General features: G+C 42.2%; 1 protein-coding gene across 2 annotated transcripts; it reads right to left on the bottom strand.

Annotated features, from left to right (window-relative positions):
* Positions 1 to 12,668: 12,668 nt before the first annotated feature.
* On the bottom strand, positions 12,669 to 97,499 carry fut8b (fucosyltransferase 8b (alpha (1,6) fucosyltransferase)). Of its 2 annotated transcripts, XM_089021435.1 has the most exons (11): positions 97,061 to 97,499; positions 96,934 to 96,996; positions 53,806 to 54,446; positions 44,351 to 44,469; positions 41,803 to 41,965; positions 35,723 to 35,837; positions 28,045 to 28,282; positions 22,825 to 23,071; positions 16,169 to 16,345; positions 15,939 to 16,089; positions 12,669 to 13,808 (listed from the first exon to the last, which is right to left on the bottom strand). In XM_089021435.1, exons 3-11 carry the CDS (start codon positions 54,006 to 54,008, stop codon positions 13,470 to 13,472), a joined length of 1,752 nt encoding a protein of 583 aa, XP_088877561.1. In that variant the 5' UTR covers positions 54,009 to 54,446; positions 96,934 to 96,996; positions 97,061 to 97,499; the 3' UTR covers positions 12,669 to 13,469. The 2 variants fall into 2 exon arrangements, with proteins under 2 accessions (XP_088877561.1, XP_088877560.1); XM_089021434.1 differs by having other exon boundaries at positions 96,934 to 97,499.
* Between the last annotated feature and the right edge of the window lie 36,770 nt (positions 97,500 to 134,269).

The raw sequence follows: 134,269 nt of genomic DNA, 5'->3' as shown, positions 1-134,269 counted from the left end.
TTATATCGCGCTTCAACAACAGCTGAAGCTGGAACAAAGCGCTAACATGGACAAAAACATTGGCAGAGGTCGGACCAGCGCTTGATCAGCACCCCTCACAAGAAAAAAGAAAACCCGAACAAATTCGGGAATGGCACTTCACATCATGCTTTTCAAACCCTTAATAAAATCGGGAATGGCAGTGAATTAGTTATGTCATCTGGGAATGATCTAATTTGTGTGCGTGGGTGTGTGTGAAGGGTGTGGGAGGCACATAAAATATATCTTCTAAAGACTTACTTTTATCAACGTTGACAACCCACTCTGGAAATTTAAGTGCTTTCATTTATTTATTTATTATTTTATTTATTAATTGTAATGAGGTAGTCAGAAGACGTGATGGCTGGTAAAAACGAAACCAAGAGCAAATCATCGTCAGATTTATGGTCCATTAAATCCGCCAACATTCATGTGTCAAAACGAGACACAACGTCAAACGCCGACGACAGCGCCCCCAAAGAGAAAAATAAAGAATGTGTCAGTTTTTCATGACATCATGTGTTTGAGGGATTATCTCCAGGTAGAAAACTTCCATCTCCTCCTAGTTTTGAGTGACAGCAAGAAGAGCAACAGATGACACGTGAACCCAAGGAAACACAATGGAAAAACAAAGCTGATCCCGCTCAACGCCACCTCACTGTGTGAAAAAGCCTAAAATGTGTGTTGTCGCTGACCTTGAAGTGTTTTGTTCAATCTCATTTTGTCAAGTGAAATCAAGTAGGGTGTTTATCGTGGAGCAGCGTTGACTACAAACACCGGATTTTGACTGCCGGTCGACAGAATGGGAGAAAATCGGCAAATACAATTAGGTGGCTATATAATAGTTTGGTGAGCTAAGCGGTATCTATCTGACAATCGCACTCCACGGACAAGTAGATACGATCTGTTTTAGCGTCCTGTTGCACGATTTCCTCTCTCCTAAAATTGTTTTTTCCAATCACGACCAGAATGATGTCCCTGCTGCCACTGCCAGATTTTGTTGTCCTTTTCTGCTTCTTGTTATGAAGGAGAAGAAAAAAACAAAACAAAGTACCAGACGAGCACAAAGATAAACACAGTGTGACATCCAATAATAAAAAATATTACCTCTGCCAATGAGATTTTGTGCTCGTTGCCATTTCTCAATCCCCAGTAAGAAAGCACCTTGGCCAATTTGAGTCGAACTTGATGGGAAAAGAGGAAGCAGGCCCACCAAATTACATCTGAGAAATGTTTATTTTTTGAACACAGATTTTTTTTATTATGAAACTTTTTATTGATTTTATTAATGATAAACTGTTAGAAAAGGGGAAACATGGTCACATGCCTAAGTACAGTGACACCTCGGCGAACGAACCTTTCGCTTTATTAAGATTAAATTTGCGAGAATATAATCTTGGCATACGAACTAGTTTTCGGGAAACACACGGAGCGCCACAATGGCTGGCGGACTAGTTTTCGGCGGAAGAACACCAAACCACACGGCGGAACAGCACCACCGTGGCTGCCGGACTACCTTTCCACACCCACTTTCTTTGAGTGCACTCAGTGCAGACATGGTTTATTATGGAGTGGATACTTTTGCTTTTTGGGGACCGAAAAGACCTCACAAACAGGCTAGTGTATAGCCAGAGAGGGCACAAAAGAAAATTACAGTCGAGCAGAAGAAGGAGATCATCGAAAAACACGAACTTGTTTGACTTAGCATCCCAGTACTAGTATGCTAAGTCGACCATTGCTACGTGTGGCTCAGGGTGTTGTCTAAGCAACTGTCTCAGGCAATAGAAGGTTGAAAAACTTTATATTTTTGTATAAAGATTTGTATAAATGAAAAGCAGCTCAACGGGGACAGTGTGGTGAGGGTATTATCGCCGAGAAAGCACGGCAACTTCACTCAGATATCATCAAGAGGCAACTTTATCAACGACCATCACAAAGGTAAATAAAACGACTTTATTATACAGTACAGTTTATTTCTTTAATTACAATACAATATCACATAAAATGAGGTATATTTTGTGTAGTTTTAAGGCTTATTTAGTAGAAAATTATGTTTTATGGGGACCTGGTATCGGATTATTCTTATATTTAATGGTTTCCTATGGAAAAATAATGTTTGGAAAACACGTTTCGCCTTACACACACTTTCTGGGAACCAATTAAGATCGTAACCAAAGGTATCACTGTACATTGAACATAATATGTTCGGACATCAAAACAGAACATACATCACATCACAATTCTTACATTTTCGCATAAGCATCGTCCTGTTCACTGTTTAACACAGAATTTTGATTTGTCAATGAAAAAGGTGCAAACTGAAAAGCTGGCAAAGGCAATGTTTTACCCTCCCGCAAGGGGGCAACATTTGTCTTTTTGTTCAGCCGCCCACATTTGAAGCTCAGATAACTCCAGACCCATATAATTTAGGAATTACCTCATTTTTTTTGACGAAAGAAGAGAGTCTCAGGTTTACGCTGCATTGAATGTTTATGTAGTCCTACAACGCAATACTTTGTGGGTCCTTCAATTTCAGTGAAAATGACAAAAACCCTGGCACTGGAGTGGACAAATTTTTGCATATCATCTGGCAGTGAATGACTTAAATACACTGCCATATCCCTTCCTGCCCCCATCATCCAAACAAAGATTTTAAAATTCAAAATGAATAGCTCCCACTTTGTTTTATCTCTCTTTGATACATACCCATGCAAAGTTAAATACTGAAATGACATGAATAAATGGGAGCATTCAAATTATGATTCCCCCCCTCATACAAACCAGGTTGATTAAATGAACCGCAGCAGAGTGCATTCAATGCCTTTCATGTAGGTCTCCGGAGGTGTATCATTAATCAAAAAAGTATTTTACAAGCGCGTGTACAGGACTCAATGATGACGCGCATACGGGTACACAGCTTGTATACTAACCTTCAAGATGATCTATGAGTCACCCGCCGCCACGGTGAACAGAAGCAGCTAGAAATCTCATTTACATCCCCGCGTTAGTCGAAGTCGGACAAACTTGTCATCTGTGACCTTTCCGTGAAAACGGTCCCGTTTTGAAAAGTGTTATGTTGCAAAATGGTCTGCATAGTGAACTTATGAACCGTGAATAAAAAAAAAAAGACGTTCGTTATTATGAGGTGCTGCTTGTGTTTTATTCATTTTATATTTTATTGAAGAAGTCCAAGATGGCACTCGAGTAGGCAAACGTCAGCAATGCTCTCACGGGCCTTGCCTTTTTTGTTGTTTTCTTTTGTCACTTTGTGTTGTTGTACATCATGTGGAACGAATAAGGATTGTTTTTCAGCATTTTTGGCCACAACATTCATCAGGGAGGAGACTATGCTGAGTAGATGCACCTTTTATGACGAATATGCCAGTATTGTTTTTGATTAGGAGGAATGTCGTTGCCATTTGACTGTCATTACTGTACAGCTATGAGGCGATTGTGCTTTTTTTTGCTCCTGTAATTGTCTGCATTTTCACTGTCGCGGCTTGGAATTGAAGCGGATTTACGCGGCTGATGTGAGACAATCACGACTCTTTTCATCAATGGATGCTACAACTTCATGTTTGTTTTCGTCATTTAGCTTGTTGCAGACGAGCACATTTCACCATGACGGTCCTGATCCACTGGCGAAAAGGACGCTTTGATCATCTCCTCTTTCATCTAGAACTGCTTCATACAACAAAGAGGGTGCAGAAAAGTGCTTAAGATTGAATGACTGTCTGGGTCTTTGTGTTTTCATATTTATTTTGTTTTTTTGTTATTTTGACGTCAAGATGGCGCTGTGAGAGTGGCTGCCTTTGCTGTATTTTGTCTGTCTACTTCTCACTTTCCTTTTCTTTCCATAACTTTGCTGCTGTCAAATGTAAATTTCTCCACTGCCAGACAAATAAAGCCTAATCCAATCCTATTTGCACTTAATAATGCATAGCTCTACTCGAAATAACAAAATCAATTTTTGGAATTAAAAAAAAAAAAAAAAAAATCTGTTTACAAGTGGGTTAAAAATTAAAATGGGTTATTATGAATGCATATAAAAAATGCATCACAATTTGAGCAGCAGGGCCGGGAAAAAAAAATCAAGTTGCCGCAGCATGAACATGTAAATTATGCACACGCATGATCACGTTTGTGAGACATATTTGTAAGCCTCACGTATTCAAATGAAACAAAATGAACTTAAAAGTGAAATAAACATGGCGACGAACATCATTTGAATTGTAAAAGAGCATTATGACACCAACATTGAGGAATCGGAAGACTTACTTGTTGGTTATTGCCGATTCAATCTTGTTGCTTTTGTTTCCCAGGTTCTGCAGAAAGATGACAAGAGTCGTTTTTATATATATATTTTTTGTTTTGATGTTATTTTTGGCTCTTGTAAATTATTAACCGTGCATTCTCTATCATTTGTCTCTAGTAAAGCCTGTGATGAACTCTCTCCGTCGTTCTAGCAACTGGTTTGACAAACACCTACGGAGTCTGGATAAGATCCGTCTTTACCTTATCTCAAATGGCGTTTCGGCGAGCACACCTGGGAGTATGGATCATAACCCCCCCTACCCCACCCTCTCATTTATTGGCGGAAACTCTTTTGGAACAGCTTGATGAGGATTTTATTTGAGCCGCCGTGTGCTCTGAACATGAGTTTCAGGCAACAAGGCACAGCTGCAGAAGCTTTTACATGCAGGTAATGACGTACCTTAGGGCTCTCGTGGGGGGCTCCGATCAGTCGAGGGGACTTTGAACGGTGCATTATTCATCTCGGATGAGGACTTCTCGCCGTCTTGTCCTTGCCCAAGGCAAGACAAAGCAGCTTGGACTATTCAGGGTGGAAAAATGTTTGCCTTTTCACAATCTTTCTTCGATTTCGAGTACATTCACGAGCGCGCGCTTGTTCGACTTTGTGGTTGGATTCATGTATATGGTGTCATAATATGGAGTTGAATATGCTAGCTCAGCAGGTTCATTAAGGACTACTCTTTGTGCAGGGAGAGTGAACGCATTAACTTGCTTATTAGCCTTTTGAAGCTCACACTGCGCGGAATGCACAGCGGTCAAAAGTGAACTAAAAGCATTACAATGACATTTAGTTTCATGGGATATTTTCCTACTTGTCAGAAATTCTACGAGTGGTAAAACCCCCCCTGGACTCCATCCAGATTGATTGGCGAGGTCAAAGTTCATACAGAGTAGGAGAATGCATTTCGATCGAGCGTGGCCGCACGCACTTAAGGCTCGCGTCAAAATCTGCAATCAGGAACTTTTTACACGGTGACGCAAAGAAGAGCAAATTGCTTCTGAGCAGTAATACAAGGAAAGGACACAAATCTTGTTGTTCTTGCTATAGAAGAAAGTGCCATTACATTGGGACGCCGTAATTACAGAGCACAGGAAGCCTGACGGAAATTTTACACTGTTCACATTTGACTTTATTATAACTCCTTTTCTGACTTTATATGCTTCTATCTTTACATCGAGAGAAGTCAACTTGAATGACATTTCTGTCATTGGACTGGAAAACCTGTCCCCCCAACCGCATTTTGTTTAGATTAGACTAGATGATCATTTATTTCTCTCAAATTTACATTTCACAGTAGCAAAAACAAAATACGGGAGCTGCTGTAGAGGCAGCCACTCCCACGGTGCCATCTTGAAGTCAAAACAACTACAACAAAAACTACATAATAAATAATGTGACACAACACAAAAGACAGACAGTCTTCAACATTAAGCACTTTCTGCACCCTCTTTGTTGCATGAAGCAGTTCTACATGAAAGATGAGAGGGTTAAAGCGTCCTTTTCACCAGTGGATTAGGGACATCATTTTGAAATGTGCACGTCTTCTACAAGCTAATTGTTAAAAACATATACGAAGCTGTAGCATTCATTGACGAAAACAGATTGTCTCACATCTCCCGTCCCACGTAAATCCGCTTCAATTCCAAGCCGCAACAGTTCCACATTCACAGCCGCAGATTCTCCAACACCACCGACCTTTCCGCTGAACAAAGTGAGGCTGTGAAAATGCTGCCCATTGCAGGTGCAAAAAAAGCAAAATCTCCCCAGAGCTGTCCAGCGATGACAGTCAAATGGGAATGACATTCGTCATAAATCAAAAACAGTGCTGGCATATTTGTGCTGCTGAAAAGGCGCAACCGCTTAGCACAGCGCAGTTTGATAAATGATAAAGTCTGCAGCGATTAAAAGCCACCGGATGGACTCGCCTGTTTCCACGATTCAGCCCACCGCGTTCTTTTGAGCAAAAACCATTGATTTGCCACTAGCCCCGGGGACGGAGTCAGAAGACTCCGCCGTCAGCTTTGTGAGTGCGGCCTTTTGTCATTGAACCCCCTATTGTGTGGGCCCCGGGCTGTCATTGGGCGCGGGGAAAGCATTCCAAACGGTGACGACGGTTTCAGCGACGCCTTCCCTGGAAGCGGTTTTTTGTTTGTTTTTTTATCGGCGAGCGGCAAGACAGATGGCTTTGAATAGGTGAGCGTAATGTAAAAGTGAGTGGAGGATAGCAAACAGTGCGATAAGCGGCAGTCGGCTATTTCTCTCTGGCTGTGTCAAGGTACGGACCCTTAAATCAGCTGTTATCTCCCGCAGCCGCAGCCAGACACTAATGGTCATCAAGGCAGGCAGCAAGCCCGCTGGCAGGCAGCACGGAGGCGACAGGGAGGGGAGGAGCGGCTGGGAATTCTCCGTTACCCGCTGCCGGCGTCGCATCACAATGGCCGTTTATTTGACGCTGACATAGAGGAGGTATAAAAAGTCTACGCACCCCTGTTCAATTGCTCTTTGGTGCAAAATAAAAACAGGGAAATATAAATCCTTTCAAATCGTTGTTTTGACCATCAGTATGATGTATAATAAAAGTTACAACACATGAACTGAGATCATAGAGGGGTTGTAAAAGTGTGCACACCCTCTTGACTGAAGGTGTGTGTGGGTTCAGATTGAAATCTAATGACAACCATTGCACAATTGCATGAAAAATGTCATACATCTGCTTAGGAAGTGCCCCACGCTTCCCCACATTTACAACTTTGTCAAAGATGCAAAAAATAATGCAGGATACAAAGATCTGATTCAAAGGAGACTTCCTGTATTAACTCATTCACTGTCATTGCTGAATGTATTCGGAAATTGAAAATATGACGAGGAGCGCCATTCCTGAATTTGTTCAGGTTTTTGACTTTCTTGCGAGGGGAGGGTTCCAATAAAGCGCTGGTCAGACTTCTGGCAATGTTCTTCCCTCCCACGAGGGGGCAGCATTTGTCATTTCAAGCTCAGACAACTCCAGACCCATATAATTTGGGAATTAACTCTTTTTTTCAGATGAAAGAAGGGAGTGTAAAGGTTTTTTAAGCTGAATTGAATGTTGATGTAGTCCTAAAACTCAATATTCTCTGGGTCCTGGAATGAGTGAAAATGATAAAAACCCTGGCACTGAAGTACCACACAATTCTGAACATATTTGGCAGTGAATGGGTTAAAATGACATTCCTCTTACTTCATTCACTCATATTACCATGTACTGTATTTTAATATATATCAATATATATCGATACAATATCTCTATATATCAATCTCTGTCTCTCCGTGTCAGCATCATCGTCCTGCGGAGGTGGGGGTAAAGGGCACTGGTGAGCTGCACGTGGGAAGTTAATGGCATAAAATTGCATTGACACATCGACACTCAACGCCGAGTTTGAGACTTTCACACGAAAGGACAGGAAAGAAGAAGCACAGAAGATTGAGTGGGCAAACGTTCAACAAGAAGCATCAGCAAACAAGACCTTATTTAATACACATGCTCACATTCGTCTGCCAAATTGGAGTCCAAGGAAGGAAACAAATAGAAATGAACATATGACTGAAGGTTTGCCAAATTGCTTGTTTGCTGTTGAGTCTTCACTTCTATTCATATATATATTTATTTTTTTCCACCAAAGTAGGAGTTGATTTAAAAATAACAATGCTATCGCAGTTTGATGTACAGTGATACCTCACCTTACAAATGCTTTATTTTACAAACTTTTTGCCTTACGAATATTAAATTTGTGAGAATATAATTTTGGCATATGAACCAGTTTTCGGCAAACGAACCAAACCACACGGAGCGCCACGGTGGCTGACGGACTAGTTCTCGACACTAGAACACCAAATCATACGGTTGAACAGCGCCACGGTGGCTGGCGGACTAGTTTTCAGCACTCCTTTCCTTGAGTGCATAGATGGTTTGTTATCAAGGATACGTTTGCTATTATGGGACTGAAAAAGACCCCACCACAACACATGAACTGTGTTCAGCCAAAGAGGACACAAAACAAATATACGGTCGAGCAGAAGAAGGATATTATCGAGAAACACGAACGAGGTGTGTGTTTGTGTGACTTAGCGTCCCACTACCAGAATGCTAAGTTAACCATTGCTACATGTGGCTAAGGGTGTTTCTGTGTTGTCTAAGCAACGGTCTCAGGCAATAGAAGAAGTTGAAAAACTGCTGTTGATTTGGATTAACGAAAAGCAGGTCAACGGGGACATTTTTATTATCGCCGAGAAACTACGGCAACTTCACTTGGAGATCATCAAGAGGCAACCTGGAAGTTCGTCATCCATTGACAACAACCATCACAAAGGTAAATAAACGACTTTATTATATAGTACAGTTTATTTGTTTAATTACAATACAATTGTAGTTTTAAGGCTTATTTAGTAGAAAATATGTTTTATGGGGATCTGGGAACGGATTATTCTCATTTTTAATGGTTTCTTATGGGAAATAAATGTTTGGCAGACGAACTTTTGCCTTACACACATTTTCTGGGAACCAATTAAGTTCGTAAAATGAGGTATCATTGTACTTTGCAGTAGGACATCGCCCCAGCTCATTGCTAGTGCAAAACGATCGCAATTTGGAGCAGCATCTTCAACCGGAACACATTTCTGGTGTGCTGTTATTTGTTTTTAAAGTCCACCAGTGTGTTTTTAAAACGCTGGCCAGCAAGCACCATTTTATAGAGCCTATCAAACGTAAACTCAAGTCTTCGTGTGCCTCATTGTCCCTTGCAGTGGGAATCCCACCAAAATCCTCAACATGTGCCAAACAAAAGCCTTCTTAGTCACTCCCCGGCTATCGTGCGCCTCCGTCTCGCTAGGAATTCCCTTTACTGCGCGCGGTTTTACTAGGAGGCGTTTTCCAACGCTCATGTGATAAATGTCAAGCGGCCAAGACCAACTGCTGGGTTAATTTAAGGCCGATGGCAGAATGATGAAGTCCTTACGATCTACCTTTGCACAAAGGTGACACTGGAATGGCACTTGAGCGCCACGTGGGGGTGGGGTGTAGGGTGGAGATGCCCCGACGGCACTCATTTGTATTTTACTTCCCCCATTTTACATGAGTCATTCTGAATGAAATCGCTTGTCTCTCGCAAGATTGATGATCCGCAGTGTGATGGCGCAGATGCTTGACTTGACAGGCAGGGTCCCATTTTTTTAACAGACGTTATTTTTAGCTTGCAGGGTGTTTGACTCCCCCTTAATGTACATGTTACCTTTTCGTTTGAAAAGAATAATCCATGTTTTTTCATATAGTTGATTTACTTGATAATGCAACAGTGCAACGTCACCCTCTTTTTGGGGAGAGTGACCTACCGAGTCCCTCACTGCAGGAATGTTTTCTCCTGAAAGAGGAGTGTGTAAAAGTGATTCACAACTTTGACAGATGAGTGCAGGTTTGCTTGCAACGAAATGGGGGATATTTGGAAGACATCTTATGATAGCCATAATTTGACTAAAAATTGACGGAAAGAGCTGACATTCTGGTGAATGGTCTTCCATAAACTGAATAATGTGTTGTTGTAATTTGAAATAAATAGCTTTTTAATCAAAGCCACAATTGAAATTTTCATGGGCATGCATCGTTTTGGGTCACTTTGTAGTTAGCATGCATAGAAGTGAGCGGTTTCATTCACACTGGGACAATTTAAGGTCCCAAACTACGGTGTGTCAAAATCCTTTTAGTCACGTGCCCTCGGGCCTTGAGTTTGACACCAGTGTCGTCAACTCAACATGTCCATAAATCTATAATTAAGCATTTTTCTAATCATACCACCCATAAACATTATCATGTGAAAAATGACTGTGTGGCGCACGTTAGCCCCCGCTGTATTCCCCGGCAAACAAAAAGTCAAACTTAGAAGGCGTCGTAAGAAGAAAGTGCCTTCTAAAAATCCGCAGGCTTCATCAGGTTGGGTGGCCAATTAGGAGAATAATGAAGTGAGCTAACGTCTCTCTTAAACGACTGCGTGACAGCAATGAGCACATTTTAATTAAAGTGGCCTCCGGTTAGCACGTGCAGCTTGTAGAACCCGAGCGGGGGGGGGGGGGGGGGGGGGGGGATGGCTCCCTTTCAAATGAGATGTTTGATGCAGTGCCGCCCGTTACCGCTTCTCGGTCAACACACTCTAAATTGGCTGTGGACTGTTGTCAAGCAGGGGGGATTTGGGGGTGGGGGCACAAAAGCCATACAATTATCATTACTTGTTCGTGCAGAAAAGCGTCGGCAGCTAGCTATTCTTTTTATTCAAGTAGTATTCAACGAAGCGTGCGGATAGCAAAATTAAAACACCATCTCTGATGAAACTCCCCGAGCCCCCCGAGTGAGTAAGCAACAAGACATCACATAAATAAGACAAAGAGATAAGAAAGGAGTCAGGCGTGCAGAAAGTAGGCTGGGAATGTTCGGAGCGGTGGGAAGAGAAGTGGTGAGGGCGGAGGGTGGATTCTGGTCATGGGCCGATTTTAGATGCCCGTCGAAAGTCAAGTTAGACTTTTTTAAGTGTGCCCCATAGAAAACATTTAAAATAACCTTTTTAGATTCCGAGATGCATGTTCTTCGCTGACCAACGTATGATGGCCAATCCAAACTCGAACGTGGTCTGTTGCGTTGACGGTGGTTGGATCCTGAGAATAGACAGAATAGAAGTTATCATGTTTAAAAGTTTCATCTTGTTGTATGCTTAGTTGGCCAAACACGTGTGACTACAAGGCCAGTATACACAATGAAGCACAGATAATCTGGGGTCAATTTGAGGTGAACAGACACAGTCTGTTAAACCGTCATCGTTGAGTCAGAGATCTATCCAACCCAGGGCGGAACGGACTATTTGGTACACTCCTGCACAAGAAGATATCATTAGCCAGGTTAAAAATGTATTAGTTCACGGAAAGGCCACTCATTGAAATGTCTACCATCTGTTGGTTTATGGATATTGGTGCTTGTACCAGGGGACGGCTTGGAGGGGCGTCAGCGGAGAGTCCCGATGCGTATGTGGAACTGTCGCGGCTTGGAATTGAAGCGGATTTACTTGGGGAAGGAGGTGTGAGGCAATGTGTTTTTGTCAATGGATGCTACAGCTTTGTGTTTGCTTTTAACATTTAGCTTGTAGCAGACGTGAACATTTCACCATGATGTCCCTGATCCACTGGTGAAAAGGACGCTTTGATCCTCTCCTCTTTCATCTAGAACTATTTCATACAACAAAGAGGGTGCAGAAAGTGCTTAAGACTGTCTGTGTTGTCATATTATTTGTTATTTTGTTTTTTTTTTACTTCACGATGGCGCCACAACAGTGGCTGCATTTCTAGCAGCTCCTGTATTTTGTCGTACTACTTCTTTCCCTCCTTTACTCTTCCTTTCATAACCTTTCTGCTGTGAAATGTACATTTCACCACTAATAAAGGTTAATCCAATCCAATCAAAACTGCCATCATGCTAAAAACCATTGATGGCAACGATTGTAAAAGAGAAAATGCTGACCGCTGTGATAATGAATCGAAAAACAAGTAAAAGCTTCTCACCCTGTGATGACGGAAAAAGTGCCCGTGATGAGAAGGAACAGCGCAGGGATGGTCTGACTGAGCGCCATCTGAAATGCATTTTCGCAATAAGACAGCACTGTTTGACAGCTTTTCCGAAAAAAATAACACAACAACAGGATGCTCTTGAAAATATATAGTAGACAATGAAAGCTAGTTGGCAAATTCCGGCTCACTGTTGCTTTAAATTGCTCACTGACCTCAAGTCTAATGTACAGCTGATGTCACACGTGATGTTTGGAGCTCCAAATTGCACCACTGAAAAAAAAAGGAACTGGAAAAAAAAACTAGATTGCATGGAGATAAAAAAACATTCGCCATTTCAAGACATCACATTTTCTAATCATTGAATGTGTCCTTTATTCCATCTCAGTGAACTTCAACAGTAAACCAGCGTTGGTTTCTCAAGTTTATTCAATGTGTGGTCATCAAAGACAATGCCAAGGAACATAAATTGTGAAACAATGGCTTTCGAGAACAATATTGTTTTAAAAACATTTGCCCTCTGCCATTTTAAAATAGTTTAAAAAATGGATGGCCACAACAACTGAAAAGAGTCACGGAGTGCTTCATTTGGCATGTTGATGTGCATTATCATCATCATCCTAATAATCTGACCATTGTTCACGAGGCGGGAGAAGGGGGGGAGTGACCCACCTTTTCCGTTGTCCGAAGTCCCTCTACAATATACACAGGCATACTAATGCACAACCCCCCCCTCCAACACCCCCCCCCCCCCCCCCCCCCCCCGCCCTCTCAAACCGCCTTCGCAATGCTGCCAGGCACGCAAACACAATTGAGCCTGGAGGCCGCGAAAAAGAAACAGGCACCAGGCAGGTAGCTAACATGGCCTCTTGAAAGCAGCACACACACATAAAATGCACACAGGCAGCACGCTGAAAATAAAAACAATTAAGACCGTTAAAAACAAAACAAAACAAAGGAATTAAAAGCACGACGTGGAATATGAAAATTAATTGCACGTGGGACAAGATGGAGGAATTACAAGGAGTGCAGTGTGGCAAAAAAAAGAGGCTACAGTACATTCGGTTCCAAAACAAAACAAAAAAAAGGCAAGTATAGAATTAAAAACCACAAGGAATTAAATAAAACACTTTGTTTCTCCAGTTTTGCAAACCGGGAGATGTGGGTCATGGGGTCAGGTGATTTTTTTCCAGTCTTTTACAGTAAAGATCCAGTCTGTCCAAGGACAGTTTTTAATTTTTACTGATATTTATATATTTTCTAATGTTTTTTTTTCAGTTCATTTACAGACTCGACAGACCCTGCTTGAATGGGGGGGGGTGCAAGTCCTCTGTGACCTGACAACACAAGTGCACACATTGCACACATCTCCATATACACTCACACACCACACACACACTGAGTGCAGTCCTGTCATTCATGGGGACAGGTCCTTTCGTCTCATCGAGCGTGCTATGCAGGCTTCTTCCTTCTGTACAAAAAAAACTCCTTCCCTGGAAACCGGAGACTACAGATTTCGCTTCCTCATCTTCGGATGCTTATTTTTAATTGTATTTTGATTTCATTTCTTGTGGGGTTCGAGCAGTTTGTCAGCCTCGGGGTACGTCGGGTACTTGACCGTCTCTATCTTCTCTTTGACCTTATAGGAAGGATAAAGTCCTGTGCGACCCATTTTGCGGTTGATTCCCTTGGAGTATCCATCCCAGTGGTTGCCGGCCACTCCGACCACGTCGCCGGGTTCCAACGGGATGTCTTCTGCGTTACGCGGCTGGTGCGGGTACACGGCGATCTGGTTGTGGGCGTTCTGGCCTCCGAAGTAGTAGATGTCGTCCAGCGAGTAGAAGAAAGACGACGCATCCGGGTGGAGGGTCTGCATGATCTCGTACGCCACGCGGCACACCTGATGAAGAGGTATGAAGCACAGCCCTACTTGGTTTATACTGAACTATTTGGAGGTGGAGAAAAAAAAATACTCGAATCGCCATTTTTACCTCCTTATTGTGATATGTGCAATTTAAAATGCATCTACCGTATTTTCCGGTGTATAAGGCAAACCGGCGTATAAGGCGCAAGCCCAATGAATGGTGTATTTTCAAACCTTTTTCATATATAAGGCGCATCGGACTATCAGGCACATCTTCAATGCGTGAAAAAAGTGTTTCTAATATAATATATAAATACTGTATATACAAGTTTTCCAAATATAAGGCACACCACCTTATAAGGCGCTACAGTAGAGACTGGGGTTATGCACTACTTCTACGACGGGAAATGGAGTCTGTGGCTACTGACAGTAGTTGCGAGACCTGTTGTGGCTCAATATGACTTCATATATAAGGCGCACCGGCGTATAAGGCGCGGCCATCTTTTGAAGAAAATCAAGGCTTTTTAGTGCACCTTATACACAGGAAAATATGATATATTATTATTATTTAATGTCCTCTTGTTGTCGAATTTAGCTTACAATTAAGATTGAGATAAACATATGCATGACATTCTGCAATGTAACAATAATAATAATATAATAATACTTGGATATTTTGTTTTAACGGGCATTGGAGAGGATGGAGACGGACTGTAATCCTAATTCCGATTAAACACCAGTTTGGTTTTATTTGCTTTGGTTGTACAACTTTTCCCCTGGTGGATAAATTAGGATGACTTCCTTCTCCCAGACGTGTACGTCTTTTGAGTTGGAAGTTATCTTTGTTCATTGAGTCAAACACACGCCAACTGCAGCCATCACGCACCATCTAAACGACAAGACTGTGAAAGAGCAGCCGGCGAGGAATATTCCGGTAAATGAAGTGTCGCTACGGCAACTGGTCTAAAATGCTGCTGTTCCTTGATGTGTTACAACAAATAAAATAAATAAATAAAGGACCAGTTTGCTTCATGTGTTTAAACACTAGTTAAATATCCAGTCACTTCTTTGTTGATAAAATCAGAGAAAAATAATAATATGTTATGTCAGCATAACTGTATTTTTCAAGGCAAGTGAAGAACAGTTGTTGTCCTCCTTTGCAATTGATAAATTGAACCGCCTGCAATCGCAGTAATTGGAAATGAAACTTCAATGTGTGACTTAAAAGGCAAAAGAAGTTGCCTGCCAGCACGAGTTCGGAATATTTCATCGGAAACTGTGTTTTATTTGACTTAAGAGTCTGGATCCAGAATCTGGGCTGCGATCCTTTTGATAATGAGTACAACAATCCATTTTCAATGTTGTTTTAACCCTGTGGATAATTTCAATTAAGTTAAGAGTTCTGTTACACCTTCAGCAGTTGGCAAAAAACTATTCACTTTAGTGCAGCGCCATCTAGTGGTGCACTTAACATGCGGCAATTATGGCAACTTAACTCATTCACTGCCATTACCCGAATTTACTTGACATGGAGCGTCATTCTCGAATTTGTTCGGGTTTTAGTTTTTCTTGCCGGGGATTGCCGATAAAGCGCTGGTAATGATAAACCTCTGGCAATGTTTGTCCCTTCTACGAGTAGGCAGCATTTGCCTTTTTTCCATGTTAGCGTTTTGTTACAGCTTCAGCTATTGTTAAAGCGCTATATAAATCAATATGTACGTATTGTATTTTGTGCATCTGCCCCCATTTCAAGCTAAAATAACCCCAGATCCATATAATTTAGGAATTAACTCTTTTTTTCTGATGAAAGAAGAGAGTCCAACGTTTCTTACGCTGCACTGAATGTTTATGTCGTCCTAAAACTCAATATTCTGTTTGTCCTGCAATTTGAGTGATAATGACAAAAACCCTTGCACTAGACAGGACACATTTTTGGACGTCGTCTGGCAGTGAATGAAATATTTGGTCACAATTATTTGTCATGATTTGGTGATCTGGTGCCATCTACGTGTAAAAATTAAATAGATTTGGAGCTGTATTTGGAAAAAAGTAGTTCCAGTAACTTTATAGGGTCGCAGTTAATCACTCGCAAATGCTGGAGCATAACGGAGCCAAGAATGCGGCTCACGGCGTGTCCCTTTGCAACCTCAAAACAGATGCACTAACCTGGGACGAGAATGTGCACACCAAGAAGTCCGTCTGGGAAAGGAAGTGGATGTCCAGAATGACCCCCCTCAGAGAGTTCTCGGTGTAGCGGTTGTGAAGGCCCGCAGACCACGAGATGGAGTTGTCACTGATGAACTCATAGTCAGGATACCTGAAGAGGAACAAGCAAGTCATTGGGTGGATGGAGGGCAAACAAATTTGCGAAAGAACAAATCATCATGGAGACTGACTTAGTTTTAGCTTCCTGCAGCAAGGAGGGGTCGTCCGTGGCGAGGTAGACTCGTTTCTTGTCCACGTGGGCATGGCGACCTAGATGTTGAAACTGCTCCTCAACGTGCAGCATGTACTCCTCGATGGGGTGGAAGGCTGCCTCCGTGCCGACTTTGTCCGTCCTCCTCACATGGACGCTGCACACATGAGGGACAGAAAAACGGGTTTGAATTTTAACCGCTGTTTTTCCACTAATAGCGCCACCCTTTGACCGACTTTCTTCCATATAGACTGCCAAATGAATTACGGCGATAAAAGCTATTTGCAGACATGCAAGGCCACATTGAATTGGCCAGGCCAGCAAAAGAAATAAGCAACAATTTCGTTTTTTATTTTGATTTTTTCCTGCGTCATTCCTTCTAGCAATCCGGGACAAAGCGGGAGTAGGCAGCATCTCTAAAGGTGAAAAAAAATGAGGAGGGATAGGATGAGAACGCACATACGTCATCTCCTGATGCCACTGCATGCCTCAAACTGACAGATGCTGCAACCCAATTTTATTCAATTTCAAACTGCTACATTACCAGCCACATCTGTATTGTGTGACTTGTGGCCTCGAGGAAGAAATGAAAATTGCAAAATCTATTGGGGGCAGGGAGAGAGGTTGAGTAGAGGTTGCTCATTTGTCATGATATATTTACAATCATGATGGCGAACGGTGCTTCCCCAAGTGGCTAATTGGCTTACTTTACTTTAATTGTGTATATTTTCTACAGCACGATTCATGTATTTGTTTGCAATGCACAGTTTTAGTGGTGATTTAGAGCCACCTTACACTGCATATTCTTCTAATTACAAAAAAGCAATTAGTTTAACTCATTCACTGCCAGACAATGTACAAAAATGTGTCTACTCCACTGCCAGGGTTTTTGTCATTTTGTGGAATTGTCGCTGCTTGGAATTGAAGCGGATTTACGTGGGACAGGAAATGTAAGACAATCTCTTTGCGTCAATGGATGCTACAGCTTCATGTTTGCTTTCGACATTTATCTTATAGCAGATGTGCACATTCACAATAATAATAATAATAATAATAATAATAATAATAATACATTTCACCTGTAAGCGCCTTTCAAAACTCTCAAGGTCACTTTACAGTCACTGGATCGGTTTTTCTGTGGGTGAGCAGTGGCAGCCACATGCGCCAGCGTTCACTCAACCCAAATTTCCACATTGTGGGACAAATAAAGGTTTTCTGATTCTGACTCTGAACCCGGAATAACTCAAATAAATAAAAAACTAGCTAGCTAATAGATAGCTAATAGATAGCCAGCTAACCAGCCAGCCAGCTGAGAGCTTGATAGCTGGATAGATAGCCAGTCTAGTATAATCTAATCTAATCTAATCTAATCTAATCTAATCTAATCTAATCTAATCTAATCTGATCTATACTCTAATCTAATGTAATCTAATCATATGTTCACTCACATTGCAGGACCCACAGAATATTAAGTTTTAGGACTCCATAAACATTCAATGGAGCGTAAGAAAACTCTTCTTTCATCAGGAAAAAAGTTAACTCCTAAATTATATTGGGCTGGAGTTATCTGATCGTGAAATTGGAGCAGCTGTACAAAATGCAAATGATTCGCCCTTGTGGGAGCTAAAAACATTTCTAGAGGTCTGACCACAGCTGGATTCACACCCATTCCCAGGAATTGCAGTGAATGGGTTAAAATACGCAACATGTTCCAATCAATGCATGCGATGAATAAAAATCATTTGGAGTCTTTCTGCCCAATTTGACCATCTGTGTCGGGCTACGGACAGCTGTGAGTTAATTAAATGGATGCCACCAGCTTCTCTTGCCTGGAGGGGAAGGGGGGGTGTTGGGTTGGAGATTCCTGAGACAGAATCCTAAACAGACTGGGCCTGAGCTCAGACGGCATCGGAGGACTGACCCTTTTATTTCAATGACAAAAAAGGACACACATGGGAGGGGGTGTTTGTCAACTCTGGCTTTTTATCTCTTTCGCTCCATCGCCGTCTCTTTACCTCTTTACTTCTCTTCCTCGATGCCATACCGGATCTCACTCGCACCAGCCCGCCCAACCTGATTTCAAAGCACGCCGCGCATACTGGCACCCGACACCCACACTGGAGATATGGCCCCCCTCCCCTGAAATAAAATCCCCCAAAACTCCATCTCCACCAAATAAATCTTTAATTTGCATGTGACGTCAGCACCTTGGAAGACGATGAAAAGGATTTAAACATCACTGGGCCCCGCTCGATTTAGCAGCTTTACGAGTGTGAGACAGATTCGCTATTGTCTTATTCAGGAGTTGTTGCATGATGCACTGGTTAGACGGTGCAGATTAGGCGGTGGCGACGATTGGGGGGCCACTCAGGGGGGGTACAAGCACTATGTGGTTACGTCGCAACGATACTTTAAACGATGGTTGTTGTGTCCTTGTGTAACCGCAATTATTCTTGCTGCTTGACTGTTTATAATCCGCAAAATAACATGGGGGGGGGGTTGTTAGCAGTTTAGCATCGAGCCAACGACTGCCATTGAATCTTCCATGCCAAGACGGCGCACAAACTCAAAGAAAGCGTCCTCCAGACCAATTTAAAAGCCCAGTTTCCTAAGGCACTCAGATATCTTGAAAGGTATGCAAAAAGCGCATGAAGAGACCATTAATGGTCTCTTGACATACTTTGAGAAGTAAGTCGCCTACCTTCCTCCCCCACCCCTTAAGGATACATTAGCGATAATGAGCGCCGATGAGATGAGGAAAATGAAAAGCATGGGAGGGCATGGGGGAGGGGGGGAAGACGAACAAACCCCATTTACGGTATTTTGGATTCCAATGAGAATCAAAAACAAACATGATCAATAAGCGGATGGGAAAATTGCAAGCTCTGGGCAAAAGGAAGATTGAATGGACGCTCAATTGTCAAGGGTCGAAAAGGGTCTCTGATTTTATAAAGGAAAACACCATCACCTTCTCAAACTTCAAAAACTTGCCCACACCGGTTTCCTTATTCGCACACATTATCGCCAACCGCCCCAAATGCTGACAGAAGCTTCCGGGCACTTTGTTGCAACTTTATCTCGTTGAGTAGCTGAGTGAGGGTGCAAGGATCCAACATTTTTACAGTGTTGGAATGCCTGCGACTGGATGGATGCATGGCTTGAGGAGCCCGCGATGAGAAGAAAGGAGCATTGGTACGTATGTGGAATTGTCACGGTTTGGAATGGAAGCGGATTTACCTGGGACAGGAGATGCGAGAGAGTCTCTTTTTGTCAATGGATGCTACAGCTTTATGCTTGCTTTCAACATTTAGTTTGTAGCAGACGTGTACATTTCACATGACGTCCCTGATCCACTGGTGAAAAGGAGACTTCGGTTCTCTCCTCTTTCATGAAGAACTGCTTCATACAACAAAGAGGGTGAAGAAAGCCCTTAAGATTGAATGACTGTGTCTTTTGTGTTAGGTCACATTGTTTATTTAGTTTTTGTTGTTGTTTTGAATTCAAAATGGCACCTCGAGAATGGCTGCCTTTACAGCAGCTCCTGTATTTTTTCTACTTGTTCCTTTCCTTTCCTCTTTCATCACTTTGCTGCTGTGAAATATAAATTTATCCACTGAGAGACTGATAAATAATAATAATAATAATAATAATAATAATAATAATACATTTTATTTTAAGCGCCTTTCAAAGCTCTCAAGGACACTTTACTGTCACAGACAAGCATAAATACTATAATAAATAAAATAAAATTACAAATAGAATACAATAAATAAAATACAATTATAAATAGAAACAAGAGATAGAGCTACACAGAAAATGCCATTTTAAATAGGTGGGTTTTGAGATGGGATTTGAAGGTGGGAAGAGAATCAATAAAGGCTAATCCAATCCAATCCAATCAATTTTCGATTGGGAGGCAACGTGCATGCTTGTGCGTTGAATCGGGGACACACAAAAGAAGCGTAGCAAGAGATGTGTGGAGAGCGAGAGGCTGGTGAATACAGATGGGTGCCAAGGGGGAACGCAAGGGAAAGGTGAGAGCGGCGTCTCAAGCCTTAGCAGCAAGAACAAACAAAACGCGAGTCGCGATCAGAACTGAATCCAAAAGTAGAACAGGACGTGGAGATAAAAGGGGAGGCAGGGAGGGGGGGCGCTCTAACGGACGGCGACTGCCGTGCTTATGAAAGGAAGCAGAGGCAGTCGGAACAAAGAGACAGTACGATATGAGCGTAGCGGGCGGCGCAATGAGCGAGGATCGCTTGCAGAAACAGTTTCCATAGAGGAACTTGAATCCTTTGACGGGAATCTGCAAACGGGAGTTTCAGGGAGACCGACTTCGCAGTCTCGGGATGTTTACTTTCAACTTTTTTCCTTTCCCAGGACAGTTGGAGAATTCTGGAGGCTCCCGGGACATTGTGATACATTTGGTCCAACTCAGCAAAATGATTTAAAAGTCAATTTTTCTCACACGGAGCTTTTCTTGTGACTGCCTCCTGTGCCCTCATCATTATGCGCATGGGTGTCCAATGGTAAAACTCCCATCTGGGCTAAGTCAGGGTGCTACAATAACAAGCCGATATAGGAAGTGCAGCATGAAGAGAATGAATGGGCTTGCGGGCAAAATGCAAATGTTTCCTGCAAGGAGGACCAAAAATATAATAATAATGAGGGGAAAAAAATGCAAAAAAAAAAACAAAAAAAACGCCCATCTGTCCATTTATCATCTCCAAACGGCCGAGTCCAGGTGGCAGCGGTCTAAATTGAGATGGCTGCTCATACTTCACTTCGGGACTAAACTTGCTGGATTGAGTCCGTCTCCAGTCGAGAGTGCACAAATGTAAAAAAAAAAAAAAAAAAGAAAACTGAAAGCTGTCATCACAGAAAAAGCAAGACTTCGAAATGGTTTTAATATTCAACATCAGGTTGTACAACCCGCTCTGAACACTTGTCATGAGGATACTTTGAAGTCATTTAAAAGAGTTTGATGAAAGAACACGTCTTTTCGAGCTAAACCGAGAAAAAAAATTAAAAAGAATAATAATAGAGTCAGAGCTATATTAGCGTTATCTTTTATGAGCAGAATATTTAAGAAGAGGGTGGTTTGTTTGAGATTAACTGGAAACAGACAACGGCGTATACGTAACTCAATTAGCCTTTAGCGGGCCGCGAGTCACGGTGACCCCCCCTTGTGAGGAAAAGCGGATTCGAAAATGGATGGATGGACGAGTCACGGTGGTGGGTGTTGTATTTTTACAATATTTAGATGGCGGACATCTTCATTGCCCACTTGGGTCTGTTTTGCAGCAGGTTGCGCGACTATTCAATCTCAAATTTTATTCTGTAGAAGATAAAGCATTAAACGCACAATAGACCAGTTTCGGTTGCATCCCCAACTGTTGTATTAACCTGATATTAACCTCGGCGAATGGCTGCAAGCCATGTCTTTATTTGCTTATTGGTGGGTCTTCTGTTTGCTTTGAAACGCTGACAGACACCCTGGAAAGACTTTAGGGAAATGCAAAATAACCAAATAAAAAAAATACATATAAAATAAAAACAAACCAATATATAAATACATAAACAAACATATAAATAAAGAAGCATTAATAAACAAACCAAATGAACAACCAAACAAATGCATGAATATATAGATAAATAAACAAACCAATATAAAAAACTTAAAACAAACATAAATAAAAAAACCATACAAACAAATGCATAAATAAATAAAAACACACACAAAACAAATAACTGCATAAATAAATAAATAAACATACAAATAAACTCACATATAAATAAATAAACCAATATATAAATAAATACAGAAATTAACATAAAATAAACACACATAATTAAACAAACCAAATAAACAAGCAAACAAATAAAAAAATAAATGCATGAATAAATAGATAAATAAAAAGAAATCACAAATCCAAGATAAATCAATATATAAATAAATACATAAACAAACATATACATAAAGAAGCATTAATAAACAAACCAAATGAACAAGCAAACAAACACATGCATGAATACATAGATAAATAAAAAAACAATATAAAAAATATAAACAAACATAAATAAACATACCAACAAATGCATAAATAAATAAATACACACACAAATACATGCATGAATAAAAAAACAAAACAAATTAATAAATAAAGAAACATACAAATAAACTCACATATAAATAAATAAACCAATATATAAATAAATACAGAAATTAACATAAAAATAAACACACATAATTAAACAAACCAAATAAACAAGCAAACAAGTAAAACAATAAATGCATGAATAAATAGATAGATAAATAAATTAAGAAATCAAAAATCCAAAATATATCAATATATAAATGAATACATAAACAAATATAAATAAACAAACCAAACAAACATGCAAACAAATAAATAAACAAACAAAGAAACATAGAAATAAATGCACGACTAATAAACAAAAAGGGTGTACAAAAAGATAAATACATCAAAAAAAAATCAACATATATATATATATATAAATACATAAACAAACATATAAAAAATATATAAATAAAATAACCAAATAAACAAACAAACAAATAAATAAATAAATACATAAATACAAACTAAATAAATAAAAAAAACATGTTCTTACCCAATGATGGGGTGTTTGAATCCCAGTTTGGCAGTGGTCTGCTGGATCTCTTCCTCCAGCCAGGCCTGTGGTCGAACCAGATATTTGACGAACTGCGACACCCACCAGACGGAGGGGTCACCGTGTAGGCGGTTCAGACGCGGTGCCAAGTCCTCTGGAATGGCCAAAGGCAGGTAGGGGGGCCGAGGGTGAAGACTGTCCACTATCGGCAACTCCACAACTTGGACGTCTTTATCGTGGGCCTCCCCTGCGTTGTGAAGAATGACTTCGTCAAAATTTCGACTCACACATTCGGGAATATGCTTAAATTTGCTACAGGGCAAAGGGAAGCTCCTTCCAATCAAAGATAGGCAGGATAGGTGATAGGGTTATGGAGGCGGGGCTGTCGCTTGGCTATCAGCGCCACCAGGCGGAATCGAGATTGTCAGTAGCCGCGGGCAAAGGGTTGAAGCGCACTGATTGTAAAGGTCACCTCCCAGGGTAGCAAAAAAACCTTGCGGCATCGCCAGAGCCCTCGACATACACGCTGAGGCCGACCGTTTGACCGTGCACACTCGCGAACACTGTAGCGTACGTGCACATATGCACTCAGCGAAAACCGCAAGGGGACGCCTGCGAAAGCTGCAAACACACATGCAAGCAGCCCTGATAATCCCAATTCACCAATGGGGATATACCTGCAAGAAAACCTTGACTTTCTGCTATAAAACCTTCGGAAAGTGTGTGTGCGTGTCTGTCCCACCTTTGCAGATAATCAGTTTTGAGGGTGCCAAAGCACAAGAGACAAGTCCTAATATAGCTATAAAGAACATCGGCGCAATTCCTAAATAAACTACAACGCGCGTGTAAACTCTGCTTCGCAACACGATGGGTCCATAAAAACACGTTAAGGACAAGGGCAGAAATAAAAGCAATCCTCGGTTCGAGTGTCGCAATGCTGACTCATACGGCGGCTCCATACTCAATAAGCATTACAAAGTGCCCGCACGTCACTTCACATTTGCGGCCAAGTTTCCTTCGGATGGAACCGAGTCAGAGGGAGCAGCTCCAAGAACCAGTATGTATTGGCAAGGAATAAACAGTGTTTTGCAAAAAAAAAAAGCTAAAATGTCAAGGAAAGCCAACTAGAACTCCATTTGGTGTGAATCAGAGACACTTTGAATAGTGGCAGGTGAATAGCCACGAAAGACGCTCCTCTAAATACAGACATTCGAGTTATAAACAACGGTACATAGGAACATTTTTGTAATTACATATGTAGTATTCTTTCCAGTTGTACATGTACATATCTTGATAGAGCATATATTTTCTTTTTTTTTTTTTTTTTCAGTACAAACCAGCACAGGTTACTTATACAAGCCTGAAACGACAACTGACATCACTTTTTTGTTTTTTTAACTGACATCAGAAAAACGTTTTATAGCATCTAAAATACCCAAAACACAGTCAAATGCAAAACACCAATAAAAATGACTTGAAGTCGGTAGTCCTTTAAAACAGGTTGATACATCAAATGGTGGTGAATCCCGTTGACGATGATCCTGCAAAACTTGTCAGGCCAAGATTCGAACTCCAGACCTCAGGACAGTGAGGCTAACATGCTAACCGCTACAATTCCCTGTGGTCCTAAAACTTTTTTTTTTTAATTCACACTTTGCTCTTCTATATCCTAATTAGCGAGCCTATAAAAACAACAAGCACATTTCCAAGGCCCTACTCTTCCCGTAGACATTGGAATTCCGCAGGCGGGCGCATGGCGTGTTATTTCCACTTTAATCCCATCTTTTTAGGTTTTGTTTTGCGCGATTTCCCATGTGCACCAAGAAACAAGCAGATCTCATAATGACTTTTTCCACTATCTTTGATTCCGGCCCCCCTACTCGAAGCTATATCTATATTTCCCCTCACAAAAATACCCAGTCATAGATGCATATACAATTCCTATCAATGCCTCGCACCCTAAGGGAAGCACTTAAAAGAAGTGTGTTAACAATATAAAGCTATTTCGAGAAGGTGGGTTGTGAATAAAATTCGACCAGTTTTTTTTCTCTATAAATCGGCTCCCAACCGCTCTGTTAAAAAGATATGCTAAGTATAAAATGCAGTGAAATAAGAACACGCATTTGAAAGGGGAACAATCACAACAGGTTTTGCATATTTAAGCCTTTGGGCCTTGTTCTGCGGCCCTGCGCTGCAAAGATGGCACTTGCCTAGTGTTAATGAAATAGACATGACAATTGGGACAAATCAGGTAGCAACAGGCCTACATTAGCAAAGCCAATGTGTCAATCGTTCCCTGCGGTGGCGCAGACAACCTACTTAAAAAAAAGCATAAGAATGCAGGATGTATTGCGCCAAATAAGGCGTCAGCTCAGGGGCAGCCAGATGGCGTCGATGGATCCATAGGAGGCCGTGGAGACAGATAGCGTGGAAACAGAGAGAGGAGATAGTCGAAAAAGGACGCATGAAAGGCGGCAGAATAAGAGAGGCAAGGCACCCCGAGAGCAGCAGATAAGAAGGAAGAGCCCAGGAGAGCATGAGTAAAATGAGGTACTGGGAGAAAGAAGAAAAAAATGAAGAGCTGAAAGGATGCAACCGCAAGAACAAGGAAGGCAAGCGGGGAGAAATTGATAGTGAATAAGAGCGCCAGGCAGCCAAAGCCTGATTGTCAAACCCTCCAATCCACTTATCGTCTTTTGCAAATGCTTCGGATTTGTCAGTTTTGCAGAGAGAGGCAAACTTGTTTTATTTTTTTTAAACTGTAAACCAACCTAGTAATCATATCATTTTCGATTCAAAATTCAATACTCATAAATGAGTCTGGTGCAATGCGCTCGTGTAACCTATTTTATCAACAGATTGATCTTTTGTCTCCGCAATTCCATTTCGGTGTACGAATGACTGAACACGGGGTGTCAATGACAGTAATTGTAAAAAAAAAAGAATAAAAATCTTCCTGAAACGCCCATTTCCCATTGGTCGAGCATTAATACTACCTTAAAAGACAACCGACGTCTCCGGACAAGTTGTGTCCATAATTTGTAAAATGGCTTCAAATGACTTCTACTGAGCGTATTTTTCAGCGATTCCACCGCATATAACTATATTTTACGTTTTAAGACTCGCGCTGCATATTCAGGAAGTCTTGTTTTTGAGTTGGTGACGAGTCCGTACGTGACGTCACTAAAGGAACGCCCCTGACCGAAAAAAAAAAAAAGACACATTGTAGCAGTCCTTCCATCACGTCAATATATTTTGCTGTACTTGTTTGGTCTGAAAACCTCTGTTGCACCCAGAAGAGGGCGATCAAGCTCCATATAAGGAATTTATCAGCCTGTGGAAACGCAATACACTGTCTTGTCTACAAGAGGTCGCCATTTTCTGCCTCCTGTTTGGTGATCCATTTAGTCTCAATGTTGCCTCAAATTGGCACGGAATAAATTCTTTCATCGAATGCAAACATGTATGCTATTCCTATTCAGAACTATTTGAATCATATTCATAACTGGCTGTGTAACAAGAAAGCATATTCTCCGAATCTGAAGCCATTATTTTGATTCTCCAGCAATGCAAGACGTCTTGGCGTAACGTCATGAACTAGGGGCGGGACTTTCTGAAAATGCCCAATTCGCAGCTCAATTTTCTGCAGATTTTGGACACTTTAAGTCATTTTTATTGGTGTTTTGCATTTGAATGCAAATGTCTCCGCAATTCCATTTCGGTGTACGAATGACTGAACACGGGGTGTCAATGACAGTAATTGTAAAAAAAAAAAATATCATACTACGTATGATATTTTTGGGTATTTTAGATGCTATAAAACGTTTTTCTGATGTCAGTTAGGAAACAAAAAAGTGACGTTGGTTATCCTTTAAATTCCAGTGAGGCATTCAACACCAATTTAAGGAGTAGGATTTTTTTTTGCCTCAAGGCAGACAATTCTGTTGATCTGTGCAACCTCATTGTTTATTTTCTAGGGAGGAGGTGGGGAGGGACGGGGAGGGCAGCGGAGGGGGTAAACACAAGCTGTGTGTAGACAGCGGCACGTGTCAGTCCTCCCGTAATAAAAAAAATGCAGCCTTCTACTTGGAGTTTACCCGTCGCTGCATGTTTTTCTTCTGGGTCCCCACAGGGAAGTTCAAACAAGAATCACAACATTCACTTTAGTACTCATTTAGGTCAATTCTAAAAAAAAATGGATTTAGGCGGTGGATACAGTGAACGTAGTCCTGGTACCGCACCAGGATTTCGGAATGCCCGGAAAAGGGACTCATTCACTGCCATCCCCGAATTTATTCGGGAATTGAAAATATATCGTGGAGCGCCATTCCTGAATTTGTTCTGGTTTTGGTTTTTCTTGCGAGGGGTGCCGGTAATGTGAAAAAATATAGTTTTCCAAATATAATATATAAATACAGTAAAGTCTCGTTATATCGATATCGGTTATATCGATAGTACTGCTTATTACGATACTATTTCTATGAACGCAAGGAGAAAATTCACATGCCGCAGGATCGGCTATATCGATAGTCCGGTTATATCGATTTTCCGGCTCCCGAGAATATCGATATAACGACACTTTACTGTATGTCAAAGTTTTCCAAATATAAGGCACACCACATTATAAGGTGCTACAGTAGTGGCAGGGGTTACGCATTACTTCTTCTACACAGGGAAAAGGAGTTGGTGGCTGTTGACAGGATTTGCTCGACCTGCTGTGGCTCAATATTAATTCATGTATAGGGTGCACCTGCGTATAAGGTGCATGGTCATCTTTTGAAGAAAATCAAGGCTTTTAGGTGCGCCACCGGAAAATACGGTAGTCTTGGTTTACAGTTGATTGATTGATTGGATTGCCTGTATTAGTCTCGCAGTGGAGAAATTTACATTTCACAGCAGCAAAGTTATGAGTTATGAAGATATGACAGAAAATGTTCAAAACATAAAGTTGGTGCTGTCTATTTAGTGGATTCTCAATTCACAGAATCCGTTGGCAAGAGGAAGCATTGAGCGACAGCCTCCTGCTATTACATTAGAAGCCAAAGTGCTTTTACGTGAATTGCATCGTTTGCTTTTAGCCAGGGCCTTCATACAGCGCTTCCGTTTAGCTGTTGCAGCAAAAAAATAATACATAAAATGTATCGCAGCTGCTGTGAAGGCATACGTAGCTATTTTGCAGGCTAGTGACCGACATGCTATTTCCAAGCCGTTTGCACCTACCTGACCAGTGTCCGGTGGTGGCGCCCGAGCGGTCGGTGCAACTGTTACTGACAGGGAGGAAGACACTCTCCCAGCCTTTGGGGGCGTAGCGCCAGTTGTGGGACTCCAGAATGAGCGTCCGCTGGGTGCCGTACGCGATCATGAAGCAGTAGACGACGTGATGGAGCTGGCAGCCGTATCCGCAGCCCTTATTAATGTTGCACACCAGTTTCCTGGCCTTACTGCAGTCCGGCGGGTCCTAGGGGAAAGCACAATATTTCTTTAATACTATTTATTGCTTGACCTTCATCTCGGCTCGCCCCAAGAGTTGGTCCTTGAATTTTAATAACGCACAACGACGGTGTTTGTTTGTTCGGTTGGTTACCTTTTGTTTCATATTACACGACTCTATTTCCCAAGCTTGGTTTGCTTCTTCTGCTCTTACCTCTCTCTGATAATCCTACCCAACAGTTTATATTGCCTGATGAGTAAATGAAATTACTCTGATGTATTATTTTGACCGGAGGAAAAGAAAATTACACATTTTCTTCTTATGTCATTGATCTCTGTTGCTGCTGAAACGATAAAAAGAAAGAAAAAAAAAAACCCAAAGAAACATCATTAGCAGCACCAACGGGCCTCGTTGGTCTACTTGGTGACATGTTGCGTGATTACAATGGGCAAGGGCATTTTGTGTGTTTTTTTTCCCTCTCGCAATTAACACACCCAGGTCTGTTTCTATAAATACTCATGAGCTCATATTCCTCTGTGGCTGAAAGTAGACCCCCCTCCCCGGCAATGCCATTCAACCGTGTGCTCAAAACTAGCAGGCAAACGAAAATATAGTTCCTGGATATCGTGAAAATAAATTCCTCCCTCCTTCTATTTTGAACTTCTGCTGGAACATCCAGAGGTGCACAACACCTTCTGCAATGTTGAAATTAACTCATGTACTGACAGACTATGTGCAAAAATGTGTCCTGTGCCAAAGTTTTTGTCATTGTCACTCAAATTCCAGGACCCACAGAATATTGAGTTTTAGGACGACATAATCATTCAATGCAGCGTATGAAAGTTCAGACTATCTTCTTTTATCAGAAAAAAAGAGTTAATTCCTAAATTATATGGGTCTGGAGTTATTTGAGCTTAAAATGAGGGCAGCTGTCCAAAATACAATGCAATACATACATATTGGTTTATATAGCACAGCTGAAGCTGGAACAAAGTGCGAACATGGGAAAAAAAGGAAATGCTGCTCCTTGTGGACGGGTGAAACATTGCCAGAGGTCTGACCAGCATGTTATCGGCACCCCCGCAAGAAAAACCAAAACCTGAAACAAATTCGGGAATGGAGCTCTGTGTCATATTTTCAATTCTCGAATACATTTGTGAATGGCAGTGAATGAGTTAAGACCGAGGCTTCAAGAGGGTATATTTTTACGGATCCAACCTGCAGTCATATGTCGGCACGAGACAATGTAGCATCCATTTTTGACAGTTGACATTTGAGCATGACATGGCATTCAGTGCCTTTCACTATTTTTTTCCACCCTCCCCCCGTCGTATTTCACCTTTTCCCACCACTCCATTAATCCCTTTGACGTGTTTTCCCTTTGCCTAACTCCATTTTACAACTCGATGAAAAGCGTTACGTGGAGCAACCTGAATGACACCAAGGGGGAACGAAACAACCATATACAGCGATGGGATCAAGAGTAACACGACAGAGTGACACAATCTGTTCTGAAGCAGAGTTCGAAAGTCGACACAGAGGCTCTGACCAAGAAAAGCGATGGGATCAAAAGTAACACGACAGAGTGACACAGTCTGTTCTGAAGCAGAGTTCAAAAGTCGACACAGAGGCTCTGACCAAGAAAAGGGAAGGCACTACTGAGTGAAAATCACTTTTTATGTGAGCTGCATTGACTTTTAATCATGTGGCGATGCATTAATCCCATATGTCAGCGACTTGCATACCAATTAATGATAATCTACAGTGTTTATATTGGTACAGTCGTGAGGCTTTTGTCTCTGTTAGGATTTGCAGGAGGGAGGAGCAGAGAGTATTTGAGAAACTGTATTAAATAAAGTCAGAAGGAGCAAAATGTCAAACAATAAAGTCATCAGAACAATAAGGTCCAAAGTAGCAAACAAAACCAGAAATAAAACATGACAAGATGAAGCAAATGTGACAGGTTGAAACAAACAATGAGCAGACACTGAATGGTCGTGCCAGAAGTCCTTTTAACTTATTAAAATGAACCACACCTGACCTCGGATAATGTTTTTTCCATTCCACAAGGGGGCAACATTTCACTTTTGTCCATGTTAGCACTTTGTTCCATCTTCAGGTGTTGTTAAAGTGCTGTATAAATCAATATGTATGTTTTATGTTGTATTTTGTGCAGCCGCCCACATTTCAAGCTCAGATAACTCCAGAAGAGAGTCTAAGGTTTCTTACGCTGCATTAAATGTTTATGTAGTCCTAAAACTCAATATTCTGTGGGTCCTGCAATTTGAGTGAAAATGACAAAAACCCTGGCACAGGAGTGGACACATTTTCCACATCGTCTCGCAGTGAATGAGTTAATTTGTCATTTACAGTCTGTCATGGTTGTCGATATCTGGCTCAAATAAGGCCCACTGCTCATATCAGTGGCGGGATTTATTTTGACAGCAGCTAACTTTGTGAGTTGTGGCTTTCTATAAAAAAAGAAAAAAAGTTGCCATCTCAAATTAAAGCCCTCGCACTTGTAAAAACAGACTTCAAACAACTTCAACCTTCACTCGCCACAGTGTCTTTAACTGGACGTTTGGCTATAAACTAAAAGGCAGCTCCAAATCCAGTTCTAGGTTGCAGCCGCTCCGCTTTGTCTTGACAATAAAAAAAAACAGACTTTCAAGATATTGGAGTCCAACCAAAGCTCCCCGCTGGGCTTGATTTGGCAGTCTGTTTATTTTTGTTTGCGAATGGGCTGGTAATGCACATGTAATGTGCATCAAAAGAGACGTGCATACGGCTCACGTGGCAACGGTCCAAATGGATTCTTCACCCATTTGAACAGATGGACGGGATGAATGCTTCATAACAAACAAATACATTTCACCCGACGATCGGTATCGCACTCGGTGCCCATACCACTTAGGACAAAACTCATTTCAAGTCGGCATTGCCGTTTTAACCGTAACCTTACACAGAATGGAAAGTTACTGATAAAACCAAACACTGCTTCCTAAAAAAATGCACACTGTTGGTATCTGTCCTGTACTATCGGACCATTTTGGATTTTTTTTATGGGGAAAGAGTTAACGATAAAGCATCCAACGTAAAATACTACTATATCGTGACGTGGATGTGGTGAATGAATGAAACACTTTGAAAACAGCATGCATCTCTTCAATAAATGAGAAGGTTTCTTCAGCCGTCATCTGTACAAATTTGAAGGTTTCGGACGTTTCGCCTCCTATCCAAGAGGCTTCGTCAGCGAACTAAAGTCTGACTAGTCGTATCGGCCCTGTTTATATATCCCTAATGTCCAGACATGGCGGCGCCGGACACAGCTATGATAGGTCCCTACTCTCAGGTTGGGGGGAGCAGAGGACCACTCCCTGTGGCCCCACATCTCTTCAATAACGTAATAGCGATGGAGAACAGATTAGCCTGTTCACAACGAGTTTATATTAGATTAGATTAGATGAGCCTTTATTTGTCTCACAGTGGATAAATCTATACTTCACAGCAGCAAGAACAAAATACAGGAGCTGCTGTAAAGGCAGCCGCACCATCGTGAAGTCAAAAACCAACAAAAAACAACTAAATAAATAGTGTAACTCAACACAACAGACACACAATCCTCAATCTAAAGTACTTTCCACATCCTCTTTTTTGCACAAAGCAGTTCTCGATGAAAGAAGAGAGGACCAAAGCATCCTTTTCACCAGTGGATCAAGGACATCATGATGGAACGTGCATGTCTGCGAGAAGCTAAGTTTTAAAAGCAAACACAAAGCTGTAGCACCTCCTCTTCTTTTCCTTTCGGCTTTTCCCTTCAAGGGGTCGCCACAGCAAATCAGTGGCCTCCATCTTTAGAGGTTTGATCTGCATGTTTGTTTTGGCCAAGCTTTTCCGTCGGATGCCCTTCCTGAAACAAACCCTGTATTTATCTGGGCTTGGGACCGGCACAATAAGACATATGTCCCTTTGTGGCTACAGAACAAGCAACTCGATCAGTAAAAGGCTCCCAAACACAAAATGGAAATCGGCACAGCAACATAAAAAAAAGCAAAAACACAAAGCTGTAGCACCACTTGACGAAAAGAGATTGTCTCACATCTCCTGCCCCACATAAATCCATTTCATTTCCAAGCCGAGACAGTTCCATATCTGCATTGGCTCTCATACTTTTGTCAAGATTCGGGCAGATAAGGAAAGATTGACTTGGTTGTTTAATTTCACACTTGATGGGTGGGCAGGCACCCTTGAGACAAAACTTTTTTTTTTTAAATACAATCATAAAGTAACGTTTACATAAAGTGTTCCTTTAAAAAAATCAGTTGTGATTATCTTTGAATCCATAATACTGAGAGGAAATAATTACACACCTCAACTCCAAGCTTCTATTTAAAGCTCTACCGGAAAGTGCTGACAAGAAACAATGCTGTCCTTTACACTGCACAGTACATATCTCACATACCCAGTCCCATGTAAATCCACTTCAATTCCAAGCTGCAACAGTTCCACATACACATTGGCTCTCATTGGTTTGTCATGATTTGGGCAGATAAGGAAAGATTGAATTGGTTGTTTAATTTCACACTTGATGGGTGGGCAGGCACCCCGGAGACAATTTTTTTTTTAATACAAACATAAAGTAACGTTTACATAAAGTGTTCCTTTAAAAAATCAGTTGTAATTATCTTTGAATCCATAAGACTAAGAAGAAATAATTACACACCTCAACTCCAAGCTTCTATTTAAAGCTCTACCGGAAAGTTCTGACAAGAAACGATGCTGTCCTTTCACCTGTACAGTACATCAACATGCAAAAGCGCGGGGAAAAAATCTCATTTGACAGAAGACTCTTCAAACGAGCTGTCATGTTCACTGCATGAGTGGCCAGGTGGCGCAGGCAGAAACGGAATTAGTTAAAGCAAGAACGAGGGGAAAGAATACCTCGGGTGGCACAGGCTGCGGGGGGTTGTTGGGAGTCTGCGCGTGCGGACCCGTGTCGGTTGTGGTGCAAATGCAGAAAAAAGGCTCACACAGGTGTGTGTCGCTCTGTGTGTGTGTGTGTGTGTGTGTGTGTGTGTGTGTGTGTGTGTGTGTGTGTGTGTGTGTGTGTGTGTGTGCGTGCGTGTGTGTGTGAGTGTGTGTGTGTGTGTGCGTGTGCCCATCTGTGCATCGCCATGTCTGTGTTTGTGTGTGATAAATTAGTAATGGCAGCTGGTGGAGCGGTGCGATCCCTCAGCAGCGGTGACAGCAGCTGTTAGTGGGCCTGTCTCCGCCCAGCCGGGCCGACTCGGTCCTCTTCATCAAACATGTCGGCTCATTAATGCTGCAGGGCGCAGCGTGGCACCCAAAACACAGCGGCGGCGCGGTAGAGGAACGGGAGCGTGCCGACGGGGGGTGTGGGGGTACATGCCACTCGGCATGCGTGCGGCGGATTGAAAACGCCATCGACCGTGTACATCGGGCAGGTGGACGAATTATTTGTAAAAACTACTCTCAAGGCAGCCAACTGCTATTTTATTATTTATTCATGGTTTTATTGTTCTGGGTAGTTTTTAATTGTGTGTCCGGGGTGTTCTGAAAGGAGCTTGTAAATAAACTGTATTATTATTATTATTATTATTATTATTATTATTATTATTATTATTATTATTATTATTATTATTATTACAGTAAGTATTCTTTCCTAAGGAATTCTGTCAAAGGAAAATTCCTTAACCTGGGAAAGAAATTACATGTATTATTTTTTTACTGCTAAATAATAGCAAAGATTGATTCCCTACAATGGAAATTCTGATATCCGGAACACGGAATTACAATCCATGCAAAATAGTGTAATTTCATGCTTGATATACAGGAAAAAAAAGGAGTCTGTTCCGCCATTTTTCTGGCCGGTGACGTAGTTGCGGCTACCTCCGGAGAGAATGATGCGCGTTGTTTAATGTAGTGTAGCAAACTAGCAGTGGTATTAGTTAAAGTGACACACGGGCGAGTTGATTGTGACACGTAAATTACTGGTACAGTGATACCTCGGCTTAAGAACGCTTTAGCTAATGAACTTTTCGCCTTCCGAACATTAAATTCGTGAGAATATCATCGTGGCATACAAACTACTTTTCGGGAAACATGGAGCGCCGCACAGGCTGGCAGACCAGTTTTCGGCGGAAGAACACCAAGCCACATGGCTGAACAGCGCTTCCATGACTGCCGGACTAGTTTTCCACACCCACTTTCTTTGAGTGCACTCACTGCAGACGTGGTTTGTTATGGAGTGGATAGTTTTGCTTTTTTGGGACCGAAAAAGACCCCACCACAGGCTAGTGTTCAGCCGAAGACGACACAAAAGAAAATTACGGTCGAGCAGAATAAGGTGTTCGTTTGTGTGACTTAGCGTCCCAGTACCAGTATGCTAAGTCAATATATATATATATATATATATATATATATATATATATATATATATATATATATATATATATATATATATATATATATACAGTAAAGTCTCGTTATATCGATGTCGGATATATCGATAGTCCCGGTTATATCGATACTATTTCTATGCACGCACGGAGAAAATTACATGCAAACAGGGTCGGATATATCGATAGTCCCGGTTATATCGATATTTTTTCGGACTCCCTTGAATATCGATATAACGAGACTTTACTATATATATATATATATATATATATATATATATATATATATATATATATATATATATATATATATAACATCCTACCTGTTATATATATCGTTGGATGGTTTTGCATTGACGACATGGAAAAGGGGGTTCCGGTTACATTGCAACCACAATAACACACATATTGTTCATTGATTACAGCTCTGTATCAATCCCTGTGGAGCATTTCAATCTTCGAGCCATCCGTTTTCTTCATTGTACCGCTTTGCTTCGTTCTCATCGGCTGTAAACTACAATGCGCAATCACGGCGGTTCTATCGACAAAACGGCCATTCACACCAAAGGGGGCAATTTACTGTCTTCAATTCAACCGAAAGTGCATTTCCATGTAAAGTGGGAAGAAAACCTAAGCATGGGTAGAACATGCCATCCCACACGAGCAGACAGTCACTATTTTAGTTTTTATTTTATTTTATAAAAAGCGCTTACGAGCAACAAGCAGTAAGGAACTTGAATGGTGAGACAGTGCACCATCACGCCTCTCACCTGCTCCGGGTAGGAAAGTGACGGCGACAGTTATGGATTGGTGCAAATGAGACAAGCAGGTGTGAAAGATGGTGACAAGAAACGCAGAAGGGTTTTGGCAAGTGTATGCGAAAGAGGAAAAAAAAACAACAACATTTGCCCGACAGGTAGGATGTTTTTCGTTGTGGGTGAGTTTGACACGCTGCGAATAGGTCCGTAAGTGTGACGGGCGGGAACAAGAGGAAGGAAATGAAAGAAACCGAGAGAGGAAAGAAGCGCCATGTGTAGTTTCCAAGTACCTGCAAGTAGGTGATTCTGTTTTGGACCAGATCCGATAGATCTTTGGCCTCCTTTATCCGCCATTCGCCAACTCCATCGGCTTGGCTGAGGTAGTACAGGTCGGCCATGATGGACCTGCCAACACAAAATGAATGAAACTCATTTGAGATTCAAGTGATGTGAGTTACAAGATTGGTCGCAGAACCAATTACATTCAATTTCCGCCATGGTAGTAGCGACTGCTTGCACATAGAGATGCGATATGTTGTCTATTTTGTGATCCTGGCAAAGCGTAGCGAATATTTACACAAGATGCAAACAGAGATGTCTTTGATCTTATTCCTGGCTCTTTTTTTCTCATCTCTCCTGATTTCAAACCGGGGCAAGTTGCCACACAGCGCACAGATTAAATCAACATAAAATAAGGTTGCGGATTTATTCTTCTCTTCTTTGAACTACAGCAGGTAGATGGAGATGGTAAGGCTTTATTGCTATCCTCCGCAGGGCACAGAACATACCGAAAAGTACATTATGATTATGGAAGGCTGCGAAAACAATATTACACCAACTCAAAATGTTTAATCTACATCTTGTTGAGTGACAACACAATGATACGGTTGTATAGCTCTTTCTGGGATAAATCTGCCGATCTGCAAAGACTCTGACAGAAAATGTGTGTAGATGTCACGCGCTGCCAAATATCGTGGCCATCCACTTCGCAAACTTGCCCGAAAGCGCCAGCTCTGATGTATTCCGCTACGGGCACATGCAAACACATCACAAACGCTTTCTCAAGCACACACTTATGCAAGCTTAATTTATTACTCACTTCTTTGACCCAAATCAGTCAAATCCTATGTCTCTGAGAGGTCTTATTCGGATATTTACTAGCTCGTCCAAAGACGCGGACGCCCACATAGCAGCGAAATGTCCTATTTTAACACCGGAGCGTAGTGGGTATTGCTTTTCTCTACAAAGCATAACTCTCGAGCATTACTCATCATCCCAATTAGAATTTGGAAGCATGGACCGTCAATTTTACTTCCTGGAGTGTGCACTAGGGAGCCAACAGGGATTCACAGCGGGAAGCGAGAGCTGGCTGCGAAAGGGCACTATTGCGACCCCACGGAATGACATCGACAACAGCGCAGGGGCCAATGAGCCTTCGATGACATGAGGAAATTGAGTAAACATGCACCTGACTGCTAAAGTCGGATTGTGTTGAGTTGAAGTGGTGAGGACTGTCCCGTTAATTCCAGATGTGCACATTTCACCATGATTTCCCTGATCCATTGGTGAAAAGGACACTTTGATCCTCTCTTTTTTCATCTAAAACTGCTTCATACAAAAAAGAGGATGCAGAAAGTGCTTAGGATAAAATGACTGTCTGTCATTTGTGTTGTCACATTATTTGTTATTGTTTTTTGTTGTTGTTTTGACATCAAAATGGCGCTGCGAGAGTGGCTGTCTTTACAGCAGATCCTGTATTTTATTTTTCTACTTCTTCCTTTCCTTCACTCTTACTTTCACCACTTTGCAGCTGTGAAATGTGCATTTCCCCACAATAATAATAATAATAATAATAATAATAATAATAATAATAATAATAATAATAATAATAATAATAATAATATTTCATTTATAAGGACCTTTCAAAACTAATAAAGGCTAATCTAATCGAATCTCAGTGACACTGTTTTTTTAATGCTATTAAATTGTTTTGGAATCATAATGTTGAGATCACCATCACACTGATCTGTTTTGGAATCATAATGTTGAGATCACCATCACACTGATCTGGTTTTTCACGATGTGCCAGTAAATTTGACAAGCACAAAACACACACACACACACACACACACACACACACACACACACACACACACACACACACACACACACACACACACACACACACACAAAAAAAACAAGGAACAAGACAAGCACACAAAGAACAACCGCAGAGATCAATGAGGTCTTTCTTTCTGCCACATGGTTGTTAATACAAGAAAAGCTCTGTTTAGAAAAATGCAGGTTTTGTGTTCTGCACATACCATTCTAGGTGTCACATCAACGCCACTATTTTCTGTTGACCAATTATTGGACGGCAGTGTTAGGCTGTGAATGACAGCAGCGATTACACAAACAAAAGCCTCCAAATATTGACGTAAAAAAAAGACTTGAATTAAGGGTGGCCCATCTGATTATTTCTTCTGGTGTCGAACAGTCACTTGAGATTTTTCACTTTGTGCTGCAAGCATAAATTAGAGTTGCAAGCAGCTTTAGAGGGTCCACTGCCGAATGAAGTGGAGGGGGGGGTGACAATAGCCGATGTACTTTGAGCGGTATACTGAACAAGATAATCACATGCACAAATAAAAATGAAAACACACAAGGAGCACAGAGAAGAAGCTGTCATTAACTCATTCACTGCCAGATGATGTGCTAAAATGTGTACACTCCAATTGCAGGGCTTTTGTCATTTTCACTCAAATTGCAGGACTACTGAGTTTTAGGACACCTTAGACTCTCTTCTTTCATCAGAAAAATGAGTTATTTCCTAAGTTATATAGATTTGGAGTTAGCTGAGCTTGAAATGGGATCAGCTGTCCAAAATTCAATACAATACATACATATTTATTTACGCTTTCACAACAACTGAAGCTGTAACAAAGCGCTAACATGGACAAAAGGCAAATGCTGCTCCCTCTTGGAAGGGGAAAAAAAAACATTGCCAAGGTCTGACCAGCGCTTTATCGGCACCACCCTGCAATAAAAAAAGAAATCAAAACAAATTTGCGAATGGTGCTCCTCGTCATGCTTTTCTATTCCCGAATATATTTGGTAATGGCAGAGAATGAGTTAAAAGGACACCAACACACCAATGTTTCGTTACACCCCAGGTGTCCACTTTAAGTCCACTTTTTTGCCATCTATAGCAGAACTATTGGAGAGATTTTCTGAAGAAATCGAATTATTTTCTATTATATTGCAGACAACCATAAAATCAATTAGCCACATGTATTGAAGACGCTAATGTAGTGGAAGTATGTTGATGTCATGCTTGCCCTGGAGATGAGCGAGTTAAATTGAGCTTAGGTTGTCATGGTGCTACTTTATGTACTTTAAAGACACTTGCAATTGAAGTTAAGCATTTGGAGGGTTCCTTCCATGAGCTTTGTAGCCTCTGCCTGGAACATTTAGACTTAAAAAAATGAAACCTGCATGAAGGTCCACGTCAGTTGTGTGTGCATGCATGTGGGTGTGTGTTGGGGGGGTGTGGGGGTGAGGAATCAGTCTTTGAAAAGCTGCTTAGCCTGCAATGACTAAGACAATGGCCTATGTAAGCCACTTGAGCAGGATTACAATGAATCACTTGGATAAGTTGCACACACTGAGTGGAAATCTGCCATCGAGACGGAGCGACACTGTGACCTTTGAACTAAGCAACCACTTTCTGAGCAACCACTCAAATATCCACTTGTGCCTGTCCTACTTCCAAACTTTGCGCGGGGATTCGGAACAGTGTGCGGCGCCGTCACTAAATCATGCACATACATACGTTTGGTGAATATGAGCAGAACCTCTTGTAGCTCAAATTGCAATTTGCCACCCGCGGGAGTGCAAGATGGCAAATTGCACTTCTCCACTTCATTAATTTGGCCGAGAGATGTGAGACTTTCAAGCACGTACGCTTGAAAACAGGAGACACGGATTCTTCACCGCAGGGCTGGTTCTGATAATGAATATATACCAAATGTAGTCAGAGCCTTTGTCAGGTTGACTTTGTCAATGGCTGGTTAATTTGATTGTTTGTTAGCATAGTTAGCAATATAAAATCCAAAGAATAGAAATAGTCGGGGCCTCTGCCACTTATGTGATAGGACAAATAATTTTGCAGGGGTGGAAAAGAAGCTTCCTGTGTGCAGCTATGTGATTATTTTACTGCCACCAGGTGGACTGGGGTGGAGTATTGCTATACACATTGTGCATTTTGGACCGCACAGAATCGACTTACGTCTACGAAGGGCACTTTACTTGCCGCTATTGTAGTTAATATTACATGTTAGGCCTTATAAACGCTTGACCTATTTACAGTCACTTGTAGTCAGAGGTAAATTGATTCCATTCAATGAGACGTGCAAATAAAGGGCTGTGTTTATTTTGCGCGTTAGCGTTAAGGGAGCGCTGACCTCTTATCGGCGCTGAATGCATGAATAGAAAGTGAGTACAGATTAAATACCACTTTTGACATGTACGTTAGTCTTCGCTGTGCCCTGGAATGAGGATGGCCACTGAAACTGTGCAATGAAACGCTCTTGATCCGTAGGTGGGCAAAATCGTATTATTAGGCCGAATGTGGCACGCGTCCAGTTAAATCGTTAATGTATAAAATAAATGCATGAATAAATAAAATATATATTATATGTATAATATATACAATATAAATAAAACATGTCTGTTTTGTTGTGTTGTGGCGGGCACTCGGACCATGGATCTCACCCAGCAGGTGTACAGCAGGGGGCGTGTATAAATTAAGAATGTTTTACTGCATTTTCTATGTTTGAAGTAGATGCACTTGTTAGCAGTTGGAATAAACACATGTCTAAATTCAGTCGTGTGTGCTCCTTCCTCAACTGCTATAGTGTCACATTATTTGTTTTTTGTTTGTTTTTGACTTCAAGATGGCGGTGCGACAGTGGCTGTCTTTACAGCAGCTCCTGTATTTTGTTTTTGCTGCTGTGAAATGTCAATTTCTCCACTGTGAGACAAATAAAGGCTCATGTAATCTAATCTAATTTTATGTTTTCTGGTTGTGTATTTTGGCACCTGAACGGACATCTTATTTAACTTGCACTATTTGTTCTTTTTTTAACTCATTCGCTGCAAAAATCTTTCTACTCCAGTGCCAGGGTTTTTGTCAATTTCATTTGAATTCCAGGACCCACAGAATATTGAGTTTTAGGACCACATAAACATTCAATGCAGCGTAAAAAACTTTAGATTATGTTCTTTCACCAGCAAGGAGTTAATTCCTAAATTATATGGATTTGGAGTTAAAATACAATGCAATACATACAAATTAGTTTATATACTGCTTTAACAACAGTTGAAGCTGGAACAAAGCGCTAACATGGAAAAAAAGGGAAGGAAAAAACATTGCCAGAGGTCTAGTGAGCGCTGTATCGGCACCTAAGTAAGAAAAAAAATACTCCCGAACAAATTCGGGAATGGTGCTCTACGTCACATTTTCAATTCCCGAATAAATTTGTGAATCATCACTTTGCTGCTGTGAAATGTAAATTTCTCCACTGTGAGACTAATAAAGGCATATCCAATCCAATCCAATCCAATGGTAGTGAATGAGTTAACTAGCACTATTTTCTTAGTAAAGGACTTTTTTAAAGATGGCTTAGCATTCAGTTTGCCCTATTTTATTGAACACTGAACACAGAACTGTCTTTTGATTGTCCTTATCTTTCACTCTATTTTTTGGGAGGGAATGGGAGGAGCAATTTTATTTAACGGCAAACCTTTGGGATAAAAATGTCTTGTTCTTTCATCGTCATTCCTGGTCGTGTAGTGATTCGCTTGGCTGATTTCTGAGCAATCCAGGGAGCGGCCAGCCTTTTCGCCCAGTCTGCTGGGGATATGCTCCTCCACCTCACGTCCCGGAACAGGATAAAGCAGTACAGCGATCATAGATAAGAGTCTTTGTTTGCCAAGCGTAGTCATTTCTCGTCATTAAAATGAATGGAAATAGAATTCCAGCCCCGAGAAAGCGAGTTAGGTCGACTCTGCCGTGTTTTAACGCTTGGAAGAAAAGGAAATAAATAAATCAATGAACCTTTGGTTCTTAAGAAGAGTACAGTGCGGATGTTGAGCTTCCCACCGAGCTGAAGGACCCCCGCTGGCCCTCTCCCCCCGCACCCGACAGATGGTAGACGAGCCAAATTGTGTAGCGAGATCAGAAACACAAGCAGCATTCTCTCGTTTAGCTGTTTGAATTTTTCCGTCTCTGTATCAACGGTAATCATATGCAGATATTGAACGTGTTTGAAAACATGACACATCTTGTGCTGGCAAACCGAATGCTCACCTTTGCTGGTTCCCCAAATCGGTCAAGAGAGTTTCGGCGTATTTTTGCCTGTCGCTGACTTCAATGTTGGCCAGTTTCTTCACTTCGCTTCGAACAAAGTACCAAAATTCCTTGACGCCGTTGTCCACTCGACGGCGTAGCTCCTCTTGAGTGGGCCCCGGGCCTGCATTGGGATGGAGAAATAAAAAAAAGAAATAAAAGAAGCTCAAAACCAACCATAATAACATGACACTTAAAAAGGAATCGAGTTCACTGGAAGGTGATGTTAGTTTATTTTAGTTTTTTTAAGAATGATGGTGCAATCAGGGACATGAGCAATACCAGAGTAATGAAATAAAGGATATCTCAGCAAGAACTATTTAAGTTTTTTGTCCTTGAATGTTGCTTTGCTCATTAACTCATTCACTGCCATGCACAAATTTATTCGGGAATTGAAAATGTGACATAGAGTGCCATTTGCAAATGTGTTCGGGTTTAGTATTTTTAATAAGAATAATACATTTCATTTACAAGTGCCTTTCAAAACACCCAAGGACACTTTTTCATGCTTGGGTGCCGATAAAGCGCTGACCATCGCCTCTGGCAATTATTTTTTTCTTTTCCAAACGGGGGCGCAGCATTTCCTTTTTTTCCATGTTGGCGCTTTTTTCCCAGCTTCAGCTAAATCGCAATATAAACCAATACATGTCTTGCATTGTATTATGGAACGCCGCCTTCATTTCAATCTCATACAACTCCAGACCCATATAATTTAGGAATTAACTTTTTTTGATGAATAAAGAGTGGCTAAGAAGACTCATGATGTATTGAATGTTTATGAATGAAACTCAGTATTCTACGGGTCCTGGAATTTAAGTGACAATGACAAAAACCCTGGCACTGGAGTGGACACATTTTTGCACGTCTGGCAGTGAATGAGTTAAAAAGCCCTCACAGTTTTTTTTCTGCCTCGCAAGTCCATTTCGCTCGAATTGTCTGTGTTTTTCCCTCACGCACAAGTCTAACAACAGGAAGGAACTCAAAACCGCACCCCAGCCAAACAATGTGGAGTAACCCTCATGGATAACACAGCTGCCTGCTCTGGTTTCTGCGTCGAAAAAAAATACAATAATGGAGGCAGAATGAGATGGAAAATGTTTTTTATATATATTTATGTTTTTTAACTTGCTATCTGGCATTCTCTTTTCTTTCTCGCCCTCCCTTGGTGGTGGGTGAAAAAGCCAGAGGGTATTTTTAGAGTCGTCTTCCCCTGCGGCAAGATGGAAAGGCTGACCCTGTGTTGCCCTTCACGCTCGCATGTCCCTCTTTATTTTCTCCGTGTCTGTCTCCGCTCTTCCCTTTTCACTCGCATTGTGCCACTGGGGGGCTTTGACGGCGCTTCCATTGTATTCACACCTTCCCCGCTCACCTGACAGCTTTCCTGCACTTTCTGTCCACCGCTTAGAGAGGTAAATATACATCGAATCCACCGCGTTCGGCGCCGGTTTAATATTTGCTTTGCCTTGTGCTGTGTGTGTATGTTGATATATATTTTATCTTATTTTAACTTCATAGCAGTGATATGATGCATATGATTTGTGATCTAAAAAAATCTTGTCACGATAGACAGTTTATTTTACACATGGATGAAAGTTTTTTTTCAGTCATATGTACTTCTTTGAAGGTCAGATGTTTCTCTCCTCATCCAAAGAGCTTAGTCAGTGAACTAAAGTTGTGCTGGTATCTCTGGCCCCATACATATATCTCTAATGGACAGTTGTGGTGGTGCCAGACCTCTGCTCAGGTCCCTGCTCTGAGGTTGGGAGCAGTATACTACTCCCTGAAGCAAATCTGATTACTTCTTTTGGTCTGTGATTACTTCTAATGGTCTATGCCTTGCTCCAATTGCACTGGTATCACCTCATTAGCATGACTAAGCCTACGTGGTAACCTTAAGGTTTAATTTAGACCGTGCTTCCAACAGAAATCTTAGGTCGTTACCACATAGCTATATATATAATATATAATCATATAATCATATCATATAATCATATCATATAATATATGTATAATCATGCTAATGAGGTGATACCAGGGTTAATGGGGCAATCAGGGCCAGTCACAGGACATAATCAAACAGGACAAAATAAGTAATCAGATTAGCTTCAGGGAGTACTCCACTGCTTCCCCCAACCTTAGAGCAGGAATCTATCAGAGCACAGGTCTGGCACTGCCACCTCTGTCTATTAAGGATATATATGGGGCCAGAGTTACCAGCACAACTTTAGATCGCTGATGAAGCTCTTCGGATGAGGAGCGAAATGTCCGACACCTTCAAAGAAGTACAGATGATGGCTGAAGAAACATTTTCATCGATGGACGACTCCTGTACGACTGAGAGCCTACACAGACAAACCGCACATGTACATACACACATACACAAAACCACACAACATTCTGCAGCTATGAGAGGAATAATAAACAAACAAACAAACAAACAGCACTCCCAAGACTAAGCCCTTTTATTTTCAGGTTCGACTGCCTGCCAACTCATCAGAGGAAGCCTTACCATCGCCTGTCAGTTTCTGAAAGGTGTGGATCTTCTGTTTGGCTTGGGTGAGCTGGTCCTCCAGCGAGCGCAGCCTCCCCGCTGCCAGGGAGCCCACGTCACCCTGACCCTCTGGTATCCTGGTCCCCCCGCCAAAAAAAAGGGGGTGTAAGAGCGTGTTGGCAAAGACAACATTTCTTCAACGAGAACTATGAAACGGCGTGCATTTTACACCCGGAATGACAAACAATAAAGATAAAAGACAGACACGTTATAATTCAAATTAACCGCACAGAGAGCAGCTCTAAATGCAATGATTGCTTTCATTCTCACAAAGCTGGAGTGTGTTTTTTTTCCTGCCCCTCTTTCTGTTTAATTTGTTCAGTCGTCAGCGCGGGCCCAAATTGTAAAGGTTAATGAGTCCCATAATATTTTTTTATTTATTTTTCTTTTACTTTACGCCATTGAACTAAAGCAATCCAATAATGGAACGACCGCAGAGTTTTTTTTGTTTTGTTTTCATTCCACTTCACGCTCTCAGCCAAGGAGGTTTTCTATCGCCGCGGTTGGTTTGTTAGCGAGCGGGATTACGCAATAAATTCCGGGAAAGCAAACTGAGTACAACACAATCATATTTCCACTCACAACAAAGTTGGACACGGGCACTGAAAGGCTAGGAGGTCAAAGTCGTTCTACCGCATTTTAGGGTCACGTTTCAGTGGATAGCGCATAGAAAAATGACCTGAATTACAAATGTTTGAATGAACCACATGCGTAAACCACTTGGCAGCTGCCTGTCATCGTTTTTCACAAAATACAGACATTGCGCAAGACCGGCAACAAAGCATTAATTAAAATCATAAAAGGTGGCCAGGGGATTTTGTTACTTGATAGTCCATCAAATAAGCGACTGAACTTGTTTTGTTGCCGTGTTTCAAAGGAGGAAATCAATCCGACAACAAAATGGGAAAGGCTTTCTTTTACTTGGGTGGCTGATCTATTCAGAGGATGACTTGAAACAAAATAATGACCAAAACAGTAAGTCAACAAAGGCGGGCCCACAAAATGTTTTTTTTAAAGCTCCATGGGGGGTTGAATCTATGAGAGAAAGAAAAAAATGTTTTGCCTGAAAATGACACTGCTAACTCATTTGGGATAAGTGTGCAAACAAAGCAGTTTAGTGCTAACAAGTAAAATGAGAAAAGAAAGAGAAGAAACCTGGATGAATCAATAGCATTGCATTTAACTCATTCACTGCCATTTTTTTCGGGAATTGAAAATATGACGAGCTGTGCCATTCCCGAGTTTTTTTTGCAGGGGTGCCAATAAAGCACTGGTCAGACCGTTTGGCAATGTTTTTTCCTTTCCACGAGAGGGCAGGATTTGCCTTTTCTGCATGTTAGTGTTTTGTTCCAGTTTCAGCTGTTGTTAAAGCGCTATGAACACCAATATGTATGTATTGTATTTTGTACAGCTGCCCCCATTTCAAGCTCAGATAACTCAAAACCCATATAATTTAGGAATTAACTCTTTTTTTTCTGATGAAAAAGGACAGTCTGAGGTTTCTTACGCTGCATTGAATATCTATGTAGTCCGAAAACTCAATATTCTGTAGGTCCTGGAATTTGAGTGAAAATGACAAAAACCCTGGCACTGGAGTGAACACATTTTTGCACTTTCCTGGCAGTGAATGAGTTCAAATGTGATGCCCATTTTTTAGTTAATCCTGACGGAATTAACTCAACAAAGCAGCCCACAGCAGTTTACAACATACAGCGAAGAGAGGGTGTTGCTGGACCTGAGGGCTTTGGTCACAAATTGTACTTTGAACCTCACAATACATCAAACACGCTTTGCCGCTTTGTATTGGATTTAAAATGCATTGCGCACACAAGAGAAGAGTGGAAACAAAGACTGCAGAGACTGACGCAAGAGCCCAAATACAGTTCGAATTCCCCACTGACTTCTTTTCAATACTTGGATGTGGATGACGACAAAGAAATGGTTCTCCACTTCAATACAATCGTATGAAAGGGGAGCTCCCCATTCATAAACACGCCTGAGAAGAAAGTGCCGTAAACTGAGGAGGACTTGGAAGAAGCAACAGATGATTGAGAAATACTGATCTGGCACACAGAATATGACACGCTAGATAAATTGGCTCATTATTTTTTAATGTGGCGATTGGCTACTGTTCTGGAAATGTCAAAATTTGGATCAGTGACCATTCTGTCCTTGAAAAGTCATGCTAACTAGGGATGAAGATGTGAAGACATTACCGTATTTTCTGGTGGATGAAGTGGACTGGAGTATAAGGCGCACCCCAACGAATGGTGTATTTTCAAACTTTTTCCACGTATAAGGTGCACTGGAGTATAAGGCGCACCTTCAAAGAATGAAGAAAGTTTTCCAAATATAATATACAGACGCTTCCCTACTTACGAACATTCGAGTTACGAACATTTTTGTAGTAACATATGTAGTATTCTCTCCAGTTGTACATGTATCTCTCTCTCTCTCTCTCTCTCTCTCTCTCTCTCTCTCTCTCTCTCTCTATATATATATATATATATATATATATATATATATATATATATATATATATATATATATATATATATATATATATATTATTAGATGTTTATTTTAAACCAATAAACCAATACGGGTTACTTGTATAAGCCTTAAACACACATTCCAGACAAAATATAACTCTGAAGCAACTTATGAACAATTCACCTTATGAACGACCGCTCAGAAATTATCTCGTTCGTAAGTTAGGGAGTGTCTGAAAAAAAAAAAAAAAGTTTTCCAAATATAAGGCAGCACATTATAAGGCGCTACAGTAGAGGCTGGGGTAACGCACTAATTACTTCTAGTGGGGAAAATGGAGTCGGTGTCTACTGACAGTACTTGTGAGACCTCTTGTGGCTCAATATGACTTCACATATAAGGTGCACCTGCGTATAAGGCGCAGGGTCATCTTTTGAAAAAAATCAAGACTTTGGGGTGCGCCTTATATACCGGAAAATACAGTACTTTGACTAGCACAGCATCATCTATTGGCGAATTTGTGTTGGCAGTCAGCTTTGTGGCATCATTTCTGACTTGGTTGTTCCAAGCTATTCCAAACAGACCCCTGGTGAATTGTAACCATTTGCTTAAAAAGTATATATCCTGTCATTCAATGTTATACCCAGGAAAAGAAAGTATAGGGCATACATTGGTTGAAATATGAGCAAGATGCATTTCCTGTCTGAGTCCTCACACGAAATACAAACAAGACCCCACCCATCACGTGACACGGCTCGACATTATGTCGGCCTACATTCAGTGTGACATAACCCCCCCATGGGTTCCAAGTCCGTCTAAAACAGTCATCATCATGACAGGCTCCCAACCAAGGTCGTCGAAGTAGGCCATCGCCACGCACGGCAATGACTACAGACAAGGTGCAGAGATCCACAGACTCCAAATAGACTGCGAGCATTAAAACACAGCAGCGGTGTGGCGCATAGACGTGGGGCTGAGGAAACACCCTCCCCAAATTAGCCAGATGGCATCTCTGGAGGACCTGCAAACATCTGCTACGGCACACTGGTCCCTTTTTAAATTGGAGCTCGGTGCTAGACAGTGTCACGGTGGCTGGTGATGTCAGGGTATTTAGACACTTGTCATGGTTCACTGTTCATCCACTTAGATCATGACTAAATAGAGTTTATCGGCCCAAAAATAAACCGCTCCTGCTTAGAAAAACCATCAGGGGCGGCGGGGTTCAGAGGCCCCTTGCACCTTCCTGCTACATAAAAGTAGTTGAGGAAAGTGTTCTGATCTTTTGGCCTGATCGTCCATCACTTGTCCTCACAGCATCCATCTGTTCACACCCTTTGCATCACCTCTGCCCGACCTCCATCCCTCTGCCAGAATGCCCGGGGATCAATCAGGAGCTCATTGCTCAGTCCAGCTGTCACCGTCAGGCCTTTGCGCTCGCCCATGTCTCACCAGCAGGACCGGCGAGCGCCACTGTGTCCACTTGAGCTTGGGGTCAGTGTTTGAGGCAATGGTGGGCCATTAGGGCCTACAGGGCTTTCTCTGCTGGCCTAAAAATATCAGATCACAAACTAATGCTAATTATATTTTGTCCATGATTTTTTTATGAAATAATTTCAAATAGTCTTTCAGCGCTTTTCCCATCTTGTGCTGCTTCCAGTTGTGTGTTCGTAATTAAGCATTTAACCAATCACATTTCAGCCATCATTTGTTAACTAGGTCAGAAATTTATCTGTATCCCGCCACAATCAGTCCTGCAGGCCCTGGAGCATAACAATCAATGTTGATGAAACTGTTGCTTTAACCAATCAGAGCTCGAGTTGGCAACTCAAGGCCTGCTGGAAGGCGCTGGAAATAACAGTTTTCACAAACTATGATTGGCTAGTCACTAGCCGTGAGTGATAAGCCCATACTGGCCAGAGCTAGCACACTGTATCGGTAGTGAGCTGCATAAGGACATATATTGTTGTGTCAATTTAATAGCAGTTTTGTCAATCAACCCACAATGGCTGAGGGAGGAGAAGAAATGGATTTGGTTGGAGATATACTGTTAAAACTATTGTCAAGACGGACTTTTCAAGAATAGATGGACATCATTAAGACAGATTGGACAGCTCTGAAGATAGCAAAAATAAAAAATAATATTGCAATTTTACAGTTTAATGACAGTATTTCTTACGTTTCTTCAAGTCACAAGAAATGTCCTTGCTAACGGCGTCCTCTAGTGGACGTGTAATAAATCACACCACAATCGCAGCTGTGGATTGATTCAGACGTCACACTACTAAAGCCCTAGGGTTGATATGCACGGCCTGCAACTGGTCTGAGGTGAGTGGCAAATGTAGAGGGGACATAGCCCGATGGATTGAGACGCTTGACCCCCAGCTCGTATCTCATTAAGGCTAGTGTCGCATTTGGGGGGTAAGCTGCTGTGCGTGGATTTGCTAATAGTAAAGGCCAGGCGGGTGATACTAATTTGAATCACTGATCGATTATTTCATTTGATCCATCCTTTTTTTTGGGGGGGGATGATGGAGAGCCTTATGCAATGCAAAATGACGCATTAGAGGCACAGAAATCCACTGACCGGCATAAATAAAAGAAGAGTCTTAATGCTTTACAGCTACATGGCACAAATTAATAACATGTGATGTGCAAATCAATAATCCACACAAATAACTAGGCTCAAGTAAACACGACCCCTTCAAGTGTTTTGTGTAACAGCTTTGCATAACGCTGTTCTTTTATGCATGGCAGGAAATCAGTTGAAACCCAAGTTGAACCATAACTCATTCTCAGCGGGTTGTTGGTTTCAATAACTCCACACAAAGAGTCGTAGCCCACTCCATTAATGTAAGTTTGATGGATCAGAATTTCAATGAGAAACCCCAGCCTGGCATGAAACAGTCCAGAAAGGTTTTTAATATCTTAAACTCAACGGGGATGCTTTTCAAAAAAAAAAAAAAAAAGTGTCTGGGTTTGTTGACACAGACACATTCAAGTTGCCGGTCCAAACCCAGAGGACATTGCAGGCAGTGAATTGGGTCAGACGTGGGCTGAGCGAGTCAATCAGAAAGCGAGTGAGTTTTTACCAAGTCAGTGGGTCCATGACAAAGGTCTGCGGGCGGCAGCCTGGCGGCGCGCCATGCCGCCATCAGCAGTTTGGTGGCGAGGGGATGCAAATGAGGAGCAGGGAAGGGTGATGCGAGACGGCGAGCCTCGACGGGTGTGGGTGGGATGTGAAAAAGGATGACGGGCAGTACAATAATACTCGCTCTGTGTCTATTAGGATAGTAATTTAAGGATAATAGGCACTCCTAGATGGGGTGCCGGAGGAATTGTCGACAGGCTTTTTATTACTTGTCGTCCACGCGCATAAAAGAAGCCTGGCCAAATTTGAGCATTTTCCCACCTGTGCGATCAAAATCAGCAAAAGCCTGATTCTCATACCTCTGGATGTTTTTTAATGCTTACAGTAATCCCTCACTTATCGCGGTTAATGCGAACTGGGATCACCCGCGATAGACAAAAATGTGCAATGTTGCGAACCCGACATGTATTGGTGAATTTACATGTGTACGAGTACAAAAAATATTTAAAACGTCTAATTTAGCAAAACACAGTACAGGACAGGCATAAAGAAGCACAGTAAATGTTTTTTTAGTACAGTACATAACTCTAATGCAATCAACAGTCCACGATCAACATACAGTATATACAGTATAAAACTACAGGTACACTACTGTATACATTAAGTTTCAAAAGGTGTCGAGGGTCCTGCAGAACGCTCAGATGACGATTTACGACAGGTGAGGAACATTGTAATTAATAGGTAATTGTTGCTGAACACCATTTGCCCTGACGGATGGCTGGGATTTTCCGGAAGCTGCTACTTGCTGAGAAGCAACATCGACCAGCTCGAATATTGGGGCGACGCCAGAACCAAATGCTCCGATGAGGGGGCTCACCTGCTCGTCATCAACAGGGTTCCGTCCCACATTCGAAAAACATGCACGGGAAGAGATGCATATTTCACGGTAAGATCAGACCATTGTCATCAAATGGTGAGTATAGTTTTTGCTTTTTTGAATGTTGCTGTGCCGATGACCTTTTTGTGTTTGGGAGCCTTTTACTGAGCGAGTTGCTTGTTCTGTAGCCACAAAGGGACATAAGTCTTCTTGTGCTGGTCCCAAGCCGTATAAATACAGAGGGTTGTGTCAGGAAGGGCATCCGACGTAAAAGCTTGGCCAAAACAAACACGCGGATCAAACCTCTAAAGATGGAGGACACTGACTTGCTGTGCCGACCCCTTGAAGGGAAAAGCCCAAAGGAAAAGAAGAAGTTGCTGTTTTAAGCAAAGACATGTCTGCATGGTTGCATGATTCCCTCAACACAATGACTGAAATCAACAGCTCATTGTCAGGTGTGGCCAAATGAAACTGATGTTTTTGGTTACTTAACTTGTTCTGGTTGTTGTTTTTGTCATCATATATTTGCTTATGATACATTGATAATGCTTGCAATGAAGAATGCTTATTCTTAAAAATAAGAATGCTCATACATATAATCATACATGTGATCACACATTCACCTTTCTTCTTCGTATTTCACATTCTCACTTAGTCATTCAACTAACTATACATTCAATGTTGGTGTGTAGTTATTAATGTGTGCTGTGAAGATGTTGCTACTCAGGAAGGACTAAAGGAGAGAAGTGAAGATGAACATTTCTCTTAGAACCCAGCTAATATTCATTTGGATGCCAGAGTAACCGAGCTAAAACTTTGTTTAACGAACAGAATTTCCTGCTCACGCGAAACTGTCTACCAAGGCCAGTCACTGTAATAAAAGGGAAGGGGGTAGAACGATTGTTTAGAATAGGTGACTAGAAATGCTGTACCCTGTACTCTGTCTTGTTTCTTCTTGCAAGTAAAAAAGAGACATCTTCCCTACTTTTTGTGCGAGTTTCAATTATTTCTTAATTTCAACTCTAACATAAATAATGTTCGATTTCGGGCATTTACAGCACAGTAATGCCTCAAAATGGATGAATAAATTAAAAAATAACAACAGTAAATATTCTGAATGCTGCTCTCTGTGATCCGTCGTTGTTTTACAGTACTGTGCTGTAGTGACTTTGGCTGCCTTTTGCGGCTTTTTTTCTTCTAGGTGACACAAAATGAAAAAAATACAGTAAAACTAGTTACTGATTGACAAAGCGGTCTATCTGAAGAGAAACCACTCCATGTTTTGATCGTAATAAGGAAAATCGCAAGAGAAAAATTAACAATAATATGCAGTTTTTCTCTCTGTGCTCTCAGCTCCGAAGCTAGCAAAAATAGCAAATAATATTGATATTTTATGAGGTTATCACAAATCCACATGTTCATAGTAAAAATTCAAACACTTTAATGACAGTATTTCTTAGGTTTCTTCAAGTCACAAGTTATTTCCTGGCTAATGGTACCCTTTAGTGGACGTGTAGTAATACTTAATAATTCTAAAAATAATCATTCGAACCACACTCGCAGCTGTGGAGTGATTCAGACGCAGAACTATTGAAGGCCTAGCAGTGACATGCACGGCTCGCGACTGCTGCATACTGAATGTTGGGTGTCTCTCCGCGTTTCAACAGGTATGTACAGTAGCACGAGTTTCTCCTCTGATACGTTCAGCGTGGCATATTTGGAAGAGAGAGACTGCTCTAAATCTGCACCAAAAAGCAGGGGAAAGCTGAGCCAAGCTCAGTAGATATCGCGCCGAGGAAAAACAGCATTTGAGACTAAGAATATAATGCAAACGGGCTCAGCGAGCTTAAGGTGGCGTTTGGCGGTTTTGGATGGCTTTGCTGCTGACTGCATTAGAAGCATCGAGGAGTTGTGGAGCTCCGGTTTAAAATTGTGAGTACAATCTTAGCAATAAGCAACAACCATACAGTGTGTCGGGATCCATCTGGACCTGTGGTAGGCTTCAAGCCGCTCCTTTTTTTATTTTTGAAGAAATTAACTTTTGTTGCTTTCAATCAGGGTATGGCTCTTTGCGGCAAAAGCGAGCGTGTGTGGATTTTAGCGTTTGGGAACACTGATGAGGGCCCAGCATCAAAGTGAATCTGAATATCACAGAGACGCGGCACTGGCAACATCTGAAGTGTGTGCTCCGTGTGAACGCGGTGCACATCAGGATACACCAACAGGCTCCCTGCACATGTATGCGCACCCCACGGAAGCTGCTCCCCGCTCTTTCAAAAACATGGACCTATTGTTATTGTGTTAAAAAGAAACACTGTCAGCATACAGTTGGTAGGAGGAGAACCATCTGTCTCTCCATTACGCAGTTCCTGAATGTGAAAAAGATGCCGCGTGGTTAATGGGCTTAAACAACAACGCTGTCGTGGGCCAAAGCATTCTGAAGCAACGCTAAAATCTGATGAGGAGTATGACCATCCATCTTTGTTTGTCACGGGGTATTTGCGCCAACGCTGATTTGCTTTTGATGAAACTTTCGCGGCAACATCTGTTTGTTAGGCCGCCCGCCGGGGCAAATAAAGCGACACCGTCAGAAGTGGATCAAATTGAAAGAAATAAAGAAAAATCGTCATCATCATCATCATCGGATGGTAAGGTGGTGTGCGAAATGACTGATTGGACCATGAGGGGCCTTTTTAACTGAATCGCTGCACCGAGGAAAATGAATGAAAGTGTTCTCGTCATGAATAAACAGTTGGGCAGGCAAGGAAATACTTTTTAGATTGCCATTTTGTTTTTCTTTTGTGCTCATCAGCTGAACCGATGAAGCGCAGATGAGCGCTGTAACTTTTTCCACAATCTGCGGCTAATTGGATATTGACTGAGTGCTCCTTGGCTCACATTTTGTCAGTTCAAGTCGACAAATAATTGACGGCGCAGCAATCATCAAGGTTGGCTTACCTGAGCAATTCAGCCAGACGCCGCAGGTCTTCATTCTGCTGCTTAAGTCGCTCCAACTTAGCCAGGATCTTAGAAAGCTCACGACTGGAACGCTCCGGGTGCTCGCTGTCCCTCACCAAATGTCCGCCGATGTAGAATAGTAGCGTCCCCCAGGCCAATAGCACCAGGGTGATCCAACGCCACGAACCAGCCCAGGGACGCATGGTGTGACGGTTGAAATTGCCTCCTTGATGTGTTCGTACCCCCAAACGACCCGCTGGGCTACGTGACGGTCCCACGAGTGTGGTGTCACCACATGTAACAAAGTGCCGATTTTAGCACTGGCATTTTTGGAGAGATAGTCGACAAGAGGAACGACTTCTGGAACGGTTAAAAAAGGTTCAGGGTGCTCTTCAGGGTGCTCTTCAGGGTGCCCTTCAGGGTGCTCTTCTGGGTGCTCTTCTGGGTGCTCTTCTGGGTGCTCTCCAGGCTGCGAGCCAGCGTTCTTTCCTTACGCTACAGCATGGTGAGCTTGTTGAGATGTCTGACTGACGCTGGCCTGACTGCCGCCCTCTCCGCCCGGCTTGGTGTAGGCCAACCTTTCCCCGACTTTCTCGCCAACTTCTTCAAATCCCTTCGGGATCTTTTATTAAAGTTGTACCCTGTAGAAAGAACACAAGAATGGTAAGAGTGAGGAATCAGTTCGTTGAGGTTGGTTCAAGGGGTGCAAGCTAAGTCAAATCCCACAGAATCCGAACACCCAATGTCATCTCCGAGGCCATGACGGAGCGCAATACTGTCAAGGTGATACGAGGATCTCAATGGGAACGACAGAAAAATCCCCCGATCGTCATTTTCCCTCATCCCCGAGCAGCAGGGGGTGAGAAACGGAGATGGACGCATGCGGTGTTTAGGAAGCAACCTTCCCTGTCATCTTTAAATGACAAAGCCTTGCCAAGGCGACCGGCTGCCGTCATGTGACGAGAAAGACTGGCAGATATGAGCGCGAAGTGTGCCAGTGTGCATACGATCATCCCACAGCGCGTACCACAGCAATCTGGAATAATACCGAGCATCTTTGACTTTCACTGCGAGGCGACAGTCAGCGGCGGCGCTGATTGACAACGCGGCGGTGTCGCTTGTGTGCGGCGAGAGTTCAGCGCGTTGCAAAGTGCTGTTCCAAACGGTTTTGTGGTTGAATTTTACCAAACCGCATGAGCCTCTGTTTGCTTGGCAATGTAGGGCACGCTATTTGAGGAATACTTGAATCAAGACTCAAAGGATTTTGTTTTTGGAACACTTCTCGTCAAGTTCAAAACTGATTATCGGGTGTTTGTGAGCTCTCTGTCAATACGGACTCTTCCATTCCTCTTTTGCTGATGTGCAGTCAAAGAAATCGAAAGAGTTGTCGATGAATGTCACTGCTGTTGGACTGGATTACCATTTATTCTCACAGTGGAGATATTTAAATTTCACAGCAGCAAAGTGATGAAAGTAAGAGGAAAGGAAAGAAAGAAGAGAAAAAATACACGACCTGCTGTGAATGCAGCCACCTTGAAGGCATAACAACAACAAAAAACAAATAATGTGACCACACACTATGACAGATATTCAATTTTAAGCACTTTCTGCACACTATTTCTGTTATAAAGCAGTTATCAATGAAAGAGGAGAGGATCAAAGCGTCTTTTTCACCAGTGGATAAGGGACGGCATGGTGAAATGTGCGCGTCTGCTACAAGCTAATGTTGAAATCAAACATGAAGCTGTGGCATCCATTGACGAAAACAGATTGTCTCATATCTACTGTCCCACGTAAATTCGCTTCAATTCCAAGTCGCGACAGTTCCACATACGCATCGGCCAAAAATGCCAAAAACCAATCTGTATCAGTTCCACACGACGCACAACAACTCAAAGTGGCAAAAGAAAACACAAAAGAAAACAAAAACTACAACAAAAGATGGCGCCATCTTGGACTTCTCTGTTATCAATGACCTCGGCCACTGCTCTTATAGCAATGCAGGCCTCGGATATGCTAAGGGGGTGTATGATGAAAAAGAAAAGCGGCGAGAAGGCCCTTCGCCAGAAGCTAATACACGACTGGGACTTAAGAAAAAGGCAGTCTTTTTCACCACGTTTGAAAGCCGTAATGAGGTTTATGTTCAGAACACTAGAATGGCTAAATATAAAAGCGCTGGATGGGGCGCCTACCGCTGCCAGGCGGCATCGGAGAGAATATTATGATAAAACAGACGGCTAGAACGAATGGACTTTTATTTGAAAGTTAACACGATGGTGTGGTATTTGGATTGTCCCACGAACGCCAAGCCAACATGCAAGCAGGACTGAGTGGGGGGTTTCATCAGGGATGACCCGTGTCCAGTCCTGCAAGTGAATCTTTGTCAGCTGGCATGAGAGGTCATCAATCACCAAGGCTTGGCTGGCTCAGTCAGCAATAAGCAACGAGATGAGGTCCGCCACTGAATTATGCATGGAGCTCAGCTGAGGATAGCTTCCATTACACTAACATGACCGCTCTGGCTCAGCCATGGGGGCTTTATCTCCAACGTGAATATCTTTTTTAAATTTTTTTCACCCCACACACCTCACATATGCCAATGCAAAGCAATATTTAGAAAAAACCAATACGTTTTAGGATTGTATTGAAAATGTGTTTTTTTTAATCTCACAACACAATGGAAACAAGTCAAAGACCTGTCTGATATCATATTTCATTCACCCTTGTATGTCAAAGCTGATAGGTTCTTTCGAAATGATGTCATTCCCGCGGTACATATGTTCTGGAGAGGGCTGCTTTCCCTCTCTCTGGCACTCATCTTCAACAAAAGCGCATGCCTCTCTCTGCTGACCAAGATTAAAATAATCTTTGTACACCAACTTGGATTCCTGCTGATTTTACTACCATCTTCTAACACCGTGAAGAACCTGAACCAGAGAGATTCATCATTTTATCGGATCATTATGATTCCGCAGAAAATATGAATGAATGAATGAATGAATGAATGAATGAATGAATGAATGAATTTGCACAAGCATCAAGGAAAAGGTCAACAAATAAAGCGGGAAAAAAAGAGAACAACCAGTGCATGAACAGGGAACCATTCTTCCCTCTTCTTTTTATAAACATCACGGTTTAAAATACTGCTTTGTACAAAGGGTAGAACAGTTTTATGACGGCGAGCGCAGAAAGTGATGAACAACCTGTATTAACAAAAGAACTGCGTTGGAGGTCTTCAAGGTCAGCCCGGGACAGCAAATTATCAAAACGGTGCCGTATGCACATGACAGTACTTTATGGCTGTGATACAAAAATAGCCAAAATGTTAACGATTGGGCGAAATCTCATTAAATCTCATCTCAATCAAATTTTGGCTGTCAAGCTACATCAGCGCTTTTAGTAACAATGGCTGATTCTTGACAATAACGGCAAAGGTGGAAATACCCTCAAATAGTTTTCTGGGCAATATGGTGCCTAAAAACATTCATCAATTTAGCAGCAGCTGTTGCCACCGCTTTTTGCACATAAACTCTAAGCAGCTTTACTGGCTATTTTCTTGGCCCGGGGAGCGTTTCACAACATATTTTTAGCCTTTTCCTCGGGGACAAATGTGGAAGACTAAGATTTAACATAAAAAAAATACAATAAACTGGAAAAACAAATAGACTGTGAATTGGTTCCCAGGCAGTGAACGGTGAATCAAAATCTGATTGAAATGTGACGAAGTGCAATTGCCAAAACGCTGAAATTGCAGTTTTACGATGAAGGTCAAAATGTCATAAATAAAACTCTGGGGCACGACGGATTTGCCACTGCCTGCAAATCAGCGGCCAGATGCTGCGTGTTTTCTCCGCATCTTGGCAAAAATGAAAATTATTTTAAAGCGCCTGTTTCAATAATAACAAAATAAATACATGAATAAATAATTTGTGCGATATCTATGTACAAGATATGGTGCATTCTGTAACTGGAGATTGCTAATTGCCAACAATTTCTTTTGATACAGATCAAGTGTCACCGGATTTAGTGGGTGTGGCTTGAAAGGAATGTCAATTTCTCTTTTCAAGATATGACACATTTCAGGTGGCGTACGTGCGGCATTTAAATTCAGAACATTTTTTTCATTTCAATAGCACATTAATATAACATTTCAAAGTTCAAGAAGGCGGAGAGTGAGGAGGGGGGGGATAAAGTACGAGAAGGTGAGTATAAATTGCAAACCGAGAACCATATGCAATGATAACCAGCATCAGGCTATTCCCGATAACTTGATAACTGCAAAATAGAATTGCACAAGGTTGCAGGCCGAGTGTCTTGAAATGCAGAGTAAGAGACCAGAAATGGAAACCGCTTGGATGCACAGCCACGCTGTCAAATTGCATTGCGCAATATCCTTCTTGACCCGTCAATCACAGGGTCTGTATAGATAGACCATTAGCGCCATCAGTGAGAGGGGAACTGAATCACACTGCCCGCCTTAAAGCCACATGAGTCAACCATTTTACCCGTCAGCGGAAAAATATAACCTGCAAGAAACATACCGGAAACTAGGGCAGACGAGTGTCGGAAAAGAAATATAGAACAAACTCCGGATGGAGACGCCCAAGGGTAAACATATGATGAGAGATAAGTGTCTTCCGAGTGACACCCTGGTGTCCTGACGTCTGCAAGGCGGGTAATTGCGGCTGTTGTTTAATCGCCCGAGTTACAATGCAGCCACGGGGCATTGTTAGCGCCACAATGTCGGTTTTGTCTCCTATTATCTTAATTGCTAGCGGGAGAATTTGCCGTGCATGCGTGGCAAGTGAAACTTGAACAAACAAACGGCAGGAGTGAGCGGAAGCGGATTCGACACCAGGCTAGTGCACCTGCCGCGAAATCCAAGCGAGTAGTCGGCGACGTAACGACAACATGAGGAAAAAATATATAACTGCAACTGTCAAGGAAAATATTTCTTCAGCCGTCATCTGTACTTCTTTGAAGGTGGCGGACGTTTCACTCCTCATCCGAAGAGCTTTGTCAGCAAACTAAAGTTGTAGGTCCCTGTTATAAGTTTAGGGGAGCAGTGGACCACTCCCAGAAGCCAATCGGATTACATCTAATGTTATATCCCCGGCTCTTATTTCACCTGTTATTCCTCTCTATATATATCTTAGTGACCTAAGAAGTCTGTTGTAAGCACAGTCTAAATTAACAACCGACGTCTCCGGACAAGTTGTGTCCATAATTTATAAAATGGCTTCAAATGACTTCTACTGAGCGGATTTTACAAAAATTCCACCGCATATAGTTATATTTTACGTTTTAAGACTCGCACTGAATATTCCGGAAGTCTTGTTTTTGAGTTGATGACGAGTCCTCACCCTACGTCACTGAAGGAACGCCCCTGACCGAAAAGGAAAATGCAAAAGATGGCGCCAAAGCTCCGTTGGAAATGAGCTGATTTGTCTGATGGGAATTTGTGTCAGCGAATATCAAATAGTAGTCTTGGTGCAACACACAACGATTCACCATCGTATTATGTATGTGTTTTCCTTCTAATTTCGCCATCGACACGGATCATCACGAAGTTTTCAGACCAAACAAAGTACCGGAAAATGCATATGTGTCGCTTACTCGGTCAGGGGGCGTTTCAAATGTGACGTCACGTAGGGGATCGTCATCAACTCGGAAAAAAAAACTTCCTGAATATTCAGCGTCAGTCTTAAAAACGTAAAATATATGCTATATGCGGTGGAATCTTTGGAAAATATGCTCAGTAGAAGTCATCTGAAGTGATTTTACAAATTATGAACACAACTTGTCCGGAGGCGTCGGTTGTCCTTTAAATTTACCATGTAGGCTTAGTCATGCTAATGAGGTGATACAACAGCTAATGGGGCAATCAGAGCCAGGCAGAGACCATTCGAGGTAATCAGACAGAAAAAACAAATAATCAGATTAGCTTCAGGGAGTAGTCTACTGCTCTCCGAACCTTTGAGCAGGGACCTATGAAAGCAGAGTTCTGGCACTGCCACCTCTATCCATTAGGGATATATATCGGGCCAGAGTGACCGGCACAACTTTAGTTCGCTGACAAATCTCTTCAGATGAGGAACTCATCAGATGACGGCTGAAGAAATATTTTCCTTAGTGGACCACTCCTGTATAACTGACGTATAACCGCAACTGCAATATAGTTTGGCATTGAAACACTTGGCCTTGCCTCCAAGGTTCTCAATGCAGATGTTGCGGAAAGACACACACGCACGTCAAATTAGTGAGGGCAAAGCTGATGGTAATGGTTTATGCAAACAAGTTTCTAATTAGAACTGGGAGACACATGATTAGCAGTAACATTAAAAAAAGCATCAATCATCCTCGTCTTTTATGACTTTTTACATTTAACTAAAAAAAAAAATGTGGGCCGAGCAATGGCCTCACTCGCCAGCCTGAGACGCCTCATGATGAGTGAAGGTGGATCCATGCGGCGAGACGTGTCAAGGTCGGCTTTTTAAATTTGCTGTGTCAGTGAGGGTGATGAACTGGCTCCGCATTGGGGGTGAGTGTGTGTTTGTGACACACGGAGGACGGAGGGGGGTGGAGTCTATTGCTTTCAGGCAGAATTTATATGCCAGGAGCGTCATTTTTTATACTAAATAAATAAAAAAGATAATGTATTTCAGACGCAGCCGGGTTGAGGAACGCCGTTTTTGAGGCCAATGACGCAAAGAACCTTGGCCACCATTAATGCCGTGGTTATCCATCTACGTTTGTCTGCGCTGCACACAAACCACATCTGTCAGTTATGGTCTCTGCCCCTTTGGAATGAATTCCAATGAAGGCTGACCTTTACCAGCCTGGGGTGCATGGGAAGTGTTTGTGAGGTTTGGGGAGGGGGAGCGGAGTGGTTTTTGTTTTTTGCCATGGAGGGCCAGTCATAACCCTACAGAGCGAGCGCCAACCTTCCCTGGGCGGTCTGGACAATGCTTAACAAGTGACAGAATGCACCTAAGGACAAGGCGAACAACAGCCGTGAATTATTTAATCAGAGGGGGTAAAAAGAAAAAATAATTACACAACTGCGCTGATTCGTAACCCCTGTATGCCTTCTCGAATAATTCCATCTTGAACAAAATGGGGGAATACAGAAGCACAAATTAGCTGTTGTTTACTGCTGGTTGACAATGTTTTGCTGCTTCATCCTGAACCCTGAACATTTTATTGATAGGTGGCTGATCTCTATTCTTAACTGATAGTCCCAATTTTGAAAGATTCATAAATTGGACACATTCATCCAGAACACCCCATAAGTACCGTATTTTCCGTTGTATAAGGCGCACCAGAGTATAAGGCGCAATGCCAATGGATGGTGTGTTTTCAAACTTTTTCTCGTTATATCGATATCGGATATATCGATAGTCCCGGTTATATCGATACTATTTCTATGCACGCAAGGAGAAAATTACATGCGCGCAGGGTCGGATATATCGATAGTCCCGGTTATATCGATATTTTTCGGACTCCCGAGAATATCGATATAACGAGACTTTACTGTAGTTTTCGTCACCACCTTTCTTTGAGTGATTCGTTATCGATTGGAGTACTTTTGCTATTATGGGACCAAAAAAGACCCCACCACTAGCTAGTGTTAATCCGAAGAGGACACAAGAGAAAATTACGCTCGAGCAGAAGGAGATCATTGAAAAACATGAACAAGGTGTGCGTTTGTGTGACTTAGCGTCCCAGTATCAGTATGCTAAGTCGACCACTGCTACGTGTGGCTAAGGGTGTTTCTGTGTTGTCTAAGCAACGGTCTCAGGCAAGAGAAGATGTTGAAAAACTTCTGTTTAATAAAAAGCAGCTAGCAGGGGACAGTGTGAGTGAGGGTATTATCGCCGAGGAAGCACAGCAACTTCACTCGGATATAATCAAGAGGCAACTACATCAACGACCATAATGACTTTATTATATAGTACAGTTTCCCCTTGGGCCTCGGTTTACGAACACCTTGCATTACAAACTTTTCGGTTTACGAACGTTACATTTATGAAAATTACAGCTACAGTTGTTGTTAAAGCGCTATATAAATCAATATGTATTGTATTGTTTGTATTGTATAAATGAAAACAACCCCCTGCTGACCGGACCCATGTAATACAAGCTATATCGCTTTAGTCGCTTCAAGACCTGATCAATAAATTCTTAAACCGGGCCCGAGTACGTCTCACCTCGCAGCGGTGACAATTAACACATCAAAAAGGCGTTTGCCTACAACCTCGATGATCAAATCCCAAAAGTTCGGAGTGACCGTGCGCTCTACCGCCTCTCGAGCAATAAGCTCCTAATAAAACTCCCAGCTCAGCCTAGGACATTAAACGCTCTCTTTTTTCACCTCACTCATCTTCTATCCCAGAATTTACGATCTGCGGTTGACTCCCATTATACCCTGGCTGAATGGAAAAGAAAAAAAAACATCCCCTTCAAATACGAATCAAGGTGGTCTCTCTCTCAGAGGAGATGAAGGGTGGAGGTGGTCGACTCAGAATATAGAGGGAACACAACCGTACTAGGATTTTTTTTCAAGAATGTCAAAATAACGAGGGTGTAGGTAAAGTGGGAGCGAGGGAGGTATAATTGGAAGAAATATGGTGGCTGCAGAACCGGTGAGGAGCGTTCCCTACGGAATGCGAGTCCTGACTAATACAGTGAAAGACGTTTCTATAGAGCAGTAACGCACAGCTCCCACAGATTCATCACTTTCTGCTACATTACCTCAACTCTTTGTCTTTGAACCTCGCCACCTTTGTTTCGTGACCTCAACAATCCCCGCAGCACAAAGTGACAGATGCATTTATTTGGCGCTCGCTCTTAAAATATTTTTTTCCAAAGCGAGACGGGTGGGGGTGGCAGCAGGTAATATCGAGATGTAAACAACATGGCCGCCCCCTTCCATCCATCTTTTGAATTAGAAGGACTGCAACGTGTTATTTGAAATCCTTATATAAGCCCCACACCACCACGCACCAAGCAAGGCTGCTTCCAAAGCACAAACCGACCCCAGCTCAAGTATTCCTCCACACGCTCCAATTTCTTCACACATGTGCACGAAATTGAGAATCAAAAATGCCCAGAGGTGCATCTTCCCGTATTCATCCTGGAGTGAACTGGCGGCAGCTATAAATATAAATGGAGACTCTAAAATAAATAATTGACACGGCAAGATGGGTGCCTTTGTATCCGTGCACCTGGCCGACAGCACCTTTGCTGCCGCGCTTCGATCTGGCTTCATTCCGTTCCCTGGTCACCCTCACGCCTCCGTTTTCTTCTTGCTCGATAATCTTTGCGGATTCTATTCGAGTTTCTTTTTGTTATTTTTTTAACCCCGACCCACAGGGGAAATGCTGAGTAGAGATTTCGTATTTTGCTTCACTTCGGGTCAGGAAGGCTAAGAAATGTTCATAGAATAGTTCTTAATGAGACCATAGTAATTAGTGGGATTTAGTAGGTGTGTGGTGATGTTTGTTTTTTTTAACTCTTACTGCCAGACATGCAAAAATGTGTCTACTCCAGTACCAGGGTTTTTGTCATTTTACTGTGTCTAGTTTTCCCAATGGAGAACAAAAAAATTGTTTGGATGGCACTAGCGACACGCTTCATAACAAACTCAGTATTGACAGAATCACTTGCCGCCATCACAAAATCGTTCCTGTGCACTGTCGCGCTTGTTCACTTGACATATCCATTTTTCCCCAGTCTGCAACACGCAGCCCGTCGCCTTTCACTCCAACTTCGCCCCCACTCGACTGTGACCTCTTTTGTCGCTTGTTCTGTAGATATCGTAGGGTTTGTATAAGGCTTGATGTATGAGGCCTTGTACAGAAAGTGCTATTAGTCTGCAAGATGCTGCGGTGGGCTGCCATAATCTCTTTTGACCGCTTCAATAAAAGTTTAATCTGTTGTGGCAAAAGAGTCCCGTCAGCACACTGAAGGGGTTTGGCTCTGCTGGCGGAGGAGAACACGCTCTTCACTCATGACGACCCACTCTTGGCTCGCTTGGACATGCAGAATGTTCTAAGTGGAAGGGAAACTGACTCAATCTTCTGAGCAGACATTATATTTCCCTTTCTCAGCCTTGGATGGTATGCAGATACTCGCCAATTTACGAACGAGATACGTTCTGAATGGTTGTTCGTAAGTTGAATTTGGTCATAAGTTGCTACAGTGCTATATTTTGTATGCAGTGTATGTATAAGTCAAACACCGAATGGGGAAATATAAAACACAGACAATCTAACAGTCATAAAATAAAATCACACCTACTGTAGTACGATGACATATATCCCTGGGTCTTCATTAATGAAGCAGCTGGCACGTCATTGCTGAATGATGTGCCAGCAGCCATTACTTTTTGTTATGCATTGCGTCCTAATGTAGTGTCAACTGGGAAGAGGGATTTCCTCCCCATCCACATACTCTACGCAGCCAATCGTAAGCAAGCTCGGCGGATTGGTCAGCCTTGTAGTCCGTCGCGTAAACATCCAGCCCTAGAAACCTCTAATGTGCCTGTGTGCGTGCTTGAAGCACAGTACGCAGCCAATCGCAAGCGAGCTCGGCCGGAAAAAGGTGCGCAAAAATCTAACTTACAGCATCTCTGTCCAAACATTTTTCGACATACAGTACCTGCAAAAATGTTCGGATGTACCGTTTTTCGTAACTCGAATGTTCGTCAGCTGGGGAGTGTCTGTATCATACTGAAAAAAAAATCCTAAATCGCACTGAGGAGAAAATCTAGCACAGCCTTAAAAAAAAAAAAAGCTTGAGCACAAAAACAAGCGCTACATTTCTCTTCGTCACCACTAAAGGTGAACAGTCTGCGTGCCTCACATCAGTAAACCGCACGTGAACTCGATACAGCTCGCCAACTGATGCAATCACACCTAAGAACACAATTCCTCCATTTACGACTTCTAACTCTAGATGTGGAAAAACAGAGACAGAGTCCCGCTGACCTTTTTTTGACATTTTCTATTTGACGCGGGCACGAACAATGCCCGAGTACAGAAACAGCCCATCAAAAATTCAGATCGAACGGCATCGCTGGACAGAATCTGATTTATTTTTTATTATGAGCAGATGAAGAATTAAGATGGAAAGGGAGAAAGGGGGTCTTGCCCAACCCTTGATCAATTCATCAATGGAAAAATACATGCCAAGACTCGAATAGAGTGTGTGTGTCATTGGTTGCCTTTATGCAGCAGGTGCTGACAGTAGTCTAGACAGCGAAGTCCATCAATCTTTCTCCGGGCTGCTGCTTGTTCAGCACCCTTTTGCATCGACTGAGCTTTCCTCCTCCGGACTGGCGAGCCAATCCGATTCATCTGAGCATGCAACCCAGCGAGACAGGAACGGTCAGGGGCTGCCTCGGATAAATGAGGTGACCGGTGTCTGTCATTTCAGACAGCGCTGATGAGGATTGAAATGGTGATCATAGCCATGACAAACATGCTGATAACTAATTAACTCATTCACTGCCAGACATGCGCAAAAATGTGTCCATTCCAGTGGCAGGGTTTTTGTCATTGTCACTTGAATTCCGGGACCCACAAAATATTGAATTTTAGGACTACATAAGCATTCAGCACAGCATTAGAAACCTTAGACTGTCTTTTCTTTCCAAAAAAAGAGTTAATTCCTAAATTATATGGGTTTGGGGTTATCTGAGGTTGAAATGGGGGCAGCTGTCCCAAATACAATGCAATACATACATAATGATTTATATAGCACTTTAACAAGAGCTGAGGCTGGAACAAAGCACTAACATGCACAAAAGGGAAATGATGCCCCTTGTGGAAAAGAAAAAAAAACATTGCCAGAGGCCATGAACAGTGCTTTATCGGCATCCAAGCATGAAAAAAAACAAAACCCAAACAAATTCGGAAATGGTGCTCTACGTCATATTTTCAATTCCTGAATAAATTCGTGAATGTCAGTGAATGAGTTAAGTCATCCATCGGCATGGCAGCCATTTATTTTGACTCTATTCGCATTGGGAGGTGGCTTTGAATTACAGCCCTTGACTTGATAGCAAGTGCGTCCATATTTGGGAGTGACTATATCGAAGGGGAGGAGCCGTATTGTGAAAACTGAAAGAGTTCCTGGTGCCAGTGTTGGCATGAAGTGTTCCTTTGAGCCGATTGCATTTGGTGCGTGGTCACTGGAGATAACGAATGAGCAGAACACTCCTGTACGCAGGAATGTTATCAGCCAAAAGGATCGACGAGCTGCGGTTTATCATCATTTGCAGAAGCTTCTGCAGGGGGCATCATAAACAGCATGCTCGCCCCCACCGGGAACAAATACAGAGGGAAAAAAGGGCTGAAAATGAACCAAAATTACAACTCGTGCCTGGTTCTGATGCGCATCAACGCTACAGCCAGCCCCGTTCCAGTCAAGTGATTCTGCATCAGCCCGCTGTGTATCAATAGCCCAGATGAAAGATGGCTCTTCCAAAGCAGCGCGACGAGGTGGGGGCGTCTTGAGCAGACGCAAGGTACACTGTAAAACCCAACAAGTTGAAAGTACTCAAATTTTTTATGGCAACTGATTACGTCAAAATTTTTGAGTACAGTTTACTCAAAAGTTTTGAGTAACCTGTACAGGTTTGAGTACTTTCAACTTGTTGGGTTTTACAGTGTAATGTGGGCGGGTTTGGCAGGCGACCGAGCCCCATGGTTGGGACTGCCCGCTCGCCACGACCACAGATGTTGTTTGCAAGTCTTCACACAACATTACGCTCGGAGTTATGCATCTCACAAAGAGGGAGGGGACAGTGAAATAATAATCGGGCCCTTGACAGCTGTGATTCACGCGGCACGTGATGCATTTCAATGCCAACCACGAAAAAAAAATCAAAAAAAAAAGAGTCCTTCTGCTCTGGCTTAAATGTGCTCCAGAAATGCAGCCCATCAATACTCGTCAAGCTGAGGAATGAAACTCTTCCTAAAAAGCAAATCTATCCCTCAGGCAGCATGAATGGTTTCAATTGATCAAGCTGAAGCATGGTTAAAATAATAAGTCACAAAATAATAAGTCCCAAAAAAGTCCGCTCGAAAGCTTCAGACAGGACTAAGATTCGTTCAGTGACGCATATGGTTGCATCGGGGCCATTGGAATGCATTCAAATATATATTATTAGCTTCTTTCAACAACAGGCAACGATATGACACATATACATTCCTGGGAAACAACGCTAAAGGTAGTGGTGAGAAAACAGGCCAGTCTATGTCATTGCTTTCGATTGCCATCTGATCCAAAGGGCCGGTCTGTCATCTGCTGAATTATCGATCCGCTCATAGCACACATAGCGTTCCGTCACCGCATGCAGGATACAAGTTGGAGAATCATGAATAAGTACGGCCCATTTGGGAACCATAAAATGCAGTAGTACATAAAAAAATAACAAAAATAAATACATAAATGCAACAGGAAACTCATGTATTAATACTGCGCAGATTTGTTCCTGGAAGAAAATATCTCACTGGCCAGGTATGTTTCCCGGGAAACTCATTCACCGCCAGATGATGTGCAAAAATGTATCCACTCCAGGGTGCCAGGGTTTTTGACATTTTCACTCAAATTGCAGGACCCACAGAATATTGAGTTTTAGGACTACATGAACCTTGAACTCAACGTAAGAAAGCTTGGACTCTCTTCTTTCATCAGAAATAAAGTACATTCCTAATTTGTATGGGTCTGGAGTTATCTGAACTTGAAAAGGGGTGGCTGTGAAAAATATAAGTTAATTCTTTAGTTATATGGGTCTGGAGTTATCTGAGCTTGAAATGGGGGTGGCTTTTCAAAATACAATACAATACTTACGTTTTGGATTGGATTGGATTTGCCATTATTAGTCTCGCAGTGGAGAAATTTACATTTTGATTTATATAGCGCTTTAACAACAGCTGAAACTGTAATAAAGCGCGAACATAGACACATGGCAAATGCTTCCCCCTCTTGGAAGTGAAAAAACATTGCCAGAGGTCTGACTAGCGCTTTATGCGGCACCCCCGCAAGAAAAAACGACCCGGACAAAATTGGGAATGGCGCTCCATATCATGCTTTTCAATTCCCGAATAAATCTCGGAATGGAAGTGAATGAGTTAATGTATTTTCTATTAAAGCACAACATTTCAACATTTTATGTACTGGGCAAAATGACCAACCATGGCCCACCCCAAAAATTTGTTATTGTGAGATTGTCATGACAATGACGTTTGAAACTAGTGCAGATTGCTTTCCAGGATAATTTTCTCATCATTGTCTTCAACACATTCAAGGTCCAAACTGTAATTTTCTTAATTGCATCCAAAGCATTGCATCTTAACGACATATTTGTGACCGACGCAACGCAAGTGAGACGGAAACGTAACTATTGCATCACTGAAAACATGATCGCAAAACCTCGCACAAACCGACAAGGGAGTTTTACTCTTTCTAATGATCTCAAACGCGCCGCTTGCTTGGCTCAATTAATCATGATGAAACGCTAGATCAACAAAAGTTCAAGGTGCCAACTTGAGCCCGACTCTCTCTGCTGAGTCTGGATGTCTCCGGTGTGCAGCAATCAATCTCATCCTTCCCGATCCGCCTACTAGCCTCCTTTGCCTTTCAGATCTCATCGTCTGCGATAACCGGTTGTATTCCCTCTTTCAGTCTCAGACCGGCAGAGAAAGACGGGCCTTCCAGCGGCTTGGCTCGGTCGCCTGGTTCTCTGCAGCCCGGTCATTACAGCTAGCTAACAAGCAGAGAGCAAGGATGTCTTGCGGCTGCTCTGTCCCTTAACTAACAAAGAAAAGACCTCACGGGGAATGATGGCAGCGGTAACGGCGAGTCGGTGGCGTGGACTCCTGCTGGACCCCGTAATGGTGCTTTCTTATTATAATCTTACTCCTGGGGGAGCGGCGGGCGAAGATGCAGGGTTTCACGTCCTTTCAACTGAGCTTTGAGGGACGACAAGGCGAGATGGGAAATGCTTTGAATTAACGTCCCACGGTGATGGTCATGCAGGTTGGTTTTCCCGCCACTGCGCAGCTGGATACCAGGATGCCTTTATTTCCATGTGTCACATCGGTGTCAGCGGAATGCTGACAGGAAAAGGGGTGCATGAAACAAGCCTGGCGTGATTTGTCACGCGTCTCACGGCTCTTCACAAAAATGAGATGCATGTGGACAGGGAAAGACTCAAAAGGATACTGCGGTATCCACGTGTCCGTACAATCTAGCTTGTCCCCCATATATGGAGAGCTATTATTGTTGCCATCCTTCATTTTGTGAATAAAACTCCAAAAGTCGACAGAAGAGGACACTCCCTGCATTCTCATCCAATGTTTTCTTCGGCTGATGATGCACTGTCAGATTTTGGATGATGTAATGAAGTGGGACCAGGTCCAATAAAACCGGCCGGTGAAGGCTGCTTGAGTGACGCACATGTATTCACACCCACGGGCAACTGAGAGTTTTCAATTAAACTCACGTAAATGTTTTGGGAGATTGGGAAGGGGAAGCTCGACGGTGCAGAGAAAATTCAAATGTATCGTGCGGTGCTTGTACTGCTGACGTACAATCAATCCAAATGAGGGTAGAGGGGAAAAGATGCTCAAAAATTCTCATAGGCATGGGGGTCTGACCAAGTTGATCTCTGGCAGATTACACACAGCACAGGGAATTCACCCAGAGACAAAACTTCGGACCCCTGGGGGTTCTCTTCGGGGGGTCTATTCTGCTGTGCACATTTGCAAAGTTGCTGGTTTCCCCACTGGGACTATTTCAGCACCGACACGCTTTCCAGTGAAGCACATGGGGTGCTATGTTGAGATTTAATAAACCCATCAACAAATATTGCTCATTACAGCTACGACATTGTTGAGCATATGCGGCTAATCTCGTAACCTCGACGGCGGCAGTTGTCCGGCTGTTACGATGTCACGTGTTTTAAAGGGCACAGGTTGATCAATTTGTGGCGCATGAATATGGATATGCACCATGACTAAAGGTCTTGAAAAGATTTTGATGAGGCCAACAGGGAGAAACGCTTGGGGGAGTGTCCTGGAAATCAAACCAGACCACTTACAATGGTTTGCACCTCATTATGAGTGCAGATTCTGGCGAAGACCAGCAGAGGCGATGTTTGTTCTATCTGCTTTTTGTACAGCGACCTAACGTCTATGTCCTTTGGCGCTGCTAAAAAAGGATTTGTGAGTCGTGACAACGGAAACTGATGATTGGCTATGTGACGGAATGGCCGGTCAAGTGAGACGTGCAAAGGCCATCACCAATCCACATTTATTGATGATGCCAGGGAGAAAAATCCTAAATAATGATTTGATGCAGGTATGTAGACAACACTGCATACAGGCGTGAGTAGATGTATGATTGTGTGCATGTCTAAGCGGAGCTGAGGTTGGTGAAGCTTAGCCGACTGTGGAATGTAAACTAGCCAATGCAGCACTCCTGCCCGGTCACAGTCAATACGTCGTTCATCCAGCGGATCTGCCCTCATTTCAAGCTCATATAACTCCAGAACCATATAATTTAGGAATTAACTCTTATCTGATGAAATAAGAGACTAAGGTTTCTTACGCTGCATTGAATGTTGATGTAGTCCTTAATATTCTGTGGGGGTTGGAATTTCAATGACAATAACAAAAACGCTGGCACTGGAGTGGACACATTTTTTGCACATCGTCTGGCAGTGAATGAGTTAACTCCCCCCCCCCACACACACAAAGGCCCCGCCCACCTCCAGCCCACCCACAGTCAAGCGCCCTCCGCCTCCGACATTATGGGTGCACTTTTTATTTTCAAGCAGGAGAGCATTGATTGGAACATCAAGCTGCAGTCGTTTATCGCGCATAATCGCTTCACGGCTTTTTGACAGCTGCTCGCCTGATGCAGTCGCGTCTATCACGACCAGACAGTGGCCCAAAGCAAGGTTAAACACTTTAATCTAATCTGATGACAAGTGATTTGATTAGGTTAGCCAGTAATTAACCCCTTTGTCTATATTTTGGGTACCTGCAACCGGCACACAAATGTCAACATTGGCTGCATGCACCAGCGTCTTAATTTATTGTCACGAGCGTGGGCGCGTATCTTGCAGTCCACTGAGGGACATATGATGATGATGGCTGACTCAGCCATTATCCCAAATTAGAGCCATCCTTCCACCATTCAAGTCAGAGCCGCTGGCAATGCCACGTCGTCAAAGCCATTATGGAAAACATGCACTAAACTGATTTAACTTTGCAAATACCATTAACTGGTGCCCGCAAGATTATAAATATCCCACGCTCCAATCTTAGGAGGCAAATGGGGAACCGTGTTAAGAAAATCTTGCATCAATGTCAAGACGCCGCGCCGGTTGCCAACGGCGGAGGACGGGTTCATGTGAAACAGAGCCAAATAAAATAAAGGAAGAAAAATGACCCCACATGAGGATCCCAAGAGCTAGGAGAAAGATCGCCTCCCCCATCTCTGCGCTGAAGCAACGTGAGAAAAGCTCCCTGAACTGATTTTATCAAGAAACTCGTTTAAGTCACTCTTAATGTCGGCTTGAAAAATAAATGGTGCTTTCGCTCCATTGGACGCAATTAAAAAAAATAAGAAGTCTAGCTTTAGCGAGCACTCGTTTTGTGTGGGGGCAATTTGTCATAACACTTTGGGACCTTCCTTTTTTTGTCCATTAATTTTGTCTGTTTTGCACCACCAAAGCAGCTCTTTCCCCATCTGGATTCCTGTCGAATTGTAACAACAGTTGCCTAGCAACAAAATTTCCACCCGGCTGAAATTTACTGGATTTTTTTTCTCCCTCTCTCTATCATGGTTAACATTTCTGAGCGAAAAGAGATACTTTGTGATTGCAAGTTCATAAATCCCCGTGGTAAAGACATACTTCTATCCGGCTTTCAAATGTCTCGAGAGTGCAACTGGTTGACAGCAGCAGTCAAAATGACTGTTTTGAGGCAAAGTCGGAAATACTAAACTAATTAGATGCACCCTGAGCATTTTTTTCTCGAAAAGTACTTCCCAATACCAAAAAGTCGACTGTACTTGCCATTAACTCATTCCCTGCCATCCCCGAATGTATTCAGGATTTGAAAATGTGACAGAGTGCCATTCCCGAATTTGTTCGGGTCTTGTTTTTCCTTGCTTGTGTGTTTATAAAGCGCTGGCCAGACCTCTGGCATAGTGTTTCCCTTCCACGAGAGGGCAGCATTTCCCTTTTTTCCATGTTAGCCCTTTGTTCCAGCTTCAGTTGTTGTTAAAGCTCTATATAAACCAATATGTATGTATTGCATTGTATTTTGGACAGCCGCCCTCATTTCAAGCTGATGTAACTCCATACCCATATAATTTAGGAATTAACTCTTTTTTTCTGATAAAAGAAGATGGTCTCAGGTTTCTTACACTGCATTGAATGTTTATGTAGTCCTAAAACTCAATATTTAATGGGTCCTGGAATTTGTGTAACCCGGTTTTGTGCACCCTCATCTCTCACACCAGTTACCTTCATTTTCCTCTTTGACAACATCCCTAAACGTCCTCTTTGGTCTTTCTCTCGGTCTCCTTCCAGGCAGTTCAAGGCTCAGCCTCCTTCTCCCAATATATTCAGTCCCTCTCCTCTGGACATGTACAAACCATCTCAGTCTGTCCTCTCTGACTTTCTCTCCAAAGCCTCTAATATGAGTTGTCCCTCTAATATATTCATTCCTGAGCCTAGCTAACCTGGTCACTCCCAAAGAAAACCTAAACATCTTCATCTCTGCTACCTCCAGCTCTGCTTCTTGTCTTTTCTTCAGCAGCACTGTCCTGGAATTTGAGTGACAATGACAAAAAGCCTGGCATTGCACCTGTCTGGCAGTGAATGAGTTAACCACTTTATCGACATTTTTGATTTTTTACGTTGCGAGGGACAGCTCCAAAACGTTTTTTCTTTCAGGTTTATTTTCAAAACGATCGGTATTATCAGAAATCTTGCTCAAGACTTCTATCATCAAGGCGTTCCCGAACAACCACATCAATCCATTTTCATACCGATCAAAAAAAAAACAACCTGAAAGCTTGTGAAGTGTAAAACCTTTGAGGATTTTTTTTCTATATCTACTGTATGATACTTTGTGTGTGTTCCCACGTATCTATAAAAGCTGCGGGGAAACTATCAAAATGTGCCTTTGTACACAGTAGACACAAAACTGCAGCGCACACGAATAACTAGTCGTGAAGATGATGATGATGGAGGATAATGGTGCTGCAGTTATTTGGTGCATGAATAATCCCCAAAAACATAAACAGGCTCGAGGAATTTGGACTCAAAGCTTTTATTTTGGTGAATCACTCGCTTTGACGTCCTACTTGGTGAATCACTGGCATTGATATTGGTTGATATTTTCATGTTTAACTTGCTGTCAATGATACAAAGGTGTGATGGGGGTCAAAGCGCTGACATTTTCCACAATCAATCTGAATTTCCAAATGCCGCATAGTGAATCCGTCAACCAATTAGACCCTAAAAAAGGATCCGTGCTTCCTCGGGTTACATTTTGCAACATGAGCGCGGATATAGACAAACAAAAAGGGGCATCACGAAAAAACCCCTACCCAGCCTGAATGATCACTGCTATTTTAAATCATAACCGAGCCTCATTATACGAAGAATGTAGGTCTCTTTGGGTTATTTGTGAACTAGAATGGAAAAAGTTCAAATCGGGTCCCTAGTTTGATTTCTCAGCACAGTTGCTAAGACAAACGCGACCCGTGACAAAATTGGTCGCCGGGTCCTGACACTCACAAATATTTATCCGTATTCACACGTGGCTTCGTTTGACAAGAGTGACCCGACATGGAATAGCTTTGGAAGAAAAATGGTAATTACTCCCGAAAACCGAGCAAGAATAATGAACTTGTTAGCATGCTCAGCCTCCCGGAATTCATTCCGCCTGTTCTGACGGATTGAGCAGAACCTGCACTGATTTCATTCCTGCTCTGCGCTCGGAGGCAAAGAGGCCTATTTCTTTCCCCCAGCGATCAGTCACTCACCGATCGACGCACATGCAAAGGAACGCTGGCGAGTCGGGTGACAGCAGGGACACGATTTGTCTCTGTGTCATGAGATCGCATGAAGCAGACCCTTTTAAGCGGGGAATCAGAATCCGTGTTAAATCGGTGCTAAAAAGGAAATCGTTTGTTTCACAGTGCCCGGTAAAACGAAAAAAAGTGCTAAAATGTGCAGTTCGCCCTTCCAGACTGATTGGGCCAATCCGATTTGCTTGAAGTCTATTTTCGACACTCTCCAACGTGACATTCTCATGGGTGAATGATATTGCATCAGCGGAATAGAACTGGAATGTTTTTGAGTTACAATCACCAAACAGATTGTCTTCTTCTTTAGTAAGGGGTTGCACTGCATTACTTATTAATTACCGAGGCATTCAACCTGACAGAATACCGCTTTTTACAGCATGCCTCAGCCCCCTGACAGCTTTTGTTAGCAGTGCGGTGGCAGCTTATGTAATATTTAAACTTCAGACTTTCACCGGATGGGGCACCCATGCGGGTGTACAGTGAAGGATTCGCAGGTGATTGGACACTGTCTGTCTGCCCTGGTCTCACCCGTCTGGATGGATGAATGATGGGTGGAATGATGGGTGGATGGATGGGTGGATGGATGGATGGATGGAAGGATGGATGGGCAGGTTGGGTATTTTGGTTTGAGATGGATGGATGGATGGATGGATGGATGGGGGTGGATGGATGGGTGGGTGGATGATGGGCGGATGGATAGATGAATGGATGGGTGAGTTGTTTTTTTGGGTTGGATGGGTAGATGGGGGATGGATGGATGGATGATGGATGGATGATGGGTGGGCGAGTTGTTTCTTTTGGGTTGGAAGGGTAGATGGGGATGGATGGATAGATGGATGGGTGGATGTGTGGATGCATGATGTGTTGATAGATGATAGGTGGATGGATGACGGGGGAACGGATGGATGGGCAAGTTGTTTTTTTGAGTTGGATGGGTAGATGGGGTATGGATGGATGGATGGATGGATGGATGGATGGTTGCATGGTTGGATGGATGGACGGATGATGATGGATGGATGTATGGGTGAGTTGGGTTTTTTGGGTTGGAAGGGTAGATGGGAGATGGATGGATGGGTGGATGAATGATGGGTTGATGGATGATGTGTGGATAGATGATGGGTGGATGGATGATGGATGGATGGTGGATGGACAGATGGATGTATGGGCAAGTGTTTTTTTTAGTTGGATGGGTAGATGGGGGCGGATGGCTGGGTAGATGCATGATGGGTGGATGGATGATGTGTGGATAGATGGATGGATTGACGTATTATGGGCTGGATGGATGGATGTTTTTTTGGGGTTGGGATGGGTGGATGGATGGGCGGGTTGGGTTTTTGGGTTAGGATGGATGGATGGATGGATGGATCAGGGCGGCCCCTGACCTAATGAGTCCCTTTGCCATTTCTCTTTGGGGCGTACGCACCGCCATCGGGGGAGGATCTAATCTGAGCCTTTCTCGGCTCGCCTCGACAGAATGTGGCACCTCAAAAGGGTTGCGCTCACCTTCACATCAAAAGACCCGAAGCAAACTGGATCAGAGTGAGACATTTCAACAATAATTAGGAGAAAAATACGACCGCAGACATTAAACAGAAGGGGCACCAGCAGACTGTTATTGGGACTCTTTGGTTTTAACTATCATCACGTTGCTGTCTGAGGAAAACCTGCTATGTCCAATTATTTTTCCCCACAAGGATCAGAAGACTACGCTTAAAAAAACTGGTTTTACATGAGAGCAAAAGACAGAAAATGTTCAGGGAAATTTTACTGTCATCACACTATTGGACATTTTAGGACTTGATATAATGAGCACATGAGTTAAAAGTTAACCGTCGCACTCACAGAATAAAAGCATTTCCACTTTTTGGTACGAAGGCTAATCCCTAACTGGGCCGCAAGATCTTGAAATTGATTTGAAGCAGCGTTGACACGAGAAGAATGTTTCACTGCTTTGTTGCTGTTTTACCTAATTCGTTTAAACGGGGGTGAGGGGTGGAAATGGCGATTTTCCTTGTTTCCTGTCATATGCCTCAGGGGTGACAACCGCGACGTTTGAATTATGCAGACATAGAGATCGCCATAGCTTGATGGGATTCAGTCATTGAACCGAAACAAAACATATCTCTTTATCTGTGAACATGCAAGGATTCACTCCACATTTTGTGGCTAGTATAAGCGACGCTTCTCACAAAATAAGTGACAACGCAAGAATAGCAAAAAATTTGGGAGGTTGACCAGCATCAAGGTTGTTGCCACTGAATCGTGGAAATCGGCACATGGGAGACGAGTGTTCAGTCTTCGTTGAGTGAATGACGACATGCATGAAGTCCTTCCACTCAATACGAAGCAAGACATCCCCTTATGATCGTTATGAACAAAGCGGGCCTCTTGTCCTTAACCTCGATGTTTTATTGAAAGAGTCCAGGTGCTTTGACTCAATTTGCATGTGTGAACCTCCAGGCACAAGTTCCCCGATTGTCTTAATTTACAAACAGAAGCCATTTCATTTCTATGTGCGCCCTGCAAGTAGCCGCCGAGCAGTTCAGGGTGCACCCCGCCTACTGCCTGAATTGTAGAGATGAGTTTGTAGTACACTTGCGAACCTTGTGAAGAGAAGCTAATAAGAAAATGATACCATAAGGGAAGTGGGGAAAAAGAGACTGTTTCAAAAATAAAAAGTAATTTCTTTTGCTTAGCTCCTCTGAAGATGTGCCTTTTATCACATTAATCCGTTAAAAGGCCTGAGGGCAGGACCGCATCCCACTTTGATGATGTCAGAGCTGGGGGAAGCGATGGGACAGGTCAGCGCATGTGTCATGGACATCAGAGGCCCTCAGCGGTGCGGCGCCATGTCAGCCGAGCGAGTGCCGCGCTTTGGTGACGAGGCCCGGACAGACATGCACGGGGGCCAAATGTGACGAGGCGAGCGGAAACGGGGATGATTAAAGGCTGCGGGCAGAACGGCGGCAGGCGGGAGGAGACACAACTAGAAAAGGGAAGAAGGGCGCTTGGAACATGGCGAGGGAATGTTGAGAGGAAAGATGATCTCGCTCAGAGGATTGGATGAAAAAATTGAAATGTACACCTCGGACTGGTTAGGGTGCCTTCTAGCAAAGAAAATATCAGTTGACTGAAGAATATTCCAGAAAAGACAATAAATGGACACATAGCGGAACCATCTTGCTTGCGACCACAACCCGTAAAACCGATTTAATGCTGAGATCCAAAAGGGTTGTTTATGTGACCCAAAGTTGCCTTGGCTGAAGATGCTCCAAGACTCACCGTAGCAATCGCAGCAAAAAGTTGCTGAGAAGAAAAAAATAGACGTGCCTGGAGTGAATTGGACATGTTTTATTATTACTGCAAATCAGGCTAAGACGGAATATAAGAGCAAAGTGATGCACTGAATAATTGAATTATCCTTATTATTTTGTGGAGTTTCTGTGCGATTGTGGAGTCGTGTCACGGGAAGTGATTTGCTGATATAGCGCTGACTGAAACAGTCAACTAGCCATCACTTACGTCAACAAAGAGAAGCGATTTTGGCTCATATGTTGATTCTGAGCGCAGTCAACAAGACCAAAGTTAAAAGCCATCCAAATAAAGTGCTGAAAAAATACAATATCATCCCGAAATTTCAAGCCCAGGCATCCATCTCCCAAGACACTTCTTCCAGCTCTACCTGGCAGATCTTGAGGCGTTCTCCGGCCAGCTAGGTGACAGTCTCTTCAGCGTGTCCTGGGTCGTCCCAAGAGTCTTCTGCTAGTGGGGCATGCCCGGAACACCTCACCAGGGAGGTGTCGACGAGGCATTCTAATGAGATGCCTGAGCCACCTCATCTGGTACTCTCTATGTGGAGAACAAGGAGTTCCATTCTGAGGCTCTGCCGAGCTTCTCACCTTATCTGTAAGATAGGAGCCTGGACACCGGACAGAGAAAGCTACTTTTGGCCGCTTGTATCCGGGATCTCGTTGTTTCAGTCACGACCCATAGCTCATGAACATAGATGAGGGTTGACACGTAGATCGACCGGTAAATTGAAAGCTTCGCCTTTTGGCTCAGCTCCTACTTCGCCATGAGAAAGTCCGCATCATAGCAGACGCCGCACTGATCCTTCTGTCCATCTCTCGCTATCTCCTAACCTAATTCGTGAACAAGACTCCCAGATACTTAAACTCCTCCACTTGGGGAAAGCTCTCCTCCCGGACCCAGAGAGGGCACTCTACCCTGATGCTTGCCCAAAAGTAAAATACAATCCACACAATGCAAACATGCTTTAATACATTCACGTCAGTCTATGTGCAATTGACCCTTGCCTGTAGTGTTTTTTTACCTAGCTTTGCTTCTGGTTAGCTCTTGACTGGGGTCCTCTCACGCCATCTGTCTAATGGCAGGATAAACCATTTTTCTGCATTTTATGGGAAAGCATCGAAACCTCAAACTATTACAAAAGAAGAGCACTGTTGTCGCGCTGGCAAAAGGGGCGGCGCTGAGATCAGATCCATTTGGATGGCCGGTGGGAGTGAAAAACCGAACAGTGGGAACAGACGGCCACCCCGTGCACCCCAGAGCTTAGGCCAACGCGTGAGCGTGTGGGCTGTAACGCAAGTGTTAGAAAGCTCTGCTTGCACCAAGCCCTTTAGTTCCGTTGGCTTTGCCGGGGATCAAAATATATCTTGAGTTGACACATCATGGAAAGACGGCGATCTACTCAGAGTAGACCAGAGCCGAACAAAGATCAAGGAAAATGGGAAATTGTAGAAAATATATGATAGAGAATAGACAGAATAGAGTTTATCATATTTCATGCTGTTGTGTGCTTAGTTGCCCAAACACAAGGCCCACAATGGAAACACAGAAAATCTGGGGTAAATCTGAGGTGAACAGACACAGCCTCTTAAACTGTCATCCTCAAGTAGGAGATCTAGCCTCGGGCGCAATTTAGGACTTGATAACTCCTTCACAGGAAGAGCTCATTGGCCGAGGACAAATCTATCAATTCATGGTAAGAAAACCCATTAAAATGGGTATGTTCTGTTAGTTTATGGATCTTGGTGCTTGTACCATGGGGCATCCAGGGGCGTGGTAATCAAATGCAGAGGGCTGTGTTTTACTCATGTATCACTTAAATTTGCATATACTCTCAGTAAATAGCTTAGCAGAGGACTGAAGAGGTTGGGCGTCGGTCGAAGAGGCGCCCACAAAGTGACTTCATGAAAACTGCACCCCCTGCCGGCAGTAAAAGACAATGTTCCTGTGTTCGAGCCTTTGTTCACAACATCCGAAAAACATCTCTGACAATATAGGATTAGAAATTCTAAAATAATAAATGTTCGTATTGAAAAAAATACATTTCAGTCTGCTGACATTTTCATTTTACAATGCTTAGAATATCTTGTTTTTCTATCCTTTCACCCCAGCCCCTACTCCCATCCCCTTTCAAATTGCTGCTGTGAACTGCAAATTACCCCATTGTGGGACAAATAAAGGTTTTCTGATTCTGATAACTAAAATATATCAATAAATAAATAAATGATAATAAAATAAATAAATGTGGTCCTTGTTTCAGAGTATTAGTTAGCGAGAACGGCGTTCATTGGGTTTGATTTAAAATCAACAACAAGGACTCCAAAGGATAGCGGAATAATAGAAAATTTAAAAAAAGAGTCATTATTTGGGTCCACAAAGCCAACTGGTCTCTATTACTTGTGTAACCTTTAAATTAACTATCTGAGGGGATGTATAGGAAGAAAAAAACAGGTCCTTCACAAAGTGGCTTTCAATACTGACCTTATAATACCTGCTGATATTAAAGACGGCGGTGCCCTTTACACAAGATTAATCACTGTTTACTTCTACTGTAACTTGTAAAATCTTTAAAATCAACTTTTCAAGACAAAGTGACCGAAAGCAAGAATATTCTTGTCACACTATTAAAATTGTCCTTTGAAGGTCTTGCAGTACGGTGGGGAAAGGAAAAAAACAAACCAAACAAACAAACCATTAGTGAAGACTGGAAATTGTCACCTATGTGCTATAACTCACAAAAAAACAAACATTTGCCCTTTCGGTCTGTTTTATATTGCCATTCAATGAAAAATCCTAAAACGCTGCTTTCAAAATGTGGTGGATTTTCATCCTCGGATTAAAGCAAGCATGGAACCAGAACTTGAAAGCTTTGTTTGAAAGTCGTGAGAAAGGAAGGCGATACGGTATCTCTTTGCATTGTGTGATGGTCATTAAAAGATCATTTTATGCTCATCCTGAACTCGAACGGATTAGTACAATCATTGGAAAAATAAATTGCAAGTAGTAACTTTGACTTCTATTATACGCGTTATCTTCCCGCTCTTTATGCGGTAACATTTTGTTCGGTGACGTGCAATTAGAACTCAATTAGGTGAAAGTTGAACCTTTGTTTTAATTAACCGTCAATTTGCCCGGAAGCTAATACCTCGGTTATATATAGAATGGCTAAGAAAGATCAATCATCTGATTGAGTGACGCTGGGCAGTTTCAATTTCATCTGGAACATGCTATAACATAGGCAGTATGCAACAAGCCTCTGTTGTCTATTTGTTGGCAGAGCTAAAATTTATTCCCATGCATTTATATCAATGTTCGAATTTAAATGAGCTGGTGACTCCATGTTTTTTTTACTAATTCACTGCGAGACGTGTGCAAAAATGTCTCCACTCTAGTGCCAGAGTTTTTGTCCTTGTCACTTGAATTCCAGAAAATAGTTTTAGGATGACATAAACATTTAATAGAGCGTTAGAAATCTTAGACTCTCTTCTTTCATCGGAAAAAAAGAGTTAATTCCTAAAATATATGAAGTTATGTGAGCTTGAAATGAGGGCGGCTATCCAAAATGCAATGCAATATTGTCAGTACATATTGGTTTATATGGCACTTTAACAGCTTAAGCTGGAACATTGTGCTAACATGGAAAAAGGGAAATGCAGCCTCTCGTGGAAAAGAAAAAAACATCGCCAGAGGCCATAGCCATCGTTTTATCGGCACCCAAGCATGAAAAAACAAAACCCAAACAAATTAGGGAATGGCGCTCTGCGTCATATTTTCAATTCCCGAATAAATACATGAATGGCAGTGAATGAGTTAATGACATTTCTTGCACACTGCAAGAATCAAGACGAGAGCGCAGGAAATCCTACTGGACCCTCCACACCCTGCCCACCACCTTTTCCAGCTACTCCCGGCAGGCAGGCGCGACCGATCCACGCGCAACAAATCTAGCAGCCATTTCGACAGCTTCTTCCCCTGCCGCCATTAACTCTCTAAACAGTAACAAAATAGAATTGCATAGTGACTCTTTGTAATTTAGCACAACCCTGTGGAACAGCATCCCATTATAATCATGTTAGCTCCAGCTCTGGACTCACTTGAACCACTGTCTGCTTGATAGTTTGCATAGTCTCACAGTTGTAGAATTCGATGAGATTAGATTATATTAGATTAGCCTTTATTAGTGTCCCCCATACTTATTTGTCCTGCTTTTTTTTAATGATGATACTAGTACAGCGTGTTCTACCGGAGAAAAATGCCTTGTGTGTTCGACATATTTGCCAATAAACATATTTCTGAATGTAAAATTAGAAAGCTCTTATGACTAAACGGAGGTGTTATTACAAGCGATTTTTCTGCCTGTTCACTCACAGCCATAAAATTGTCCTAAGGGCGAGAAAATCGAGAGAGTTGGAAGCTCATATCAATGATTTTCCTTTCGGTCCAAAGGTTATTGATGAAACACAAGGTGTGTATATTGTACAGTGCAAGATAGTTGAGAACGACAAATCAAACATCGTGCTCACGTGTCTGAGAATAACATACCATATTTTCCGTTGTATGAGACGCACTGGAGTATAAGGTGCACCCCCAATGAATGGTGTATTTTCAAACTTTTCCCATATATAAGGCACTGGACTATAAGGCACACCTTTAATTAATGTTTTTTTTTCCAAATGTAATATATTAATATATATACATTTTGAAAATATCGGGCACACCACATTACAAGGCGCTATAGTAGAGTCTGGGGTTAGCAATACTTTTTATAACAGGTGGCTGCTGACAGTAGTTGCGAGAACTGTTGTGGCCCAATATAAGCCACACCTGCGTATAAAGCGCAAGGTCATCTTTTGAAGAAAATCAAGGCTTTTAGGTGCGCATTATACACCAGAAAATATGGTATTTCAAAATATAAGGTCCAAGCTTCAGAAAGCAAAACAAGTGAAAAAATGTTTTTAAACGAACTACTATCGCCAAAAGCGAAGAAAAATCCACAGCAAAGGCGGTCGATGTTTGCGCGGTCATTTCATATTTGGTTGACAGAGGCTACAGTAATTGTATTTATAATTTAATACCAGGATAGCCTAAGGCTAAATTGATTTAACATAAAACAGTAGCGCAAGCAGAGTGTAGACCTTTGCCAAGGCTTAAACATTTGTCACTTGAAAAATCTATGCAATAGCTATTAAAGATTTAATATCCCGGTACGGATATTAGTTTATATACCGACATTGAATCAAACACTCTTGCCTCATTTCTTGCTCTGTCGTCTTTTAGAGAGCATTCAAGCCTTTTAGGTGTGCCTTGTAGGGCGGAAAATTTGGTCGATTGTAAGAACACAAATACAAATATGGAATCGAAAAAAAATGGTTCAGGTGAACCATTTCAAATGCTTTTTGAATATGTGCGTGCGTGCGTGCGTGCGTGTGTGTGTGTGTGTGTGTGTGTGTGTGTGTGTGTGTGTGTGTGTGTGTGTGTGTGTGTGTGTGTGTGTGTGTGTGTGTGTGTGTGTGTGTGTGTGTGTGTGTGTGTGTGTGTGTGTGTGTGTGTGTGTGTGTGTGTGTGTGTGTGTGTGTGTGTGTGTGTGTGTGTGTGTGCGTGTGTGTGTGTGTGTGTGCGTGTGTGTGTGTGAGTGTACACGCCAGGATTGAGCCCAATGAGGCCCAATGAGGCAGAGAGGGTGCCAGAAGCCTTTGAGGAAGGAACATGTGTCCACTGTTGTTTGGGTCACAGATGTCACCTGCTCCCGCAACCTGCGCCCCCCTCCCACCCGACTCGCTGACCCCAACCGCTCGCCCACATGCCCCAAAGCAGCGGAGAAAACAAGCTGGCCAGTGTTGTTCCTTGCTGTATGGTTCTGTCTGATAATGGGATTAAAACGCGGCTCGCCGAATTACCGCAAAGTCCTTCCGACTCAAACAGAATGTTAACCCAAGCTTTTGGCTTACATGTGCCGTTTGCGCCGTCATGCCAAGTGGCGACAGGGTAAATTTAAGTTAATTTAAACGCGACTGGCTGGGGCTGGACCACTAACTTAAAAAAATAATTAAATACAGAGCCAGGAAGACAATTTGCCATCGGAAAGTAAACTGAATTAATATCAGCCGCAAGCGAAATTAGCAAACCACCACGCGTGACCACAGAACAAATCTGCTAACCAACTGTGGGAGTGTGTGTGTGTGTGTGTGTGTGTGTGTGTGTGTGTGTGTGTGTGTGTGTGTGTGTGTGTGTGTGTGTGTGTGTGTGTGTGTGTGTGTGTGTGTGTGTGTGTGTGTGCGTGCGTGCGTGCGCGTGCGTGCGTGTGATACAATTTTTGATTGTTAATCTTTGAAAGGAGCTTTGTCAATGGTGTGGTCGTCACTGTCAGAGGGCCTGAAATTCCTTTTGCACGGCTCACCACTTGTTTGCTTGGGAAACACACAATGCTTCACCACAGGATTCAGTCGTGCAGATTGTTGACGTGTGCAACCCCCCCCCCCCCCCCCCACGACCCCCCCAACCCCTCCACACACGCCGCCTTTCTCGCTGTCTCACAACATGCACACACTCACTGAAGGTTCCCGGCCACATTTCTATTGCCATTTCCTTTCCCAGGGTCTTAAAATTATCACACTCATTAATGAAGCAGCGCCGTGCAGCCCCCTATTCTTATTAGTCCTCTTAGTCTGAAGAATTTACAAGGTCACTGAATGCCTCCACTCACCTCTATTTTTTTCCTCCTGCTTTGTCCTCTCCAGTTCTGCTCCAACTATGCCCACTAACTCATTATCGCACCCCTGATCAATGCAGCACAACAGTAGATAGCAATCAATTGATCAATCTCATCGGCAAGAGTACCCCAGCCCAAAAAACATCTAGAGATGCGGACAAAGTCACCGAACCGGACCATTGCGATAAGAATAAAGTATGGGGCGCCTCATACCTGCACAGCAGGCTACAGACCTTTTTTAAGTCAGAAAATAAAGCAAGGAAATGATTCACAGACTTATTCACATAAAAATATGCTTTTATGGTCAAGAAAAATGATTGGATTGCAGCTTCCTTTGAAATGATCGGAAAACAGTGGTTGAGGCAAAAAGATATATACAGTTTTGCGTGCAACTTGGCATTGTGTCGCGCTGGCCTTAATTCACGTCTGTGAACGCCCAGTCAAGATTACGGAGTCCCAATTCGTTCCCTTCAAACAAACTGAAGACCGCAAAAAAAAACATGCAATTGACTTCAAAAACGCTGATGGAGGATTCAAAGTAACTGCATTGCAAAAATAAATAAATACATGAAATAAAAATAAACAGTCTACGCTGGACTAAAAGGGCTTTTTGACAGTGAACGGAAAACAGAGTATGGTGTGTGGAATAAAGATGGAAAAAACAGTTGGCAAAATGTTAGCAGAACCTTTTTGTGTTTTAAGAGAATCGCCAAACAAGTCCATCTCAAAGCAAACAATATTCTGCAGATTAATTCGCGTGGACCAAACAGTGAAATACGCTTGTATGAAGCTGCTTGCTTACTAAAACAAATAAATAATCATGAGTACAGAACAGATTGTGCTTTTTTTGGGAAGCATCTTTTAACCGATGCATATGTGGAACTGTCGTGGCTTGGAATTGAAGCGGATTTACGTGGGACAGGAGATATGAGATCTTTTCGTCAATGGATGCTACAGCTTTGTGTTTGCTTTCAACATTTAACTTGTAGCAGATGTGCTCATTTCACTATGACGTCCCTAATCCACTGGTGAAAAGGACGCTTTGATCCTCTCCTCTTTCATCTACAACTGCTTCATACAACAAAGAGGGTGCAGAAAGTGCTTAAGATTCAATGACTGTGTCTTTTGTGTTGTGTCACATTATTTTGTTTGTTGTTGTTCTTTCGACTTCAAGATGGCGCCACAAGAGTGGCTCCTGTATTTGTTTTTTCTATTTCTTCCTTTCCTTTCCTCTTCCTTTTATAACTTTGCTGCTGTGAAATGTAAATTTCTCCATTGCCAGACTAATAAAGGCTAATCCAATTCAATGAGGACAATCACTTTTTGTTTCAAAGGAGAATAAGAGAAGAGTTGACGCCATGTGATGAGACACCCATGGGGATACATGACAGCTACGCCTGATGCTAACGGGTCCCCCACTGGGTTCCTAAGGACTTTGCCTGAAGTAAATGCCAAAGCTGCCACTCATACGAATACCGAATCAGGAATAAAGGTCACGTAGAAAAACTACTGCCGTCGTTAGACTTGCAAAGGAAACACCGGGACAGGCCAAAGCAAGGGTAGGCAAACATTTTGAGTGGCGGGCCACAATTGTTTCTAAAATTTGACAGAGGGGCCGGGCCAGGAGCATTTGGAGGGAGTGTTTGAGCCACATATACTAAAGCATTAAATGTACTGTGTGCAAACCTCATAGCACAGTAAGAACACTACAACCCAATTTATTAACTGTCTTTCAAATGTGGGAACTATCCCTTTTCAGTGAACAAATTTGTCTCAAGGAATATGCAAGATATGGCATTTACATACTATTTTGCAGATACTGGTAGGAGGAAATGGAAATAGATTAAAATAACATACACACTGTGATTTATCAAGATTTCGTCTGTTTTTAATAAGTTTCAATCGAAGGTGATTAATAATATCGACTTGTGTTAAACTCCGCAAAATCATGGACGGATTGTCCTGACCTTGCGCTCTACAAACTCGCCACGGACGCCCTCGCCTTCACGCGCAAACAGTATACGTGTATCATTGCTAAGCACACAGACATCGGCTACCTGCAGTTGAAATTTGCATACTTGGCACGGCAGCCAATCAGAAGCTATCTTCTTTCTTCCGGATTTTCGCAAGCGTTATAAGGTCGTGCATTTGCATATCATTTTCCAAAATAGATGCACGTAACCTCAGCCCAGAAGAAAGATTCAAAAGAAGCTAAAAACATTTGTGACGCTACAAAATGTAAATTTACATTAAACCGTGACTGTAAAGTGTACTTGAGAGTTATGAAGGAGGCTGAGTGGCTTGTAGCAGGCAATGCAAACATTATATTGTGAACCATGATGACAAATGACTACAGGAGCGGAATCTACAACCATGGACATTTACCGTAAATTAAGCAATGTAGCATTTGTGGTAGGTACAGCGTTGATTAAAAAAATAAAGTTTAGATTTTGCGACAACGCTTTTTTTTGCGATTACTCGTCTTATTGTGTTTCAAGTTGCGAAAAATGGGGCAGGCAGCTTTTCCGAGTTGTCTGCCTTGTTATCCGCTAACTTTTTGTCATGCCTTTCAGACACTGTTTTTACTATAATTTGGACAAGTTCAACGGGCCGGATTAAAAAGCCTAACGGCCCGTATGTGGCCCGCGGGCCTTAGTTTGCCCACAACTGGGAAAGAATCAACTGAAGATTTGAGTTATGGATGATAACCATTTGCTTTCTAAATATGTAAAGTTTCAGCCAAAGTTTCTCTAACCCTTGACCTCTGCAGGGAGAAAAAAAAGAAACAGAAGGGAAGGGAGTGTGACACTTAAGAGTATGAGAGGGCCCTTTGTTGTGTTACTCGTGGATCTTTCAGGGCAAGTTGAAAACGATAAAAAAAAAGATATTAGCTGCACACACAGTTGTCTTCTATTGGTGATATTGTGGTTGTTAAAGCAACACCAAATCATTGTGGTCTGCGATTTTTAAAAGCGACGTGAAGGAGGATCCATTTGTTGCTTTTTGCTGGAAATGTGCATCCAAAGAGGCAACAAATAAGTCGTCATGACAGTAACGTGTGTGAAAAAAAAAAAAAAAATTATAAATCAGAGTGTTTGCAGACATGACAAATCAAAAGGTGCCACCCCCACCCCGAGCTCAAAATGTCTATTGATATTTGCGCATTACATAATGCGCTCTCTTTGAGCAAAGCCAGCTTTATTAGTGCTATAAATTTACTTTACTGCTCAATCAATAGTAACGCGATCGGGGAGAGATACTTGTCAGGCTAAACAGAAAAACCTTCTCCAGACAAATATCACAAAGCAGAAAAGAGAGCGTGCTCGGTCCATCGGGACGCATTGTCGCAATTATCCAAAGGGGACGCTGCCTCCAGTCAAATCTATCGTGGTAATCAAATCCGAATTGAAATCGAGTGCCATGCCACTGCGAATCATGTCGCGGTCATGATAGTGGCGTTGACGGGAGCGAACTAGTAAGAAGTCCAGTTACTGGCCAAGGACCGGTTTTCAGTCAATCCCGGAGGCATGTGGGTCCTTTTAAATGGTCATTTAGTGGGAATTAATATCACACCAGATGCACAAAATTCAGCAGCGTGAACCATGACACTACTGTGTCCCATTTATGACTGAAATGAAATGAAATGTGAATGCTCCGAGGACGACGGATGCTAATCACTTCTTGTTAGTCATCACGCCGCGCCACAGATACGTTGGAAACGGCCACTGACTCCAACCTGATGGCATTGCGTTTGGGCTTTTCTGTTACACAACCGCGAAGCTGTCAAATGACATTTGTGAGGTTTTGTGAATGCTTGTGACTGCTGGCTACAAAGGCGGAGTCTGCCCTACATTTGGCGTGCTCGCAGTCTGATTGTTTCCCTGCGATCGTTCAGAAGCACCATGTCTGGGTCAGGTGATGCTGCCGCTGCAATGAAATCGAGCCGATCTTATACGATTTCGCCCATAGTCTCCCATGGCAATGCCATATGCCGTACGCGCATACCGGATGGATGGGCCATCCATTGGATGGCGGGTCTACAGATGGAAACGAATGCGGATTGAATGCAAAATAGACGCTCACATGCTGGGCAAATTGAGTTTTCGCAAACGTCCCTGTCAGGTCTGCTCGAGGTGTCAACGGCGGCCTGCGTCGTGCTGACAAGGTTGTTTTATGGGCCGTGGGTACTGGAAATGCAGACATTTATGGAGCGATGTGAGGGCATATTTCATTGTGACAGTTGTGAATGCAACAGTGGGATTTTCCCTTCTTAACTCAGTCACTGCCATTCCCGAATTTATTCAGGAATTGAAAAGTAGAACGTGGAGCGCCAATCCCGAATTTGTTCAGGTTTTGCTTTTTCTTGCAGGTGGTGTTGATATAGCGCTGGTCAGACCTCTGGCAAAATTTCCCCTTTTCCCATGTTATCGCTTTATCACAGCTTCAGCTGTTGTTAAAGCGCTATATAACCCAATATGTATGTATTGCATTGCATTTTGGACAGTCGCCCTTATTTCAAACTCATAACTCTAGACCCATATAACTTGGGAATTAACTCTTCTTTTTCTGATGAAAGAAGAGAGTCCCAGGTTTCATACGCTGAATTGAATGTTTATGTAGTCCATTCTCAAATTTATTCTGGAATTGTATTATTCGGGTTTTCTTGCTGGTGTGCCGATAAAGCGCTGGCCAGACCTCTGATAATTTCTCCCTTCAACAATGGGTCAAATGGGTGAATTTGAGTGAAAATGACAAAAACCCTGCCACTGGAGTGGACACATTTTGGCACATCGTCTGGCAGTGAATGAATTAATGTACTTTAAAACGTAATGCGCATTAAACGACTGCGCATTATGTATAGGGACTATGACATGACTAAAACATAACAGGTACAAAGGTTTGTATTTCAGAAATTTTGAACCAAAGCACAATAACAGGGGAGCACAATTGCAGTCAAGTCCTCTAAAATGCAAATGAGGAGTGGGATGGAGGCGGAGGCAAATTAACAGGCACCATTTGGATCGTATTTATGGACATCTCAAGTTGAGAGAGAAGGATGTAAAAAAAGTTGTAAGACCCACTCTGCCAGCTGCAGCTGCAACAACTGCTTTGTGAGACACACACACACACAGTAAGCAAGCACGCTCATGCTCAAAAACAGATCCTCTCTGATGAAACGATACGACATGCTGCGCAGCCTCGATGTCGGGCCAAACCTTACTGGGGGCCAAACGGCACCCTTTGAGGGACCATCCAAGTCAAACCCTCTGACACGCGACAGCGACCGTGAGTACGGAGATTGGAACCTTCTCACCAAATAAATGCACATTCTAACATCCTGCCGGGCGTCGTTGAAGCGATTTCTGACATTAATCTGAGGGCATGCGGGCTAAATTTCAAACAAGGTTGGTGGTATATTCACGTTAAATCTGTGACAATTTGCAGCATGATAGACAGATTTACCAATTCAGTTCTGGGGCCAAACAGAACATTAGGTAACATTAAACTAGCAGGGCAACATTCAAACTAACTAATTCACACACATACGAGGGCCAGAGTTACCAGCACAACTTTAGTTTCCTGATGAAGCTCTTCAGATGAGGACCAAAACTTCTGGCTGAAGAAACCTTTTCATCGACACCACACATATCATATTTCGGCCAAAAAAGGCACATTTGCAATAATTCAAGAAGCTCTGCATGAAATTCCAAAATGGTGCAGATTGTAAGGCGCTAATTTAAAATATCCTATCATCTGTCTGAACAACCAAACCCGACCTGCTGTCTCAAAGTGAGACTCTGTACCCTCTCTCAGACCCTGGCTCGCTTTTCTCCATGGAAACCTGCCCCTTCAGTCTGCCCCAAGATTGGCTCCTACGCTCACGACTCAGACACTCTGTCTTACGCTCCTGATAATAATGGCCGCTCGAAGGATGAGAGCTAGAGTGAAGAGTGATGGCAGAGCGCTGCTTTTCCTTCCAATTTTGCCCACAGAAAGACTGCCGTCTTGGTCCCGTGGATGATACAAACAGCCCTAGTGGGCATTTTACGGATGGGCAAGGTTTTCAAAGGAATCTCAAAAGGCTTTATTTGGAATAAATCTTCGAAGCCGCCGATGCGTACACGACATCACCAAACTAAAACAATTGAGTCTTTTTGTGTTACACACAAAAAAAGGTTTGCTTTTCCTATACAGAAGAAGGAAAAGACAAACGAAGCGCCCTTCAACACCTCCCTTTGCTAAACAACGTGTGGGAAAAACCTTCACAGACAAACAATAACCACAAAAAATGCTCTTATATTCTTTCCTGTGTCTGTATTCCTTGTATCCTGTCTTCGCTTGGTGGTTTTCTTTTTCTGAATATGTGCTGTTTGCATTTAAATTCCCGCATCTCACCGGGCAGAAATTATCAGCAAAATAAAGTTTCTGGGACAACACCATTGTAAAAGCAGGGGATTAGTTATCGTAATATAAAGAAACAAAGTAGACAAAATGTTGTGTATATTTCTAAACAAGGCAACTCAAGATGATTTGAAAGTATATACACCCAAACAAGGTGAATGACGTACAGTATACAAACACTCCCCAACTTACGAACAGTTGTTTGTAAGGTGAATTGAATTTGACTTCAACACGGCACCGCGAGAGGGCCTTTCCAGCAGCTCCTGTATTTTGTTTTTCTACTTTCATTCCTTTCATAACTTTGCTGCTGTAAAATGCAAATTTGTCCACTGCGGGACTAATAAAGGCAAATCCAATCGAATTTGTTCATAAATTGCTTCAATGCTAAATTTTGTATGGAATGTATGTTTAAAGCTAATACGTTTTATGTTAATATAAGTATGTTTAAAGGACAACCGACATCACTTTTTTTGTTTCCTAACTGACATCAGAAAAACGTTTTATAGCATCTAAAATACCCAAAACACACAGGCTGATATTTTTAGTTAAACGCAAAACACCAATAAAAATGACTTAAAGTGTCCAAAATCTGCAAAAAATTGAGCTGCGAATTGGGCATTTTCAGAAAGTCCCGCCCCCAGGGTGATGTCACCCCAAGACGTCTTGCCTTGCTCGAGAATCAAAACAATGGCTTCAGATTCTGAGAATATGCTTTCTTGTTACACATCCAGGAATGAATATGATTCAAATAGTTCTGAAGAGGAAAGTACAAATTAAAGAACGTCTTCAGGGTCATTTTGACGGATCAAGACTGAGGTGTAGTGTCACAGAAAATGCAGAAGATGGCGGCAGAGCTCCGTTGGAAATAGTTTTATTCTTCACCTTGGAATTTTTGTCAACGAATATCAAAGAGTTTTCTCGGTGTAACATACAACGATTCACCATTGCGTTATTTATGTGTTTCCTTCTAATTTTGCCATCAACACGGATCAACACGAAGTTTTCAGACCAAAGAAAGTACCTCAAAATTCATTGAGGTGATGCAAGGTATGTCCTTTCTCGGTCAGGGGTGTTCCTTCAGTGACGTAGGGTGAGGACTCGTCACCAATTCAAAAACAAGACTTCCGGAATATTCAGTGCGAGTCTTAAAACTTAAAATATAGCGATATACGGTGGAATCTTTGTAAAACACGCACAGTAGAAGTCATTTGAAGTGATTTTACAAATTGTTTTTAAGTTGGTGACGAGTCCTCACATCACGTCACGGAAAGAACGCCCCTGACCGAGAAAGGATATACTGTCGCAGTCCTTTCATCACCTCAATTCAATCGATTGCAAACATGTATGCTTTCCTCTACATAACTATTTGAATCATATTCATAACTGGATGAGTAACAAGAAAGCATATTCTCCGAATCCGAAGCCATTGTTTTGATTCTCGAGCAAGGCGTGACACCACGAACAAGGGGGCGGGACATTCTGAAACTAGCCACTTCCGGGTTCAATTTGAAGTAGTTTTTAGACACTAAGTCATTTTTATTGGTGTTTTGCATTTGACTAAAAATATCATACTGCGTGTTTTGGGTATTTTAGATGCTATAAAACGTTTTTCTGGTGTCAGTTAAAAAAAACAAAAAGTGACATCGGTTGTCCTTTAAGGCTTTTATAAGTAAACTGTATTGGTTTATACTGAAAAATGAACATTTAATAAAATACAGTAAAATCTCGTTATATTGATATCGGATATATCGATAGTCCCGGTTATATCGATACTATTTCTATGCACGCACGGAGAAAATTACATGCAAACAGGGTCGGATATAGCGATAGTCCCGGTTATATCGATATTTTTTCGGACTCCCTTGAATATCGATATAACGAGACTTTACTGTATGTGTCCTATGAAGATATGAACATGTACAACTAGAGAGAATACTACATATCTTAGAGCAGCGGTCTTTAACATGAGGGGAATTCCCCATATAATTAGTGAGAGCTACACACACACATAGTATGTACATGTATGTAAATTCATTATACAAAATCTAACTTAGAAAATTTCTGTCCTAACATTTTGCAACATACCCACAAAAAAATATTTGTATGTACCGTTGTTCGCATACTGTATGCTTCACATGTTTTAAGACACTAAAAGGAACCCTAAAAAAACATCATTTGCCTTGCTGTAGAACCGCTGAACAGACTGTCCTTTTACTTCTGGCCCCTTACAAAGTGTGAGACGCATACACAACCTGTTGTAATTCTGACCTGCACACGCACACATGCACTGGAGCCAATATCAAGCATAATACACACACATACTACACAGAGCCAAAAAACACTGTGACGCTTGAAATTAGAATGTCTTTTCACACAAACAGAGGCCCATGCTGTGCAAGTGACAGGCCAGTACTGCAGACGGCAATGAAAGGGAGCAAGAAAAAATAAACAAATCCAAAAGCTATTTTGAATAAAATTCCACTCGGCGGAGGATTGCGGCACAAACCAAAATAAAAAAGGGATTGACTTTTGCTTGTGCCACAAATAGCTTCCCCTGTTTCACACAGATAAAACCGTAGAACAAAGTCACCGCCCAGTTTGGCTCACTGGCACGCTGGATATCTAACCTCGCCAGCAAAGTAGAACTAATAAGTTTAATGAAGTCATTAGTCAAAAAATGAAGACGGACAAGTTATGGATGGCAGCAGCTCAAATGAAGGGCAAAGAGAGACTTTGGGAAAACGTACAACATTTGGGATCTGCCCAAACAAGACACATTTCACGGTTCCGCCAGGGTTAACATCGCCATACCCGACAGCTCACTTGAAATGTACTTAAAGGACAACCGACGTCTCCGGACAAGTTGTGTCCATAATTTGTAAAATAAGCTTCAAATGACTTCTACTGAGCGTATTTTACAAAGATGCCATATTTTACGTTTTAAGACTTGCGCTGAATATTCCGGAAATCTTGTTTTTGAGTTGGTGACGAGTACTCACGTTACGTCACTGAAGGAACGCCCCTGACCGAAAAACGGACACTTTGTAGCAGTCCTTCCATCACGTCAATGCATTTTGCTGTACTTTGTTTGGTCTGAAAACTTCGTGTAGCACCAAAAAGAGGCAGAAGATGGCGACAAAACTCTGTGTAAGGAATTAATCAGCCTGTGGAAACGGGCTGATTAATTCCTGACATTCGCCATTTTCTGCCTCTTTTTGGTGCTACATTTCCCGCCCCCAGATACCTCAAAATGGCACAGAATAAATTCTTTAATCGATTGCAAACGTGTATGCTTTCCTCTTCAGAACTATTTGAATCATATTCATAACTGGATGAGTAACAAGAAAGCAGATTTTCCGAATCTGAAGCCATTGTTTTGATTCTCCAGCAAGGCAAGACGTCTTGTGGTGACAGCATGAACTGGGGGCGGGACTTTGTGAAAATGCCCAATTCGCAGGTCATTTTTTTGCAGATTTTGGACACTTGAAGTCATTTTTATTGGTGTTTTGCATTTGACTAAAAATATCATACTGCGTGTTTTGGGTATTTTAGATGCTATAAAACGTTTTTCTGATGTCAGTTTGGAAACAAAAAAGTGATGTCGGTTGTCTTTTAACTCATTCACTGCCACTACCGAATGTATTTAGAAATTGAAAAAGCGTGACGTGGAGTGCCATTCCCAAATTTGTTTGGGTTTTGGCTTTTCTTGCAGGGGTGCCGATAAAGCGCTGGTCAGACCTCTGGCAATGTTTTTCCCCTTCCACGAATGGGCAACATTTTCCTTTTATCCATGTTGGTCCTCCAGTTCCAATAATAACAACGATAACAGTAATAATCATAATCATATAATAATAATAATAATAATAATAATAATAATAATAATAATAACAATAATAATAATAATAATAATTCGCAACTTTGCTGCCATTCCCGAATTTGTTCAGGTTTTGATTTTTCTTGCGGCGGGTGCTGATAAAGCGCTGGTCACACCTCTGGCAGTGTTATTTCCTTGTCAACGAGGGGGCGGCATTTGCCTTTTGCCTATGTTAGTGCTTTCCAGCTTCAGCTGTTACAGCGCTATATAAACCAATATGCATGTATTGCATTGTATTGTATTTTGGACAGCTGCCCTCATGTCGATCTCAGATAACTCCAAACCCATATAACTTCGGAAATGAAAGAAGAGACTTTAAGGTTTCTTGTGCTCAATTGAATGTTTACATAGTCCTAAAGCTCAATATTCTGTGGGTCCTGCAATTTTACTGAAAAATGACAAAAACCCTGGCTCTGGAGTGCGCGCATTTTTGACATCGTCTGGCAGTATATATATATATATATATATATATATATATATATATATATATATATATATATATATATATATATATATATACCCGCGATCCTAATGAGGAATAAGCGGTACGGAAAATGAGATGAGATGAGGATATATATATATATATATATATATATATATATATATATATATATATATATATATATATATATATATATATATATATATATATACATTTATTTATTTATTTATTTATTTATTCAAGGAAGGTCCGATCAAACCATTTCAACGCAATCAGAACACCGATTTGGTTGACAATCTGCAACGGTGGAAAGAAAAGACGATCGCAATCTTGGCTTTGTGTCAACTAACGCAAAAGAGTTGAGATGCATTTGCCCTCGTCCTGGGCTATATGTGCGACTTTTTACTTATTCATGAATAGATTAGGGGTGCTAAGTCAAATCAGTCTGCTTCACGTTATCGAGGGAGGTGGGTTGGGTGGACTATATTACATAACATCAATGATGCATTAGTTTCCAAGGTGTTGTCTTTCCACCCGATGGCATCAATTCCGATGGGAGCGCAAGAGATATTGGTTGCACGTGGATCGAAAGGATAGACTTATTGTGACAATGGGATGATTAATTGATGTCAAAGCTTTGTTGGAGTGAGTTGAATTATGCAGACCTCCGTAGTCAAACATGGCTGCCAAAAAATAATTACATAAATTAAAAAAATGACTCTACAACCAAATTGCACTGGACTTCGGCTTAGCGAGTATCAGAAGAATTAACTCTACAAGTGTTCGGATCGATAAACAAGATCAACCTAAATTCCATTGAATTACATTGATTTATTCCAAAAAAATGGAAGATTGCATGAATGGTGATCGCAAATACTGCATTTTTGCACAGTACACAGCATGATTGTCATCAAGTTAATAAAATCAGGTATGTTTTTCAGCATTTTTGGTCACGACACTAATTAAAGAACTGTCGTGGAACTGTCGTGGCTTGGAATTGAAGCAGATTTAAGTGGGACAGGAGATGTGAGATAAAGTCTTTCGTCAATGGATGCTACAGCTTTGTGTTTGCTTTCGACATTTGCTTATAGCAGACGTGCACATTTCACAATGACGTCCCTGATCCATTGGTGAAAAGGACACTTTCATCCTCTCATCTTTCATCTAGAACTGCATAATACAACAAATAGGGTGTAGAAAGTGCTTAAGATTGAATGACTGTGTCTTTGGGCTGTCATATTTTTTTTTTACTTCAAGATGGCGCCACGGAAGTGGCTGGCTTTCCAGCAGCTCCTGTATTTTGTTTTTCTACTTCTTCCTTTCCTCTTCCTTCCATACCGTCTCTGCTGTGAAATGTGAATTTCTCCACTGCGAGACAATAAAGGCTAATCTAATCTAAATCCCCACTAAAGGCTCAGTGACAAAATGCAATGACCGCCCCTCCATTCGGCAAATTTACACACAACCAAGTTTAGCGGTCAAACTTGTGCCACTTAGACCGAAACGTTCAGGTTTATGTTATGATCCTTCACTTATGTGCTGATGACGTTTCAACTCCAGAACGATGACGTGGGCTGCGGGGAAAAAAAACCTAAACAAAACGCGCACGCACGCACAAAAAAATAAACAACCTGGCGGCGCGTGGTGTTGACAAACTCTGTTTATACAAAGCACCGGAACCACACCTCCACTTGACAACAAACGCATGCCTGACCCGGAGAATGACATCATGCAACCACTGCACCAGCAACGCACGCACAATCTAAGCGTCAACACAAAAATATTGTGTGCAAAGGGATGCACGCAGTTGCATTGCAAATGCGTGGGTGTGTTTCACTCATATGGTCTGGGAACCCCAGCAGAAAAGACCGTTAGCTACCAGGCTAGACGCCTTGCAGCAGCGTCTAGCTTCAATAATGCTGCAGATCAAGCCAAAGAGTCTCCGGGCGAACAACCGTGACAGTTCAGCCGCTACACCGGGATTGTTTACCCGTTACTCTTCGCTGGCCGTACGGGCAAGAAGCAATAGAGGGGATGAGGGTAAATGGGGAAGTGGCGTGTACGCGCAACATCCTTCCAGGGAAGGAAGCAATCTAAGTAGCCGCATAACGGGACCGAGCGGAGCTGCCTTATCTGCACGGCAGAGACGTGGTCAACAGGCCGGGAATGTCGCGTGGTGAGGTTGAAGGCTACAGGAGTGGTGGAGGGGGTGGAGGGCGCACAATACGGACAGTCGCCAACATATAGACGCGGAGAAACATTTGTGCGTACCTGCCCGTGTGATCTTGGCTTCCAGAGACATCCGATCGGGTCTGGCGAGGCTGCAGGCGAACCCTGTGGATGCAAGGAGAAACAATGAGTGCAAACAAGAGAGGGGAGCCGAGGGAGGAACTCATACATTCGGGTAAAGAGTACGAGCAGAGGAGCTGGTCTGTGGGTTTCTGCCGGCGTCATAATTTTCGAGGGAAGCGAGTAGGATTCCACCTCCGGAAAAGGATTTTCACAATAAACGATAGTTCGGAGTGCGTTTGCGGGGATGCGATTGAGAGGGATGCATGTGTGGCGATGCATGCACGGATGCAAGCATGCATGGATTGATAGAGATACAGCGGTGTGCAACATATTATGTTACTGTACACTGCTAATGTACAAACAACAAATTCTGATCATGTTTGTGGTAATTTCCATTGCTCTGGACTCTAGATGTAATTAATGTGGTTGTTTCTGTGAGCTAAGGACAACTAATAGAATGAAGGCTATCACATATGAACATTTCAATATATACTATACAATACATATTGATTTATTTAGCGCTTTAACAACAGCTGAAGTCTGTAGCCACAAAGGGACATAAGTCTTCTTGTGCCGGTCCCAAGCCCGGATAAATACAGAGGGTTGTGTCAGGAAGGGCATCCGACGTAAAAGCTTGGCCAAAACAAACATGCTGATCAAACCTCTAAAGATGGAGGACACTGATTTGCTGTGGCGACCCCTTGTAGGGAAAAGCCGAAAGGAAAAGAAGAGCTGAAGATGGAACAAAGCACTCACAAAGATAGTACAAAGCACCAGGGAGTGAAGCCAACGTAGGTGTGTATGGGAGCTGGTATCAACAAATACATTTTATAATTTTCAGTGCATTTATTATGTATTGTTGGTGTTCTGACAATACTCTTCCTATATCAGATTGTTTTTATTTTATGTATGACTATACATATAAATAATCTTGCATGAATTTCTTTCTTGACATGAACCACCGGTCTTGCTCATTCCAATACAAATGGTAATTTCAATACAATTTCAATATTTAAAGATCGGCAGTCATTACTATGCATTTTCAAAACAATCCGGTACACAAATAATGTAGTTATATTGGGGTGGTCGAGTGGACCTCACAGTGTAGAGGTCAAAGGTTCAATCCCCCACTCAGGCCTCCCTGTATGGAGTTTACATGTTCACCCCAGGCCTGCGTAGCTTTTCTCCGGGTACTTGGTTCCTCCCACAGGCATAGCAGACTAAAAAAACACTAAATGTCAGTTTCAAATATGGTCATTTATTTTGAAGGCAGTACCGTTTTGCTTCCGGTTTTGGTATCCTTCTCCCCTTCTCGCCCCTCGCCCGTCACCTCCTTCTGACTGATGGTGAGCCTGGTGGACCAGCGAAATAAACAAATTGAAGCACGTCCCCAAGTGTTGGGATAGTGTACTACATTTTTCTTGACAGACTGTCCTGGAGTGGAGGACGATTATCAACAACAACCCCCATGCCCCCACCCTTACAAAACAACTGCACAAGATGGCCCATCGCTTGACACTTGAAAAAAAACAGAATATTACTCAACACACCCCCACCACATTTTGAAACAGTTCCTTTAACATCAAGCGTGTGATATGCTTTCATCAAAAATATGGATTTATCTTATATTTGTGCAGCATATTTCATGCCATGATGAAATAAGCTCGTTTGAACAGCAGATCTGTCTTCCATTGTGGAGGGTGTGGGAGTGGAAAGATAGCACAAGGCTGGGTTTAATTCCACACTTGATAGTGGCCAGGCACACAATTCCGCCAATAATTTCCTACAATCTAAATGTCAAGTCTCCGGAATATGACCCTCCTTTTTTCTTTAACACTGAAAATGACTGGCTCCTTTCCGAAGTGCACTCTCAATAACAGTTGGCACAGTTACGCTTTTCTTTTTCCAGATAAAACCAAAGCTAAGCAGCTCGGGTGATCTTTATCGAGCACGATAAATTCACAATAGGAGAAATATATCCAAACCGATGAAGATGACGACGCCCCTGTTGCAGCGAGTACAGAAAAGAGGGAATTCAAGCATGACTGTCGACATATTTTTTTTTTTTTTACACGTGATGAATTATTTGGCATGACAGTTGCTGTCAGTTTGCTTCAAAAATGCTTTAATGTTCCTTCAGACACTCAATGAGACATTTAAGGCTATGAAGAAGTCGACCATTCCTTTATGGAGTTTGATACTGTCCATGAGTTTTAATGTTTATTTGTAATATAGAGTATGTAAATGTGCCAAGTACATTATTTACAGGTACTATTCAGAAAATTTGAATATTGTGAAAAAGTTCATTAATTTAAAGGACAACCGACATCACTTTTTTTGTTTCCTTACTGACATCAGAAAAACGTTTTATAGCATCTTAAATACCCCAAACACGCAGTATGATATTTTAGTCAAATGGAAAACACCAATAAAAATGACTTAGTGTCTAAAAAGTACTTCAATTTGAAACCGGAAGTGGTCGGTTTCATAAGGTCCCGCCTCCTCGTTTGTGGTGTCACGCAGAGACGTCTTGCCTTGCTCGAGAATCAAAACAATGGCTTCAGATTCGGAGAATATGCTTTCTTGTAACTCATCCAGTTATGAATATGATTCAAATAATACATGTTTGCAATCGATTAAATAATTTATTTGTGCCATTTTGAGGCAACATTGGGGGAAAATCTCTGTGGAAGCGGACTGATTATTTCCTCAGAATTTTTGTCAGCGAATATCAAATAGATGCTCGGTGCAAGGTGCAGCACACAAAGATTCACCATCACATTATTTATGTGTTGTCCTTCTAATTTCGCCATCAACACAGATCAACACGAAGTTTTCAGACCAAAGAAAGTACCGCAAAATGCATGAAAGCGATGAAAGGGCTGCAAAATGTGTCCTTTCTCCGTCAGGGGCGTTCCTTCAGTGACGTGACGACTCGTCACCAACTCAAAAACAAGGCTTCCGGAATATTCAGCGCGAGTCTTAAAACGTAAATATAGCTATATGCGGTGGAATCTTTGTAAAATACGCTCAGTAGAAGTCTTTTGAAGCGATTTTACAAATTATGGACACAACTTGTCCGGGGGCGTCGGTTGTCCTTTAAGTAATACTTCTTATAAGGTGTAGTATTTAGACTCATAACATGCATTGTAAGATATTTCAAACTTTTATTTGTTACAATTTTGGTTATTATGGCTTACAGCTTATGAAAACCACAAAACCAAGTCTCAAAAAAATTAACATTACATGAAATGAACTGAATAGTGCCACAGGCTGATATCATCCATTGAAGCAGTAATTCAGGCAAATAGGGAACCAACTAAGTACACAAATTCATTGATTTTTCTGATGGCTGACATTTCATTGATTTTAATTCATTATTCTGTTTACTTCATGGTATATTCTAATTTTTAGAGACCTTGATTTTTCAGTTTTTATAAACTGGAAGTCATAATAGTCACAATTCCAACAAATAAAATTTTGAAATATCTTGCAATGCATGTTATGAGTCGAAATAGTGTATTCATTTCACCTTGTTGAATCACTTAAATCTTCTTTTCCTTTCGGCTTTTCCCTTCAAGGGGTCGCCACAGCAAATCAGTGTCCTCCATCTTTAGAGATTTGATCCGCATGTTTTTTTGGCCAAGCTTTTACGTCGGATGCCCTTCCTGACACAACCCTCTGTATTTATCCGGGCTTGGGACCGGCACAAGAAGACTTATGTCCCTTTGTGGCTACAGAACAAGCAACTTGCTCAGTAAAAGTCTCCCAAACACAAAATGGTCATCGGCACAGCAACATTGAAAGAAGTAAAAACTATACTTACCATTTGATGACAATGCTCTGATCTTACCGTAAAATGGGCATCTCTTTCTCTACATTCCATAACAAACAGAACTTCAAATTCCTTGAAGATGCTTTATCTTCCAGTCACAGGATATATGTCTAAATGAACATCTCTTTCCCCCTATATTGCATCACAAACAGAACTTGAAAGTCCTTAAAGCATACATAAGCGAAAAACTGCTAACTTAACACAACAAAAGTAGCATGCGGAAAGATAATTATGGCAGTAATGAATGAACTTTTTCACAATATTCAAATTTTCCAAGTAGTACCTCTATATGCCGCGGTAGGCTGAAAGGGGGAAGAAAAAAAGAACGCAGGTATAAAGGTCAACTGATTCATCTTGAAAATAGCATTTGCACACTGGCCTAGCCAGTCCCGCTACAGTGAAGTGTGGGTGTAAAGTTCGCACATGATCACATTCAGCAGTCCTGACTGGGTAAATTCGGTATTCCACAGAGCAAGATTCAAATGAGTCAACAAGACTCCAAATAGCTGGAAAAATTACTTATCAATGTGAAATAACGAAATACTGGTGAGAAAGTGTACTCATGCAGAATAATCCACATTTGTTCATATTCAAAAGGGAAAGCAACTCGTAAACTCCACAGAACATTTCTGGATGGGTTGATTAAAACTTTAGGAGACTATTTGAATGAATTTGAGCGAATCACATCAAAACAGCATGAATATTTTTACAGCTGGAAACTTCGGTAGTCCTGGGTGGTCAAGTAAAAATGGTACAGCACTACCATTATGTGGCGGAACGTACACATTACATTTCCCTCACCATTACGACAAGTCAGCGACGCAACATTGCAACCAACGACGATGCACTTTCTTTTGCACGCACCGCGTCTAAAAACGAAACACCACACAAAGTCCATGTGCAACGAAACAATTACGCACTGGATGGGGGAGATTTGGGTTGCAAAGCCATCGCTACGCGTGACAAACGTTTCTCCTCTCATATATCCCCAACATCTTCAGCACCATGCAATTCTTGCATCGAAACATTTTAAACCCTAGATGGCAGTAGAATAATTAGTTTAGCAGTTTGTTGAAGCTTCGTGCTTTGAAAGCACATTTTTTACTGGAAAATGCACAAGAATTTGTCTAGCGTTTGCTCTGTCAAATACCTGAACCTTTTGAGAGCCACTGAACGCAAACAGGTAATGAGTGAAAAATAATTGTACTTTTTAAAAATTTAAATACATAAAACTCGTTTATAAAAAAGAGAAAGAAATTAGGGAAACTTTAAGTCGTAAGCTTGCTTTGTATTTTGTATTCTTATTTTTTAACTCATTCACTGTCAGGTGCAAAAATGTGTCCACTCCAGTGCCAGGGTTTTTGTCGCTGTCACTTGAATACCAGGACCCACAGAGTATTGAGTTTTAGGACTTACATAAACATTTAATATAGCGGTAGAAACCGTAGACTCTCTTTCATCAGAGAAAAGGAGTTAATTCCTCAATTTTATGGGTCTGCACTTATATGAGCTTGAAATAAGGGTGACTGTCCAAAATACAATGCAATACATACACATTGGGTCATATAGTGCTTTAACAACAGCTGAAGCTGAAACTAAGCGTTAACATGGAAAAAGGGGAAATGCTCCCCCTTGTGGAAAAGAAAACACATTGCCAGAGGTGATGCCCAGCGCTTTATCGGCACCCAAGCATGAAAAAACAAAACCCGAACAAATTCGGGAATGGCGCTTTACGTCATATTGTCAATTCCCGAATAAATTTCGGAATGGCAGTGAATGAGTTAAAAACACAACAAAAACCTCAAAGCTTGCGACTTCAACGGTTGCCCGCTATTTATATATATTTTTACATTTGTTAAGAAGGTCTTTCCACTCCTGAGTCTCACAGTAGCTATTGAATGAACAATTATGAAGTGTTCTTCACAAGCCCTTTTTTAAAATACAATCCGAATAGACTTCACACTTTCCATTAGCTTATGACAGTGAATATGAACATCGGCGGCGGGGTTTTACATTCCGATTGGCTGCAGCTGTGCCGGCAATGATAAAAGAACACAAATTGAAGTCAATAACAGTACAGTATTAAAGGAAAAATAAACATGTTTTTAAAAAGTTGGGAAAAGCAAGTAAAGGGTGATTTATGAAGAACAGAGGCAAGCTTGAAAAACTGTTGCCTAGCTACTCACCATTGTCCCGACGCTTGACGTGCTGTTTAATCAGCCAGCTGTAGCCTGCAGGATGACATTATATGTGCACGTCTGTGTTGGAGCTGATGGGATAAACGATAAATGACACGGCCAGTGGTAACAGTTGAGGCCAAAATAAAGTGCTAAATTTCAATCAAAAGCACACGATGAATTATTATTGGTATTATTATTAGGAGTCAAAATTCTGAATACATCACCAGGGGTAGAAAGCAATCTTCAAGCGGCCTTGTGCTCCTTCCCACAACTGCGCACAGGCCCCTTTCCACCGCCACTTGCCTATGAAAATACCAAAAGGAAAATTGCCCACTACAGTATTCGCAGTTCGACTCCGCTATGCGCTATATTCACTGTTGAGCCAATAACATTTAAAGGACAACCGACGCCTCCGGACAAGTTGTGTTAATGACTTCTACGGAGCATATTTTACAAAGATTCCACAACATATAGCCATATTTTACGTTTTAAGACTCACGCTGAATATTCAGGAAGTCTTGTTTTTGAGTTGGTGACGATACCTAATGTGACGTCACGGTAGGTATCGTCACTGACCGAGAAAGCGACACACAATGCATTTTGGGTACTTTGTTTAGTCTGAAAACTTCGTGTTGATCCGTGTTGATGGCAAAATTTGAAGGAAAACACAAATAACGCGATGGTGAATCGTTGTGTGTAGCACCAAGACAACTATTTGATATTGGCTGAGACAAATTCCCAGCAGACAAATCAGCCCATTTCCAATGGAGCTTGGGCGCCATCTTGTGCATTTGCTGGGATCCTACAGTGTAGTCCAGACGCCTCAAAATGACACGGAAGGACTTCTTTAATTGATTGCAAACATGTATGCTTTCCTCTTCAGAACTATTTGAATAATATTCATAACTGGATAAGTATCAAGAAAGCATCTTCTCTGAATCTGAAGCCATAGTTTTGATTCTCGAGCAAGGCAAGACGTCTTGGCGTGACATTACGAACAAGGGGGTGGGACCTTCTGAGGTCATTTTGAAGTAGTTTTGGGACACTTTAAGTCATTTTTTATTGGTGTTTTTCATTTGACTAAAAATATCACCCTGCATGTTTTGGCTATTTTAGATGCTATAAAACGTTTTTCTGATGTCAGTTAGGAAACAAAAAAATGATGTCGGTTGTCCTTTAAATTGCTCGATGACATGACCACCCAACTGTGCAAAAGTTGTGTTCGTGCGCGACTCCGTGCTCAATGGCAGCTCTGCGTCTTTGACAAAAAGACAAAGGATGTTCACTTTGAAGGCCGGGGAACAAGCACGGAGGCCGCAGCGGGACGCCTGCCACATGACCAGCGTATGAGCGAGACACAATTTATGTTTACTGTGAACCACATATCTCATTCTTGCAATGTGCATGTCCTGGACACTGGGTAGGGGAATAGCTGGAAAATGTGGTAGTCAGGGTGTGGAGGGTCCAGTTGGATTTTCCACGCTCTTGTCTTGATTCTTGCAGTGTGCAAGTTGGTTGAGACTGGGTAGGGGAGTAGCTGGAAAAGGTGGTGGGCGGGGTGTGGAGGGTCCAGTAGGATTTCCCGCGTTCTTGTCTTGATTCTTACACTGTGCAAGTCCTGGAGACTGGGTACGGTGGTCCCAATGATTTTTTTCCACTGTCCTAACTGTCCGTTGAAATCGGATTTTGTGGCAGCCTGGATCACACCGTGATGGAATAACACGGGGGTATGACGGATTGGAGGCTTGTTTCTGGAGATGAAAGCTGAAGATGTTTTCCCCTTGCTCTGTAAATACGTTCTCTCTCTCACATAGGAAGACTAACTTCCATCTCGTCCCACGGCCACAGGATTTAACGCCGGCTGCTTTCTTGCCATTTGGCTTGATTGAAATTTCAACATTCATTCTATGTCTCGACGTATGAGATCACCTTTTCAGACGGTCTCACTTCATCCGTGATTGTCACTCCTTTACCTTGTGCATCACACTGTCATTTTTCACACCTAATCCTTCCACTCATCCCCCTTGAGCTCAGTCCGGCACTGCCTCGAAAGCCCTCCAAGGCAGACAATCGACACCGGGCGACAACAAAAGGCTGCTTTCGATACTGTCAAATTCGTCCTTTGGTGGTTGTTTTCCACGTATAAGGTGTAGAGGGGGACAGATTTAATTTACGTTTTATGAACACTTCCTGCCAGCTGAAATGAAACAATGAGTGGTGGTGCTCAATTTTCTGCTTGTGCTTTATTATCTTTCTGCAGGCAGCCTCGCAGAAGGGGATAGGGGGTGGTTTGGTCATCGTCTCTCTGCTAAATAATTCCAACATACCCCAAAGAAGAATGATATGAATCACACACGGTTCAATCACTCAGTCTGATTTTAAATGAGCGCCTTTACAAGTGTGTTGCGTGGTCAGGCTTCTATTAGAAATGTTCGGCGAAGCAAACAACTCGGGCTGACTATTTCCTTTGCCCTCCAACTAATTAGAAGTTGAAGTTCAAAGGGGTGTGAGGACACAGTATGAGTCACCCAGATGAGAGCGGCGGTCTGGGGCAAAACTGTCGTCATTCCATTTCATTTGCGGCGAATGTGTCCAAATGCTGCACGGAGGCATGCCGTTTCCTTTACCGCGACCCTCCTCTGGAAAAGGAGCAGATGAGAAAGGGCTTGCTGAGGAGTAAACAACAGAGCATCTGTGTTCTTGGAGATGCAAATGCACAGCCAGGAGGGCCGGATTTCTAATTCTAACCATTTCCCCTGAAAGGGGAAACAAACTGGAGCGGGGATGCATTTGGATGGATGATTCAGCTGAAAATTCAACTGCGGCTTTGTCACGAATCGACGACTCTGTGCTGATATCAGATATGAACGGTCACGTCGCAGCTTTTACGATTTTTTGTTTGCCCTATCATGAAAATGAGATGCAGCTCTCCTCGATGGGACACGAAAAAGCAGCCATTTTAGCAACTGTTTACCGTCTTCCAAAAATTCTACAAATGTCGAAAACTCGAATGGGGACATTTCATCCTCCATTTACACCTGTGTTTCTTATTCGGCTGCAAGGTTAAATTATTTTGATCGTTGGCCCTTGGTTCATTGCTTCGACGGGTGTTGATGGAAGAGGATGGTTAAATCATCAGGGAGCCAAGTGTAGAACAGAAAGTTGGTTTAATCTTGGAGAGAGCGGAGACATCGCGGGGTCGGCGAAGGAGGAAGCATGGCGAGAGAGAGAGAGAGAGAGAGAGAGAGAGAGAGAGAGAGAGAGAGAGAGAGAGAGAGAGAGAGAGAGAGAGAGAGAGAGAGAGAGAGAGAGAGAGAGAGAGAGAGAGAGAGAGAGAGAGAGAGAGAGAGAGAGAGAGAGAGAGAGAGAGTGCTGGAGTATTTATGCGGCGCACAGTGTGTGACGCAATAGGATGTGACGTAATGTAAATGCGACATCATGTAAAGGAAGGCAAGATATGACCTATCAGGAAGTCCAAAATGTAAAGATTTTGGTGGTTTTAATCAATGGCAGTTAAAAGGATTCCCGGCACGACCATTCGATGTGGGGTCATTATTTGTTTCACCCTGTCAGGTTTGTTTTGTCATGTTTTAATCAATGTTTTATTTGCTACTTTGGACCCTTTTCTTCTTATGACTTGGTTGTTTGCAAGTTTGTTCCTACTGACTTTTATGCAATTTGTCAAAGACACCCTCCTCCTCCCTCTTGCCTGCATTTTTGGGGTTCACCACCACCCACTACCTTGCAAATCACGACAGAATGACCCGACCAACCACTGGACGCCGCAGGCAAGTGCTTCTTATCACGCCGTCACCATTCTGTTCCACGGTGAGGCAAGGGTTTGCGTCACCTTCTCGTTCCTGTTCCCTGGCAAAGCAAGAGTAGCAGTCTCCTTTTATTTCCTGTTCCCTGGTGAGGCAAGTGTTGCGGTCGTCTCCTGGTTCCTGTTTCCTGGTGAGGCCAGGGTTGCTGTCACCTTCTGGTTCATGTTCCCTGGCGAGGCGAGGGTTGCCGTCGCCATCTCGTTCCGGTCATTCAGTGATTCTTTGTTTCACCCTGTCAAGTTTGTTTCGTCTTTTCGTTGTTATAATCATGGGTTTGATTGCTACTTTGGACTTTTTTGTTCTGGTGACTTTGGTGTTTGCGATTTGGTTCCTGCTGACTTTATTAATACAACGTCAAATACACCATTGCAAATCGTGACATAACCAAGAATTCCATCGCCAAGCAACAAAGTGACACAACGAATAGCCAACCAAAGCCTTTTTGAAAACAACTCATCCGGTTTTGCTTCATCATCACGTCACTTATCATCATAATTGGGCACATCATCCTTTTCCTCGTCAACCACCCCGGCCCCCCACTTGCGATAACGAGCCCATTTGCTGGCACGTTCAGCATCATTACTCATGCTATAACATTAGTATGATTACTGTGTCACGACACGCTTCCTCACCGGCATCCATCTATGTGCCGTTAATACCACAACTGTCCTCATCGTTATTGCCATGGAGTCATCGAAATGTCTGCTGAAGATCTTTTGTATTCATGGGGAATGTTTTTGGGTGCTTTTGTGAAGCCTTTGTATACGGTGAGCCAAAAATAAAGCCAACAAATTGTCACCGTCGTGTAAGTCCATGTGGAATGAGCCAATTAGTAAGCGAACCTATTCAGAAGGTTTCACCAGAAAGCAGGAGAGGATATTAGCATATCGTTCCGCTTTCAGAAAGCGGCATCCCTTCCTGCGAAACGAAAGGAGAAACAAACAGCGATGACTCTTTTTTGGGGTTTGGCCGTGTGTGGTCGATATTCTTCGGAGAATCTATGTATTCCGTCGTACGCCACACGTGAGACTTTCAGAATTTTGCCTCGCTTTGTAGTCCTCATCAGAATTCTCATCATCGTCTTTGGTTTTGTGATAGGCCTGACAGGTACAGATAAAGAGAATTTTCACCATGAGGGGAAGAAATGTCAGAGTGTCAACAGCCGCGGGCCCAATAAAAAGGAGAACAAAACAAACATGGGCCATGGCGAGTTACGCTGCTATTTATGAGAGAGCCGAGAAACAAAAGCAACCATGAAATCGATCGACTCCTAAATCACCACAAAGACATCCGCAAGGGGTACCTGGCGGCTTGCCAGCTCATGGAAGGACGCCCCCCCCCCCCACTCCCTCTCTTCTCCATTCCTTGTGGATAAACACACCCACATTCAAAACAACAATGCAAAAACCTTTGGCTCCCTTTCACACTAACATATCCAGTAATCAGCATTCCCGTCACACCCACATCCAGACGACTTCCCTTGCTGTCATCCAGGCACAATTGAAAAGACACGCACACACACACTTTGACAATCCCTCAGACGCGCTCACTAAATAAACAACTTAAATATGCAACCCATCTATCTGTTCCTTCATTTCACACCTGCAAATGCGGGTGGAAACACAATCCGTTTGCTTTCTTTACCCTTTGGTAAACAAACACAAAACCCTGAAGATTAAGACAAACGTGGTCAATATGCGGCAGTAATATTTGGAAAATACACTTTTTTTGCTGTAAAATCTAACATGTTGGCTGTATTAACATTAACGATGTGAATCTGCGGTTTTTATTTGTACGTGTCTTCACGCCAGCGGCTATGCTGCCAACGCTGACTCAGCCACGTGTCACTACGACGCTTGAGAAAGACGCCTAGCTCAGCTTATTTTGCTGAGCCAAGTCCACCAAAGGGAAACACTTGATTCCTCCACACTGGGTCAACCCCAGACATCATCACCCCGATTGGGTTGCGGGGGAGGGAGCACTGCGCCACAGAAGGGTAAAAAGCTGTTTGCATGTGATTGCGCTTGTATGGATTGGATTCAATTAGCCTTCATTAGTCTCGCAGAGGAGAAATGTACATTTCACAGCAGCAAAGTTATGACAGGAAGAGTAAAGGAAAGGAAGAAGTAGAAAAATAAATTACAGGAGCTGCTGTAAAGGAAGCCACTCTCGCGGCGCCATCTTAAAGTCAAAAGAACATAATAAAAAAACAAAATAATATGACAACACTATGACGCAGTCATTCAATCTTTTAGCACTTTCTGCACTCTTTGTTGTATGAAGCAGTTCTAGATAAAGGAAGAGATGATCAGAGCATCATTTTCACCAGTGGATCAGGGGCGTCAGGGTGAAATGTGCACGTCTGCTACAAGCTAAATGTTGACAGCAAACACAAATCTGAAAGCATCAATTGCCGAAAGGAAATTGTCTCATATCCCACGTAAATCCACTTCAATTCCAAGCCGCAACAGCCCCACACGGCTGTATGAACATTTGAGCATGAATGTAGGAACATTTCACCAAAAAGGGGAAACAGGAAGGAAGAGACAGAATTGAAACTTGGTCTGTTTCAAGCTTGATCTTGATGCCTAATCATTAACTAACAAGAAATGACAATATGATATTATTCTGACCCTAAGGTCAAAACAAACCCTCAAAAGCAAGCAATAGATTTGTGTCAGGCATCTTGGATGTTTGTTGACTGAAGTTTCCGCAGAGCACACTGAAATGTATCGTTGCATGCTGCGACGACTCAGAGAGGAACTCGAATTTATGAAGATACAACCGTGGGGATTCACAAGATGTCCTCATCTGCGCTCACGCGCTCTCACTGTCGTTGTCTCCAGAGTTTTCCAGCCTGCTACGCTACGTTCACAGACAGCGTGGAGGCAGCAGGAGGATATGATATTAAATAGAAGACGTGTATTTACGGTTTGGAATCTTGGGGAAAACAGAGTTTGTTGAGGGAACCGGATTTTCGCAAAAGTAGATTCACGACTGTAAACAGTAAGTTGAGGAGACCTACGACTGAGAGATGCGGCTAAGTTGCAATGTGTAGTTATATGTAATCAAAATTGGAAAGACTTCCATATCAGTGGACATATATTTAGACGACCAACATGGTCAACAAGGGCGTGTGGTTTTGCTCATTTTTTTTTTTCATTTTTGCTTTTTGTTTACTTTTTCGTCTGTGTCAGTTCTCAGTCGTACAGGAGTGGTCCATCGATGAAAAGGTTTCATCAGCCGTCATCTGTACTTCTTTGGAGGTGTCGGACGTTTCACAGAAGTGGTCAGATTAGGTTCAGGGTGTAGTCCACTGCTCTCCTCAACCTCAGACCAGGGACCTATCAAAACGGAGGTCTGACACGCTACCTCTGTCCATTTGGGATATATTTATAGGACCGTAGCTAACAGCACAAATTTAGTTCGCTGACGAAGATTTTCGGATGAGAAGCGATACTTCCGAAACCTTCAAAGAAGTACAGATGACGGCTGAAGAAACCTCTTCATCAAATTTACTTTTGTTGACTTCAATGCGCCAATGCTACAAAGGTTAGCATCACAGTAAGTACCGCTATAGTTTCTGTTGCATCAATGTGCTTGTAGAAACATTTTTTTTTGCACGAGGGCACATCATCCACACCCGTAAATCTCAAGTTATGACAATACTTGACAGTGATGGTGACAGTGCTTTGGATTGGATTGGATTTGCCTTTATTAGTCTCGCAGTGGAGAAATTTACATTTCACAGCAGCAAAGTGATTAAATTCACCCGTAACAGCATGTATGTTCCATGGCTACGTCTCTTGCATAAATCGCTACCAATATATAATTCAAAATGCAGTTTTGCTTTACGGAGTCGTAACATGCAAAAGTAACATGTCCCCTGTGTATGACACCCACACCCACACACACACTCCTTCCCTCAGGCTAACCAGTCCCGAGTGGCCTGACATGAAAGCTGATCCGGTATGGCAACAGCAGATATCGCTTCCTCCTCATACTATCTGTGTTCAAACCCAGCACGGTCCCGCTTCCTCGACCACAACGCAGACAGACAGCGAAGCTCCCGCACTGTCGACCACTGCAGGCATTCGACACCCCGACAGCCGTGTTAAATTGATTCTCCGGTACCGAGCTTTTCCATTCCGATTGCATGAATGACTCTGCTCACATGCAAACAGAAGTCCAGCAAAGCTAATAAGTCGATGCCTGTCACAGCACTTAGTTACAGTGAGTGACAGGATAAATGGCTGCGTGTTTACAGACTTTTTTTTCTCTAATGCTTCGCATATTTCGGTGCATTGATTGATCTTCATCGCTATGTGATTATTTGACTGCTTCAAAACAGCCTTGGGCTATTTTAAAGCAAGTAGGGATTCCATGTATTGAACAGTAATTATGTTTTCTTTAATTAAGTCCAGGTGCTGCATATGTTTTTTTTTCTGTGAAGGAAGTGAACAATGCATTCCTACAGAATGGCATTCAATTTTTTTCAAGCATCTGATGTTGATTTCTATGCACTCTTTTTCTGTAAAATGTCCTTGAGAGTTTTGAAAGGGGCTTGTAAATGAAATGTATTATTATTATGATTATTATGATGATGATGATGATGATGATGATGATTATTATTATTATTATTATTATTATTATGTTAACTCATTCATTATTATTATTATTAATATTCATGATTATTCTTTTTGTTAACTCATTCATTATTATTATTATTATTATCATCATTATTCATGATTATTCTTTTTGTAAATTCATTCATTGCCAGATGATGTGCAAAATATGTGTCCAGTCCAGTACCAGGGTTTTTGTCATTTTCACTCCAGGACATTCCAGGACGCGCAGAACATTGAGTTTTAGGATTACATAAACATTCAATGCAGTGTAAGAAACCTTAGATTTGTTTTTCTTGCATCAGAAAAAAATAGTTCATTCCTAAGATATATGGGTCTGGAGTTATCTGAGATTGAAATGGCGTGGCTGTACAAAAGTCAAATGCTGCCCCCTCTTGTGAGGGAAAAATATTGCCACAGGTTTGACGAGTGCTTTATAAATTCAGAAATGGCAGTGAATGAATTAAAGACAAATGCAATGACCCCGTCATGCAAACCGACCGTGTAACAATGGGCATTTGTCAATAAAAGACGAAAACATTGCACTTGAGGTTTTTTTTTTAAGGACAGTTACGCAAGGTAATAAACATGCTCCCGTTGTTAAGACATTTTCACCAAGCAGAAAGTAGATGTTAAAGAGTTATATTGATGTTCGGGAAAGTCATTTGCGGTCTTGCAGGAATGGAAGCGAACAGCTGGTGAAACATTTCGAAAGGTGAGCGACCGACAACTTGTGGGAAGGGGAATGACAACTAACCAAAGTGAGACAGAACTTGTGCATGAAAGAGATGGCCGGAGGGTTAAAATAACGACACTACAGGGAAAAGAGATAGTGAGGCCAGATAAAGTTGGGCTACCACGGTGCTCCGGATTTACTGCAGTTTTATGCAAACACACTAACAGGACTACAAAAGATCAATGAAAAGGTTTCTTTAGCCGTCATCAGGACATCTTTGAAGGTGTCGGACGTTTCACTCCTCATCCGAAAAGCTTCGTCAGTGAACTAAACTACTCCCTGAAGTTAATATGATTACTCTAATGTTCTTTGCCTGGCTCTGGTTGCCCCATTAGCTCTGGTATCACCTCATCAACATGACTAAGCCTACTTGGTACGGACCTAAGAAGTTTGTTGTAAGCACAATGTAAATGAAACCTGAAACCATCTATTTAGTTAAAGGTTTTGCTGTTTTACAAAAATTGCTTCTTTTCAAACCAAAAGCTACAAAAGCTCCTTAGCGGAGGCACAGATGTGTCCAAGCTGATCATCAACATTTCAAAACATACTGTAAAATCGGCAAAAAGTCAAGTCCAAATTGATTTCCGGCCGATGACAAAGATGCACATTGACATTTTGGTGTCATTCGAATCCCGCAACCCACCCTGGGGGTGCAACCATGAGCCGCGTTACCGCCAAAAATCCTTTCGATCGATTGCGACTTGCGCTTTGTCAACACATGCCTGCTGCTGGTTGTTGCCGGTGGCCTTGGTTCTGCTGTTGCTTTTTCCCACAAGGGAGTCTTTCGGATCTTTATGGAAGTAGGTTCATGACTTGTTTTATCGGTGACTTATGTTTGATTGAGGATTAATCAAAGGTGCTCTCCTATTTTGTTTTCGTCCATATTTTCCAGTGTATAAGCAGTGTCTGAAACTCATGACAAAAAGTTAGCGGACACCCGGGAAGACAACTCTGAAAAGTTGCCTGCCCGACCATAAAATTCCCTGCCCGATTTTTCACAACTTGAAACACAACAAGACGACTAAACGAAAAAAAAACAAAAAAAACATTGTTGCGAAGTATAAATGATTTTTTAAATTAAGGAAGTACCTACCACAAATGCTCCCTTGCTTAATTTATAGTAAATATCCCTTGCAGAAGATTTTGCTCCGGTTGTTGTTTGTCGTCATGGTGCACAATGCAATGTTTGCTTTGCGTTGTCTGCTCAAAGCCACGTGGCCTCCTCTTTCTAAGCGGCTTTCAAAACTTTCAAGTACACTTTTCAGTCACGGTGTCGTCCAAAGCACGAGCATGCAAATTACCAAACGAACTTCCGTTTGGCAATTTGCATACTCGGCACGGCAGCCAATCAAAAGCCTGTTTCGTGCTTCGGACTACACCGTGACTGAAAAGTGTGCTTAAAAGTTTTGAAAGCTCAGAAAGAGGAGTCCACGTTGCTTGTAGCGGTTTGCTTGAAGCGGTTTGCTTGTAGCGGTTTGCTTGTAGCTTTTTCTTTATTGAATAAAACAAACATTTGATTTGAAAATAAATATTATTTTTTTTCTTGAAGAAGTTGTCGGCCACCCGGGCCGAGCCGTTTTGAAAGTTGTACGCATGACGTAAAAGTTGTACGCCCCGGGCCTCCGGGCAGACGTTATTACAAACACTGGTATAAGGTGCACCAGAGTATAAGGCGCACCTCCATTGAATGCTGTATTTTCAAAAATGTTTCATTCATAAGACGCACCGCACGATAAGGTGCACCTTAAATGAACGGAAAAAACGTTTTCCCAAACATAATACATAAACATATCAAAAATGTCCAAATATAAGGTGTTACATTAGAGGCCGGGGTTACGCACTACTTTTTCTACATGGGTAAAATGCAGTCGGTAGCTGCTGACAGTCATTGTGACTCAATATTATTTCATATATACTCCGCACCTGCGTATAAGGCGCAGGGTCATCTTTGGAAGAAAATCAAGGCTTTTCGATGCGCCTTATACACCGGAAAATACCTTAGTATGAGTGCCATTTTAGCCACATGAACCTTCCCCACGCTCCTTAAAGAGTCAAAAATGCTTCAATGCTCCATCTTGCGTCTCCCTGTCTGAGGCAGGAAGTGGCCTACACACACCGATACACAAACAGCAATATTTTCCGTCTCATACTTTTGTCTCCCGGGAGCCATTCGAGTGTTAATTTGTATTCACGACAAAGACCGAATTCCAACTTTGCTTGTGACTGTAATGAAGAGGTGGGCAGAGGAATGTGGCTTTTCTATTTTTTTACCGCCCTGTGCAAAAAGTGTGTGAATGTATTAATCACATAAAATTCAAGACCTCAATCAAACTTCAGGCCTCGGGAGGGAGGTTTGATTCATTTCCTCTTCGTCTTTGCGGTACTTGAAATGCGAGGTGCAAATCCTCTGCATGTAAAACTGTGCTTTTGACTTCAGGACAGCGCCAAAAAATGATAATCATAAATAAAAAGACACCGGTCGGTCTCTTATCACCTTGCAATTTTGCTTCTATAATAATGCAAGATAATGACTCATCATGAAAACCACCCCCTCAAAAAATACAAATAAATAAAAAAAACTGAGATACACTGCCTTGCAGGCGACATCTTGTTGACCCACATCCACAGTCAACATCACAAAATGCGCTTTAAATAAGAGGAAATATATGCCGCTATAGGTTTCATAATCTTAATGAGAGCCCGCTCTGGAAATTATATTAATGGAATTGCAAGCATATTCGGCTGATTGTTAATTATTTGTTTTTCACGAAAATACCAGCAAGACTAAGGTTCAAAAGCTTCAACAAGTCATTGCTTCTCATTTTGCTTTTTCCTTCATTTTGTCTTTGCTGAGGTTATTGTTGACGTGCTTGATTTTGTTGCGTGGGCGCATTTATGCAAGTCACTTTCTATATATTTTTTTCTTCTTTTAATTCATTTAAGAGTCACAAAATAAAATATGTGCCAGAAAGGGGAAAGGGACGTTCGAAAACCACATCTAGAATGATACTGGACGGGATGGAAGAGTAGAAGCAATAACAGGGGATGCTCTTGAGAGATATGAAGTTCGGACGGAGAGTGAGTGCACAGAATTGCAACTTTGCATTCGCCGCTCGAAGGTGTCTAAGGTGGGCGACAAGCCAGCTGTGGCGCGAAAAGCAATCCAATCAGCTGTAATGGAGTCAGAAGGTCATTGTTCACTCCTGCTAAACTGATAATGGCCAGCGGCCTCAGTATGAGCCGTCCAGCCAAGGAAACACTCATGCTAAAAAACGTCAGCTGACGTTTGCATGTACTGTCACCCTTTCGGGGACTGTGGTTACTACAGTGGAGGCCTTAACGTCTTTTTGGGTTACAGATGTAAGCTAAACGTTGCTGTGTCGATTACCATTTTGTGTTTGGGAGCCTTTTATTGAGCGAGTTGCTTGTTCTGTAGCCACAAAGGGACATATGTCTTCTTGTGCCGGTCCCAAGCCCGGATAAATACAGAGGGTTGTGTCAGGAAGGGCATCCAACGTAAAAGCTTGGCCAAAAGAAACCTCTCAAGATGGAGGACACTGATTTGCTGTGGCGACCCCTTGAAGGGAAAAGAAGAAGGTGTGAGCTAAACGTACATAGCATTGTTCACATTTGGCTCTCGGGTGAAATTCACCATGGAGCCAAAATGATGGGCTAATCAAGGCTTTTCGATGCGCCTTATACACCGGAAAATACCTTAGTATGAGTGCCATTTTAGCCACATGAACCTTCCCCACGCTCCTTAAAGAGTCAAAAATGCTTCAATGCTCCATCTTGCGTCTCCCTGTCTGAGGCAGGAAGTGGCCTACACACACCGATACACAAACAGCAATATTTTCCGTCTCACACTTTTGTCTCCCGGGAGCCATTCGAGTGTTAATTTGTATTCACGACAAAGACCGAATTCCAACTTTGCTTGTGACTGTAATGAAGAGGTGGGCAGAGGAATGTGGCTTTTCTATTTTTTTACCGCCCTGTGCAAAAAGTGTGTGAATGTATTAATCACATAAAATTCAAGACCTCAATCAAACTTCAGGCCTCGGGAGGGAGGTTTGATTCATTTCCTCTTCGTCTTTGCGGTACTTGAAATGCGAGGTGCAAATCCTCTGCATGTAACACTGTGCTTTTGACTTCAGGACAGCGCCAAAAAATGATAATCATAAATAAAAAGACACCGGTCGGTCTCTTATCACCTTGCAATTTTGCTTCTATAATAATGCAAGATAACGACTCATCATGAAAACCACCCCCTCAAAAATACAAATAAATAAAAAAAACTGAGATACACTGCCTTGCAGGCGACATCTTGTTGACCCACATCCACAGTCAACATCACAAAATGCGCTTTAAATAAGAGGAAATATATGCCGCTATAGGTTCCATAATCTTAATGAGAGCCCGCTCTGGAAATTATATTAATGGAATTGCAAGCATATTCGGCTGATTGTTAATTATTTGTTTTTCACGAAAATACCAGCAAGACTAAGGTTCAAAAGCTTCAACAAGTCATTGCTTCTCATTTTGCTTTTTCCTTCATTTTGTCTTTGCTGAGGTTATTGTTGAGGTGCTTGATTTTGTTGCGTGGGCGCATTTATGCAAGTCACTTTCTATATATTTTTTTCTTCTTTTAATTCATTTAAGAGTCACAAAATAAAATATGTGCCAGAAAGGGGAAAGGGACGTTCGAAAACCACATCTAGAATGATACTGGATGGGATGGAAGAGTAGAAGCAATGACAGGGGATGCTCTTGAGAGATATGAAGTTCGGACAGAGAGTGAGTGCACAGAATTGCAACTTTGCATTCGCCGCTCGAAGGTGTCTAAGGTGGGCGACAAGCCAGCTGTGGCGCGAAAAGCAATCCAATCAGCTGTAATGGAGTCAGAAGGTCATTGTTCACTCCTGCTAAACTGATAATGGCCAGCGGCCTCAGTATGAGCCGTCCAGCCAAGGAAACACTCATGCTAAAAAACGTCAGCTGATGTTTGCATGTACTGTCACCCTTTCGGGGACTGTGGTTACTACAGTGGAGGCCTTAACGTCTTTTTGGGTTACAGATGTAAGCTAAACGTTGCTGTGTCGATTACCATTTTGTGTTTGGGAGCCTTTTATTGAGCGAGTTGCTTGTTCTGTAGCCACAAAGGGACATATGTCTTCTTGTGCCGGTCCCAAGCCCGGATAAATACAGAGGGTTGTGTCAGGAAGGGCATCCAACGTAAAAGCTTGGCCAAAAGAAACCTCTCAAGATGGAGGACACTGATTTGCTGTGGCGACCCCTTGAAGGGAAAAGAAGAAGGTGTGAGCTAAACGTACATAGCATTGTTCACATTTGGCTCTCGGGTGAAATTCACCATGGAGCCAAAATGATGGGCTCGCGATCAGTTTAATTAGTATGAGTAAGCCCGAGGCACATTTCACTATTAACCCTCATAACTGAGGACAATTCCTCCGTGCAGATTCCTGGCCAAGCTTTCCCCGCATGATTTGCAAATGCGCTGCACGCTCGAGGCTGTGCTCGGGATGCCCTTAACACATGTGCTTTTCAAGCCAAAAAAGGCTGAAGCTTAAGCGAGTGGCCTTGACATTTTAGCGGCACAAGGAAAGAAATGCTCTTAGTCAAAGACGTGCCACTGCTGCAAAGTAGCACTTAGACTTACAAGCGTTTTGAAGCACGTCGTGAAGGTTCGTCACAATCAAAGGTTTCGTATTCGTCACATTCTTTATTCAGTCAACGATTCGCTGCTGTCACGATTTGCAAGGTGGTGGACGTGGACCCCAAAAAAGCAGGCAGGAGCAGGGTGTATTTGACAAATTGTATGAAATAAAGTCAGCAGCAACAAAATCTCAAACAACAAATCCATCAGAAAAGAAAGGTCCAAAGAAGCAAACAAAACCACAAGTTAAAGCTGACAAGTTGAAACAAACCTGACAAGGTGAAACAAACTATGACCCAAGACTGAAGGTCATTCCGGGAGTCTTTTCAACTGCTACTGATTAAAACGACCAACAACTGTGTAGCTGCAGGCCTGAGAGTGCCACCCATTGGTCACAAACCAAAATGGGACAGCTGCTTTCTATCTCAATCTCAAATTTGTTAACAAAAAAAAAGGCGCCAACCAGCAAGTCACTCTGTTGAGTAGTCTGATTAACCTCAACTAAAATCCAGACAAGAGACTGCTTGCCCATGTCTCGAATGACATTTTGATGGCCTGTGTCGCCTGTAAATGTCCATTCGCGATTCTGCTTGATGTTAATGTGACTTTTCATCACAACCCCTGAGACAGGTTGAAGGACTGGGTAGGCATCTCGAGGACACACTTCAACTGGTTCATACGCGTCCAATAAATTCATTCAGCCTCTCCTGAGTACCTCGAAGTACTCTGTCCTTTTTTGATATGTTCCTCTAAGGTCAGTCTTAGGGCCCTTTCCTTTAATGTACCACATCCTTCAATTTTATTCAATTTTACTTGCATATCATATGTAACACATCAAATATTTCCACATAGGCTCTGTTAATTCTCATGTTCATTCGTCGACAGGAGAGGAGAGGCCATCCTACTTAACTCATTCACTGCCATTCACAAATATATTCGGGAATTGAAAATATGACGTAGAGCGCCATTCACAAAGTAGTTCGGATTTTTTTTTTTTTTTTTTTTTTGATTGGGTGGCGATAAAGCGCTAGCAAGACCTTTGACAATGTTTTTTTTCTCTTCCACAAGGGGGCAGTCTTTCCTTTTTTTCCATGTTAGCGCTTTGATCCAGCATCAGCTGTTGTTAAGGCGCTATATAAACCAATATGTATGTATAGCATTGCATTTTGGAGAGCCGCCCTCATTTCAAGCTCATATAACTCCAGATCCATACAATTTAGGAGTTTTTTTTTGGTTAAAGAAGTGAGTCTAAGGTTTATTATGCTACATTGAATGTTTATGTAATCATAAAACGCAATATTCTGTAGGTCCTGGAATTTCAGTGACAAAAACCCTGGCACTGGAGTGGACACATTTTTGCACATGTCTGGCAGTGAATGAGTTAAAGATATTTTACCAAAAGTGGACAATTTGCGCTGATTTAGAAATAGCTCTTGGGATAATCTGTGTTTAATAAATGCCAGTGGCAGAGTTTCCCCTATTTTTATTGTATTTATCCCCGGGCAGGAAAACTTCTTGTAAAATAGATTTTTGATCCCTGTCATAAAGCGTCTTGTTACTGTAAAGTGTCCTTGAGTTTTGAAAGGTGCTTATAAATGAAATGAATGAAATGTATTGTTCTTATTATTATTATGCTTTGTATTCGTTATTGCGACGCAAAAGTTGTCTCGAAGGAATTGCAAACGGTCAACATTGTCGTGCTTTTCTGAAAAAAACAAACAAAAATAAAACAGTAATAGCTCAAGTAGCAGCATTGAAGATGGACATCGGCCTAAATCAAGGTCGTCGGTATAAAAATCGATAGGTCTCAGCATCCATTACCAGCAACGGAGATGAAGAGTAGCGAGGCGGAGGCAGAAAGATGAAGACAGCTCAACAAAGCAGCATTCGTCTGGCTGACGGCTGAAGCAATGATGTAAGAGGCAGCCATGCGCCCTAAAATGTTGATTGTAATGAGGCTTAGGAAAATTTGTTCAGTTAGCAAAGTGTTATTGGAAGCTCGTAAGGATGTTTCGCAGGTGCTATGGATTGGATTGGGTGTACCTTTATTCGTCTCACACTGGAGAAATTTACATTTCACAGCAGCAAAGTTATGACAGGAAGAGGAAAGGAAAGAAAGAAGTAGAGAAACAAAATACAGGAGCTGCTGGAAAGACATCCACTTTCACAGCGCCATCTGTGAAGTAAAAAAAAAAAAACTAAAAAAACTAAATAACAAATAATATGACAACACAAAGACACAGAGAATCGTTCTTTCTTCAGCAATTGTGTACCCTCTGTGACGTGAAGCAGAGGAGAGGATCAAAGCGTCTTTTTCAGCAGTGGATGACAGCTGTGATGAATCTTAACTTTACTATTGGTTTGTGCATTTTAAGCACATTTTTAAGTATGCGGTTACCGGAAGGACCGTTGGTAACAATCAAAGGTTTCATATTTGTCATGTTCTTTATTCAGGCAACGGCTCGCTGCTGTCACGATTTGCAAGTTGGTGGTGGTATTGGACCCTACAAATACAGGCAGGAGGGAGTAGCAGGGTGTATTTGAGAAATTGTATGTAATAAAGTCAGCAGGAAAAAAATCTCAAATAACAGAGTAATCCAAACAGAAAGGTCCAAAGTAGCAAACAAAACCAGGAGCAAAATATGACAAGATGAAACAAACCTGACACCTGAGTCCTTTTAACTGCCAGTGATTAAAACGACCAACACCAGTGCAGCTGCAAAGTGTTACTGGAAGCTCGTAAGGATATTTCGGAGGTGCTATGACGGCCGTGACAAATCTTCACTTTACTTTTGGTTTGTGTATTTATTTGTTTTTGGCTGTGTTTTGATTTGTCACCTGTCTGATTTGTTTCATATTCCGCAATGATGAGCTTTATTGGTGGACAAATGGAGGCGAGTTGTAACCTGATACCATCCGTTGTCCCTGAAAGGGTTAAATCCATTTGTAAGAATTTGTGTAAGTTCGATCCAACATGCACACCTCTCCAAAGGTTTTGAAACAACTTTGCGAGCAATATCGGCGACAAAAACGTTTTTAGGATGGCTTGTTTATCATCCGTTGACAGCTCTCTGGTTTTCATGACGGTTGCGGACAATTTGTATATACGTCGTCTTAACAGGAGGAAAAAAACGAATATCAAAGTGGGCGTAGACAGCACTATTTCTTCTTCCAATCACCCCTTCTGTCCGTCACATCCTGTAAACGTGTGGTTCTTATAAATTTATCACGCCCCCGTCGCACTCTGGAAATCCTCTGAATCTGCATTCCGTCTTTCCCGACGCCCCTGACGGTGTCTGGCTGACATTTGCGAGAGGCCGGGGGACAATTCCATTCCGCCTCACAGGTAGGGAGCGGGTGAGTGGTGCTTATTATTTTGGTTTTCCTATCTCACGCTGTACACCACTTTACAAGCTTCCTTATGGACAAACACCCCTCACCGAGCCCATTAGGTGGACAAATACAACTCTGGTCATCCTTCGGAGAGAAAAATCAACAAGACACAACATCAACATCAAGTTATTGGAATGTTTCCATAGCAACAAAAACATCACGCAGTGACATTTAAATCAAGGCCATCATTTGCCTGCGTGTCCCCTTCTCGGTTCATTTCGAGCGTGACGGTTATTTGTCAGCCACGTAGAGCTTGTCAAGAAGGTCATTGCTCGTCATTACGTTCCACTTCATCGTTTAATTGCTGGGCTGAATCGTTCCATACGCTCATTTTTTTGGGGGGGCAGCGAGTTAAAAACACACTGTAAGACTGCTTTCCAAACAAGAGAGGTTTAAGGCTGTGAAGAATGTAAATAATTCATTTGTTATCATGCAAAATTCCGTTAAGCTTGCCTTGGAGGGAAGAAAATAAATACACTTTTTCCCCTATACAGTAATTACCTTCACAAATTAATGTGCATGTGTGCGCACACGTGCTTGTGTGTGAGTTTAGCTTTCGTGGGGTGAGCGGTTTTCTTCCCTGAAAATGGCTGCTGAAGTTGAGGATGGGGAGAGATGAGAGTGAAATGGATTTACTTGAGACTGGAGAATGTCTTTTTTTGTCACCAGATGCTACAGCTTCTTGACTTTGAATTTGAGCTTTTGGTGCATGTTTTGGGCATGTAATTTACAAAAATGGACAAAATTCGACTTCAACTGTCATTTAGGATGAGGCAAAAAATCATTGGCATCGCACTACCCACTCTTGAGGACTTGCACTTTGGAAGAACCAAGACAAGGGGATGGAAAATCCTACTGGACCCTCTGCCCCCTGCCCACCACCTTTTCCAGAAACTCCCCTTCGGAAGGCGCTACCGATCCATGCACCCCAAATCCAGCAGACATTTAAACAGCTTTTTCCCCCATCGCCATTAACTCTCTAAACAGTAACCCAAAATAGAACTGTATAGTGCCTCTTTGCAATTTTGCACAAACCTGTAGAACAGCATCCCGTTATAATCATTCAACCACTGTTCCTGACCAATATAATCTCCAGCACCAGACACTTTGAGGCGTTCAAAGACATCTTCATAATTGTACACTTGATTTACTACAAATATGGCAAATATTTTTTATGATGATACTCGTGCAGCGTGTTCTATCAAATACAAATTCCGTGTGCGTTCTACACACTTGGCCAATCAAGATAATTCTGATTCTGCTTTAAACAACAAAGCCTACGAGATGGACGTGTTTTATGTTCCGTGTTGTGTTTATTATTTTAAACCCGTACAAGTACACACATGAGTACACACTCCAAAGGTTTGTTTAGCCTCGCAGCGTATTGTCGAGAGCGCAGAGGAGATGGTGTTAAAAACACCACAAGAGGCGGCGGATGAGGTTAGAAGACTTCAAAAAGGAAACACCACTGCCAGACTCCTACAGTTGACCTGAACCAGGCGCCGGAGCGAAACTACGATCCAACATTCACCTTTTCCAACAGACTAAAAACAAGACTTTCAGATTTCTCTGAAATTCTTTTTTAGCGGATGAAAGCGAGTTCACGCTGAGGACACTGAGGAGAGCAACGTGCCGCCTGCAACATCTTCCGGCGTGGTTGCTTTGGACCGCTGGGAAATGGTCTGTCATCTCATCATTGAGGGCAATGCAGAAAGGCACACAAACTACATTAAGAGTTGTCTTGAAGAAACTTCAAAGCTGGCTCGGCTAGTGCTCTAATTTTTATTTTATGTAAGATTCAAAATCTAGTCGACAGCGTGCTAATGATTTGAGTTTCCGCTTACAGTTTTCGGTTATTTTATCTTTCAAGCCAATTACGCCAGTGTTAAATATTTCGGGTTGTGTGATTTGAATCCTGTTACAAAACTCTGTAAATCCAGTAGTTGGATTGGAAGAGATTCATTAAAGAGGGAAGACTAAACACTTGAAAATGGAGTGCCGGCTGGGGTTAGGCACAAATGGGCAATTATTCCAATTTGCAGCGCCCATCTGCAGCTAACTTTCTAATTAAGTTTGACTTTTTAATGAAGGCGGAAGAAATTCATGAATTCGCGCAAGCTGTTCACGTAGCCAAATCCTTGAGCAAGTCCCCGTTACATAAAAAATGGACATTTCAACCCAATCGATCGATCAAGGCAGGCGATGGTCACTCCTGAACTTTTTATGGCACTCGAGTCCTCAACGGATGAATTGATTGACGGTCCCAGACCAAGTCGGCGATAAAAAACACCATATTGTAACCGCTCCTATCAACCCTGTGTTGATGCATATACGCCACCATAATTGATGACACCCAGGCCACCTTGTGACAATACAATACAATACAATACAATACAATACAATACTTCTTGACTTATATAGCGCTTTAACAACAGCTGAGGCTGTAATAAAGCGCTTTACTAAACTGTCAACATAAAGTAAAATAATAAACACAAAACATCATCTGTATAAAGATGAAAAGTATCCAAACCATGACCTCAATTATTAAGTCATTCACAGCCATTCCAGAATTGCCATTGCCAAATTTGTTTGGGTTTTGTTTTCTTGCTGGGGTGCAGATAAAGCGCTAAACAGATGTCTGGCAAGGTTTGTTTCCCTTCCACAAAGGAAAATCATTTCCCTTTTTTCCATGTTAGCGGTTTGTTACAGCTTCAGCTATTGTTAAAGCATTGTACTTTGGACAGCTACCCTCATTTCAAGCTCATATAACTCCAGACCCATATAATTAAGGAATTCATTATTTTTACCTGATGAAAGATATTTGTTTATGTTATCTTAAAACTCAATATTCTGTGGATCCTGGAATATACGTGACAATGACAAAAACCCTGGCACTGGATTTGACATAGTTTTGAACATGTCTGACAGTGAATTAGTTCATATGTAGAGAGAATAGAAGTGGGACTAAGATGCAGCCCTGGGGAACATCACAAAAAACTTTGGGCCACATATGGACTTAACAAATTAAAAATTTGAAGCACAAAGGGTGACGATATTACGGATGACAGTTTGAGCAAATGATATTTGGTTTGAGCTGCAGCTCACATTAATCATCCGTCTAGAATCGAGAACTGTCAGGCGACAGTCGGATGCGGAAAAGCTTCACCAAACCCCCCACTTGCTCTCACTCGGGTTCACCGGTGAGCGACTAGTTCGTGTTTGGGGCTCGGACCTCCCTTGCAGAATACGTCAAATGATTATTTTATGTATTTATGAGCTTGGGTCGTGTTTGTGTGTCCCGGGCGGGACTCGGGTGGGAGCATCTCTTGCACCCGTTTGCTGTGCTCCATCAGTTTGGTGACCTTAATGCCACGCTATAAATTCCACTGTTGTTTTTTTTCATGCTATAAAGATTAGACGCCACGACACAGATCGTTGCTGATACAAATGCAGGCTAGATCTGCACCATTTTTTTTTCCAGAGTCGGACTTTGCATTGAATGACTCTTGGCAAATTAGCGTCTCGGCACACGCGGGTTGCACAGTTTGGTACCATTAAGAGGGAGACCAAAATGATTTTTTTAAATGACAGCGAGGCCACATGTGATGCCGTAGACAAACTGGAGTTGTACCATCAAGAAAAAAAGCACATGAAATGTGTCATAGAATAAAGAAAAAAAGCTAAACCATAGAAAAATGTAATCAAAAACCTCACTCGGTTTAAGCCTGACTTATTTAAAGACTCCCATTCATGCTTCTCAACATCAAATAGTGTAAAGTGTAAAGAATCTGGGTGCTTGAGTGCCCCCATCCTGCGCCACCATGACGTTCCGGCAGTGGGAGGTAACAGATTAATGGAATAATGAACAACAGCGTGCAGAGAGAGGGCCCGATCGCAAATCTTTTGTTGTGTCGCCAATTTCAAGTGAGTTGCGTTCTATTCTTATTCTTCCTCCTCCTCCTCCTATGTTGGTGCTGGATTTAAAGTAGCTCAGAACTGCGCAGGAGGGACAGGTACAGTATAACGTCTCGTAGTCGTGAACTTTAGTTGAACTTCAAGATGGTCAAAGCGACACAGGAAACATTCAAACATTCAAGAGTGACGTCATTTTGTTTTATGTCTTTTCGGCAATGACGGGCCATGTATGTCATTCCTAGGCCTTCAGTACTGCTACGTCAGAATCAATCCGCAGCTGAAAAAAGTGTGGTGTGATTTACTACATGTCTTGTACTGTACTAGAGGGTATACTTAGCAAGGAAATAACGTGAATAAAGAAATATTGTCAATAAACTGTTCGAGTGTTTACCATCAATGTGAGGATTCATGATATGAGGTCAGAAGTCGCTCCTTCACACAACAGAGAAGATGATTGGTGAAGGATGGCGAAGCATCAATAATAACCTCATAAAATTGAAATATTATTTGCAAGTCTGGTAGTCTGGCCTTTCTTAATGATGTACAACGTTTCTTGAAAAGTCCATCATAAAAATGGCTTTAACAGTAAATCTGCAACCAAATCCATTTCTTTTCCTTCAGCAATTGTGGGTTGACAAATCCGCTACTAAATGAACACAATGTATTCGCTTATGCAGATCGCTGCCAATACAGAGTGCTAGCTCTGGCCAGTATGCTCCTATCACCAGCGGCTAGTGATACTGTGTTTGGCTAGTGACGAGCCAATCATGTGACTAGCCTATTTGCAAAAACTCTGACATTTCCAGCGTCTGCAAGCAGGTCTTGGGTTGCTAGCTCGAAATCTGATTGGTTAAAGCAACAGTTTCATCAACATTTATTTTTTTTATGCTCCAGGGCCTGCTGAACTGATTGTGAAGGTGTCTAGGTAAGTTTCTGACCCCGGTAACAAATGATGACTGAAATGTGATTGGTTAAAGGCTTAAATACGAAAACACACGTCTGGAAGCATACCAAGAGTGAAAAAGTAATGAAAGGAAGCTGAAAGACAATTTGGAATTATTTAGTAAGAATTCAGGGACAAAATATAATTAAAATTAGGCTATGATCCATTTCAAAAACTGGTATGCCAGACCCAACAGGTCGGAGAACTACCTCTGCCTTGGACGAACCAGGTGGTGGTGTGTCACCTCGCAATCCAGGATTCTTTGTAGTTCCGTCACACGCTTTACTTATTCAACAATTCCCATCCCTGTGCTAGTGTGAATGCCGGTGGTGACACAGCTGTCCCAATTCTGTCAACACCCGAACTCCCATGTGGTGGGCTCAATTTGTTGTCGTGGGAGATGACAAAGGCTCTGGAGTCGCCAATGATCGCGTCAGTCACTATGGCGAGTTTGGACAAAATTCCACAGCAAAGTTAAAAGTATAAGTGTGACAGCATTTGCGAACCAAAACGTATTTCAGCGCGATAGTTTACCCCGGAGAATTGCTGCACATAAGTGCATCAAGTACTTGCTGTTCAAACGACCAAATTTGATTGGAATTCCTGTACCCCGGGGGCAAAAGAAATCAATGTCGAAAACACGACTTTAATTACATTCCCCGCCATATTCTCTAGGGAACGATCGTGTGACAAACTGATGCAAATCGTCGGCTGTTTGACAACACTGCAGGGGAATAGTTTACACACGTGCCCGAGGGACCGAACATGCAAAGTAGCGGGAATTATCATGAATGGGAAGTTATGCCATTCAGCATTGTCGAAATATCAAATCGGACACACATTTGCTTGGCAGAGCAAAATCTAAGAGGCTGTTAACTATCTGGAATATCGAGAGAGCATCAAATACCTGCAGTGCAATTTTAAGACGAACGCCACAAAAGCTGGTCAAGTCTAAGTGGGATTGGAGGTCAATTACTTTGGGGAAGGTCTCTCATTTGTATTTGAAAACTGAGCAAAGGAAGTCTCTTAAAGAGCCGCTCGCTGTCCGCCGTGCGGTTGCAGACTGATCAAGGGCAGATTGGCCTTGGAGGTAGAGCTGTGTGAAGAGATGATCATCCCATCTGCTGAATCACGAGTATGGGGTGGGTAACAGTAAAAGACTTTCCCACCTCCACCCCCGTCCTCTTGAAGAAAGGAGATGGCTTGTTAGAAAAAAGGTGCACTTGACTTTAATCTGCCTCCTTGCCTCACCCACCCGACTCCCCCAACGGCGATTAACTCATTCACTGCCAGATGATGTGTAAAATGTGTCCACTCCAGTGGACATATTTTGACTGTAACATTAGACAACACTCTTTCATTAGAAAAAAATAATTCATTCCCAAGTTATATGGGTCTGGAGTTATCTGAGCTTGAAATGGAAGCGGCTGTACAAGAGTCAAATGATGCGCTCTCGTGGGAGGGAAAACCATTGCTAGAGGTCTGACCGAAGCTTGAAACGCACTCCCCTGCAACAAAAACCAAAACCCAAATTCAGAAAGGGCTCTCCACGTCATGCTTTTCAATTCTCGAATACATTCGGGAATGGCAGTCCATCCATCCGTCCAGCCATTTTCTGCCGCTTATCTGAGGTCGGGTAGCGGGGGAAACAGCTTTAGTAGGGAAGCCAAGAAATTCCTCTCCCCAGTCACTTTATCAAGCTGTTCCTGGTGGATCCCGAGGTTTTCTCATGCCAGCTGGGTGACATAGCATGTCCCGGGGTCTTCTGCTGGTGGGGCATGCCCGGAACACCTCACCAAGGAGGCATCCAGGAGGCATCCTAATCAGATGCCCGAACCACCTCATCTGGCTCCTCTCTATGTGGAGGAGAAGTGGCTCCACTCTGAGCCTCTCTCGGATGACCAAGCTCCTCACCTCATCTCTAAGAGAGAGCTTGGTTAACATTCCTCTTCCTGGAGAAGCCTCCTCAACAGTACCCTGAGGTCCAGGATTAGCAGCACTGCATCCAACTTTTTTATGTGCCCAGTATAAGTGAGATGTAGACATATGACTTTTGAATATCTTAAAATATGAGTGCGCTCAACTTGCCTCATCTCAAATTTGTGCTTCCGTGGTTATTTAATGTATTAATTTTTAACCAAGAGCCACATAATTGACAATCACCGGCATCGTGATTAATGCTTTGCTAGGAAACACTTACAAGCCATTGATTCTCCATAAACATCTGTGGCCAGCAAAACATTGGAAAGAAAATTGCAGACAGCAAAATCAAGGAGGTTCCTGGTAAATTTTAGACTTGGAGATAACGGGGGAGGGGTGTAGTCAAGCAATTTAATTGCAGGAAAATGAGCCCCAGTCAATAGTTTAGCTTAGTAATCATGAGACGTTTTAATTACAGTAACTAAAGCTCTGCTCGATGGATAAACTGACAAATTAATTTGCACTAAACAGTTTTCTTTGAAGAGAGGAAAACATATTGATGACTCAACGGCCATTGTTTGCTTAATGAGCCAAGATGGGAAGGACCGTATTTTATTTTTCATTGAGCCATATTCTCATCGCCATAATTCTCTCGCAACCACATCGCGACACCTATGTTGCGGCGCAAAGTGTAAAAAGCAAACCAAAGCAGCACTTAATGCTCGGCTCAGCCCATCCCTTTTGTTTTTCCTCTTTACAATTACATGCAGTATTCATCATCGCCGGGGGGCCCGGGAGTGTGCGCAAGAAACATTTGAATGAATGTTTCACACACGCCTCCCTTCTGGTCCTTGCACCAAAATGAGAGAGAATTCATTCACGTCACATTCTTTCACTTTTTACGAGGCAAGCGCATTCATATTTTATCATGTGGTTACTCCGCGGCTTTTTGGGTGTGTGACTTGCTTTAAAACCGCATACAGGTGAAAATGTTGTGTCCCGTGTTTCTAAAAGAAAAAGTGTCCCTAAAAATGAATGTAAAACGTAACTTTATGAGTTTAAATTTAAAATGGGAGCAAGACAAAAGGTTAAAATTCATTTACATGACTTAGGGATAAGTGCATTAGATCTGGGGTCGCATCCATATCTCACCAAAAGACTTTTTCAATCTTGACTGAGACACTGCACTCGGAGGACACCCGACTGTCAGTAATAAAATGTAATTGAGTTTCTGTGGCTGGTATTCAGAATATAAAGTAAATCAAATCACAAACGGGGCAGAGCTCCATCACAGTGCAGCTTTGGCTCAAAAAAGCCTGCAGGAAAAAGAAAAAAGAACATATTGTATTGACTGCTCTTGGACGTCTGATTAAGATATGTTGTCAAAAATTCAAGTTGTTATTACTTGTAATATTTACATTTTTTTTCCGAATTGGATTGCATTAGATTAGCCTTTATTAGTCTCGCAGTGGAGAAATGTACATTTCACAGCAGCAATGTGATGAAAGGAAAAGAAGATGATGAAAAACAAATACAGGAGCTGCTGTAAAGGCAGCTACTCTTGCAGTGCCATCTTGAAGTCAAAACAACCAAAAAAAATAATGTGAGACGATCTTAAGCACGTTCCTGCACCCTGCTTGTTGTATGAAGCAGTTCTAGATGAAAGAGGAGAGGATCAAAGCATCCTTTTCACCAGTGGATCACGGACATAGTGGAACGTGCATGTCTGCTACAAATTAAATGTTGAAAGCAAACATGAAGATATAGCATCCATTGACGAAAAGAGATTGTCTCACATCTCCTGTCCCACATAAATCCGCTTGAATTCCAAGCCGCGACAGTTCCAAATACGCATTGGCGCGCTGCGCTCACGAGCCTTTGGACTGGATTGGATTTAACTTTACTACTCTCGCAGTGGAGAAATCAAGCCATACATCCATCCAGGCGCAGACTGTCCAACAGCATTGACCTTTCCGCTGAACAAGGGGAAGTTAAGTTCAAGACCCCCCCCCCCTCTTCGTTCGTATCGAGGAGCCCTTAATAACAACCCCTGAGAAAGAAATTGTGTTGAAATATCACTTGAAGGTATCTTAGGACAATTTTGTCAACTCGTCCAGATAGCAAAACAAATAAATACATTCTGCATATGAAAGAAGTGACCTTCGGATGAAATCTCGGAAGGGAAAAGACAGCTAATGTTGTTTGGACGTAATCATCATTTTCAAAGCCGCCCAAGAATGAAGAAGTGGTCCTTGACCCAGTTCATTAAAAATGCTGAGTGGGAATGGATCACAAATGTGTCTTTGAAGTAAAAACAACAGTTCCTATTCACGTTCCTAAATTAGAGGGTTGTTTCTTACATTTTCATTTATGTCACAAATGAGAACGAATTAACACTGTTCGACATCTTTTGCGCTCATTGAGCAACCAATGCCAGGAAATAGAATCAAAGCAATTCAAAGTTGAACGGGAGAGACTTGTGGAGAGCAGGACATGACTGCCAAAAGACTAAGAGCTGATTTTTTGTCACCATATATGGGGAAGTATACATCTTTGCTGCCTACTAAGAAGTAACTGTTGGTTAAAAAATAATTAGGAAATCTGGTTAACATGTAACTTACAGGGCTGCTTAAATTAATAGCAGTGCAATGTCACTAACCAGAATATCCCTGGTGATCATATTTTGGATTGTTACATGCCAGACAAGTTACCAGTAGGTGCAGTCGATTCTCAGAAAATAAACAAGACCCAGAATTCATAATAAGCATGCTCCGAAAGTTGTTTAGGCAAATAGTTCAAAGGGGTGTGATAAAAAAATATAGTGTCTGCGGTAAATGGGCCGAACACTGAGTAGCCCAGACAATAATACTTGCACCAGCAAGAAGGAACTAATTGCTGTTGAACACCCCCTCAACCCCATGAACACTCGACATGACTTTTGGTTTGAAAGGCAAAGATTTGGAAATAATCTGACCGTTAAAGGACAACTGACGCCTCCGGACAAGTTGTGTCCATAATTTGTAAAATCGCTTCAAATGACTTCTACTGTGCGTATTTTACAAAGATTCCACCGCATATAGCTATATACGTTTTAAGACTTGCGCTGAATATTCCGGAAGTCTTGTTTTTGAGTTGGTGACGAGTCCTTACGTCACGGAAGGAACGCCCCTGACTGAGAAAGGACACATTGTAGCAGTCCTTTCATGGCATCAATGCATTATGCGGTACTTTGTTCGGTCTGAAAACTTCGTGTTGATCTGTGTTGATGGCGAAATTAGAAGGAAAACACATAAATAACACGATGGTCAATCGTTGTGTGTTGCACCCAGACTTCTATTTGATATTCGCTGACAAAACTTCCCAGGAGACAATTTCCACGGAGCTTTGTCGCCATCTTCTGCCTTTTTTGGGTACTGTGAGTACTAAAGAGTTTGTCACTACATTTCTCTCCAAATGCATCAAAATGACCGGAATTAATTATTTAATCGATTGCAAACATGTATGCTTTCCTCTACAGAACTAACTGGATGAGTAACAAGAAAGCATCTTTTCGGAATCTGAAGCCATTGTTTTGATTCTCGAGCAAGGCAAGACGTCTTGGCGTGACACGACGAACAAGGGGGCGGGATCTCATGAAACTGACCACTTCCAGTTTCAAATTGAAGTACTTTTTAGACACCAAGTCATTTTTATTGGTGTTTTGCATTTGACTAATAATGTCATACTGCGTGTTTTGGGTATTTTAGATGCTATAAAACGTTTTTCTGATGTCAGTTAGGAAACAAAAAAGTGATGTCTGTTGTCCTTTAACCGTCGCATAAAATGTCCCTCAAAATAACATTCCAGCAATCCGATCCTCAGTACATCACAGACGGCAGAGCAAACTAGGTGAATTAAGTCTTAGCTCGACAGGCCAAGCTCTGCCAAAACTTTTCGTTTGTACCCAAGCGTAAAACATTGTTTACCGTAGCTGTTCCATTAAATATGTACTCTTCTCTTTTAAACTTTAAACTATTTGCTTGTTTTGGCTGTTGTCTTCATTGTGTCATTTGAATGCAACTTTAATGTCTTATCTTTAATGTATTTCGACGTCTCGGTAATGCACTTTGGATTGTGTTGAATTGCGCCACACCTAAAAATATAAATAAATAAAATACCGCTGAAAATTCCACAGATATTAAAACACCAAAGCAGTATTCACAAATATTTTCAACACTTTCAGCAGAACATTTAACTGTCAATTTCTGGAATCGCATATTTCTTTAAAGTCATATTAATTTGCTTGATGACAGGCTATGCTGAGAGTATTTGATGGGGCGGCTCCATTTGAATAAAAGCTTTTGGAATGGCAGATGAGCACAAGGCCAAAACAAACAACGGTGGCGAAAAATTAGCGAATGGCGAAAAATTAGCACTCCGCAGAGGACGCTAAGAGGTACACTTCACCCTCCACCAGATATACTGTAAATAACAATTTGCAGAACATTTATTCAATGCGTTTGCCGTCCCCACCGGCGAACGAGACCACCCAAACTTTTGCTGCAGAACACAGCGCAAGGAGAAAAGTACACGGAAAAGTTGCAGTCAGGTGACAAGATGGATGACGCCTGACACAGATTGATGCTCATTGGACAGACAGAAAGGTGCGAACCACCTTGCCACAACGCAGATAAATAAAGCAGACCAACGAGAAGAGAAAGCTCGGATGGGGCTTTTAATCTTGGTGAGCTGGTACCCCCCCCCCCCCCCCCCAAGGGGACCAACTGCACTCATCAGCATCACAGCAGATTCATGTTTGCTATAAACAAATGCGCGTGGAAACAAACAAAAACTCACAGTCCATATCGTAGATTTTGCTTTAGCAGAACTTGATGTCAGCAGAAATAGAATTGGCTGAATATGTTAATTAAAATTAATTTATGATAAATAAAATTGTATTTGAGTTCACAGTCATGCGTAAAACTGAATCGCTGGTACACCGAGCATTTAGATTCATAATAATCTATAAATCTGAGCGATGCTTTGTGCATAGTGAAAAATCTTCGTCTGCGTAACAGTCCTCCTGCCTTGTTATCTTGATACATTTACCTCCTACGGGGATGTGCTGGCAGCATCGTAGCAGCCACACACAAGAGCGCTTTCATGGACGACTCTCATGACAACAAGGCGACCCCTCCCTTGCCCTTCTTCGACGGCCAAAACAATGTACAAGAGTCAAGGACTGCGCACGGAGGTGACAGAATGGGAGAGTAATAAGGAACATTTGAGCTAAATTTAGATTGCAGGTGTTCTTCTTCACTCCAGTGCGCAGAGTTTCCACAAAAACTGTAGAAACTACCAAGTATAATGCGTTGGAGGTAAGATGTTTATTGCCAAGAGCGGCTTCCATGATGTTATTCTGACACTTGTGAAGGAGACCTTGACATGCTGCTTTGGTTAATGGTCGGTGGAGAATTGCTATGGAGCGTGTTCCCATGGGAATGGATTCTCTCGCATTGGTAATTTGTACTCGTGTCATTTTATTCTTGCTGCCAATCAATAAAGGAACGGATTGGGGGTCCAAAATAAGACATTTTCACAAAGACATTATTGAAGATGGTGGCAGCAACGGTGGGGTGTGGAGAGTCAACTAAATGGTTTGTATTGTTTGCTGGGGGTTAGCACAACTCTGCAATTTGAAAGTCAGCTGCGGCCTATGATTGACTATGATTGGCTAGATTGACTATTATTGGCTAGTCACTAGCCAATCATAGTTTGCAAAAACTCTTGACGGTGACGAGTGCCTTTAAGAAAGCGTTGGTTTGCCAACTCAAATTCTGATTGGTTAGAGCAACAGTTTGATCGACGCATGTGATGCGACGGGGCCTGCAGAACTGATTGTGAAGGTGTCCATAGAATTCGGACCTTGGTAACAAATGATGGCTGAAATGCGAGTGGTTAAAGGCTTCAATACGAAAATACCTGTCTGGAAGCAGTGCAAAAGAGGGAAAAGTAATGAAAGGAAGCTGAAAAGCAATTTGGAATTATTTCATAAACATTCATGGACAAAATAAAATAAACATCAGTCCGCAATTCAGATATTTTTAAGCAGCAGAGAAGGCTTTGACGGCCCTGACGGTCCGCCACTGGTAAATGAGTCCCGACGCATTCCCCCCTTGATTCGATTTTCAGCGCCCAAGAGCCATCGCTCAGTTGTCCGCCATTCCCTCAATTAACCGCAAGCAAGCTTTGATGGACTCTCAATTGAGAGTAGAAGAGGTTCGCTGACACCCT

Source organism: Hippocampus bargibanti, linkage group LG19 (genome assembly GCF_051943395.1).
Source record: "Hippocampus bargibanti isolate YZ-2025 linkage group LG19, ASM5194339v1, whole genome shotgun sequence".
In the NCBI taxonomy this organism is placed as follows: domain Eukaryota; kingdom Metazoa; phylum Chordata; class Actinopteri; order Syngnathiformes; family Syngnathidae; genus Hippocampus; species Hippocampus bargibanti.
This window is presented reverse-complemented; position numbering and strand designations above follow the sequence as displayed.

Bases quoted from the DNA above. Each gene is read 5' to 3' on its own strand.
- fut8b (XM_089021434.1), bottom strand. From the start codon at position 54,008: ATGCGTCCCTGGGCTGGTTCGTGGCGTTGGATCACCCTGGTGCTATTG. The intron at 41,966-44,350 runs GTAAGGCTTCCT...ATCCCAATGCAG, and splicing joins TCAGAAACTGACAGGCGATG to GCCCGGGGCCCACTCAAGAG. The intron at 16,090-16,168 runs GTCAGTCTCCAT...GTTCCTCTTCAG, and splicing joins CTGCAGGAAGCTAAAACTAA to GTATCCTGACTATGAGTTCA.